General features: G+C 45.7%; 6 protein-coding genes across 7 annotated transcripts; 3 read left to right on the forward strand and 3 right to left on the reverse strand.

The window, feature by feature from the left end:
• The first annotated feature begins 27347 nt into the window (after nucleotides 1–27347).
• On the forward strand, nucleotides 27348–43594 carry LOC146276564 (liprin-alpha-2-like). The gene is made up of 12 exons (XM_084702017.1): nucleotides 27348–27365; nucleotides 28042–28143; nucleotides 30344–30508; nucleotides 34989–35099; nucleotides 37733–37954; nucleotides 38722–38868; nucleotides 40353–40487; nucleotides 41405–41488; nucleotides 41757–41888; nucleotides 42403–42494; nucleotides 42635–42773; nucleotides 43370–43594. Exons 1-12 carry the CDS (start codon nucleotides 27348–27350, stop codon nucleotides 43592–43594), a joined length of 1572 nt encoding a protein of 523 aa, XP_084558143.1.
• A 946-nt stretch (nucleotides 43595–44540) lies between these two features.
• On the forward strand, nucleotides 44541–59318 carry LOC146276565 (liprin-alpha-2-like). Of its 2 annotated transcripts, XM_084701320.1 has the most exons (16): nucleotides 44543–44622; nucleotides 46221–46250; nucleotides 46559–46689; nucleotides 46988–47169; nucleotides 47541–47631; nucleotides 51348–51429; nucleotides 52547–52747; nucleotides 54088–54150; nucleotides 55105–55137; nucleotides 55348–55523; nucleotides 55682–55779; nucleotides 55950–56125; nucleotides 56387–56455; nucleotides 56750–56903; nucleotides 58504–58585; nucleotides 59006–59318. In XM_084701320.1, the coding sequence occupies exons 1-15, from the start codon at nucleotides 44596–44598 to the stop codon at nucleotides 58560–58562; spliced, it is 1572 nt and encodes a 523-aa protein (XP_084557446.1). In that variant the 5' UTR covers nucleotides 44543–44595; the 3' UTR covers nucleotides 58563–58585; nucleotides 59006–59318. The 2 variants fall into 2 exon arrangements, with proteins under 2 accessions (XP_084557447.1, XP_084557446.1); XM_084701321.1 differs by lacking the exons at nucleotides 58504–58585; nucleotides 59006–59318 and having other exon boundaries at nucleotides 44541–44622; nucleotides 56387–56539; nucleotides 56750–56862.
• A 922-nt stretch (nucleotides 59319–60240) lies between these two features.
• On the reverse strand, nucleotides 60241–86213 carry acss3 (acyl-CoA synthetase short chain family member 3). Its single transcript, XM_084701322.1, has 16 exons — nucleotides 85791–86213; nucleotides 84785–84929; nucleotides 84429–84617; nucleotides 83618–83752; nucleotides 82073–82213; nucleotides 81215–81295; nucleotides 80984–81079; nucleotides 79487–79638; nucleotides 75745–75848; nucleotides 65225–65320; nucleotides 64807–64870; nucleotides 63184–63265; nucleotides 62706–62828; nucleotides 62474–62573; nucleotides 62165–62340; nucleotides 60241–61464 (listed from the first exon to the last, which is right to left on the reverse strand). The coding sequence occupies exons 1-16, from the start codon at nucleotides 86114–86116 to the stop codon at nucleotides 61381–61383; spliced, it is 2094 nt and encodes a 697-aa protein (XP_084557448.1). The 5' UTR covers nucleotides 86117–86213; the 3' UTR covers nucleotides 60241–61380.
• A 4221-nt stretch (nucleotides 86214–90434) lies between these two features.
• lin7a (lin-7 homolog A (C. elegans)) lies at nucleotides 90435–111653 on the forward strand. The gene is made up of 6 exons (XM_084701451.1): nucleotides 90435–90516; nucleotides 99357–99475; nucleotides 104663–104734; nucleotides 106608–106817; nucleotides 108150–108368; nucleotides 109664–111653. The coding sequence occupies exons 1-5, from the start codon at nucleotides 90480–90482 to the stop codon at nucleotides 108366–108368; spliced, it is 657 nt and encodes a 218-aa protein (XP_084557577.1). The 5' UTR covers nucleotides 90435–90479; the 3' UTR covers nucleotides 109664–111653.
• Nucleotides 111654–113785: 2132 nt separating this feature from the next.
• myf5 (myogenic factor 5) lies at nucleotides 113786–116349 on the reverse strand. Its single transcript, XM_084701201.1, has 3 exons — nucleotides 115747–116349; nucleotides 114505–114580; nucleotides 113786–114277 (listed from the first exon to the last, which is right to left on the reverse strand). The coding sequence occupies exons 1-3, from the start codon at nucleotides 116347–116349 to the stop codon at nucleotides 114084–114086; spliced, it is 873 nt and encodes a 290-aa protein (XP_084557327.1). The 3' UTR covers nucleotides 113786–114083.
• Nucleotides 116350–119432: 3083 nt separating this feature from the next.
• On the reverse strand, nucleotides 119433–120917 carry myf6 (myogenic factor 6). The gene is made up of 3 exons (XM_084701604.1): nucleotides 120331–120917; nucleotides 120000–120096; nucleotides 119433–119912 (listed from the first exon to the last, which is right to left on the reverse strand). The coding sequence occupies exons 1-3, from the start codon at nucleotides 120892–120894 to the stop codon at nucleotides 119803–119805; spliced, it is 771 nt and encodes a 256-aa protein (XP_084557730.1). The 5' UTR covers nucleotides 120895–120917; the 3' UTR covers nucleotides 119433–119802.
• Nucleotides 120918–131221: the final 10304 nt, after the last annotated feature.

Below are 131221 nucleotides of genomic sequence, written 5' to 3' on the forward strand. Positions count from 1 at the left end.
GTCTAACCCACTATAGATCTTGTATGTAACATATCAAATTTGCATAGGAATTCATCAAGCCTGTGTTTCAGTTTCCCACATCAACTTGGTATGCAATGTAAGGTTCGGTTGTAAAGTTGAGTCCGTCTGTTGTGTAAAACAAAGGAGCTGTAAACTATACGAGGCACAAGAGACGACACCGGCACGCATAAACAACACGTAAAGTCTTTATTTGAGAGAACGTATACACGTGTTCTTACCTCGCAGACGAACCACATTTATAACTCCAATCAATTGGTCCATTGTAAAATCTCCAACGGTAGATGCTGTGAGGGGCATGCTGGGAGTAGCCTCTGGATCCCCTGACAGCCAATAGAACGACGCCCCAGAAATCAATAAAACGCCTTGCCGGTGCAGCCAGAGCACAGTGACATCTGTTTCTCCTGCACATAGCTGCAGACATCTCCCGCTGAGGGGACACAGCACAGCTCTGATATGGCACACACAGTATCCCCATTCCCACTGTTTACTGGGGGAAAACAATCTGTTTAGTTTAAGGTTTGTTTGTTTGGATCAGGTAAACACTGGTTATCTTCTTCTCCTTCTAACTTTACCCCCTGTCATTCCTGGTATTGGCAGAGAATTCAAGAGTACATTTTTGATCATTTTGGCATCATAGATTCTTTCCCTCCAGGAGTTCTGTACAGTCAGTGTCGAGCTCTGGATTTCTTTTTTAATGATGAGACTAAATGGCGATGCTGAGTGTGTGTGTGTGTGTGTGTGTGTGTGTGTGTGGGGGGGGGGGTAGGGAACTTTAACTGGGAACTAGGGATTGACATGGCCAGCTTACCAGAGGCATAACCAATTTATTTCTCTGAAAGTGAGATTTGAACTGGATTTACTTCATACTGAGTCATACTTGCAGGATACACAGAGCTACTCAAACTATTTGCCAAAGCTACAGTTATTCTGGAGGTGTATCTAAGGAGAAATGCTATGGGTAGGTAGAGTCTCCAGGGTGCCCATCAACCTGACATGCTGACTGTTGAAGCATCCCTGGATGGTTTTGCATGGTAAATACCTGTTGTAGTCAATTATCCGTCTGTAAGCTGGAGGAGTCATTATACTGTACCCCCAGGGTGGTCGACATATCAGGCAGAAGACTTGTGCAGGCCTTGGCAGAAGTATTAAACTGTCACAGACAGTATTCTGGAGCTGGAGACTGATGTGGGTTCTCACCCCTCAGTTGCGAGAAAAAGACATGTTCCTCCCGTCTTGGTGGCAGCAGGTAATGATGGAGGTTGGCGGCGGGCGCCGGAGACCTCACAAGTGATGTGCCGCGGAGGTATCTGCCACAAAAAAGAAGCCCCCCCGCCCATGATCTCAGGAAGCCAGGTCTGTTATGAACAGAATGAATGGTCACCCCTAATGCCTCACAGGAGAGGAGAAGACCAAAGTGGTACACATTCTTCTTAAAAAGCCTTGTTGTAGTCAGAACATGATCCAGGTACTGAGCCCAGGTGGTCTGCAGGCCCTGGTGTTGAGACAGGAATTTTTAGACAGTGTTCAGAGTTCTGGGTTGAGGCAAAGTGTGTTTAAGAATGGAAAACACATTACCTTTCTGTTTTATTTACGTAACACCTGGTTTTAGACTCATCTACTCCTTTCAATGCCTTGTCATCCGTTATTATCCCTCCCATACACTAGAAGGATGAAGCCTCCCTTCCTATGCAGATCCTCTGCTAAGTCACAAGGGTCTCCACTGGTGTGGAGAATCTCCTCTCCCCATAAGAGGCTTGATGCGGACACAGAGCAGAGCTGTGACTGGTGTTCGAGCCCTGTGACCTGCACTAATGTGAGCTGACAGTCAGCCGGCCTGCCAAAGCTCTCACTGGGCCCTGTGGCCATCATTCTCTATCCTACAGCCACTCAGAGGAGGGAGGAGGCGGGGCAACCACCTGGTACAGCAGGGCTGTGATGAGCTACAAAGCCCCTCGGTGGCATGCCCGCGTTGCTGTGGTGATCGTGACAGCGGCATCTCTGGCACCTCTGAGCCCTGTCTGTTAGCATGGACTGTGCCACGCCCATGAGAGAGAGAGCGAGAGAGAGAGCGAGAGCAAGAGACAGAGAGACAGAGAGAGACCAAGATATAGAGAAAAGCATACTTACAACATCATCTTAAGTTGTCTGTATGCATGTCTGAGACAAAACCTGGGCCTGTGTCATAACTTTAATAATTTTCATAAATTTGAGGCCATTTTGGCCCATGGGCTTGGATATATTTGTAACTACATCATCGCACAGATTTCCCACAGCACCAAAACAACACATGCAGATAAACAATTTACAAAATCCTCAGGCCAGAAATTATTACAACCGGGATTTGTCTGCAACACAGTTCAATATGCACAAAGCCAAAGGACTGCCAGGGCATGCGTAAAAGCTAACACTCATGCTACCAGCTACACTAGGACCAGTGGTGTATTAACTTCACATGTTATTTAACGGGGAATGAATGGGGGAAAATAAATATATATATTTGTTTTTTTTCTGACATGTTGGGACAGCTTGCTTTTTGAGGACAGTTCTTAAAAAGCAACTTGTCTGTTAAAGGCAAACACAGTTTCTGGTATCAGAATGTCAGACAACTACATGTGTGAATATTTGATCCCGTGGCATTGTACCGTGCAAGTAAAACACAGAAAACATTCTTATATTTACCCTCCCTTTCAGATTTTCACAATTTATGATAAAATAATCCAGTGCAAACAGTTTCTTAATATTTGAAAATGATTGTGTTGGTGTGGTTCTGCACCTCTAATGCAATGTTTCATTGTGGGATTTCATAGTTAATACTGAACATGTTGAAATAGTCTAGACTCAAATAGCTCATACCATTTCTAGTATACCGTGTGCTTGTGTTGAATAATCTCATGACCCTTCTTTGAACCTGTAATAGCCCGCCCCTCCAGGAAGACTGGAGGTGTCAACAGGACAAAGCTGTTCTTTATGAAAGGGGAAAATGGTTGGTGTGCCTTCTGAGCAGTACACTGCCTTTCAGTCATTAAAAGGTGACCTCAGATTGTGTTCTCATGTGATTTGGTTTTAAGTACAGACGGCCAGGATACATATAACACACACTGTAGACACATATAATACATAGAACACATAAGTAGAATACATAGGAGGACAGGCATTGAGAGGGTTTCTTACACAGTCAACGGGAATATCAAAACGTTTTTCTGAATCTTGACCTTGAACCCTGCCCTCCACAGAATTTCCTGTTCTCTGTCCTGTTCCTGTTTCCTTTCCTGTGTTGATATTCTCCTTCACTACATGTAGTATTCAGCTAGTTAGTGGTGACTAATAGGGGATATGACCCAGACAGACAAACATGCAAAGGGCTGTCTGTCTGAAGCTTCATGTCTTATTCATGTCAGTGTTTACACAAGTGCTCTCATGAAAATGTGCAGTTGCTGTCTGTTGCACCAGCACATAAATACATAAATAAGCTCATAAATCAACAGCCATATCACAAAACACCTCAGCATCGAACAGCAGGGTTTTTTGCCTATCCATCATCTAGGGTGTGTGTGTGTGTGTGTGTGTGTGTGTGTGTGTATTTGTGTGTCTCTCTGCATACACACGTAGGGCTCTCCAGTTTGTCGTGGGAATAGATATTGGATTCCTCCTTCATCTTCTCTCATTGTTGCCTGTCTGTGGACCGGTCTTCTCTTACTCCTGAAAGAGCTAGATCTTACATCACACTGGCTCACTGGTGCCTTGTGTTTCCTTAGACAGCTCAGGGCTATCCAGCTAACTGGCTAATAACCTTGCCCTGGACCACGTGTATCCCAGGCATCAATGCACCAGAGATATCTTGCAATGCTCTGATGTCATCATTCAAATGTACTTCATTAGAACGAACGTGTGCACAAGGTGTTTGTGTTCCGGTTGCGCCTCATCGCTTGATCATTTCCCCTCCCTTGTTCCCCTCCCCTCCTCTTCACGCATCCATCTGTTGCATGTGTTCAACCATCCCCCGTGTTTCAGGGCACTGTAAAGTATGTTGGGGGGGTTCCCTTCTAGAATAGCTATGGCTGACTCCCGTCATCTTTCTTTTTCATCTTACCGTGAACAAAACCTTTCAAGAACACTGCGAAAGAGAGAGCTAAATCTGTGAGCAAAAGCAGTCGCTTTCACCACCATCATCAAACGGGTTTAAGAGGATGACAAGCCAAAGCCTTCATTTTTCAGAGGGAAATGTTTAGGGAGTCTTGACTTCAGCCCTCCACCCTCATCCTTCACCCCTGACTACACCCACACCCCCACCCTTCCCTCCCTCCAGGAATCTCCATAACAACGAGGCTCCTCATTATGCGCGTGCTTCTCATGATGCTCTCCTATGAGCCCTTGAAGGCCTGACAATGATTAAAGCCTCTTATTCCTTTATTTGATTTTCCACAAGATTATTTAGCGAGGATCAGCTGAGAGCAGCATAGCTGTGGTCCCCCAGCCTGGCTGCAGATCCTCCAAGTCTGGCTGCTGGGCATGTCTGGGAAGCTCTGTGTGTAGGTCGTGCCCTACCAGCCCAGCCTCACTCTTTGTCCCCAAACACAAGCCTCACTGATCTCTGAACACTTGAATTTGAGGAAGGGGGTGACTACCATGGGTGTATCGTGTTAGTACACAGTCCAAGTGCTACAATTCCGTAAGTGGGGATTTGGTCGGCTGTCTGAAAGCACTCCATGAGCTGTAGTTAATGATCGAATTTCAGGCATGGAAAGTGAAGGCCTTGTCACTGACATCCGAGACGCTATCAGTGTGTCTTATCTTGTTATTAGCTTGCTTACCGAACCTGTTGAGTGTACTATAATGGCCCGCTTATCGAGGGAATTATGCAGCCTATTCCTCGCCTGATGAGATTCCACAGTTTTGTGGCGGTTGCAATTATTTTAAGACTGTGTAATGCCGATTTTATGCTTGGCATACGCATTGTAACAGCGACTGCACACCTCACCTTCCATTCTTTCAACAAACCCTCGGTCGTGAATATCAATGTGCGTCTGCCATCTTATCTTGTGTCACATGTTCATTCTCATTAAAAACTCATCAGAGGAAATGGTGATAGCAGAGTTATCAGATTCTGTTTGTACGTGGCAAAACATTTCTTTCCAGGAGAAACCAACGCACCCGCACTCCCAGCTAAGCTGTCTCTAACTTTGCTGGACCATCTCTCTCTTCCAGCACTGTGCTCATGGTGTTACTGGAAATCAAGTCATGGATTAAACCTCGCATGAGCCTAATGCTGGGCATCATCCTCTGTATCTTGGAACAGCATCACCGACCAGTAGGCTGCTATCATCTGACTGCAGGATTGGGTCGTTTATATCCATGCCTTTTCTCCAGGAGAATCTCAGGAGGTCAACTGTGACTGATGTGTTGTCATGAGAACAAGAGCCGTATTTACCTCCCCTTTGTGCCCCCTTGATTTTTCACCAGCTTTTTATTTCATAAAAGATACCATATAAATTGTAAAAATAGATATAAGGAATATCATCGTATATTTACATTTTACATTACATTTAGTCATTTAGCAGACACTCTTATCCACACCACATTTCCCTTGAGGCAAGTAGGGTGAAGTGCCTTGCCCAAGGACACAATGTCCTTTGGCATGGCAGGGAATCGATCCAGCAACCTTCTGATTACTAGCCCAACTCCCTCACCACTCAGCCATCTGACTAATTATATATATTTATTTAATCTATTATTTTCCTACTGTGTCCTCATGTTTACTTCATCCCTGTCATGCTTTGTGTGTGCTGGTCTTTGTGTGTGATGTGTCTCTGGTCTCTGCATGGGATCTGTCTGCCAGTGTTCAGTGAGGAGAGCTGGGTGAGGCCTGCAGGGGCCCTGCTCCAGAATGACAGCTCCTAGAGAGCTCCAGCAGTCAGACAGATCTGATCACGTCCCGTCCCTGGCCCTGCCTCTGTGGTTGCTGTGTGAATGAGGGCCCTGGAGGGGGGAGGAGGGAGGGGGCGTGGAGGGCTGACCTCTACACAGGATTACACTAAACCTACGTGTAGTACTCTTTGATTTGTATACTGTGTTTCAGAAGCCCTTGGGTGACTAAGGATGGTCAGGCACAAAGCCACGGTGTGTAGGGCTATGTATTAGTTGGCTTCAACCTGATGATCACATGCCTGTATGGTCAAATCTGTTGTAAAGTATAATTGTGGTTATGTTGGGCTTTTCATGCTAATATACGCATCACTCCTTAAGTCTTGTTTGAGATTCTGTCAATTTATGGGAGTTTACAGACTACAATGTTTCTACTTTCACCCCCCAAAGGCACACTTATTAAATGATATTTTCTTTCTATCACATATGTTTGCTCTTGAATTATTCATTCATGCAACAGAAAAAATAGCATTCCTGTCCTCGTAGACACATGCACGCTCGCACGTGCACACACACACACACACACACACGACACAGGCAGGCCCATAAGTCTCTTTGGATAAAAGCGTCTGCTAATGAATACACACACACACACATGCACAGATATACCAGAGCACCTTAGTGTTTGAGAAGTTCCTCTAGCCAGCACACCACAAAGTCAATGTGATGAATCCCCTTTAGAAGTTAGTGAGACCTTTGGATCTATATATTCATATCTAATTACGCTTGCCTTGTTCCTCCGCACGTCTCCCCTCTGCCCCCCTTCAAACGCCCTGCAGCCAGGATCTGTGGACTGCACATGAATGGAGTCTAGTGCAGAGATGGACTGGTGCATTCATCTGATGTTAATCTCTCATGTGGAGAGACAGAGTGCCCTGTGTGTGACAGGATGTGTAATGGCCACAGCGGTGACCACCGGCTCTGCTTTTCTTAATTTCCTTGTAGATTCTTCCCCAAGGCCCGTCCCCCCTGGCCCCGCCCCCTTGCACACCATAACAGTAGCCGACAGACAGGAAATGACATGCCACTATCTCCCCCATCAATCAGCGTTGGATGTCTTTGGTCGACGTGATCTGGCCTGCCTCTCGTCCAAATGCTCTAATCTATGTTGGAAGTTCTTGTTGATGTTGTTTTTTATTCTGGTTTATCAGTCCACTGACTGGCTACTCAGATGTAGGCCTCTTTAGGGTTAGAATTGCTATTCTGTATGTTGTATTGTAGCGTGGCGTTTACTGTATATCACTTTCTTTGTTTTCTCCAAGCTTGTCTATCGCTTCTCACTGTTGACTTGTCAACGACAAACCACAAATCACCCGCCTTTGCTGATCAGACTCTCAATGAGAACTCAGTGCCTCAAAGTCAAGTGCTTTGGCTGTCAATGCTCCCCAAGCTGCACTTGAATTATGTGGCAGATGATATTGTGTGTGTGTGTGTCTCTGTGTGGGTGTGTCTCCCTCTCTCTGCTCTCATCCAAAATCGGTTGGGTGATTAATATACAGTAGCAAAGACCTTGTTAATCACCCTCCCTGAAATGATTATATTCCAAGAGCCATGGGGCCTGGCTGTGCATGAACACACCAATCTGATAGCATGCTTACCTGCTTCCTCTCCACAAGCACACTGCTGATATCTGCCCATATATTTCTTCATCTTCTTTGCCTACCGCACGACTGCCCTTGAATTTCAGTGTTTATTGAGAAAGTAAATCGGGTATAGTAACGTTTAGAGAAATAGTTACAGCTTATCTGGAGACAGTTCTGAGAAAGTAGTGGGGGCTATCATGGGTTTAATGTTTCAGTGTGTGGCTTGCCTGTCCACTGGCTAAACCTCGAGTCTGGTGGATATTCTATCCATCAGCTGTGCAGTACTGAAGTCTTTCCCTGATGTCTTTGATGTCTGCTCTGGGTTTGGCTTCCTCTTCTCTCCTCTGTTGCTTAGATAAGACCCCCCCCACACACACACACACAGCAGCCCGATAAAGCTGTGTAGTCTCTGAGGCCCCAGCTATCGTCTGGGGAGTAAGCACCCAGGGAGTCCCCCTGCTGTGTGTGTGTGCACTCTCTCAAAGTCACCCACAGCACTCCAGCGACAGTGGCGGACCACGGAGACAGACACAAATAAACAATGCTCTGGAGTCCGCCAATGACACGCCGTGCCCGCGACCACCGCGGGCGACATCAGAGCCTTCACACTGTCCTTGGTGTGATGACTTCATTCCCCGACACAGGCGCTGTCACGGAAACATGCAGATGAGACGAGACAGACCGGATCGATGTCTTCATGTCCGCTCCATGCTGAGACACCAGATATCGATTTGAAATGGAGACAGGCTGCCAGAGCATACACAACAGCAATTTTAACCCACTACATCAAGAGGCCAAAGTAGTGCTAGCAGACTTTCTGTCTGTTTCTGTATACGCTACTCATATAGGATGCAGGTTCTATACAGAATGCAGCGTTAATGGATCACCGTCAGTTGAGACTAAATGGGGGGGCTATACAGTGTCTGCAAGGCCATGTGGAGGAGGGGGGAGCAATCTGAGGCCTGCAATTTGTCACTGAACACGCAGCTAATTGCAGGAGGCAGGGGTGCTGGTCTGATGGATGGACTTGCCCGTGGTTCAAACAATAGGTGAGAGTCTTACCAAAGTGGCTGACATGAACCCCACTCGAAACCACAGTGTACATGAGGGCCTTGCCAGCAATGCTGCAGCATCCTGGCATGACCATGTGAGGGCTGTGTAAACGAAGGATCACAAAGTAGCAGTGCGGCTGTTATTTAGCTGAGGTCAACACTGCAGGACTTGAATAGTTTGGTTCAAGGCCCATTTGTATGCAGCTTTTCTGAATGTTGTCCATGGAATTATCACAACTATAATTATGCGTTTTAGGAAAGCCTCTATGTGACTCATCCCTCACTCATTACATATTGCAAAAAAAGAGCCAAGTAGAGGCTTGAAAAGAATTGAAACAGAATTGAATTTGAATTAATGAATTGGATTTCCATAATGCACTGTGTGAGTCATCATGGGTGTTTAGCCACTTCCTCACTCAAACAGGCTGTTGGTATACCCTTATCAGGTTTTGTCTCTTCAAACACTTTCTATGAAACCTTGTGTTTCACACTGGAGAAGTTGCACTTGTCACGCAGATTGTCTAGTATAGAATTGATGCAGTGTTCAGTGGAAAGAGTTCTTCTTTGACCTTGACTATCTCATTAAAACAATGTTTAAAATGAATGGACTTTGGTTTGATAAAATAAATAGGGATACTGGCTGGTGATTTTTGTCCATCATATTGCTGTTAAATTAGCAAGAGATTAAATCTGTCTTTTAGCTGCTAGAGTCAAAGCAAAGTGTTAATGGAATGTCACTCCTCTGTTCATCCATAAAACCATCTAAAGAGTACACGCTGCCTTCCTGTCCAGACTTCCGATAACACTACAACAGGTCAACAACAATCAACAACTGGAAGGCGATAGAGATCAGGACATATATGTAGGCGTCCAATGTAACTATCTACTGTAAAACAACACAACTGTATAAAGAACATAATAGGATTTGTCTTTGTTGGGTACTGAACACAAACAGGAAATCATGACATTTTTGACAATATATGATTATAAAGACAGTACATAATTTGGCAGCTTATGAAATGACTATTCTATTCCAAATGTCATCACTATTTCCTAATTATACACTGCAGAGCTTAGACTATGGTTGAAACGCCCTCTTAGTAAACTGACAGACATTGGGTTGATGCATGACATTTCTCCACAGAGATGACCCCCTCACTACCTCCCCTCCCCCCCTCCCCACACACGTGCACTCGCCCCTGTCTCCTCAGAGCAAGCCTTGAGGCTGATGTCGACCTCTACCATCCTGTTTGAAGGGTGAAGGAACACTGACACAAGCCCTGCAGCCACTAAACCCTTTGCATTACATCGTTCAGGTTTTACATAATTAGCTTAGATGGACAAAAGCATTTCAATTGACAGATGTGATACCCCAATAATAAATATCTGTGTTTGGGTCCAGATCCGATTGCTTCTTTGTGGGGGTCAAATGTGATCAGTTTTGACTCAGTATTGATCCTGTGGCTCTTATTATCCCAACGCAATCAATACTAACCTTTGTAAAGCACCAACAGCATATACACACACTCACACATATACACACACCTGCACGCACACACACACACCATGTGAAAGCCAAGGGAAGTGATCAATGCAATGTGTTCTCAGCATGAATATCATTGGATCCCAAGTATTGTGCTGGTCCTTTTTGGAGGACTTGTCATGTTACAAACGTTGGGTTTGATCTTGCAGTGAAGAGGCAAACTCAGGACTTTCCCAGTGAAACCACACACACCCACGCCCAGGGAATGGGTGTGTGGTCATCCCTTTCTTTCATGTCATCCCTGCCTTTCCTCCATCTTCCCCCTTCCTTCATCTGACCTTGCTGACTGGTTTGTCAACCCCTCTCATGCTGCAAGATTCGTCTTTGACTCATGTCATGATTTCTGAGCATGATTACAGCATCAGTTCGCTTGTGTTGGCCATTGTAGATTCAGACTAAACCAATGAAGTACATTTACAGTACTGCACGTGATACACCCTCCGTGTTGTTGTTCTAAATCTAGCCTGCGAGCCAAGCTCCAACTCCCACAAGTGAAGGCTGAATATGGGTGGGCTCAACTCAGCCAGGGATTTTTAGACGGGGGGTATTCAGATATAACATGCATTATTCAAACAGGAAGTGTCCCCAAGGCTGACGTGTCTTATTTCAATATCTGGGAACAATTCTGTTTGTGTGTGTGTGTGTGTGTGTGTGGATGTGTTGCTTTACTCTGTCAAAGACTAATAACCTCTTTACATTTTCTGTGTTTTCAAATCAAATTATTGCTTTCCTCTCACATGTACTGTTATTAACGTACTGTTATTAAGGCACATTTAATGTACAAGTACTGACCTTGTTAATGTTGACTGAAGATTTATTGTAGTTTTGAAAAGTGGAATGTGACTTATTTTTTTTACGTGGGTGGCTTATAAAGAAGCCTGTCTCCATGGAAACAAACAAATGTGATGCTTGAAGTTAAATAATTAGTTTGGCAGCGCAAAATGGATGCACATCTGTAGCACTGCAGGAACACAAACGCTAGTGTGGTAGTGCTTTATGCAGTGTTACTGGAGAATCAGCATATTTTGTATTCTGAAAGGCAATTTTGTTCATGTTTACCTCCTGCAAGATATCAATGTAAAGCTTGATGCATTGCCCTCTTGCCTTTGTGTCCACACATTCAGCATCAAATTTTGTTGGATTCTGTGAAAAAGAAGGGTGAAATCGCGACAAAAAAGAGAAATGATTCTGAACATTGTATTTAGCTCTCCAACAGGGGATATGGTCGACCAGAAACCAGTCTCTTTTCATAGCTGCTATTTCAGACCAATTTTTCTCAGATTCACAGGATGAGCATCATGCAGGATCCCTAGTCACAACGACTGAAACACTTCTATTTCACCCAGAGAGCAGTGAGCCAACACCCTTCTGGGGAGCACCCAGAGAGCCGTGAGCCAACACCCTTCTGGGGTGCCAGCGTCACAGCACTGAGCCTCCAGCAAGATCCCCACCAACACAGAATGGCCGTGAAAGGTTTAATCTGTTTTGCTTTCTGCACCGGAGGACACAGTATCATTACATAGGGGGTGAAGGGAGAAGAGGTCACATGGTTTACTATGGTAACAAGACGCTCGGCACTAGAAGAATGCTGGTTTCCAAGGTGATGATGTTGCTGCTAGGGAGCAGAATGTAGGTTGGAGCAGTATAGGAGAGATCACCTTGAGCCTCACCAGTATGTTGAGAGATTGTACAACAGATTAACTGTAAGAGATACTGCAAACCTGTCAGCCAGAACCTTGTAGTACTTATTGACTCTCTTTGAAACCTACTGTAGAATTTTCCTCCTACATACTTATTGGATATTGTAGCAATCCATTATTTAGGTATCTGAATTGTGCGTGTAAAATCTATCTATATTAAATATGCAATACTTCAATAATTTGTACATTGTCAGTCTCTCATACTGCATTACAGTTGTCATATGATTCACTTGACTGTCACAATCATCGGAATTTAGAAAGTCCAAAACATTAAATTAGCAACCGCTGTAGTGTGTTTAGGCTTTGCTATTACATCATGGATGCCAGCGCTAGACTATTGTATTGTAGGTCAAAGTCATTTTGGCTTGCTGCAGTCAATCTTGTGTTTCCCCTCCCATTCATCAAAAGGTTATATACCACTGGCTCATCATGTGCCTTGGTGCTTAGAGAGCCTCTAGTTTTAATTAAGGACTTTTGTCAGGGGGAGCCAACACAGGCATTAATGAAAGGGACAAGCAGTGGAGAGATATAAATAGGCTTTTGTTGGCGAGGATTCCCTGTCGAGTTAGCGTAGCCAGCCTATGGTACATCACGCTAGCTGATTAGCACAGACCTGCTTCCTGAGCTACTGTTGTAGAAGTGCTCCCATGAGAGTCAGCTGACATGTGCACATGGATACACTCACACAGGCACTCATGATTAGCATGCACGGATTCACAGTGCACACACACGCGCGCACACACATACAAACATGCATGCTCTCGTGCACGTACGCACACACACATTACACAGGAGGAGGAAAGACACACCTCTCTCAGTGTGCCAGAGCCAAGGAACTCATTAACAATTTAGCTCAACAGTTTAAGTCGTAGCGTTTCTGAGGACCCCCACAGGGCCTTTGTATTCACTTCACTAGACCAAGGTTGCAAAAAAAAACCTGCAGCTTTTAAGCTGCTTTACACTGATATTTAATATAGCTCTCAGCTTATAGTCTAGTGTACAATATTGTGCCACTGGTTTTCATTACCCTGGTCTGTCATAGTATTACAGTTTTACACGACCTGAGATGTTACGGGTCAACAGTACAGGGGTTTGGTTTCAGGCTACACCCCACCAAGGACTGTGAAGAGAGGTGTGTGGTCATCTTCTTTGTTGAAGGTGACCACATCTTGTAACCATGTCAGTGCTCACAGTGTTAGATCCGTCAGCAGTATTATCGCCTGCAGCCAGTAGTGTGTGTGGGTGTGTGTGGGGGGGGAGGGAGGGGGGCGATGATGCTACTGACACCGGGAGATTGTGTGTGTGTGTGTGTGTGTGTGTAAAGTCAGAACAACAACATATCCGATTAATGCAAGAGACAAACCTCAGCTTGTAAATCCAAATTGCTGCTTTGACAAAGCAGCCATTTACACATTCCATCTCACTGGATAATTACTTTCTGTTCTCTGTGGGTGAAAGTTATTTGTAAGGGAGAATTCTACAATGTTTTCAATTCCAAGGATACAAACATAATCTGCATTTGATGTCTATGACAACAGCCTCTTTCTTTTTTTTGCACCCCTTATTTATGTAGTGGTGACTGGTGAACTGTATAGATTTCCACTTCAAGGGATGTACACCTTTGAATTATTGATTGCCTTTCTATAAGGGAACATACAGTATAATATGCACTCCACAATGATGGTTACGTTAGTATAACAGTGGTGTCTTAAGAGTTTTAGCTTAAGTTGTTTAAGATTGTTACAGTATCTCATTTCCTGTTATAAAATTACTTGATGTTGCAAATTCACTATGGAGCACTAATCTTAATTAAATATAAACATTCCAAAAATGTGTCATTGTGAAAGAACAAGCAACCCTACTGATGTTCTCTATGTAAGACAGACAAACTGTAACGGCTTTGTGAAATCAATCAAAAGCCTTATCATTGTGCCTCAGGCCGCGACGCATTATAGTCATTAGCAGGCTCAACAATACAAATTGACGGCTCAAAAGGAAACTGCTCTTTGCGTGAAAGCTTCTTCTTCTGGTAGCTTTGATGGGAATACAGTTGGGTCTGTTGTCAAGTTATTGTTTACAAATGTATAATGATGATAGCGTCTGGCAGTCCTGTGCGTTGAGTAATTACGGAACAATTTGCTTATTAGAAGCAGGACTTTGATTGGGGAGGCTCATTTGATCATGAGCTTGCATACACGCCATTTTTGAACCAACCTTTGTTTGTTCCATTGACACATCAGGGTTGTACAGCTGTTGGAGCTCACCCCATCACACCATGGGAACCTTAGGCTACAAACCTGGCAACCCAAGGCCACCACCACACCAGAGCCACAAACCTGGCAACCCGCAGCCCTGAGAACAGCATGGAGCTGACTGGCACTGGGATGTCAGCCAACCATCCCTGACCCAAATGTGCCCCTCCAAACCCTGCACGTGCCATCAATGTCCTCCCATTCAGTCATCTCTCTGGCCATGACGACAACACGTTAATACATCTCACATGGGTCCTTCATGGACATTTATTTAATAATAATGGACTCCAAACTAGATTTGTGTTTAGATTTTTGGAGGGTATGAAATGAAGTTAGGGTATAAAGGTCAGAGTGTGTGTGCAACAGAGAGAGAGACAGAGATAGAGAAAGAGACAGGATGATGTGTGTGTGTATGATTGTGTGTGTGTGTGTGTGTGTGTGTGTTTGACTACAAATGCCAGCCCTTCTATGCCAGCTTCAATAGTGTAAACAATGGAGATAAGAACAATGTGAAGACTGAGTGAAAGAGGATCATCCTGTATAAATGAACCTCAGTGCTGAGGGTGCGGAATGTTCCTGATCTGTTCTGGAACTGGAACCCACTATGCTGTGTGTGTGCAATAAGATCTTTGTGCCTCACAATAGGAATTTGTTTCCAAATGTTACAGTATACGACATACAAAGTGTTTTTATTGATCAGATATTCAGAGGGACAGTGTCATCAGGACAATGGCATGTAGTGATGCTACATATTCTCTAGATTTCACTCTTTTCCAGTGAAATATTCTCTCATGTTTTACGTACTGTAAAGTAATATGTTTGTGTTGTGCATCCGGGCCCTATATACAGGCTTCAGTGTCATCCATAATAGAGGTGTTTTTCAAGCCCTGTCAGGGTACATTACAGTTGTGCAGCTTGATAACAGCCTTCTTCACAGGCTGCAGCTCATGAGCGGTCCCTGTCCTAGTGTTCACCTTCACATGACCCTCCCACCGTCACCAGGAGGCCCCCAGAGAGGGGACGGTCTCAGTACAGGGCTGCAGAGTGTTGCCACCCTCAGGTCCACTGTGTCCTGCTCACTGGTGTCATCACACTGGGCTGCAGAGTGTGAGTACCGGACACATTTCAAGGGGGTCAATAAGGCAGGCCGGTCTGGTCTGGGCACAGGGATGGAGTGAGAGAGAGGATAGATATGGAGATGAATGGAGAGCTGGGACGGAGGAAGACCAGGAAATGGATAGATAAAATACGATAGGATGCATAAAAGATGGGAGAGGGGAGGAAGAGATGTAGAGAAGAGGAGAGGGGAGAAAATGAGGGATTGTATCCCAGGTTACTTCGACACACAACAAAGATTCCTGACATCTGCAATTCCCCAGTCAGCCAGTCAAACCCTCCACCTTCCCTCACGGTCCAAGCCACCATTCAAGAGGAATGTCGGTATGTTGCAAAAGATGCAAAAATGGCTGACAGTGACCTAAAAAATGTTGTTCTTTTGAAGCAGGCCTAAGATAACTGGCAAATAATGATGAGCAAAGTAAAAAACGGAATGCTAAATATATCGTTTCTGTGACTGTTATTTGAAATACAGCAGCTTTTGTGGTATTTCTCTCCTCCCCCGTCTCTCTCCCTGGCCCTTCCTGGGTTCTGTGGCTCAGTGTCAGAGTGTGGCACTGAGGGGCTTAGCCAACTAAAAAAAGACCCATCAAAAAAAGATATACTGCAGAAAGCTAAGAGTGCCTTTTCCCCCTGGTATTGTGTGTGTGTGTGTGTTTATGTGTTTGTGTGCATGCTTGTGTCTGACACTGTGTGCTGCACAGCCATGCTAACTGAGCAGGTGCAACTACTCTGTGGTGAGCTGATCCAGACACTGCACCACGATGGCCTCCCCGCACCGCCTCTGTACCCGTGTGTATGCATGTTTGTGTGTGAGTGCAGAGGCAAAGAAGACCATTGCATACACAGGATGTGTAGGGCAGCTTGTTGAACTCTGCAGAGCTGAAATGTAAATGCACAATTATGTTGAAGGTGACAGGGCATGGCTTGTAGCTAGTCAAGCCCACTAGTCCCCAGCACGTCTTTTTCCCAGCTCCTAATACACATACAGTAATGCTCATGTATCAAATAAACAGCTGGTTATACTCACTGTAAGCACTCTTATCTTTTAACCATATCATATAAACAGAAATATAAATGCAGACTGACCGTCTGGTCATTCCTCAACAGAGGTTTCTGAGAGATTCTGATTCTGCATGTTATAGTCAAGTGTGTATTTGTTTAAAGAAGAATACAAACCAATACGGTAGTTTTCTTTTAATCCAGGGTGGTAGTTTTCATGGATCGTGGTGAATGCTTCCTGTGTCCCAGGTGGCCGCTTCAGTCCTCCAGACCTTCTAGAAAAGGCCAGGGATTCACAGCCCTGCAGCGCTAATTCACTTTGAACTGCGCCAGAGGCTGTTTGACTTTGTGTCTCGTGTGTCTGTGTGTGGAGGGGGGGGGGGGTCTGCCTGTCGGTCCATGTTTGCGTGTTTGCGCGTCCCATGTTTATCTTTCAGTATTTCATCATTCCAGTCTTTTTTTTATTTTTATCTTCAGTTATAGTCACAGTTATATATGGCAGAGAAATTATATGAACTGGCAAACCTGCCTGTTCAGCCAAACAAACTGACCTTTAAAAGCCTGCCGTCCAAGCATGATCAGCCAGACTGGACAGCCCAGCAGACAGCCCAGCAGACAGCCCAGCAGGCCTTATACCTCATCAAGGCTCCACAGGGAATACCCTGATACTATCTCCTGCAACAAAGCACTACTATGTATCTAGTTTGAGCCACATATAATTCATGTAGGAATGTTGTGATGCATAGCCCAGTCAAGTGTCTGCTAGAATCTACAGGAGAAGAGGCTGGAGGATGGAGATAAGGCCCAGGGCACAAAGACAGCAGTAATGTGCATGCACACACACACACACGCACGCACACACGCACACACACACACACACACACACACACACACACACACACACACACACACACACACCACCACCACAAAGACAAAACAAGAGGAGGGATAAGAGACAGGCATGGCTGTGTACACCAGAATGTTATGATAATGACCACTTGTTGCCTGTTTGCAGGTTTGACACCAAAATGACTCCAGTCTCCAGGTGTGATAAGATTAGGTTTGCAAAGATGAAGATATATACTCAGTAGTATATATATATATATATATATATATATATATATATATATATATATATGAACATTTTTAATTTGTTTGCATGTAATACTCACCTTGACTCATTCATTTAGATAATTGCATAAGTAGTTTATTCACAGAACTATTACTTGGAAGTGTTACATTCTGATAGGTCACTTATGAAATGATCTGCATTCTCTGCACACAATGCACTCTCTTCTCATGGCCTTCTACTGCCCTGGCAAAAAGCAGATACTGTTAATTCATAGTTTGATACCTACAAGCCATTTCACTTTATTAGTGTGTTCATGGGTGCACAGATAGCTCGTAATGCTGCGTATGATCATTTTATGTCTGTAATGAATGGATAAATAGCTGTTTCCAATTACATGATCACCTTGAGGTCTCTCCAAGCAGTGATTAGTCAGGAGAATGTTCCCCCTGGTGTCATGCACTGGCAGTAAACATTTCTTTATGGGTTTTCATGGTGCACATGTGTGAGGAGAACGGCCCTTGACATTACTAGATGTTGCTTGGTAGTCAATTTTATGTTCGAGCTTTATCATTGGGGATGACTACATATAAAGTTTAGAGCTTTTATAGATTGGATAATTGTGTCTTTTCCGGTTCCTAGTTTTGGCGTGTCTCTTATGTGTCCCAAGTGTACTGATTGCTGCATCATCAGCTGTAAAAAAAAGACCATGAATGACTGGTTTTGTTCTGGTTTTTGGATGACTGGTTTGATATTGAGAACTTCAATAAATCCTGTCCAAGACTATGATCGCACTGTCTTCAACTGGGAGTGTTTCTTAATACAGTTACATCATAACTCCCCTCTCCCTGTGGGGACAACCTCCTTCGAAAAGAATCAATGTTCTTACTTTTCTTCTTTTTAAGGTGGCAGTTTACGTTCCGAATGTCTATAACCATCACTTTTCAGTGACACATTTCTCAGCTCCTAACGTGTGAAGATTCTTAAATGTAATCTCAGCTTTCAGGGTTTCTTTTTTCTACGCTGGGTGTGATAAGAGAACGGTATAGCTCTGACCGCTGGGTCCAAACCTGGCGGAGGCGGAGAGATAGGGTTTTCGCCGGCGCCTTTCAGAACAAAACACCTGAGCCAGAACTGCGGAGGCAGAACGGGAGAGAGGGAACGGGTCAAAGGTTAACAGAGTACAAATCACCTCTTTCACGTGTGCAGCCTATGCCAGACAAACGGCCCGACGTCCGCATCGAGAGAGGGAATTGGCACTCTGATGTGGAGTCTGAGCAGCACAGAGGGAGTGTCTCCAGCCTCCGTTATAGGTTAGATGAATGCGGTTGTGAGGGAAACAAGCATTTAAAGGAGAATGTATGAGCTGTAGAGGTAAACATGGTAATGTGTTTGATATCATTTCACTCTTCAATTCAGAGCTGAGTCGTTTTTGAAGTGTTTTCAGCTGGGGCCGAGAGGGAAACGCCAGATGCCCATCAGTCCAAACTTCACATGATTATTCCAGGGAGTTCTGGGCTTGGATGCGCTTTGTTGTTTATCTTTGTAAGCAAGGTGATGGGCTTATCAATACCCTCCAATCACCACTCAAATCTCACAACTTGTGTGATGAATTCTGGGAGTGTGGAGGCCACGTCGTTGTGGTATTCTGCGCGGCCACAGCCACAACGTCAATCAGACGGCTGATTGATCCCCCATTTTTTGCTGTCCTGGGCGATGCCCTGGCTGGTTTGGAGGCCTGTTTGAGGAACAGATTTATCTCAATCTAGAGAAGATTTCACACTTTTTTTCTACCCTCTGCCCCATGGAGGAAGGTGTTACCTCAGGGGATGTGGAGCGCAATCTAACATTGCCTCGTATCTCCGCCTTGCACCGGCTGGCACCAGGGGTATACCGCTCTGCCACGCCAAGCTGGGTTTCCGTCACGGAATACACCCTGTGCCCGATGTGTTGATATTGTATTAAACTGGCAGCCCTGTGCAGACCTCCATAGGACACGAGAACACACCTACTGCAGAGAACAGCTCGAGCTGCCGGGGGGGGGGGGGGGGGGGTGAAGGAGAAGAGAGAAAAGCAGATAAATACAGGGGAAAAGAGAGAATGAGAGAAGGAGAGAACACAGGAGAGACCACGGCTGTCTAACTCCTTCCCAAAGGAGTCTTCCTACAGAGACAGTGACACAGAATCACAGACAGAAATCCTCCAACCTTCTCCACAATTCTCAGGGTGGATGTAAACCTAACCTCGTCCCCTCCAGACTGCCAAATGTCGGATGGCTAAGGTGCGGATGAGTGACCGAGGAGCTCTCATCCATGGAAATCACCCTCTTCTCTACCTCTGGCTGCATACAAGGTGGATGACAGGTAGTCATCCACCCTAGGCTGCGGCTACAGGACCCTATTTACAATCCTTTGAAAGCTGTGGCCCCTAGTTGTTTGTCTCGCCACAGTGCTTTGTCTCTCCATTAGCGATGAATGATAAATGGCCTGACATTTCCAGCCACGCTTGTTTGGTTGTTTTGTTCTCGACGGCAGCCATATGCAAGGCTTCTTCCTCATTCCTCCTATTGGTTACACATGAGAAGAATGTGACACACATTACCACAGAGGGGCAAAGGGACGTCTCCATTCCCACTCAAACATACAGCTGTGGCCAGGTAAGAGCCTATGTAGACATGATTTGTTTGTTCTTTCTCTTTAAGGCTCTGACCTGTGTTCGATGCATAGTGCAGCTTTGCGATGCATACGATTCAGACAGCTGGGTCGAAATAAGCATTTTCTCAACGTATTGGATTTCGAGTGCGAATGCGTTTTGGATTGTCTCTGGAGTTCTCATTTTCAGTCTCCGATTGGAGGCTTGCTGCTTCATTTTGAACAGGGCCCTGTGGCTTCTCTTGCACTGACCGTGCCCAGACACACACACACATGCACAGTTACAAGACTCCCACACACACATCGTCTCCATGCTGGTCTGTCTGTTGTGAAAGGCGATCCGGCATCTCCTCTGCGGTGCTGACAGTGTGGTTCATTCCTGTCTACTCCTACAGTAATGGGTATCTCCCAGCCTGTTTGTCTCCCAGAGAAACAGGATTGAGGGAGGGGGAGAGAGAGGAAGGGGGAGGAGTAGAGAGACCTACCTCTGGGAAAGGGAGAAAGAGAGAAACTGAAGGAAAGCCTAAGAGAGGGAGCGAGATAGGGAGCGAGATAGGGAGAGTGAAGAGCGATGAATATGAAATCATCACCAGTCATGTCAGTCCTTCAGAGGCGGGCAGGTTAGATTAAAGAACATGGTAGGAGGCAGGTCCTCTATCACGGCTCCCTGAATTGCCTCCGTCCTCATCCTCTGCTTCCTGAATGCTGCATGGATGAGCCCCTTAGACCCAAGTGAAGAGCCCCAAGTGCCCCAAGTGCGGGTGGCTTTGTTCAGCCAGACCCCTGAACAATCCCTCCCACTAGACACGGTCTGGAGGCTTGGGCTTGGACGTTTCAGGATGGCGGGCGGGGGGGGGGGGGGGGGAACTTTCGATGCTTTTTACTGAGAGGGTTAAATGTGGTTATTAGGGACGTGAAGGGTGGTAAATCTGTCCTGCTGTAATTTCTTCTCTCAGATTTATGATCTGGGGCCCCCAGGGGCCTCTACACTGCCCCTCCTGGCTCAGCAACCAAAGGTCATTGTAAATCATGTTTCATGCACACACACACACACACCTTTGACCTGCTTTTGGCTGGCGATGGTGCAGACACTGGGAAATTGTATGTGTGTAGGTATATTTTTTTATTTTATTGATTTATTGCAAATTGACATCAGACGTCAGGTCATGGTATTTAAATTCACACAGTATCCTATTTCAAGTCTTATCACGTTCAAATCAATGCATTACATAGCTGAGCGACTTCAGTGTTATTTGTTTTTTTTTACAGTTTCATTGTGAGTCATTGGTTGATTGTGAATAATTAACCGGGGCTGAGTAGATTTTTCCCTACTGATTCCCCTCAGGAAGTTGTCATTAGGCATGTGTGAGACTGGATATTGTATTGTATAGCTGTTGAAAAAATGGGTGAATATAGCTGATTGGTAGAACATTTTCACTGCAGCTCAAGTGGTCACATTTTGAATCTCTGAAGTGAGTAAATCAAAGAGCTAAAAGTATGATGATATCCACAGGCCGATGGCTTTGTTTTGTGTCTTCAAGAAGCGTTAATTAAGTAATAGATGACTACTGTAGTGAATTAGCTTCGCTCAATGTGTGTATTGTTACAGAATAGTATTTGCTTTCTAACTACGGTGAGCAGAATTAAAAGAGATCTAATGGACCCTTTCTGTGTCCATGTGTGTGGCCACCTGCTTGTGCACGAGTCAAACCTTTTCTGCTACAGAGACATAACATAGTGTTAAACAGTCAACAACTGAAGTGCATTCATGGCTTCCATCCGCACCATACCCATATAATACATCTCCAAGGCCATGGATCACTGAAGCTCGATGGCTTGAAGGAAATGCTCTCCAGATGACCTTCTTGAATATTTAAAGGGTGTGGAAATGAGTCTGCTTGCTGGGCTGAACATCATCCTGCTGTGAATCACTGCCGGGTTCTCTCCGGCCCCCAGCACTCCTCTCTGAGCTAGGCACTCTCTGGCTCCCTGGCTCCAAGGGCCTCTGTGGGCTATGCACTCTCTGGCTCCTAGGGCCTCTCTGGGCTAGTCACTCTCTGGCTCCTAGGGCCTCTCTGGGCTAGGCACTCTCTGGCTCTCTGGCTCCTAGGGCCTCTCTGGGCTAGGCACTCTCTGGCTCCTAGGGCCTCTCTGGGCTAGTCACTCTCTGGCTCCTAGGGCCTCTCTGGGCTAGGCACTCTCTGGCTCTCTGGCTCCTAGGGCCTCTCTGGGCTAGTCACTCTCTGGCTCCTAGGGCCTCTCTGGGCTAGTCACTCTCTGGCTCCTAGGGCCTCTCTGGGCTAGGCACTCTCTGGCTCTCTGGCTCCTAGGGCCTCTCTGGGCTAGGCACTCTCTGGCTCCTAGGGCCTCTCTGGGCTAGTCACTCCCTGGCTCCTAGGGCCTCTCTGGGCTAGGCACTCTCTGGCTCTCTGGCTCCTAGGGCCTCTCTGGGCTAGTCACTCTCTGGCTCCTAGGGCCTCTCTGGGCTAGTCACTCTCTGGCTCCTAGGGCCTCTCTGGGCTAGTCACTCTCTGGCTCCCTGGCTCCTAGGGCCTCTGTGGGCCGGGCTCTCTCAGCATGCCTTGTTCACTGGCTCCAAATCCAGATCCAGGTGGCCAGAGATGAGGCCTGACTGTTCCAGAAACTCTTGGAGTGCCTCTTCTGTACCAGCTGTTTCCTTAACCTGCAATGAACACAGTCCTCACTACTGTAGAAACATGTAGCATGTCAAGGCCATGATGTCTTTGGGTTGTGTAACAGTGATGGGTAATGGGTATAGACGATACTGCACAGTGTTGTCTTACTTAACTCTCGGAAGATTATGCAGCCATCTTGCTGTACATTGGTTGCAAATGCAGCACTCCTATCGATAGTGAGGAGATCCACATCATCCCGCATTTATGAGCTGCTTCTGCCCTCGCCTTGGTCTCCAGCTGTAAATATAACCAGGCTTATGAAATATTAAAGAATACACAGTGCTGCCTCCTGTGAACCGACGTGTAGAGCAGTACAGTTCCTGAGGAGGACAGATCGTTCTGGGGATGCGGCGTGTCTTGGAGAGCACACAAACAAGAACCTGGCGACAAGCGGGCGACGTCAACGCGTGTTTCTGTCTCGTTAAACGCCTCGGGGGGAGGGGAGGGGGGGGGGGGTACCTTGCCTGCCACTCAGTCCCTACTCTGATCTATCTCATCAAGAGTTGTGCCGTGTTTTGGAGTACTTATAACTTTGTTATCGCGCATTTGTTGTCCACAGTTTGAGGGCTTCTGGAGGTCAGACACTCATCGTGCTTGCCGTTTTTTTTTTTTTCCTTGTCCCAACGGAGTCTTCTGATATTCTGTAAGTGCTTGGGTGTTATGGGCAATAACTTTCTTTATCATCACCCACTCTTCGCTTGAGAGGGTTGCCCTTGGGGAGGAGGAAGCCTTCTCACCTGGCGGAGTCTTTGTTAAACATCTCTGTGTTCCTCCCAGCACGTCAGTGGAAGTCAGTATATGTACAGAGAGAGAGAGAGTTTTTTCGGTATCAGATTCTAGTTCAGTTGAAAGCTGCTTTCAATTAGAACAAGCCTTATTCAGTGTGGAGGTACTACAGAACAGGCTGAAACAGGTTATAGGTCATACTCTCACTGTCACACGCAAGCTCTTGGCCTTGTTATACACTACTGCGTACACACAGGACATCACACACACACACACACACTCTACATCATTTAGAGTGAGGTTCCCGCTGTACCAATGCTTGTCAGACTTACTCACACCTCCACAGCACTGAAGCACTCTTGATTAACACCTCCTAATTATCACTTACATGGCCTTGTAGCATGCTGGTGTCTGGGGGCTGCATACCCTGGGTGCTAGAGGAAGAGACCCTGGGGGATAGAGACCCTGGGGGTAGAGACCCTGGGGGTAGAGACCCTGGGGGTAGAGACCCTGGGGGGTAGAGACCCTGGGAGGTAGAGACCCTGGGGGTAGAGACCCTGGGGGTAGAGACCCTGGGGGGTAGAGACCCTGGGAGGTAGAGACCCTGGGGGTAGAGACCCTGGGGGTAGAGACCCTGGGGGTAGAGACCCTGGGTCCTGGGGGGTAGAGACCCTGGGGGTAGAGACCCTGGGGGTAGAGACCCTGGGGGCAGAGACCCTGGGGGTAGAGACCCTGGGGGTAGAGACCCTGGGGGGTAGAGACCCTGGGAGGTAGAGACCCTGGGGGTAGAGACCCTGGGGGTAGAGACCCTGGGGGGTAGAGACCCTGGGGGTAGAGACCCTGGGGGTAGAGACCCTGGGGGGTAGAGACCCTGGGGGTAGAGACCCTGGGGGGTAGAGACCCTGGGGGTAGAGACCCTGGGGGTAGAGACCCTGGGGGGTGGAGACCCTGGGAGGTAGAGACCCTGGGGGGTAGAGACCCTGGGAGGTAGAGACCCTGGGGGCTGGGGGGTAAAGAAAGGCACTCTACAACGTGCAGAACTCCTCCACACCCAGCACACCTGAGGTGACTTATCCGGCCCAGTAGAGCCTCAGTGTGTGTGTGCGTGTGTGTGTGTGTGTGTGTGTGTGTGCTTGCATGCCTGTGTGAGTTATATGTGTCCCTATGCGAGGCTTGGTAGCGCAGTCACACCAGATGGGTAAGGTCCCTTGTGATGGTTAAAGGATAGAGGAGTATCACGCGATGATGTGCATCTCTCTCTTTCTGTCTTTCTATATATATATATATATATATATATATATATATATATATATATATATATAGATATATATATATTTCCATCTATTGCTCCCACCCTCTCTCTTGGTCTTCCCTTTCTCTCCTTCTTCTCCACTAAATCTAACATCCCCTTCATCTAGGATTCATACTGAAGTTATTTCTGAAATCAATTCTGGACACAGGCTTCACAAGAAATAAGACATTTTGTTTCTAGTTTCTGAGAGGGACAGGGCCAGTTAAGAGAGGGGGGAACCCATGCTGGGCTGAAACATTTGTTATACCTATTTTGTTGTGGATAATTTAGTTTCTGACTTTGTTTAAACATATGAGGAGTTGTGAATTACCACAAAATACCTTCATCTGACCTGCAGAATCTGGGAACTGACAGTATCATTTTGCAGCTAAACCTGTCTGTGACAGTGAGTCACAATTCATCTATATATAGCTTTTGGGTGACTTGAATGACTCATATCTATACTGCCACCTGTGTTCCCTTGTAATAGAACATCAAAATCACCAGGTGGAGCTTTCTAGAAGCTTTTCCCCTCCTTGTTCCGTAGAATTGCCTGTGTACGCCATCCGAGACTGGCAGTTTTCCCTCTCCCTGCCAGCCACACCGTGTCAGGGCCTGGCTCAAGCCCTTGGCTCTCTGTCAGGGCACGGAAGTGATAATTAAAGAGACTGACAGGAGGGTGAGATGAGAGAAAGAGTGAGTGAGAAAAAGAGATATAAATAAAGAAACAGAGGGAGCTATAAAGAGAGAGAGGGAGCAATAAAGAGAGAGAGTGACAGAGCGAGAGAGAGAGAGAGAGAGAGAGAGAGAGAGAGAGAGAGAGAGAGAGAGAGAGAGAGAGAGAGAGAGAGAGATAGAGAGAGAGAGAGAGAGAGAGCAGTGCAGTGCAGGGCTTACCACAAGGCGAGCACACACACTCAACCCTTTGCACAGACCCACCATGCAGTACTTGTCAACGCTCCGGTTTATTGACCGTTTACAGCATGTCTTCCTAATTGTTGTCTTGGTTATCAGTTTAAAGAGCTTCACAAATACTAAAGGTTTGAGATCTGCGGGGGCCATTTACAGGAAGTTTTCAGATTCCCACAACTTCACTTTCCTTAGTGAGTACCAGAACACCCTGAGAAGTGACATAATGCCCTTTAGGGGGTCCTTATTCAAAAGCCTTTTTGCACCCTACGGACGTGTACTGTCTCCCTCCCTTTATTTTGAAGAAGCAATTTGAAGGAAGACAGCTGATTTCCAGTTGCAACAGGACTAACACTATCTGAGAACACTGACGATAACCAAGATTAGGAAAAGAGCAGACCCCATGATGCCATGCACTTTTTAAAATCGATTATATAACTTTAAGAGGGCTTAGACTTGAGTTTAGCTGTCATCTTCATCCTGTAATGATCTTGACAACCATGCATCCAACCATGAACTCCAGCCAGCTCTGATAACGCTAAAACCACTGGGGAATCAAGACCCTAAGCTGTGAAGCAGCCCCTGGGGAACTGACACCAAGCCTCTAGAAACCCCGAAGACACCCAATCCCAAGCTGTCCCACAGCAGTGTTCAGCCTCCAAGTCGTCGTGTTGACTAGCCAGGTGCTGGGAACCACGTCTTCAGCCACGACTGTTACTGTCACAAGGATCAGACGGCGACAGGGACGGTGGGGAGGGAGTACTGCACCTTATCGCTCCGTTCCCTGACACAACACTGTTGTGTGTTAAGTACACACTCATAAACACACACACACCATACAAACACAGACGCCCGCACACACACACACACAGCAGATCTTCACTTCTCATTTCCCCTTCAAATGAGAGAGTGCCCTCCCGTCACTCAAAGTCACAGATAAAGCATCAATACCAACCAGTTTGGGTGTTTGATTTCCTTTTACCTGGCCGGCGACCGCTAAAGCAACTCCACTGCCACCATCTTTTAGATTTATGACCACCATGACAAGGCTGAAGGTTTGATGTCTGTTATAAGGTGCTGGGCCGTATGAAGGTTGTTTACTAAAAACATGATAGGTGCCGGATCGAGACGGCAGGCAGCACAGGGCCAAGCACAGAGCAGTGACTGGCATGTTGCAGGACCATAGGCCTCAAAGGCCATTAGCCCTGCCCAGTAATGAGGGTGCAGGGAGGACACCTATGGAGCCTGCCCTCCTGGATGGAACTGGCCTGTGGGCTCTGGATGGTTTCAGTCCTCGTGTCAATTATCCATCTGCTGAGAGACGGGTATGGCCACTCATGCAGAGCAAGTTCGGGGAGGGAAAGAGTGAGAAGTACTCAGTGGAGGGAGGGGGAGGAAGAGATGGGGAGGAGGAACGAGAGAGAGAGAGAAATGGAGGGATGGAGAGGAAAGCTTCTTGGCACACAGGGAAGTAAACTAGGGGATAGCAGTTTAGCCTCAGCTGGCTAATTGCAAAGTTTCTCCTTTCTATTCTGCTTCAGTGGTTTTGATATCTGTCTTCCCTGACTGTATTCTACTGCAAGACATAACTGTAAAGTACAATAAGGCAATGGGCATACATTTGGATTGGATTGTAACATGCCGAGTTGGTGGTTTGATCCTAAGTGCACATAATAATAAACATGCAACACTCTTGTTGATGTATAGCTGAGCCTCTCTGAGCCATCCAGTACCATAGCTGGTAATGTAACATGGCCCCCTAACACTACACGGGATCCTATCAGCACTCTTCATTTTGCTTAGTGCTGACAGGCATGTTTAAGTCCGCCAGGGTGAGCCCCCACACCGCACCGCCGCACCGCTGTTCAGCGCCCAATCCTCTTACAGCTTCTGTGGACAGATTGCCATTAGCACATCCAATCCTTTTTCATTCTCCCCATGCTACATTTTCACTCTTTCCCAGAATCCCCATAGTTCTGAAAACACCTCTCAAAAACATTCCAAAGAGAGATGGTAAAGCAGAAGCCGAACTTAACGCCCCCGTATTAAACTCTAGCTACACGATGAACCTGTGGACAGAAGGAAGAGATCTAACATCTATCATCGGGGGGGAAATGAGTGGATTATTGCATACAGAGAGACGCCCACGGAATCCTCGCGCTCTCTCCTTTGAGTGGATATGGAGTCATGTTTAAGCAGTCCCTTAGTTCCATAATACATCACAGTCCATGACTCTGTACACAGAGAAGGGGAAGAAACCCTTTTCCTTGTGACTGATAATCTTGGTCTCCTCCAGACAGATATATTGCAGTCTATGGATGACTGTTTTGCACTGGCATACCAGCTAGATCTGTTCTTTCTCAATGTGCAGTGAATGATAATGTTCTTGCATGTTGGTTGGTTCTGTATTGTGTGTATTCTGGGAATGAGTGGAAATGTATTATGTGTGTAAAACTCTAAATGCACTGTAGATGACCCGGGTCTGTCCTGCTTTTTGTTGTCCAACAGGAGTTTGCAGCCCTGACCAAAGAGCTGAATGTCTGCAGGGAGAATCTGCTGGAGAAAGAGGAGGAGATCTCCGAACTCAAGGCTGAGAGGAACAACACCAGGGTGAGGGCCACACACACACACACACAGACGTACACACTCACTCAGATACAGACAAACACACACAAAAGCATGTGTTGCCACAGGTCCGATCTATGAGTGTGGTTGCTCTGCCAGGGGGGGTTTCAACATTGCCATCCAGTCTCATCACTGGAGAGAGGGATGAGGTCTGGAGAATAAGGAAAGTCATTTTCACTCTCTCACTCATCATTATCACCTTGAATTCTCAGCAGGGTACAGGCCTGCACCAAGACTTTTAATAGTCTTTCTCGAGGATGTTTTAAAGTTCATAATTAAATCTTAAAAGCAATGCACATGCAATCAGTGGAGTTGGGTGCTGGACATCTATATTAACTGATTGCTGTGTACTTAAACAGAAGTGAACGCTGTAAGGCACTGTGGATTTACATTTCTTTGCCGTGGGTACAGGCTTAAGCACTTGCAAGTAAATGTGAGCAGACTGTAAACCAGTTTAAGGTAGGACAGGATGAGAGAGAATCGAAGAGAGAGCGTTGCTTATTATTATTCTGACCGGGTGTCGGCTTAGGTAGAGCTGAGGCCAATGTGTTCGTTCTCTGATTGATTAAACGGAAAGTAAGCATCTCAGCTTGCTAGTGAGCGTGTGTCTGTCTGTTACCGGAGGTTACAGTCTACTGGCAGCCCTTCAGACATCTACTCAAGGACGGATGGCAGAGGCCCTCTCAACAACCCTTCAGCTGATTTCAAGACCACTCTGTCTGCATGTTCTTCTCTGAGTTCAGGTATAGGCTAGAAAGTCAGACAGCTATGCCCCATCAGATACCTGCCTGGTCTAGTACCTGTAGTTGCTTTTGGGTAGTGTCGTAGTAGCAGTTGTAAAGCACAGGCTTAAATCACGGGGTCAAACGTGTACAAAACAATTTCACAACAACTAGTGTGTCATCTATAATCCACTCGTTTCATGCTGAGATGCATGTAGAAATGGCTCCCATCCAACCATAATAATTGACTGAGAATCGTAACACTACGAGTGATTGGTCAGAGATTGGTGATTGTTTTTTTGTAGGTCTCTTTGGTTTCATAACGACCCCAGTCTGAACTCTGTCTGTATCTGGTGGTGTTCCACATCCACATGATCCAACCCCAGCTGCAGGCGACGTCACAGAGTTGTAGAAGCTTAGCTTAGCTTAGCTTTGCGTTGACACTGTGGTTTACGATGCTCTCAAGAAATAGGTCAGTGTTCCCGTGCCCAGGAAGATTCCACAGCAGATATTATTGCCTCTTCTCACATCATTAGCTTGTGGTTAATTCCCATAAGGCCAGCCCTGAAAGGGAACCATCAGGAGAGCAGAGAGCACCATAATAACTGCTTGATCCTCCTTCCCAGGCTAGCATTAGAATCTTAGCATTGCACCATGATATGTAGTGGGGGGTGTTAGAGTTGCCGGCCACTAGACTCAGCTATGCAGTCTCACCTTGAAACCTTACTCTGCTCTGTAGTTGTGCATTGTGTGCCAAAGATCAATAAATATTCTTCCCTCTTTCTCCATCTCTCTCTCTCTCTCTCTCTCTCTCTCTCTCTCTCTCTCTCTCTCTCTCTCTCTCTCTCTCTCTCTCTCTCTCTCCATCTCTCTCACTATCTCTCTCCATCCTTCTCTTTCTCTATTTATCTCTCACTGTCTATCTCTCCCTTCTTTCTCTAGTCTCCAATTCTCATTATTGTCGACTCATCCCGTCCCAATTTCAAAGGAAGTCTTCTCCCCCAGCCCTCCCGCTCTGTCCTTGGGCCACATTCCACCAGCAATTGATTGGGCACGGCACCTAGAAAGCCCTAGCGACTAGCTAACCACATTAGCATAATCTCTTTGTGTGCTGTCCAGAGGGTTCCAATTTGTATAGAGTGCCTTTATTGTTCCCAGCTCCGTAATTGATTTGCTCATGGCTCATGCTATTACACTCTGAGCCTACTGTTCTCTGTCCCCCCTAAATGAACAGTTGACAGGTACTGGGCTCCAAATAGCTTATCAGCTTTGATAGAGACATGGCAGAAAAGACCTTTATTGAGTTCCAACAGAAAGGGCAGTTGCCGAATGTATTCATTTGTTATTGTAATGAGGATCATAATGATGACTTTGATGAAGATGAGAATAACGACCATGATGACGGTGATGACGACAGTAATGACTGTGATCTTAACGCTCTTCTGTCCTCCCTGCCTCTCCAGCTCCTCCTGGAGCACCTGGAGTGCCTGGTGTCCAGACACGAGCGCTCTCTGCGGATGACCGTGGTCAAGCGGCAGGCCCAGTCTCCCTCGGGAGTGTCCAGCGAGGTGGAGGTCCTTAAAGCCCTCAAGTCCCTGTTCGAGCACCACAAGGCTCTAGACGAGAAGGTGGGGACCACGCTGCAACAACACAAGCACCCAACTGTGGAATACCTCGTCATTCTGTTATCCGAATATCATACTCGTTCTCTCCTACTCCATTTCATGTCCCATTTTGTGGACGGATAGAATTACAGATTACAGTTTAGACCTGGGCTGACTGAGAGAGCTGGCTCAGTTTGGGTTGATGATAGCACAAGGAGATAGACGGCACTGTCATCACAATGGCCTCCCAGTTTTTGCTCGAGCCGTTGTTCTGCGATTAAACCCCTTCTCCTCCCACTGTCCCTCCGCCCTCTGCTCCCCCTGGCCCCAAAGCCTGTTGATTTACGACCCTAGCCCTCGGTGGCGTATCGCCCTGGGATCCGACCAGCCCCCACGTCAGCAGCCTCCATCAGTTACAACGCCTCTCGCATGGCGGGACGTTCAGGGGAATAAAGCCCTTTTGATTCATGGGACGCTTTCCGCCACTGCGTCGGTCGGTCGACGGCCGGATCGTCCTGCGGAGGGCCCTGGCCAGCCTGTAATCCCAGGCTCAGCATCCTCTGAGGTCTGCGATCCTATTGGGCCACAGGATGGCGTGTCGGCCACACGAGTAATTGCTCCATCAGTACCGCAACAAATACATGAACACGGGGAGGGGGAGAGAGGGAGTCATGAATTTCCTTCCCTTCAGTGGAAGTGAGGGGAGGGGGAAAACCTGGCGTGTGTGTCTGTGTGTGGGGGGGGGGGTCTCTCCTTCCAGAAAAGCGTGCTTTTAAAAGCGATAAAAGCCCTCGGCCCTGGACAGAAGCTGAGCGGGAGCTTCGAAGGAGACATAAAGTGTTATTGTACGGCTGAGTTGTTGAGGAAGAGGAAACGAGGCGAGGGAAGGAGGCAAGGGGAGGAGGCGAGGGAAGGAGGCAAGAGCTGCAGTCTGGTCTCTCACTAGCGGCATGTTCTATCTGGTAACCCGACACGGTCTGGTGGGGCTGGGATGACATATTAGGGGGATGATGGGAGAGCTGGCTATCAAAGCCAAAGCATCCCTATGTTGTCACACTCTCACACCATCCTTGAAACACACCTATCCACTAAATACTGTACATAATGTGCCGACGTCATGTAATGTCATAATAATAATGTATTCACTTGGCAGACGCTTTGAACCTGTGTTGTCTTGATCTGGGGTCAAATGGTCTACCACTGACGTTTGCAAAAAAAGACAGACTCTAACATTCTTCATGTTGGTGTTGTTTTACTCCAAGGTGAGAGAGAGACTACGGGTGTCACTAGAGCGGGTCTCTGCCTTGGAGGAGGAGCTGACAGCAGCCAATCAGGAGGTGAGATTTGGATTTACATTCATTTGCATTACTGTCATCTGGTCTGCTATCCAACTGGAAGGATATGGATTAATGTGGAAAATCCCCCATCCCTTTCTCCCTTGTGTGTGTTCTGTGTCAATCAATGAAGAAGATTAGATGAAGGAAGGGAGTGATGAAACGTCTTTATTTACACACATGACAGCAGATTAAAAGCAATTAAAAGCCATCCATCAAGGGAGGAATCAAATTACACTGTGACTGTCAGATCCAAGAGGCCATCTCCTGATTAGGGTGCGCTTGTTCTGCTTCCCAAAAGGGCCACGCGACACCATGTGACGGGGGAGGTGGTGGTGGTGGTGGTGGTGGGGGGGCGTGGCATTGACAGATGAGAGCTGTGCTCGTGGCATTAGCAGGTTCACTCCCCCCCCTTCTCCGCCCTCTCCCTGCCAGGCCGGTGCCAGGGCCCGCGCCAGCGCAGGTCTGCCAGTCCAGATGGTCGTGTTCCAGCTGAGCGAGACCCCCAGGCTGCCTCACCACGGGAGGCATGCCAGCCCCCTTCCCCTGCCCTACACCCCAAGAGGGAGATGGGGGAGGGGGGGGGGAGAAGGAGTGACAAGATGGAGGGAGGACAAGGAGGGAGGGATAGATGAATTGGGCAGACAAGGGGGGGGACAGAAGGCACGCCTGACAGAGAGGGAGTGAGTCAGCTGAGGAGATGGAAATAAATTCAGAATCAATCTTGAATATTAGCACGGAAAATGAAAGCGAGAGAGACAGGACGGATAGAGAACATGGAGAGGGGAGAGGGAGGGTGGCAGAACACACGGCAGGCTGTAGGAGACCCGGAAAGCAGAAATGGAGGATGGTTTGCCTGAGTTTCTCCTCTCAGCCACTTCTGAGCTAGGTAATGAAAACCTGTTTGTGTGTGAAGGGTGAAGGGGGGGTTCTGGCTGATCAAAGCATAACGTGGATGAGGTGAAAATGAGCATGAGAGGAGGTCGGGGTTGGAGGGGAGGGAGAAGGAAGACGTGTGGCAAATAAACTGGGCGAAGGAAAACAGAAAGAGGGAGAGAGAAAGCTAGACAGGGAAAGAGGTCAGAAGGGAGAAAGGGAGAAAGTCTGCTCTTTACAAGAAAACCCACACATGTTAATTTTCTACAATAAACACCCTCCACTTCCATCTCTCCAATGTGATGGGCTGATATGCCCACGTAGGGACGAATCAAGACTAAGTAAGATGGATTACCCTATCAAGAGAGATGGGGAACATTTGACGGTTTCTGAAGTCGGAGGTGTCTGGTCTCTTGTGAAGTCCTCCAGTTCACTAGTTAGGGAAATCCCAGGGTGTGACCCACCTTGTACATGGAGAAACACCTGCTTCCACTTGAAAGCCAATGTTTTTTTTGTGCATGTGTGTGTACTTGTGTGTGTGTGTTTCTGTGTGTGTGCATGCCCTTGCGTGTACCCTGTGTGTCTGCTTGCTGGTGTTTCGGTGTGATTGATCTTAATTCAAACACATTGCACCAGGGAACAGCATTCTCCAGGCCCTCACTTTGACAAGATCTATCTTCCTCGCGCGCTCACACACCGCTCCCTCGCCACATGTCCCTCCAATCTCTTCTCCTCACCTTCAACAGTCCTGATGGAGAAGGATGAAGGCTTGGTGAAGGAGGGCCGTTTGAAAGGCCGTCTGAGGTGCTCTCCTTTATGCGCCAGCCAAACAGTCTCTCTCTCCCTTTTCCTCTCTCTACCTCGCTCTCCCCCTCTCTGGTTCTGTGTGTCTCTCTTGTTTTCTCTCTCGTTCTGTCTCTCTCTTTCGTTCCTTCCTTTCTCATGGTGCCTCAGATGCTGGGCTTTGATGACTCCAGATGAACGACATCAAAGGGAGCACTTTCATTTTGCTTCTGGAAACTCCTCATTTTTCTAATTTGAGAGCAAGAGAGACAGCGAGTATGAGGATGGCATCTATTATTTGTTCTGTGGCTACGTGTGTGTGTGTGTGTGTGTGTGTGTGTGTGTGTGTGTGTGTGTGTGTGTGTGTGCGTGTGTGTGTGTGTAAGAAAGGAGACAAACAGAACACCGCAGTTTGATCTAAACAAGAGAAATGACAGAGTATTCCTTATGCTCCCTGAAAACATAGGGAGTCTTAATTGCGCTCATAAATTGACAGAGGGAGTGTTGGGTGAGAGACAGCATGCAACAGCAGGCAAGTTTAGTGTTTGCCTGTGCAATCTCTTGCCAAAAATAAAGTTAAGTTCAGGATGACTTCATGTAAAGTAAATCCCAGTCATTTTAATAAATTGGCCCTCTTTCCCCTATGTGCATGTAGATTTCTACTGAAGGTGTTGTTACCATGGTGTCTTATTCAGCACTATGTAGAGCCAGGGTATACCTGTTTCCATGAGCATTTAAAAATGTAATAGTTTGAAGCTAGTCTTGGTAATAGGCACTTGTGTCAGTCTTAATGGTTAGCATACCACTGAAGCCTTTCCCGGGTCTCAAAGTCAGGGAGATTTGTTGCAGATGCAACAACTTGCTTACAAAATAATGACAACACAAGCTCCTCAGTTTGTTGCTGTCAGGCAGTGTCAAAATAATTCTGTCAAACTGCTTGAATAAATGTTTTGCGCTGTCCAGTTTTGAAGACAATTACTCCATACAGTACCCTACAATTTCTCTCTCTCAATCTCTCTCTCTTCCAATCTATGAAAGTAATAATCACACATAGCTGTGGAGGAAAACCCTAATTACGCTTGCCGCTTGTAACCCCTGGCAACATGGTTGTTGGAGTGTACGCCAGATGGTGCAGGTGATAAAGAATGGAAGACGAGGTCGGCTGAGCAGGATAATGATAATCATCGTGACAAGACCTGTGCACGCACACTTAACATGGCTTCACGCCGTGTTCCGGAAATTCCGCTACTAACTTTAATGAGGATTTGCAGTGTGAAAGGGTGTGTTGCGTAAGAAGTACCCACTTGAAAACATACCGTGCGTCTGCGTGTGTCAATGTATGCGTGCGGTCAAGTGTGTGTGTGTGTGTGTACATAATAGTCATGCTACAGGACAACGTGAATGATGATGATTGGATGGATTGAAGTGGATGTTTGCGGACGTGGAGCCACAGTGCCACGGCCTCACGCTCCAGTGCTGAAGCTCGTCTGCTTCCTCTGTGGGCCCCACAGATCGTTGCCTTACGGGAGCAGAATGCCCACATCCAGAGGAAGGTGGCTTCGGGAGACGGCAGCGAGGACTCGCTGGAGGGCAGCGATGCCGGACAGAAGGTCCATGGCAAGGTGGGCCTGCCTCTCTTTCTCTACTCTCTCTGGTTCAGTATAGTGTACCATGCAGGTTACCGTTTAATTGACAACAATTGACCTTGTATGTCACTGTTGAAATGGTACCATACCTACCCTCTTTAAAAGTCCTTTGGCTAGTCTAACAGGCATCTTTAAGGACATCCACAGTCAGCTTACTTTAATTGCTGTGACCCCATTATGCAGCAGACCCCATATATCTGCATACATCTGAATACTAAATGCCCTTGGATTAACTCAAAACCCAGATACACAACAGTAATTCATCTCAACCCTCCATGATTAGGAGGGCATGAAAGACACCTCTCGGTGCCTGGAAGCCTGCTCGTTCCCCGGCCTCTCCTCTTTACAATGCAGATGGCACGGACACTGTCTACGTGACATGGTGCAACAACATAGAGGAAGGGGATCAATGTCAATTGGATTTGGGAGTGTAGATCCCCTCTGTTTTGGGATGTGGGTTGAGTACCGGGGGTTGTGGATGAGCAGTTTCTGTGTCTAGAGAAGGAGAGGAGGGAAGGCAAGGAGAGGTTGCATCATTCAGCCTGACTGGGCAGGAGTCCTCTATTTACTGTCACTCTCTTTGCTAGCAAGGGTGTGTGTGTGTGTGTGTTTGCTAGTCACACACTGTTGACAAGTTACTTGCGGCAGGCGGCCTTTTAAAGTGCCTTCCAGAGGATATGACACAAATAATCTGCAGGGTCACTTTCTCACCACTTCTCAGCTCTCACCTCCTCTTCGGTGGTCCTTTGAGAGCCTTTGACTAGAGTCCCTTGCTTGTCACTCAGGCGAGTGACAGGTAGAACAGAGACTACATTACCCATGTTGCATCACTCCCTGGAGAGTGGAGTTAAATCTTCCTGCGGATGCAGTCAGAAAGCTGGGGCTTATAGTTTTACTCTCTGGATCAACATCTACGTTCTGAACCAGGCACAAGGTGTTCTATAAAGATTGAACAATTGTAGTGAGACTAAAGTGTTTAAAAACCCCAATATAGTTATTCACAAGCTCGTGTTTTAAACCTGCCACGGGTCTCTGATTGGATTCAACAAAGCCTATGTAAAGAAAAGAATAGTAATAGTCCAACGTAATAAATGTGTCAGTATTTAACGTGCCATCAGTCCTGGGCTAGGCTGAATGTTGCCATGCCAGATGGGTTCTCTTTGCCAGCAAGCTCCTAAATAACTCCCCCACATGTTTTTATTGGACATCCACAGCAGCATAACTCTTTTCCTTTGGAGAAAGCTACAGGATAAATCCTCATACTTATAACAGCGGGGCGGTGTTCAAATCAGAGGTTGGATTGAGAGATCCTTTATCACGGAGTGAATCATTGATCACAGGCAGCATGGATGGAGAGACGTAGAGAGAGAAAGGAAGAGGAGAGAGGGAAAGAGGGACCTAGATTGAGGAATATAGTTTGCGCCCCTTATGCAAGCCAAGGAGTTTTGATATTTACTGCAAGTCATTCCTCACAGGAAGCACCCTTGATATAATGCTAATAAAGTTGTTTTTGATGTTGTGTTCCTGCCTGCGGTCCCTCATGCAGAATACATAATCCTAAACCTTGGATCTCTCTCATACTCTCTCCCTCATCCCTCTCTCTACCCCCCTCCCTCCCCCTCTCTCTCTCTCTCTCTCTCTCTCTCTCTCTCTCTCTCTCTCTCTCTCTCTCTCTCTCTCTCTCTCTCTCTCTCTCTCTCTCTCTCTCTCTCTCTCTCTCTCTCTCTCTCTCTCTCTCTCTCTCTCTCTCTCTCTCTCTCTCTCTCTCTCTCTCTCTCTCTCTCTCTCTCTCTCTCTCTCACTCTCTCTCTCTCTCTTGCCCCTCTCTCTCTTCCCCTAATCAACCTCATGCAGAGACGCCTGCAAGCTATGCAGAGTCAGAACAAACTTGCCATATTCATAGTCCTATTCCTAATACAGACGGCCACACTAGTGTGGAAGTCTGGAGGATGCTGTAGTCCCTCTGTCAGCCCCCTCTCTGTCTTTGTCTCTGTCTAGATCCACACTGAGGCCAACACCTTGAGCTGCTCAATATGTTAAAGTCTGAGCCTGTCTATCTGCACTGCTCTCTCTCTGTCTCTCTCTCTGTCTCTCTATCTGTCTCTCTCTCTGTCTCTGTCCATGTCAGTTTGTCCCTAAACACTCAGTGAATTCCCTCAGTGAATTAATTGAAGAATCTCTCTGGGATACATTAGCTCTGCCATTTGACACTTTGTACCCCACAAGTGTCCACTCATGAACATGGTTTACTTGGACCAGAAGTACCAGGTCAGCTGAAAAGTAGAGATGGCTGAAATCAGAACCCCCTCCTGGAATATCTCCTTAACCAGCAACAACCCTGTTGCTCAGTGGCCAGTTGACTAGCAACAAAGCATGTAATACATAACTGTTAATAAATAACTAACTAACTAACTAAATAAAAAAAAATATATATATATATATATATATAGGTATTGATCTGGGGAAGAGCCTTTCCCCATGCAGATCAAAACGCCAGTTTAACATCCACCTCTGTACATCGCATCCAAATGCATATCATGAAATGCATTATAAATGAAGCTAAACGCTAAATGGATCCATGATTCCTAATCAGTCCCCCTCCTCCCCAGCGGCTGTCTAATGGCTCCATGGAGTCGGCCCACGAGGCCAGCCAGGTGGTGGAGCTGCAGGACCTGCTGGAGAAGCAGAACTACGAGCTGGCCCAGATGAAGGAGCGCATGTCCTCCCTGTCGTCGCGCGTCTCCGAGGTGGAGCAGGAGCTGGAGACTGCTCGTAAGGACCTCAGCAAGTCAGAGGAGATGAGCAACAAGTACCAGAGGGACATCAGAGAGGTGAGAGCTTACCTGGGCCTGCGCGTGCACACACACACACGCAGGCACGCTCACACACGCAAACACACGCACGCTCACACACACGCAAACACACACAAACACACACACCAGGAGACAGGAATGCCAGGAAAACATCAAAGGAGTGGGAGTGTGCACAGGTATACACTGGTGTGAGAACACACACACCAACACAGGAGACACACCCACACACACACACACACTGGATGCTGAGGTACATGAATGCCCCTGGGTGACATCAAAGACTGGTAACAGTAGTATAACCAGCTGGTACACATCACACACACATTCCCACACACGCACACACACAGACACATTAATACACACACTCAATTTCATCTTAAACCACAAAATAGTGTCCGCATTCATCTGTAATGGCCTTTGGAAGTATATTTAAAAATCAATCTTGACAGATGCATTGAAAATGATAATTTTCATAAGAGTGTAAAATTATTGAACTCCACGTATAGTAATGGCCTCAGCAGCACTTGTCTGTAAAATAGTCCCGCCATGATAGCAACCCATCATTATGAGCACAGTCATTCACTTGTAATCTTAGCCACGTTTTAAGAGTTGTCTGACTGGGAAATTTGTGGAAAATCACAAATTGATGTACAAAGTTGTTGATGTTCCAACTGCTTTTCTGTGTGTGTGTGTGTGTGTGTGCGTGCTTGTACGCGTGTGCGTGTGTGAATGTCTGTGTGTGTGTGTGCATGTACGTGTGTGCATGCCTGCGTGTGTCCCTGCAGGCCATGTGTCAGAAGGAGGACATGGAGGAGCGTATAGTCACCCTGGAGAAGCGCTACCTCAGCGCCCAGCGAGAATCCACCTCCCTGCATGACATCAGCGACAAGCTGGAGAACGAGCTAGCCAATAAGGAGGCCTTCCTCCGACAGGTAGGCCCCACCCACTACCAACCGAATGAACATTATCGGTTACTGAACACTAAACTGATCCAGAGTCTGTTGGACAGAGGAAATGTATGGCATGTTGTTAGTTTGAGTATATTTGACAAACATATACATGTAGGTCTTGGTGTTCTAGAACCAAAGTACACTGTGAATAACTGTGTCCTGCGAGGCCTCAATAGGGAGGATATTCTACCAGTATGTCCATCCTCCAGGAGCATCATACAGGACTGCCTCGCTCTGAATCATGACAATTATCATAACTTAAATGGTGGGTTTCTCAAGAGACAGGTGGGTCTGGCTACTGAGACTTAATGGGAAGCGGGGTAGACATGCTGTGAATAGCTCCCATAACGACGATCTGAAAGAGAGCACCTTGACATGGCCTGACAGCGGAGATGTGCACCATTGTATTCAGGTTTAGGAACTTTGATTGGATGAAATCCGTTGAATTACTGTGATCATCTCCATAGTGGAGATGTTTCTCAAATCTCAAAGTGAATTGCAAAGGGAATTGCAAAAAAAATAAAAAAGGTAAAATGCCAGCTGCGATGTTGGGAGATTGCTTTTATAATATTGTAATGCTTAAATACACATACAGGGACACACAGACATAATTATTTCCTGTTAGGCAGAAAACGACCAAACTCACAATGTACAATAAGCAATTTCCTCTGTGCAATAATCAGAAGGTACATTGTCAGTTTGTCCTTGGTAGGGGTTGTGGGCCCTCTATCCCTGGTCCGGCTCACCCAGAGCTGGAACCCCAGGCACAGGACAGACTAGCTCTGAGCCCCAACCAGAAAGAAATGACACCCCATTTAGCATCCTCCCCAGAGTCATCCAAAATAACCCTCCAACCCCCTCCAGATATGGCTCTAGACTCACACATACACACTCGCACACTCTCTTACTTGTTGCTGTTCCAGCGGTCTTGCCCCCAGGGTCTGGTTGCTGGCGTTTGATGATGACTCTCCCAGGGATGAAGTGGGAAGATGGAGGGATGGAAGACGAGATGAGGGAGTGAAGGAGGAACATGGGGGGGGGGGGGGGGTGACTGAAACCTTGTTATGTGTTTCCCAAGCCAGAGGGACTTGATAAGACCCACACAGTATATCAGAGAGCCGTGTTCCAGGCCCTGTGCCACCCCCTGTGCCCACCCAACCCACTCATGTCTAATTATTGCATATTGGGCTGCCAGGGCTAAAGCTCCAGGGACCTGGGCATCTGTCGCTGATGGACAGGCCTGCCAGGAAGCCTGGAAATAGAGCAGCTCGGAAGAAAAGTCATGCTCAGAGTGACTGCGTGTGAAAGGGCACCCACTGTGTGGCCTGACAGATATTTGACAATGCTTCTGTGCTCTGGTATGTTTCCTTGATGCATGTTTGTGCGCATGTGCATTTATATATATGTGTGTGTGTGTGTGTGCCTGTTTGTGTGTGCCTGTTGTGTGTGTGTGTGTGCGTGTGTAGATGGAGGAGAAGAACAGGCAGCTGCAGGAGCGATTGGAGCTGGCAGAGCAGAAGCTGCAGCAGACCATGAGGAAGGCTGAGACTCTGCCAGAGGTGGAGGCTGAGCTGGCTCAGAGGATAGCAGCCCTCACCAAGGTAACACACACACACACACACACGTATAAGCACGCCCACACGACCACATGAGCACACACACAAGCATAGACACATACAGACACACACGCACACACACACATACACATAAACCAGCATGCATACACAGGGGTTACAATCACACAAATACACCTGCGATATACTGTGTATATATATCCCCTTTGACTACTGGAGGTCATCCTTTCCTCTCCTATGGTCCTGTAGTTTGAATCAATCTCCGTCTCCTCTCCTGACAATTATCACTTTGTCATGAAAGCTAAACTCCCTGACATGAACTCCATTCTTAGGACTGTAGTCCCACAGGAGCACACAGCAGCACAGCTATGATGGCTAGCCACAGCAGAACACCCGGGACGTCTGTCTTGCCCATGGTGTTGTTAGGATTTCCGGAGCTGTTGTTTGGAGGGTTTTGGATGGTGGGGCTATTTGGTTCTCTCTTGTGTCTGTTAGCAGTGTGGGGAAGCTGCGGGACCCACCTGGACATGGCTGGTCTGTAGACAAACTGCTGCAGCTCTCCATCACTGCTCTCTCTCTGTCTCGCAGTCTCTCTCTTTCTCTCTGTCTTGCTTTCACTCGCTCTCTCTCTCTCTCTCTCTCTCTTGCTGTCTCTCTCTCATTCTCTCTCTTTCTCTCACTTTCTCTGTCTCTCTCACTGCTCTCTTTCTCTTTATGTCTCTCTCTCTCTCTCACTCTCTCTATCTCTCTCTCCCCACCGGCCTCCCTCCATCTCTGCTCCAGTTCCCTGTCTGCTGAGTTATGGTTTGGGGGATCTAGAGGCTTTGGCTTGGTTTTGTTGCCCGTGTATTGTTTGCATGTGTTGCCATCCATTGCTGCTAAACATGGCTGCTTATGTGTCCCCCCCTCCCCCCCACGTCTTGTCTGTGTGGTGCCCCCTGCAGGCAGAAGAGCGCCATGGCAGCATTGAGGAGCGCATGAGGCACTTGGAGGGCCAGCTGGAGGAGAAGAACCAGGAGCTACTCAGAGTGAGTCACATCCAGGGAGAGCTATGCTAAGCAACGCAAGGCTCTGCTATGCTAGGCTAGGCTAGGCTAGGCTACAAGCCACCTGTTCACTCTCCATGGGTTGATTAGCATGTTGGCTACGCCAAAGAAGGCTGTCGTTGACATGACCTCACAGAGTGAACGAGATTTGAAGAGGGTGGCATTTTGTTCTGCACAGTAAGGAATAAGAGTTCTTGAGGTAGCCTCGGGGTCCTAAGTCACTGTCGCGTGTCTTCTGTGCAAAACTCAGGCTCGACAGAGAGAAAAGATGAACGAGGAGCACAACAAGCGTCTGTCGGACACGGTGGATAGACTCCTCACCGAGTCCAACGAACGATTGCAGCTCCACCTCAAAGAGAGAATGGCGGCTCTAGAGGAAAAGGTCCACATGGCCCCTGAGTCAATACACACCGGTCAATAACATGTCCCTCTGATTTCTTTAAGGAAACAGCTATAGATTTCCTGTCAACGGTGCCTTTTTCTCTTTCAGAATGTTTTAATACAAGACTCTGAGGGTTATAGGAAACAGTTGGAGGATTCAATCCATGAAAAAGTAGGTCAAACTGATTTCAAATGACTTTTTGGTACCCCCCCCACACATCTATACACACACGCACACTGTAATTTTTACATTTTGCATGAGGTTGACTTAACAAAGTGCTTTTTAATAGTGAGATAATGATGTGAGTGTTGAGAACGAGCTTCATTTTTCACAAACCCCCGAACACTGATTATTCACACGCTTTGCTCTGGTGTAGATAATGACATTCAGAACTAGCTCTGGTATTAAACCGGCCTGCGATGTCTAGCGTCATTGCATTAAACTGTCAAATTGTCCCGTCGAGGTGTTATGAGCAGAGGTGTTGATGAGACCCGCTGCTTCCTGTTTCCTCCAGACTCACCTGGCGGATGACATGGAGAAGCTCAGGCTGGAGCTGGACCAGTTCAGACTGAGAGCAGGCTCCCTCACGGACCCCACCCTGTCACGGTGCGCTCCGTGTGTGTGTCTGCTACTGAAAAACATCACGCCGATTGTACCACATAGGGATCTAGTAAGCATGCACTGCCCCTAACGAGAGGACTCGTGTCTCTGTGTGTGTGTGTGTGGTTTTGTGAGTGTGCTTGCAGAACTCACCTGGACACGTCGGCAGAGCTGCGGTTCTCCCTTGGCTCCCTGGCTGACACCCAGTCGGACCACTACCGCTCGGCTAAGGTGATACGCCGGCCCAGAAGAGGTCGCATGGGCCTGCGACGTGACGAGACCAAGGTCACAACCGTCACCTCCGAGGAGGCTAACTCTGTCGCACTCTCTTTCTTTCTCGCTCTTTTTTTTCTCTCTCTTTCTCTTTCACTGCCACTGTATTGTGGGCAGTCATTGTGCTGTTCTGTGAAGTTTAATAAAGTTTAACTGTCGAGTTTACACAGTTTATAGCTTGAGTGCACCGCTGCATTTTAACAGTAACTTATATAACTTAAAGGAGCTTTCCTTACTTGAGAGGCTTGCAAGTTTACTTACAAACTTCTTACCAGGTTTGCTGAAATACTTTTGGGGCATAACAAGAGCAAGTCATGGCTCATTACCTCTGCTAATGCTAAAAGCAAATTACCCCCAAAATATACATACTCCCCATTAGTCTGGAAAACCTACAAATCTATGCATTATTGAAAGTATAAATCTAAAAGTGCTCTACAATATGTATAGTATAGGAGTTCCAGTCCAGCTTCTTCCATGGCAGTTTGCCCAGGATTTACTTCAGCATCAGCATGCAGAGTCTTGATACTGTCCTGGTTACTGTGGTCTTGAGAACCAAACTCATGTCATCTCTCTCCTCATCCCTCTCTCCCCCATCCTACCACTGATAGGCCAAATCCCTTGGCGAGCATGAGTGGCGCTCCCAGCAGCTCGGGGTTCTGGGTAGCCACCAGTTCGAGAGCGAGATGTCGGACATGTCGGACATCGACGATGACGACCGGGAGACCCTGTTCAGCTCCATGGACCTTCTGTCCCCCGGCGGCCACTCGGACGCACAGACCCTCGCCATGATGCTGCAGGAGCAGCTGGACGCCATCAACAAAGAGATAAGGTAGCTGGGAAACACCGTCAACACGTTAGGGTGCTGTGTTCGGTCACTTCCTACAATCACGTCAATCTATAGTAAACCTAATGTTCTTACCTTGCCAGTCGTTTTTCATGATGCATGTTGGTAAATGAATACGCACTGGCGTGTATGCGTTAAGTATTTTCTTTTATTAGCGAGATTAGTGGTTAATATACCTTTCATCAGCTTTCCTTCATTCCTAGCACAGTCCATTGAGAAAGCAGCTCATGTATTTGCCAGTGAGAATGGTCAAGATTTAGCTTGTGATAATAAGTCCTAATAGTGATGGTCTTATCTAATTAGGGTGCTAGTTGCACTGCATGGACATGTCTAATGAGCTGACTTGACTCCTGTTATCTCCTCAGCTTTACAGTGTATTTAAGAGCCTCTGTGTCTGACTAGCACAGCTACAACCACCTGACCTACCTCTCGCTATCTTTCCGTTTCCCTCTCTTCCTGCCTCTCTCTTTCTCTCATCTATCTCTTTTTCTCTGTTTCTTTGTTTCACAATCTTGTCTTTCTCTTTCCGAACTCACGTTTTATTCTCGCATCCTCTATCTCTGTATGTCTCACACGCTCTCTCCCTCTCTTTCTCTCTCTCTCTATCTCTCTCCCTCTCCCTCCCTCTCTCTCTCTCTCTCTCTCTCTCTCTCTCTCTCTCTCTCTCTCCCTCTCTCTCCCTCTCTCTCTGCTCTCTCTCTCTGCTCTCTCTCTCTGCTCTCTCTCTGCTCTCTCTCTCTGCTCTCTCTGTCTGTCTCTGTCTCTCTCTGTCTCCCAGGCTCATCCAGGAGGAGAAGGAGTCCACGGAGCTCCGTGCGGAGGAGATAGAGAACCGCGTGGCCAGCGTCAGCCTGGAGGGCCTCAACCTGGCCCGCATGCACCACCCCGGGGCATGCATCACTGCCTCAGCCACAGCCTCCTCCCTGGCTAGCTCCTCCCCCCAGCGGACACTCTACCCCCAAACTGGACCCCCGCAGCCCGGCCCGAGACATGGAGCGCATGGGCGTGATGACCCTGGTACAGTACAGCGGCACGCTATTGGGATGTGTGGTAGATTGATTCATAATGCACCATGTGGGGTTATAAGGCAACATTAACTTGAATCTCATTTCATTTATTCATTCAGCTGACACTTTTATCCAAATCAACAAATAATATACAAATAGTGCATAATAGTCAACACAGCAGATAATCTAGGACCATATACAGCAGATAATACAGGCCGGTATATTATAGTTTCAGTATGATTGTGTCCTATCCATAGGATCACAGCTCTGCATCCCTTACCCTTCTCTTGTTCCGTATGTCCCATCATGTAGGCTGTCTGACCGGCTCTGACATGGTGTACAGATTGATTTGATGGAGAGAATGACCAAAGATGACCCTGCTTGTACCAGAGTACATTTACATCACATTGCATTACATTTTATATATTTAGCAGAAGCTTTTAAATAGCAGCTGTTCTGGAAGCCATTTCACAATTTGACTATTGTTATCGGTTGCTATTTAGTGTATTGTATTAGTTTTGTTTAATTGTTTTTGGGCCACTAGGGGCACACCTCACTCGGGCAGTGTGAGGCTGGTAATTAGGGGAAGGGCCTGCAGCTGGCTTGGAGCAGATATGTTTTTTTACCAGGCAAGAGAAAGACAGAGCAGGTAGAGTTAGAACTATGTTTTTTTACACAGCTACTAAGAGACAGCTCTGACTCTTTGCATAGCAGCCACTTGAGAAAGCACATTATTGGCTTTCCATCAATGTGATTAATATTATGTTTGACGCTCTTTGATGGATTTAATTGATTATCCATGCGGTTGGGTTTGGTCACTCAAGCCTCATGTATGGAGATTTTGTTTGCTTTGTTATATTGATTTTATTTTTTTCAGCTGGTTTCTAATTATATTATTCATTCTAGTTGACCTTTCTTTCTGAAGTCAAATGTACGTTTGGTGTTCAGAAAGGCTAAGAAATGAACAAAACAAGCTTTGTGCCTCTGTTGGCTCTCGGTACGCCCAGGTGTTAAATGGTTGGAAATCCCGCTGGCCTTCTCTGATCTGATCAGTGAACTGCTCTGTGCACCACATACACTAGAGGATTGCCTACCCCTCGTTCTCCCTTTTGCTTTCCCTCTCTCTCTCTGGCTGACAGCGCACTGTCCTGACCGAGGGCTGCTTCCCTCCAGATGTTGTTGCCGTGGGGATTCAGTTTTTTTTTTTTTTTCCCAGACCTTTCTTATTACTCTGTGATAGCTGTGCTAAAAATATTCAAATCCAGCTCAATCTGCCCTGACAGAGAAGTGCTGGTGTGTTCGTGTTTCCTGCACCCATGGGTACATGAGAAATGATCTTGTGATTGTATTGATCCACAAAATTAATAGCGGTGCCAGGGGATGGTTTTGTTTACAAATCACTCACGTTCCGTAGTATTGATCCTGGTCTGAAAACCCGTAATTGATGGGTCATGTGTCTTCCCTGATGTCACATAATACGGTTATTATAGAGCTAGTAGGCTCGTATTCTCTGTGTACAGCAGGTGTGTCAATGTAAACCCGTTTACACTCTGATTGACTCATCTGTGTGTTTGTGTGTGTGCGTGTGTGTGTGTGCGCACCTCACAGCCCAGTGACCTGAGGAAACACAGAAGAAAGGTATTTTTGGATCCTTGCAACACAGACACCTATCCTTTAGACTGTAGATAGGAAATGATCTGATAAATATATTGTTAGATAACTGTCTCAGATAGAGAATAGCACCATAGCCATGACATACTGTCAAATAGGCTTAGGCACTGACGTAGAGAAATGATTAACATTTCAAAACGTCAATATTTCAAAAGCTATGAGAGAGTATCAGTATGTATATTATTCATATGTTAAGCAGTGAGACGTCACTGTTGTAGTCTAACGCTGAGCCCTTTCCTAACCTGGACACCCTCCTCGCCTCTCTCCTCCTCCAGATAGCATCGGTGGATGAAGATGGCCGCGAGGACAAGGCCACCATAAAGTGTGAGACGTCCCCCCCCTCCACGCCGCGGACCGTGCGCATGACACACACGCTGCCGGCTTCCTCACACAATGACGCACGGGGGTACGTACCAACACACACACACACACACACACACACACACACACATGTGCTTCTGCTATAGTGTAGAGGAGTGACATTTCTTGTTTTCATAAACGTGTGTTGTAAGATGGAGTGCTGTCTCGTCACTTGTTGAGTTCTAGCATGTGGGAGCCATTGTGTGAAATCAAGTATATCCAATTTGTATGCATCATGTGTGTGGTACAGTGTGTGTGTGTGGTGTGTGTGTCTATATGTAAGTGGTACATGGTGTGTGTGTGTGTGTGTGGTATAGTGTGTTGAAGCTCTGCTGTGTGTCCAGGATGGCTGCGTCCCTGGAGGCTGAGGCCAGTGCTCTGAGCAGCGTGGCCAGCAGTCAGGACTCCCTCCACAAGCAGCCCAAGAAGAAAGGCATCAAATCCTCCATCGGACGGCTCTTTGGCAAGAAGGAGAAGGGCAGGCTGGCTCACCTGCAGCACAGGGAGGCTGTGGGGCCGGGCCAAGGTACCCAACACCCACCACCTCCCTCTTTTAGTTCTGTGTTCTAGATTCAAATTCTGAGCTGTATTCAAACCGTAGATATTCTGTAGAGGGCACAGTGTTGCATTTTCTAAGCTCGACGTTGGCTGAATAGGGTTTTCCTCAAGTACCGTGTGATGTGGCTTAGGTGTGGGTACAGGTCAGGATTAATAGACACTGAATAGACAGCTAGACTTCCATTAACTACATGAGTCAGTAGCTCAACTTCTCTGCTCTCTCTCTCTCTCTGCTCTCTCTCTCTCTCTGCTCTCTCTCTCTCTCTCTCTCTCTCTCTCTCTCTCTCTCTCTCTCTCTCTCTCTCTCTCTCTCTGCTCTCTCTCTGCCTCCCCTCACAGCGATCATATCCGACCCAGACATGGTGGGACAGGACATGGCCATGAGCAAGCTAGGGACCCAGGCGGAGAAGGACCGCCGGCTGAAAAAGAAGTAAGCTCCCACATCCTTCTCCCTCTCTCCTCGCTCACACGCTGCCTGCTGGGGTCGAACCTCCCACTGTTTGCTTCTAGCAGGCAGCACTCTGACTGGCTCATCTCACAGCCAGCCCCAGAGAGGTCAGGTCTGGGTTAGTGGACACACACGCACACACACACATACCAGGAATAGCTAACCCTTCAGAATCATCTCTATAGCTAGCTCAAGCAGCTTTGGAGTATACCGTACTGTAGAAACCTTTTCACTTGATCTGACCTCTGACCCTCCTATACAGGAGTCAGGGTTGCTTTCCTGTTGTTATCCATCACTGCCTCCAGTGTGAAAGCCTGCCTGGGTCTGGATGCAGGACCTGCCAACCCCACAGGCTCCTGCAGAGGCAGGAATCGATAGAGACCAGCCTGCAGAAACAGGCGTGTAGAGAGGGGCAGAATAGAGCGATCACCCCCAACTAAATACAAGGACTCAGCCCAAGCCAGACTATTGATCAGGGGCGGGCTCTAGTCGTCTCACACACTGGTGTGGTGTCACTCCACACTGTGGTGGGCTCCTACAATTTTTCTAGAAGCCACATCTTGATAGGCCTTTTACATTGTAGATTCATTGAATGTTTGGGGCTAGACTGAGAGGTTCATCCAAATCCAATTTCTTTTGAACAGGGATGTCATGAGTGCTACATGAGTGACACATACCTCTGCATGCATGTGTGCGTGTGTGTTTGCGGTGCCAACGTGAACGCGCTTTCCAATAAGAGAGCATTTGGTCATCCCCACTAACAACCTTGCCTCCATGACAGTTGATCTGTAGAAGGTATTGTACCTGTCGATGTGTTTTTTTTAATTTATTTCTGTCGCACTGCAACTGACCTCCAGAGACGATCTCTCCAGGAATCAGACCGCCTTGCATCTTGGTGCCTCCTGTCCAGCGCATGCTACTGCCTTCTGCCTGCAGGACTTAACATCTCAGCCTCTCCATCCATAATGGCTGGTTCACTGTCCATGTGATGCGTATTGTGCGTGCGTGTGTGTGTGCGTGTGTGGTGTACAGACACTTGGATGATGAGGAATGTGTCGACGTGAGGATTGAGTGTTCACAGCGGTGTCTTGCCTCGTTTGCGGTGCATTTTCTCCCGGCTGCACGCAGTGTGTTAAAGACGGCATTAACTTGATCACAACCAATGTCTCTCACTCGCTAACTAGCTGTGTTCTCTGACTAGTGAATGTAATGGTCTGTGCGGATGAATCTTCTGAGAATTGTCTGTTTTGTAGATTTTGTGACATGTATTGCTTGCTGTGGAGCAGAGGATACTCCTGGTACTGACTCTGGTGTGTGTGTGTGTGTGTGTGTGTGTTTGGGAGGCTGGGTAATGAAAGTCTAAAGCGTATTTATCCATTAACGTGTGTAATTTTGTCTCCCGTCACTCTCTCTCCTTTCTCCCTCTCCCTCATTCTTTCTCTCTCTCTCTCTCTCTCTCTGCTCCCTCTCTCTCTCTGCTCTCTCTCTCTGTCTCTCTCTCTCTCTGCTCTCTCTCTCTCTCTCTGCTCCCTCTCTCTCTCTCGCTCTCGCTCTCTCTCTCTCTCGCTCTCTCTCCTGCTCTCTCTCCCTTATTCCCTCTCTTCCTCTCCCCCCCTCATCATCCTCTGACTCTAAACAAGCGGGTAAGTTGTGTGAGGGCGTGTGACCCCCCCTACCCCCCCGGGTATTTCTCCATGTGTCAGAGCCGTGCCCTGTCTGTCATATCTGTCTGTCCACCTGTCTGTCTGTCTGTCTGTCTGTCCACCCTCAAAGACCGGTGCCAAGGCTGCTGTGTATCTCTATCACTCTGTCCCATGTGGCCGTTCAATAATCCCTCGCCTTCTTTTCTTTTGACCGTTTCTACTACGTTTTCTCCCTTCCAGCTGACTGGCAGCTGCTTCCATGGCTGGACAAAGAATGTTGGTCGATTTGGCCGATTGTTTTTCACCTGGAATGTTAAAATACTTCCTCTCCCTGTGGGTGTGGGTGCGTGTGTGTTTTTTCAAATAACCAGCTTCAACACCTGGTTATGGATCATCATATTTTTTCGTTTGATTCGTCATAACTGTTTCCTTCCCTTCCCAGCTATGTTCAGTGGATGGGACTCATGTGTTGGCCTGAGCTGAACATATAACTTACCCCTGTGTATCGATGAGGCTGCGAAGGCAATATTCCTCCTCTCCAGCCAAAACAACCTCTTATTGAATCGATAGGTTTGTCAGGAAATGAAGGCTTTGTACTCAATGTATTCTGTGCCCTTTCGTTGTACTGAGGCCTTCGTCTTTGTTAGACTGTACTGTGTGCAGGGGGGGCTGATGTAGCTAGCTCCCTTTTCCATCTGCCAAGTTCTGACAACGGTATATGCGAGGACTTGCTTCTGGGTTCTGACTCCCTGAGAACCTAGTCACTCACTGATTAGAAGCCTTTGAGTGTTCTGTACATTTATTGTATGTGTTCTGTGTGCATGTGGGTGGTGTGCGTCCATATTGATCACTGAACCCTTCTAGATACTGCTTGGCACAATAAGGTTTATGTGTTCATTGTCATAAGGCAGTTGCACACACTGTGTCTCAGTACCTCACCACTACAGCATGCCTGGTGGCTAACTGTCCCATGAGGTTCATGTTCACTCTTGACAGTACATGATGTACAGCACAAGCTCATGTTCACACTCGCACGCGTTCTCCTCCACACACACACATGATCTTTCTGTCTTTATTACTCTTTTTCACTTTTGCACACACACCCACCCACAAGCATCACTAGCGTCACATCAAGGCTTTTCAGCCCGTTCATCAGTTCTGTCTCACTCAGCCTAGCAGAGTGCTAGCTTTAGAAGAATCAGCATATTACAAACAGCTCCAGCAGCCCTACAGCGTGAGGACTGCATCTACTCTGCTATCTCTCTCTCTCTCTCTCTCTCTCTCTCACTCTCTCAAAATAAGGTGTAGTTTACTTTGAGCTGAGTAGGCCAGAGCATGTGCTTAGCACAGCTCAGCTTGGTGCTGCGCAGTGCAACACGCCTCTCTGCCATTTTAGGTCACAAGAGCAAGTTAGCTCAAAACAGGAGCATTAGCTATGAGCACCCGAAGACAGACAAACAGAATGAATCCCTGTCACATATGATTGAAAGAGTAGAGAGGATGTTCAGCAGCGTAAAAGGGTGTTAAACCCCTATCCTTTGTCAGGATATAGACTGTAAATGTATCTGGACATTTGTGGCAAGTACAGGTCCATTGCTTCTTTTGTCTCTTTCCTAGCGGTCTAACCTAAATACAGTATTGTTCAAAATCTTACAGTTCAATATGAATCCTAAACTAAAAAATGTTTACCAACATTCAAAACAATTGAATAGCCTCACACACTAAAGGACCAGCTCGCTGGCTGTTAGAGCTGCAGTGTGGAGGGAGGAGCAGCCTCGCAGGGTTATGAAGACGTGGTGTTCAAAGATAGATGGATGATAGCAGAGTGCCCTTTCCAGAGCTCTAGGAGCCTGAGCTGCTCCGAGAGAGATAAGATGGTACAGTGTCGCGTACAGTACACACAACTGCACTCGGTACACTAGAGACGATAGCAGTGCCTTGAGGAAGTAGAGGTGTGTGCGTGTGAGAGAGTCAAGATTGAAGTCTTGTGAATGTGTGTGCTTGTGTGTGTGTGTGTACAGTATGCTAACACCATGCTTTTGTCCCCTCCTTCAGGCACGAGCTATTGGAGGAGGCGAGGAGAAAGGGCTTACCCTTCGCCCAGTGGGACGGCCCTACCGTGGTGGCCTGGCTAGAGGTAGGTGCTTGACTAGTCTGACCTGCGCCAGGTTCAATCCTTTTTTAGCCTTTTTTCTGTGTAGATCAGACACATGCCTGGGTAGCACAATACATGCTCCTCTGAGTTTCTGAAAGCGCAACCTTGCCTTTGTTTTTGTGGAGACTCTGACCTAAGTTGGTTGCTAGCTTTGTAAAAACAGAGGAGAGTAGAAAGGAAATTACCGGTACCATATTTATAGAACTTGGACCACGGAGAGCTCCAAGGTTTAAGTTCATGGTTTATGGTTCATGTCCTGTGAGGGCCTTACTTGCACACGCTGCACATATGTCCGCCAATCAAGCGCGAAAACTATTCTTCCCTGCCCTTTGACCTTTATGTTTCCAGTGAATTACAGCACACCTTAGTCGGCCGAGTCTCTCACTGGCTTAATGGTCCGTTACTTTTCAATTAAGTTGATTTTCAAATCACGGTGAGCAGGCATTTAATCAAAACACCACTGTTAATGAATGGCAAATTACGCCAGACTTCTTACATAAGCCACCCACTACCGTGGTATAATTACAACAGGGAACCGAATAAAGCATTGTCAACACATAACCAGCGCTCACCACTTTGGTTGCTAGTACTTCTGTGTGTCTGTGTGACTGTTCAACCCCTTCTCAGTTTGTCCCATACACACGTTAGATACCAGTCCTGATGTCCATGTGTCTGTAGGCCTCTGCGCTCAGTGCTGAAGGGACTCACCTCTGGCCACATCACGTGACCCTCTAATGGTCCAATCACTTCCAGACATTATGCTTTAGCCACCCTGGAGATTGAAAGACTTTGAAAGGCCTTGAAAACACGACAAAATATGGTATTTACTTTGTAAACGTCCGAGTGCACTCATTGATTTATACATTTGTAATCTGTTTTACAATGTCAGTCACCAGCATGAAATAAATAAGGGGAAGTACTTTGCAGTAAAAGCCATAGATAAAGCCATTACTGCCCTCTGCTGTTTATTCACAGGTTATTCTAAAACATGTTCCACCCACAATCAACAAGAAATCATAGAATAAGTGCAAGCTTCCCTCTCCTCCAATAACGGACAGTCAGCCGACATGTTTGACCTTTGCCCCCTCTCCTGTGTTAGTTGTGGCTGGGGATGCCGGCCTGGTACGTGGCGGCGTGTCGCGCCAACGTGAAGAGCGGCGCCATCATGTCGGCGCTGTCGGACACAGAGATCCAGAGGGAGATCGGCATCAGCAACCCCCTGCACCGCCTCAAGCTGCGCCTGGCCATCCAGGAGATGGTGTCCCTCACCAGCCCCTCCGCTCCACCCACCTCCAGAACCGTGAGTGTTCAATGACTCACACACAGACACACTTTCAGGCATGAACAAAGACCCATACAAACAGACAGTGCGGTTTGAGTGTTCAGAACTCTGAGATACTTAGCATGCTTACTATTCTGTGCCCCTTCACAACTTGGACTTGCCATGGTAACTGGTTAAGGCTTTTGAGCAGCCGGTTGTGACTTAAAAGAAGATTCTTGACTTGATTAAATGTTTCATTGATTTTGTACAGTCTCAAGAAGTTAGCCCCTAAACTAAGCCACATCCCATATGCTAATTGAACACACACACATTCCACAGACTGCTCATGCGCAGATGTAATCAGACACCCTCGCTAACATCCTAGACCCACATTTCACTCTCCTTTAGTGGGCACAGCACTTTCCCCTCCCACTCCCCTCCCTCCTCACCAAGGCCGTCCCACAACAACTCGCCCACTTAAACACCTCATGAATCTTTCATCGGAGAGTGTGACTCCATAGCCCTCTCTCTCTGCCCAGGCAGCCCCCCTGGTGTGACGGGGGGGGGGGGGGGCTGTCGACCTCCATAAGCCCAAACGTCCCTCCAGTTAACACTCATGTCTAATCGACCCTGTAGAACTGAGGGAAGTGTCTAACGGGCAGAAAATTGACAGGAAGTGAAGGAGGCGGGGTAGGGTTGGGGGGGCGATATTTAACCCGCTTCACTCCTGACTGCTCCACCTCCTGTTATCCAATACTGAGGGAGTGAGTGAGGCGCCGACGGCGCTGTGTCTGTCACAGGGTTGGAAGCAGATACAGCGGCAGTAGTAGCCATGCCTTGGGAAGGCTGCTCTCTATCTAGGTCACACCCATCTGATCATGGGTTACGGAACTGCACAACAATCACCACAGCTAAAATTAGATTTGCCAGATTAGGGGGGAGGTCATCGTGTCGTAGATGGAGGGTAAACAAATGAGGTCGGACAGGGGCGGATGTTTAGGCTTGCAAACACACACTTGCAGGTGGAGTCTCGTTTTGATTCACTAATCGTCTACTGCACTAGGTGCCATGTGCTGTCTTGCATGGTAAACGTAGTCTTTATTGTTGTGTTTGCTGTTGCTGTGCACTTTCAGTGAGATAACCTGTCCTCTTGTGCTGTTCTGTGCTGTGCTAGTGTGTTTGTTGATTTGTTTTGTGTACTTGTGTGCGCCCTTTGACCCCAGAGGGGTGGGGCCTCTTCATCATCTGACCGTGATGCTGTAACACTATTGGCTTACAGTGGTGCTGCTCTTCTTCTTTAACACTGCTTGCCCCTCCCACTGGACTACTACTACCAATTCTGCTGCTGCTGCCTCTCTTGGGCCCGCCCCCTCACGTAGCCGTCAGGCAATGTATGGGTGACCCACGAGGAAATGGAGACCCTGGCTGCTCCCTCCAAAACGGTTAGTCTCCTCTTCTTTTCCTCTTTCATCCTCTGGGTCTCTCCTGTCTGCTTTCACCAGGGGGGCTGTGTGTGTCTGCGCAGGGGCAGTTTTAACATGGCTGTACACACGCAAACGTGAAGAAGACTCTCGAGTTGTGTTCCATGCAAGCATCCTTACACTGTTGCTCTCATAAGCTTTAGGCAGTTGACAAGACCGGTGGTGATTCGGTCAGATTGTGAGATTCTGTCAATCCGTCCGTCGATCCATCTTCAGAACAGTCCAATTGTCCAGCGGTGTTTCCTTTGTCCTTTAGCTGTGGGAGGAGAACTCCTCTTCTCCCACAGCTACTAGTCTCCAGCTGTCACTGAAGACGGATAGCATGTTACGTGTGAGACAGACTCCTGAGTCCTGGATCTGGCCCCTCAGCTGTTTGCTCCTCATGCCAGTAATCTCTCCTGAATGTCTGGCTCAATGAGGCTAATAGCGAGCTCTGCTGTTGTATGGAAGTGAGTAGTGATTGGCTGAGGAGAGAGGCCCCCGTCTGGGCATTATTATTACCCGAGCCAGATGCAATCTGCTAGTACTGGACAGGACTGCGGGGGTAACCTTGTTACACTTCCCCAGGGCCCCATTCACAAGTCAAAAGGAAGGAAATTGTTTTTTCCCCCCTCTAAAATTTGGTTCCTACTCCCATAAATTGTCTTCTCCAACTTTGGATAGATCATATCTCATGCATATTTTAACTGGCTCCACATTATTGGCTTGAAACCTTATTAAAACTTGCACCAGACCTTGAGAGAGAATGTTCTGTTCTGTTAGAGAAACAGTTAGGGGAGTTTGTGCTCATAATTGTTCCTCTGATAACAGGTAGATTGCAGTAGTTAAAGGAGCCAAAATCCAGACCAAAAGAGTTTTTGTTTGTCAGTGAATAATTCATATTTTGTGTTATTTCCCTTTAATGGCCAACAACAGAAGTCTGACTCTGAGGAAGGAAGCTGGGCACAGGTGAGGAACGGGCTACTTTGCTCTATATTTGATCTTTGCAGTTCCTTTCATATGTTACTGAAAACGTCAGTGTTTGTAACAGTGTCGCGAACAACAAGTGACATGTATTTCTACACAGTAGCACATTCAAAAACAACCCATGTTAACCAAAGAGTTTTAAAATAAGTAAAAAACAAAACAAATGTGTGTTCTGCTGCTGTGGTCGTTAAGACTCTGGCGTACGGCGACATGAACCACGAGTGGATTGGAAACGAGTGGCTCCCGAGCCTGGGTCTCCTTCAGTACCGCTCCTACTTCATGGAGTGCCTGGTGGACGCCCGCATGCTTGACCACCTCACCAAGAAGGACCTGAGGGTGCACCTGAAAATGGTGGACAGCTTTCACAGGTACAGCAGCCACACCGCACGGCCGCATCGTCACGGACGACGTCCGGGTCTTTCGTTGGCTTGTGTGTGGGAGTTCCCGCGGAGGGGTCGACTGTGTTTCTGTTGCTAAGGAAGTATCCGTTGCCAAGTAAAAGGCGTGTCCGTGTGTGTGTCTGTAGGACGAGTTTGCAGTACGGCATCATGTGTCTGAAGAAGCTGAACTATGACAGGAAGGAGCTGGAGAGGCGCAGAGAGCACAGCCAGCACGAGATGAGAGGTACTGGGATGCCAGGAAGATGTCTACCCCTGTGACTGACTTGAGCTATGACTCTCTGTGTATTAACACGGCCAACCAGTGTGGATTCCCCCATGTAACTCACAAATGTACAAAGAGCACCGTATGGTCGGGTATTTGATATGTTCCTGTATGATGGTGTGCGTGTCCAGACGTGCTGGTGTGGAGCAACGAGCGCGTGATCCGCTGGATCCAGAGTATCGGTCTTAGAGACTACGCCAACATCCTGTTGGAGAGTGGAGTGCACGGTGCCCTAGTCGCCCTCGACGACAACTTTGACTACGTCAGCTTGGCACTACTCCTTCAGATCCCCAACCAAAACACTCAGGTCGGAACACACATGCTCACGGCGCACACGATCCCTTTGTATTGAGGAAGTCTGATAAATCATTAGAAGCAGTTACTGCCGTTACCTTTATCCATGACACGTGAAGAACATCCTTGCCACAAGATACATGCTTTGCTCCTCCCAAACAGTACTCATCATTTCTGAACTCAGTCACTTCAAATCCCTCCATTGTCCGTGAGCGGAGGCAGTATGAAGTGTTAGTGAAGTGCTGTGCCGTTTCCCCCCCTCCCCTCCCAACAGGCACGTCAGATTCTGGAGAGGGAGTATAATAACCTGCTAGCACTGGGCACTGACAGGAGACTGGACGAGGTGAGTGACACCTGTCACCCGCACTACTGGCCCCCGCCCCGCGGTTACCATGGGTGACAGGCCGTGACAGACAGACACACCTGGGTTTGTTGTCAATCGTTTCTCCCACCTGTTCTGTTCCCACCTGTTGACACATCAGCGGCTGTTTATCACATGAAAACAGCATTTTTAACAACTTATAAAACCACAAACCATCGTCAAGCTTTTTTTCTCTCCAAACACTGACTGCTCTGAACTACAGTCGGTGTCCAGGGGGGGTTTCTAACCCGCTGTCCGTGTGTGTCCGTATGTCAGTGTGATGACCGGGACCTGCGGGGACCGTCGTGGCGGAGGCAGTTCCCCCCCAGGGATGTCCATGGGATCAGCATGATGCCTGGCTCCGCGGAGACCCTCCCAGCAGGCTTCCGGCTCACCACGTCTGGACACTCCCGCAGATTACCCCCTGAAGGTGAGGGCCCCAGGACTACCCCCTCCCCCCCCCCCCACATCCACACACACACCTCGTCACTGGTTAGGACCCCACCCCCTCATGTACCATAGGTGTACATGTGGACAGGTGACAGGTAGATATACTGTATGTTGCACAGTGCTGTTAAGAGGGCCGTGTTGGGAGGCTTTTATGATGAGAGCCAACTTGATAGCTCAGCTTTCAGCACACTCTCTCCCCTCCCTCCGGCAAGTTCTGACTGTGTTTCTGTTATTCCCTCTGACTGCCGCTTTGCAGTTCTCTGTGAGGCATTGGACGACAGTCCTGACGACATGTATTTGGACTGGTTTCAAGGTCAGATATATAAATACTGCATTCCCAGTGGCACCGGGGGGCCCTGTAGGGCCTGGGGGCCCCATCTGACTCCAATGATGTCCCCCCCTACCCCCGTTAGTGCTGCCCACACTCCCCAATGTACCTGCTCTTCTCCGTGGTCTTGACATTAACTGTCCTCTCTTTTTTTCTTTCTCTCTGTCCTCAGTGCCCAACTCCAAGGGTGGTCCTTATGTTTGGCAGGATTATTAGTGATATGGTTTGACGGTCAGTTACATTAGAACTAGTGAGCTACTTAACGCTGATTTAGGTGTCAGTTTGGTGATAATACCTATCACCTTAGGGCAGGGACTAGCTGCTTGTACACCCTTGAAGTTAATGCATTTACTTGGCTAAAAAAAGGATGGGAGCTATGTAAGTGGCCTAGAAACAGGAGGTTTTTACATAGAAAAACGCGAAGTCTTCAGAAACTTCCAGTGTGTGTGTTGCCCCACCTCGCTCCCTCTCCGCTGTTAAAGGAGGACTCGGGTCTCAAATCTTTTTTCTTTTTTTTTGATAGAAAAAAAAAGGATGAAAGGTGTATTGGAACTTGGGTTTGTGATTGTGGTCAGGCTAGGAGGTCAAGGTTTTGCCCTGCACCATACAACTCTGAATGCAATACCAGCCGGACACATGAAAACACAGGTTCCGATACATGAAAGGAGGACATCCGACGTTCAGGTTTAGACACAAGTTCTCCTTTAACGATGTGCTCTGACCCTGTGCTCTGACACTGTGTTCTGACCCGATGTGACTGGACCTTCTTCCTGTGCTCCTTTCTCTCTGTGGTTCCTGGTGTAGTGTACCCAGAATAACACAGGGGCTCCCATCATAGGTGTGATTCACTCTAAACAAGCCCACACTTCTCCTTTGAGGGTGTGATTCAGTGTGTCATCGCTTGGCTAGCTGGTGGACATTTTCACTAACCTCGTTCTTGTTTGTGTGTGTGTGTGTGTGTGTGTGTATTTCAACTGGTCCAAAGTCCGTTTTTGGTGCAGACTCTAATTGAATAAGTCTACAGTGTCAACCTTTGTGTTATCTTCGGGTCATTCTGACCCATCAGTCATTGTGGTTGACAACGATGGTTCGTTAACCTTTTGGTCATGTGACCCGAAGGCAGCACAAGAGTTAAGATCTGATTTTGTGTCAGTTGTTCTGGGTGTACAGTAAATTGGAGAGCTTAACCTGCTGAAGCCAGGAGAGAATCTGAGGCGTCTGACTGACTGCTGCTCTCTGTCTCCCCCTGCAGTCGGACCATCAGCAGTACAGCGCCTGGACAGCTCCACAGTGAGGACCTACTCTTGCTGAGGGAGAGAGAGGGACTACGAGCTGTGAGTGGAACGCACATAAACTTTGTCCTTGAGTAATTAGAAGGGGGGGGGAAAGACAGGGGTAACTTGCATAGTGGGGAAACCTACGCTCGTTTGGAGAGCATGGCAGGTTAAGGTGCTGTGTTTGCCAGGGGATGAGACAGATGACTAGACAGCCACACTGTCTGTACAGAGCGGCTGGCAGAGCACACTGCCTCTCCTCCTCTCCAAGGGAGAAAGCTGCAGCTGGTTCAGCACTGACAGAAATGGCAGGGCTTCTCAGAGGCACACATCAGAAGCTGTCGATTCCATGAAACACCATATGTGACAACCTTTATAAACAGGAAAATCCATATTTGATCCATTTCTTGTCATTTTCGATGACTGCTCCGAATCATGTTGGGTTGCTGGGCTGTTTCTAACCCATGTGTCTTGTTCCAGGTCCAGACGCTGCTGGAGTTGCACCCTGAAGCTGCTGAAAAAAACCAAGTCTGACGATGCACACTGCCAAGAAGCGACTGCCCCACCACCTTACCCTCACCCCCCCCCCCCTTAAAAAAAGAAGAGAAAGACAAGAGGTGGGGGCCAAAAGAGAAGGTTGGACCCCCTGCCAAGCCACCCCTCCTCTACAGTTAAATGCCAAGAATCCCCCCCCCCCTTCATGTGGGCACCAGCTGATGGTGCTAACCCCCTGCAGGTTGTCCTGTTGTCACCCTTTGTACCTTCTTTTACATATACAGAAACTTGTCGGAAACATAGCGTTACTGTGTAATTTATTCTACCCGAGATATGTGTAGGGTTATATGTAAATTAATATAAATATGACGTTTTTTTAAATATATACACACACATCTATGTACAAAAAAACAACTTAAAAAAAGATATTCAGAGTTTGTGCAAATAACTTTGCCTACCCTTCTCAATGTCACGATTCAAATATGCTGCTCTTTGAACATTTTCCTCCGAGCACGCCACTCCCCCACCTTGAGAGACCATTTTGTACATACTGTTATTTTTTCATCTCGTTGAGGAGGTCGATGTTGAATGGGGACGGTTCGATACCTCCAGAGAGGGGACGTTGGACGGTCATACTGGCGAGGACGTGGCGTGTGACATCCTTCATCTATACCTTCAACATCGACCCCACATTCCTTAGGTTGTTCGCTCATTCATACATTCTCAGAGGATCCCATTTCATGAACACAAGAAAATTAGGAAACCACTGTTAGCCTACGAACGGGACAAGCACTTTGATACAACAGGCTCTACTCCGGACTGGCACTGCCAAGGACACTCAATGACGCGCACTCCAGACCACGGAGAACAACAGTCGGACGTTGTTCTGTTAACCACGTTACCTTGACAACGGGTCAGGCCATACAGCAACATATGTAGTAACTTGAACGCGCATACACAGCCAAGCTGGCCTTTTGTTTTGTCCCAGAGGTGTAGAAGCCTCTGGAACTCACCCACCTTATCAGCAGAAATAACTGAAAGACATCTGCAGCTCCCTGTGTGCGTAGAGTGTTTATGACCATGTGGAATTGAGGTGAATTTAAGAACCTGTTGCTTGCTGTGAATTTTTTGTTGTTGGGTGTAACTTTTTTTTTTTTCGGAGTTGCTAGGGTAACTATTGTACAGCCCTACTACCTGTCTTTTAGTTATTTCTGACAATAGTCAATCAAGGTTTTTATTTAGGTTTGTTTTTTACATACCTGATTTGCACGAACAAAGAATCATTTGTGTCCATTTTTTTATTTATTACTTCTTGTACTTTGGTCAAAACTAAGTGGTGATCAAACAACTTTTCATTGTCAATAAAAAAATACTGTCAGTGACAATAGTTAAAACATGGTCTTATGAAGCAATCATGCTAAATTGTTACGTGCCAAAACACAATTTGGAGGCTATATAGTACAGTATGGTGACTACTGGCATGATAATGAAGTTAAAGGCAGGATCGGTAATGTTGATACACTGTCATATTTGCTGAAATAAACATCACAACCTGATAGCAACCAATACATCTAAAGGTTTGACAGTCCTGTCACGCCCACAGATATCTGATTTATTTAATTTGACTGTGATAAACATGACTAGTCATTTCGTTTGGACGGAACTTAATGATTGGACGGCATTCGGACCAAATGCAAGGATTGGACGTTTTTACTTGTCTGTCTTCCTACCTCCAGGCAGTTGTGGATTTGAAAGGAGGGGGTGGGATATTTTGGTTTGCATCCTTTTAAACTCAAGCCAAAATTGCTATGTTCGCAAAATTCACTGAACCTGCCTTTAACAGAACCCTCTACATACAGTACAATGTCTTTAAAAAATCTCTAATATCAGTTAACTGGCATTTTCACATTTAACTAGGCTCACTCTGACGTTCTGGCACTTTATTTCACGCTGTGTTCGTCTATCCCTGTGCTTCTTAACCCTGTCGTCAGGGAACCCCTGTCCTGCATGTTTTAGATGTTTCTTGGCTCCAACACACCTGATGCAAATGCAGGGAAACATCTAAAACATGCAGGACAGGGGGTCCCTGAGGACCAGGGTTAAGAACCATGGGTCGAGCCACTCAATTCCGACCCCAAAAGCAGTTAGTCACAGGAGTGGTCATACCTGACCAGAAATGCTGTAGCATGATGGACACACAATGTATGCTTTCTTACTTGACATGGTTGTAGGAGTGTGTAGCAGACGACAGTGATGAGAAGAACCAGGCCCACGGCCCATCCTTCCATTCCCACCTCACAGTGCAGTAGACCCTCCAGAGCTCTGCGGGGCCCAGGTGATCGCCAGGCCCTGCGCTCCCCTCACTGCCCAGCTGGCCTCAGGGCCTTCTCCACCTGCCTCTCGACATCCTTGAACACCTCTGGGTCCTCGATGGTGGGAGTGATCTGGGGAGACAGAGAGTCATCCATCAAAACCCCCTTCCATCTCTCAATAGTCCTCAGCCATATTCAGAATCAGATATAATTGGATTCTGTTTGGAATTAATTTGCCCGTAATTTAATCCTAGTCAAACTAAGGTCCAATTTCTATATGTGAGTCTAACTGATCAAACACCTGCTTGACTCCTGATTGAATTGGCATCTGTACCAGAGTAAATCAATGCCCTTGGCTCTGGTATTGTACTACACAACCGTGAATCAACATGTGTTTAAACACCTGAGGGTCTTACACATGTTTAAAGGTTTGTTTGATCCAAGGTACAAACACACACACACTGCATTTCAACCTGACCTAAGCCTCTGACTTCCTAACACCCTGGACCTGGTGACATCCACACTAGAAGCAAAATAGGTACTGTTCTACCCAGCCTCCACAATGCAGCAACTGTTCATGTTTCTCTGAATGTATACTATACAGTGTCTAAAGTTCTTAAATAACATTTTAAGTGATTTACCCTTGCAAAGAAGTATCCAGAGTAAAGAAGCTCTTTTTAAACTCCACTTCAAAAAAGAGATACATGGAAATAGAATATTTAAATTCTAGACTGAGCTACATTCAAGTATCAGCAATTTGGCATGAGAATATATGGTATGGAATCACCAGATAGGGCTTTATTGGCCACACATTTGGTGTGAAGTATGGTACCTTGTAAGGCTTGTTGTTGACCAGATTAGCCAGAGAGGAGCGAGGGATCTTGCCGGAGCGCGTCTTGGGGAGTCCGGTGACAAACAGAACCTTCCGGAAGGCAGCCACAGGCCCCACAGTTTCCCTCACCAGACTCACAATCTCCTTCACCATCACCTCCGGGTTCCTCTGGAGATCTGAGGCATACACACACATGTGGACACACACACACACACACACACTTGTGTGATATGTGGAGTCACTGTCGTGTTAAATGGTGTCGAGTTCTGCAGCCTGACTCCGAGACGAGAGCGAGTGTGTGTGTCTTACCCTTCCTCAGCACACAGAGAGCCAGGGGGACGTGGCCCTTCAGAGAGTCCTCAAGACCCACCACGGCACAGTCTACCACCCCTGGATGCTGAAGCACAGACTAAAGCGTGCACACACACACACGTACATATACACAAGGGACGTTTCATTAATAAAAATGAAAGTCTGCACTCTTTTAAATGAGCAGGCAATCTGTGAGAGATGCAGAGGACCCGAGATCTGGATCTCGTACCTCCTCCAAAGCGCCTGCTGACAGCCTGTGGCCCGCCACATTGATGACATCATCAGAGCGCGACATGATGTAAAGGAACCCCTCCTCATCTACAAAGCCCGTATCCATGGTGTCATAGTAACCCTGGAGGAGCAGAGAGGGGAATGAGACCAACATTCAATAACAACATCAGAGATCAGGGTGTTGACCTGTTACCACCACTAGAGGGACACCTCCCACCACAGCCCAGTCATGAGCTGGTTTTCAGTACAAAGACAAGTTAGTGTCAATGGTGAATCTGAATCCCATGGTTATCTTTATGGTTTGGGCAACCAGCTGTACGTATCGTTCAACATCAGGCGAGGGTTGAGTTGAATACGCTCTACACTTTGTGACATTCATCCCCAGGACGTGCAGGTCTTGGTCAAATGGACATTCATGACAATGACAAGCACATGACAGAGATGAGAAGTGAGCCAAGACAGAAGGATGGACCTACGGGGAACTTGGAGAAGTACAGCTCCCTGAACAGCTGGCTGTTCTGCCACAGAGACAACGCTGCCCCCGGTGGTAGAGGCAGTCTGGGGACAGGAGAAGCACACAGGCAGGTTGGTCAACAAGAGAGCTGCATGTTGTTTTCCTAGTGGGGGGAAGGGGGGGGGGGAATGTGTGAAGATGATAGGAGCAGATATCTGCTGAAGGTTAACAGAGCTGTCTGAACAGGGATACTGTTACCTTAGTACACCTTAGTGGGTCTAGACATGGTGCCAATGTCTGCTGGGCCTGACCTGACCCTTACACACGCACGCACACACACACACACTAACACACACACAGGGATATAGGGTGACAGGACCACTGATGCTTTGTTTAGGGAGGGTCACAAGGGTCACCCTTTTGAACCCATATGATCTTCAGGGGTCACGATATCCCAAGCTGACTGCATGGACTCAAGCAGGCACCCTTCTAGGAACACTTTGATCAAACTATTTCAAGATGCTTTAGATGATAGGCTTCTTCATTGCCGTTTCATCCTCCTTTGTCTCCAGACAGTTTCTAGACAGTCAAACTCAATGAAATATTTGTTATGTAAAACCTGATGCTAATTCCCATGTTTCGGTTGTCAGTATTTTTACTGACAGCAGCCAAAGCTAGAGCACCTCCAACAATGATTATCCTGGAGAGAATGAAAGAGGCAACACTCATTAATGTGCATAAGCAACCACAGGCTTTCAACATAATGAGGCTGTCACAGCTTAGAGATGTTTTTGTGTTTCCTTTTGAATCCCCCTGAAAAAAAGAACCTAAACAAACTGAATTCCATCAGGCGCTAATGGCGTTGGTAGTGCTTGGTTGGCGCTCAGCAACAACAACAAAAAACACAACTTAAGAATTTGCTGATGTCACACTAGGGAATAGGAACGTTCTGGAAAATGGAACCTGGTGTTATGGATCTGCCATAATCCTCCTCCGATGATGGATTGCCTATTAAAAACTCAGTAGAAAAGGTTGAGTTTCTGACCAGAGGAAGTGGCTGGCTTCAGGGTGAAACATCACCATCTCCATTGAGAAGCTGTCTAACAACCCGGGTCATTTCGAGTGCAGCCAGGAGGTGGTAAACGGGAGCCCAGCAGTGAAGGGAAGTCATGAAGGGAGGAGAGGATGGAGGGAGGAGAGGATGGAAGACAGGTAACAACGTGAGAGAGATAATGGAGATAATGCCGGGAGGACTGGGAAAGAGGGGGGGGGGGGGGGGGGGGGGGTCTGCTGGACAGCTTAGAGGAGCTCAATCTAATCCCCCCCTCCCATCCTCACAGTGGTTTTACAGCCTTTACCTGGGATTCTCTTTCTAGTACAAAGACGAATGTCTGTCACTGACTGTGTCTGTCTGTCTGTGTGTGTAGAGAACTGTCCATGTGTTTAGCTGTGAGTCTGTCTGTGTGGGGATGTGTGTGTGTGTGTGTGTTTTGTGAGTGTGCGTGAGTGAGTATGCATGAGTGTGTGTGTGTGTGTGTGTGCATCCATGGAGCAGACAGAGAGCTTTGCTCTTGCCAGTGACAGCGGCAGTCTGGGAGAGTGAGTGGGCTGCTTGCTGAGGTGCGACCGTGACCGCGTGGCTTACCTCACCACAATGTTTCCCAGGGTCCTTGGCTTCACCTCCTGCATGTCATCATCAATCACCGTGACTGGAAAGAGAGAAAAGGCATACTGATGATTTCAGGCACAGGGACAAACAATATGGGGCACTCTCGAAAACTATCACTGCATAAAGACATTGTGTGGAATGCATATTCTCCTGCTAATATGCTAGGATTCTGTGCTCTGTGGAATGCATGCATTTAACACTATCGTTTAATAATTACTATCGGCAGAATTTGAGCAAGTGTACTGTTTGAATGTGTGGGGACAGAGAGAGAGAGAGAAGACTCCCAGACACTCAACTGGAAAAAGGTTGCCGTCTTTGCAGAAGGCTCTGGTGAAACCCAGTGTATTTAAGAGTGAGTTTGGCTGTTTTAGTGTGACGGCTGGTTGGCTCTCACCATTGTATCCTGGAACTGGCTTGCCTGCCTGGCCAGCAGGGGGAGAAAGAGAGTTTCCCAGCCCAATGCAAGACGAGGTGATGGCCGATCCACTCTCTGGCAGTGAGGAAGTGAAAGAGGAAGGGAAATAGAGAGGAAAGATCAGACAGAAAAAGCACAAAGGTTATATTGGATGGGAATTTGGTTCATTTAATGCACAGTTGTGTTCATCACTATGTGCAAGAAGAGAAAAAAATGAATGCACGCACACACACACATTCTAGTTCTTACCCATAAAACAAAGCAAACCAAACATGTACACGTATACCTACTGTCGGCGAAGTAATTGGTTCATGTGTCAACCAGAGTCCAGAAAACAATCCAATCCATGGCTGCAAATGAAAGGGCTTGTGATTGGACAGTGGTGGTGGGAGGTGCTATACTAACCTACATTAGCAGAACTGTGACAGCTCCTATGGGCTTGTCTGACTCACCAAGACAGCCCTCCCCACCACTCCCCTTCACACATCTGTCGGTTGTGTCAGTGTCTAGCCTCAGTGCTCAGTGTGCCTGGCCCACACCCAGATCCTGTTCATCCCCTCCAGAATCCTCAGAGCTGGGACGCTCAGTCTTCCCTGGCTCTTCCCAGCCCTGATCCTGATCTGCTCCACATGGCAACAGGGCTTCAGCTCCATGACGACTTGCTACTTTTCATCCCTCCGTTCTTTCATCGTTCTTTCTACTCACTCTGTTCTCTCAAACCCGCTTACACACACACACACACACACACACAACCTTGGTCCAAACAGCAAGAGCCCTCGCTCCCCACGGAATGAGCATCAAAAAGCTACCACATAGGGTTTGTGTGAGTGATTTAGGGTAAGTGTGTGTGTGTGTGTGTGTGTTGTCAAGAGATGAATGTAACAGAGCTCTGAGCGCAGAGTAATGGAAGGCCTGTCTTCCATCTCTCCCGTCACGTGCCCTCTTAAAAGACGGTGTTCCACACACCTCAGTGCTTGTTCATCACCTGCAGGTTCATCCCTCCCTACAGGGTTAAAGGTCTCATGAAATGCTGTTTTTAGATGCTTTTATATAGGTCTTAGTGGTCCCCTAATACTGTATCTGAAGTCTCTTTCCCGAAATTCAGCCATGGTGCAGAATTATAGCCACTACAAGTAGTCCCACAATGAGCTTTCCTCAGAACGCGCTGTTTCTGTGACTCTAGCTTTAAATGCTAAATGAGGAGGAGAGAGGCTAGCCTGGTCCTAACAAGACTCTCGTACATTTCATTTGTACAGAGAGTCTGGCCTCGCTCCATTGACAAGCGTTGACTTCCTTGTAGGCGGGTACTCTGTTGAAGTTTAAAACTATTGGATCTGCCCAGAGCCACACTGATCTGCCATAACTGCAGCGTTCGCCTTAGCCAATTCCTCCACCACTACTGTAACACCACTACTGAGCTAGCTGCCGTAGCTGGAAAATCTAACTTTTCCCGAACCCCGTGGGGAGGAGGGCCACAACATCATGGCCACCAACAAAACTCAGCAAAACTTGTTCTTGCTCCGGCTTTAGCTGTTGGATATCCGGCAGAATTGCCACAACGGACCGAATGGCTTTGCTCGCATCTTTCTCCGCCACCATAACGGAACTACAACCCAAACTAGCGCACAACATCAACGTCATCGTTCTCAGCCACTCCCTCTGCTCGCTGATTGGCCGGTTAAAAATTAACCTGCTAAATCTGACTTTCGTACTGAATAGCCAGACCGAGTACAGAAGCAAAAACAAAATTGAGCGGAAGTACGTAGGACGGCAGAGTCAGGCTAGAGAGAGGCGGCACCATGCACTAATGTTTACAGTGGATGTATCACAATGGCTCGTAAACCCGTTGCTGTAAGATGCCTCGAATTTGCCCATTCTCATCTGATAACCCTGGTTTGCAGAGCTGCACACTCAGTCATTTCAATGTGGGGAAAGGCGGATTTCACCAACAGCAGAACATTACCCACATAACAACGAAGTGTACAACACTGCGTTACAGAATGTGTATTCACACACATAATTGATACTATCTACCTTTACATTTGCGACAGTACCTCAGTTGATAGCTGCAGAGCTAATGTTACAGCCAGATTATAAGGGTAGCAAGCTAGGTAACCATATAGTAAGCAACAAAATGATACAGCGTTAGTTGACTTACTTGTCCGAGGTTTGTAGCTGGATCAAGGAGTACTGAATTTAATTTCAGACAGTCAGCAAGGCCGACTTTGTACTGGCTCAAGTTAAGGAAACAGTGGTGGCTGAAATGTTTGGCGCAGACATGCAAAACTTTGAGAGGTTGTGTCGGCGCATTTCCAGTGAATATAAAATTAAGATAGGCCACTGGTTGTGCAGAGGCTCCTTGTGACGTCACAAGGAGCAGATTTTCAAACAGAACGTTTGAGCCTTCATTTTCTCAAAGGCGGAGAAGAACACCCAGGGCTTGGTTTACACCTATCAAAAATTCTAGCCACTGGGGGACCAAAGGCAGGCTAGGGGAACTCATATTAATGGTAAATAACTTTCAAAAAAGAAGTTTTCATGTCATGTGACCTTTAAAACCCAATACCCTCCCACGATCAGCTCTCCACCAATGGGATGCCCTGAGGGCGTTCAGGTCACCTGGCGTCAGGGTAAAAAAGCCCCCAGCCCAGCAGTAAGACTCCTCTCAGGAGTCTTCCCAGCATCCCTCCCACTTCCTTGTTAGTTGTGCCCTGCCCTTAAATCACAATTCAAGTGTGAAGGTGGCGGGCAGGGAAAGTATCATATAGAACTGGATTCAAGGTGTGAGTGTTGACTTAGCCATGGCTTTATCAGCTGTCGGCACATACATTGTCACTATAACAGTGATATAACCGTCAGCATCAGAGAAGACGCAGCTGGCCCACCTAATCTGAGAAGGTCCAGCATTCATGGCGCTCTGTTAGTAGCTGTCAGTGCTGACAGCAGGCAATCAAGCTCGTGATGAAAGAGAATGTATATGACCTGGCAGGAAAATGACAGGGCCGATGGCTTTGAGATGTCACAGTGAGGACTGTCTCCGTATGAAAAGGTGTCTTCTTTGTCATGCACGGCTTACGTAGGCTCATTGAATGTTGCTGTGTTGCAGCTGAAAATACATATTGTCTATGTTGTTGCTGCGAGTCTTCTTGGATGCTCTCTACAGACAGATGAAAACCCTCATACAGCTACACCGACAGAAAGAGAGGGAGAGAGAGAGACATATATATATATATATATATATATACATACACACACACAAACACACAGTACTTGTATTGTTTGTTTATTTAAAGAGAACGGCAAGGTAAGAGAGAGCCGTGTGGTCGCGTGGACAAGCTTGTGTCGTTAACAAAGCTCTGGGGTCCTTTCAGTGAGCTGGAGACTAACAGGTAGCAGAGAAGACAAGGGATCCGGAACTCAGGAGCACATTGTGAGCAGTGACAAGGCATATCAATACACTAGCACTGGCTGCGCTTCTCTGAAGCAGCTACTGGAAAAGAAATATTCCCCCATCACAGCGAGGGGTGGAGGTTGGTAGGGAAGGGGGGGTGGGGGGGGGGTGGCTTTGTTCTGTTTCCCAAAGATGGACAAAATTGCGCCACAAAAGAGGGAAAGTGGATAGAGCAGGTCAGCTCAGAGCGGGAATGAGAATGCCACAACAAAATAACAATGGGGATGAATACACTGCTTATAGCTATGGATGAGGTCAAGGGGTGACACCATCATAGGTGTGGTCTCTCTCCCTCTGACTCTAGCTTCTCTCCCTTTCATCCTCTGTCCTTCCGTCATCTGTCTCTCTCTGTCTCTCTGGTCAGGCGGTGGTCAGCACATAGACAGATCAATCTTCCCCTCCAGCTAAGAGCTGTTTGTACTCTGGCAGAAAGAGGCAGCTGAGGAGAGAGAGTGATGAAGAGAGAGATGCGGACAGGAGAGGGGGAGGAGTTACTGCGCCCTTCTCACTCCAGGATGTCGTCAGGAGGCATGACCGGCACTGCAGGTTGTCTGCAAACACAACCCTGTGTTTTCTCTGCTCTGTGGAAGCCTCTGGATACCACCTGGACATCGGCAAGGAGAGCCAGCGCCACGGCAACCAGCGCCACGGCAACCTCACTCTGCTTCATCTGTCTGTGGGGGATATCTACACACCGTACAGCCATAACCACCACAATGACACACGCACAGGTAATGAGTCAGGTAATTTGCTGTCAAGTCTATTCTGAGCACAGCTATGTATTACTGCATCAATGAGTCAGGAAATTGATGCAAACACACAGACACACTTCTCCACACACCTAAAGCAGCGGGGTGCCACTTGCACTGGCAGGATAACAGACTCAGTGAGCCTCACACTCCAGTGTCTCCATCAAGGTCACACACACACACACACACACACACACAGGGGAGAACCAGGCCCGGAATGAACGGACAACTGTGACACACACCTGTGACGTTGCCGGCACTTCTTCATGAGGAAATCGAAAAAGAAGCGTGGGTATACGGCAGGGAGTGGCACGTCGCATGGCGGGGAGTGGAACGTCGCTATGCTGGCGCGTACCCATGTTCCTTGCACCTCCGGCATGCGGTTCAGGAGCGATCGGGAGAAGGACACGCTTTGGTTGTGAAGATGGATGTCAAGGAAAGAGCGGTGGACCTTGGCATGTGCTGACCTTGATCCCAAGATCATACAGACATTGCAGTAGTATTTGATTACAACCACTCAATGAGGTTATTCACTTCAAAACATAAGTTACCCGAGCAACAACAATTCCAATGAAGTATTCCAATCATTAAAGATTCTCATGGGTAACAGTTGAGCTTGGGGATGACGTCTGGAGATGATGTTTGACATCCCTTGAAGACAGTGGAAGCAGGAAGATGTTTGCTGCAGCCATGTCTCCAGGCACCTGTGGGAGCTAGGTGAATTCACCATGTCCCTGGGCCTAACACACAGACCAACCCGCCCCCCCCACCCTCACCCCTCTAGCGTCAGTCACTGATTTCGCCTCTCATCAGCCTCATTCGCCTCTCACTACGGGTGAGCCAGCCCAAACCCTGCCGAGTGGAAACACAACGGTTGCCCGGCAACGTCGATGACATCAGCAGCTTTCATCCCTGCTCCTCCCCCCCCCCCCCCCCTCCGCCCTGGATGGCACCGGGGTCTTAAAATAGCGCAGATTATTATCAGGCTTCAAAGTAGCAGCCATTTTCTCTGTTTTTCTCTCTCTCTTGAACAAGCAATATGGGGGGTTAAGGTGGAGGAAGGGGGGGGGGGGGGGTATCCAGTTAGATTGAATATCTTAGGGTGTGTGTCAATATGTGATTGTGTTGGAAATGTACATGTGGTGGAAACTCTGGCAGAGAGACAAAGAGGCTGAGGGAGAGGGAGCGAGAGACTAGGAGGAAGAAAAATGAGAGAGAGAGCAGCCTGGCCACACAGAGAGGGGTGATGACTGGAACTCAGAATGAATCGGCAGATCAGCTGACGCATGTGACGCTGCTGCACGCCTGGAGGACGTGACAGAGCCCAAATCACCTCTACTTCATACCAAGGAAACTAATCACACCACCATACCGCCAAAATGAAATGTCATTTGGAAGGAAGATATCTGAAAAAAAAATGCTAATAATATTCCAAGCTAAATTCTTTCAGTCAAAATCCTGGTAATGAGCCGTTTACATCGTTTTAAATAATCAGTTGGGCATGTGTAATTTCATATGAATATGTGATCAAGGACAATATCGAACATCTGCTAAATGAGATTTAGTGAAACATCGTTTCTAAGGTAAGATCTACAGGAGAAGGTCCTCTTAAATCGCAACATCAGCTGAGAAACTGAGAAAAACAAGCCTTTCTTGTGCCTTCCCTAAACCAGTCTCTTTCTTCTCCTAGTATTCAGTCCTTTCACTCCTTTATTTGGATACTCTGAAAAGTCATTAAAAAACACCAACAGTACATGCAGAGGAACGACCTCGGCTACCGTCTACCGACCGGGCCTCTGGTGTTCGGTTTCCATCAGCATGAAGCCTACGCTTGTGTGTTTATCTCCTCCGCTGAGCAGAGCCAGGGCCCGTGGTGGAGATGAGAGCACAGCTCAGGGGGAGACACACAGCTCCTGGCTCTGTGTGTGATGTCACTTTACCGCACAACAGTGCTCCTTCTCTGCTCACGTCTACTCTAGGCTGGGCCCAGGGTGCCACGCAGCCCCGGGAAGCAGGGAGGGACCTGGGCGCCTCTGCAGCCATCTCATTCAGATCGACTGACCTCTACTCAAGGACTCGCTCTCTTTACCCCTCAACTCTTCTCTCTCTGACCATCCCTCAATCCCCTCAATCCCTTGCAGTACAAGCAGCGATTTCTCTCTATCGATTTCTGCTTTGCTTTGCTGAATATTACATATCAAAGTAAAGGGTTGTGTGGTAGAAACACTTGAATCGCCCAGGACGGTTGAATGGATTTGGAAAGTATCCATTCTATATTGTGAAAACAGGCTAGCCGACTGGCCCAACCACAAGGCTCAATAAAGCCCTGGACAATTGCAGATTGCATCTGAAGGGTAGATCTGATATCCTTTTATGTAGAAAGTCTGTGTGTGTGTGTGTGTGCGTGTGTGTGTGTGTGTGTGTGTGCGCGCTCACACGTACTGCAGCTTTATGTGATGGTTTATTTACCAAACGTCCAGAGAGAAGCATTTCAAAGGTGTTTGCTTTCGAAACATGCCCTCATGGTTCAGGAGTGTGTCTGTAGCCTCGAAATGAACAAGCCACACACATTTTCAGAAGCACCACCAGCTATGAACAAAGTCATTCTAATGCTTCTCATCACTGAAGAAAAACAAGTTTTCTGCAATCTGTCCTCTATGGAACTGAATATCTACATTCATCAGTAATCCCACACTGTGTTTAAGATTGTTCTGCTTCCGTTCACTTCACAAGGAAATATGGAAAAAAGCAGTTGTCTATTTAGACTCCATAAAAGTGTGACATATCTGCAGTTAGATCACTGAGTAAAACCTTCAGACGAGTATGATTAACGCAAGCCCAGGGCCTCTTATAGACTGCAACACATTTCTGTTGAGTTTCTTACATCCACAAGACATTAATGTCTACACCTAGTAAATGGAAATAGTCGCCAGACTTCAGACACTTGAGGGAAAGCAGCACGACAAACAAGTACAGCACGGCTAGCCTCGAGTTTGGGCTTGATTCCTCTTGGCTGGAACTTCCCTGGTGGACATGCTGTCCAAGAAGGCTTGGGACTGAGCCAGACTGCAAGCCTAAAAGATAAAACCAGGCCTCCAGTCCTCCCCTCTCACACAGAAAAAGTTGAGATAGAACCATAAGCCTTTTATGCACTCATTCATTATGCTTCTTCAACATATTGTGTCAGTCTGAGTCATTCTGCTTCTCACTCTCAAAAGACTTGTTTTGGTCTCTTTCCCTTTATCCCCCTCTCCTCCACACACATGCATGTGGAGAATGAGGAAAGAGCTATAATTTCAATAAACAGTGCACAGTCAACAAGCTACCCAATAAAGAGCACCTAGGTTTTTCTTGAACATCCACAGCTGATAAATCTTTAATAAACGCCATACCTTTCTTTGTGTAATATGCCCGGAAGCACAGAGGTAGAGACAATAGCATTTACATTTCCTCTGGGCTGCTTGTGTGTGTGTGTGTGTGTGATGTGGCATCCCCAGGGATTCAAGGCCAGAGGCCCAAGCTGCCTCAGGGCCAGAGGCCCAAGCTGCCTCAGAGCCAGAGGCCCAAGCTGCCTCAGAGCCAGAGGCCCAAGCTGCCTCAGAGTCAGAGGCCCAAGCTGCCTCAGAGCCAGAGGCCTAAGCTGCCTCAGAGCCAGAGGCCCAAGCTGCCTAAGAGTCAGAGGCCCAAGCTGCCTCAGAGCCAGAGGCCCAAGCTGCCTAAGAGCCAGAGGCCCAAGCTGCCTCAGAGCCAGAGGCCCAAGCTGCCTCAGAGTCAGAGGCCCAAGCTGCCTCAGAGCCAGAGGCCCAAGCTGCCTCAGAGCCAGAGGCCCAAGCTGCCTAAGAGTCAGAGGCCCAAGCTGCCTCAGAGCCAGAGGCCCAAGCTGCCTAAGAGTCAGAGGCCCAAGCTGCCTCAGAGCCAGAGGCCCAAGCTGCCTCAGAGCCAGAGGCCCAAGCTGCCTCAGAGCCAGAGGCCCAAGCTGCCTCAGAGCCAGAGGCCCAAGCTGCCTCAGAGCCAGAGGCCCAAGCTGCCTCAGAGCCAGTGGCCCAAGCTGCCTCAGAGCCAGAGGCACAAGCTACCTCAAAGCCAGCTTGTGGATGGCCACTCTAACCCCTTCTTCACCTCCCCACTCAACGAACACGCCTGACGGCTGCCACGCGTTCCTTAATCAACACCTCTCTCCATAAAAACAGAGCCGACGGGGCTGAAAAGGAGGGGAGGGCCTCGAGGCAGAGTGCAATACAAATACCATTGGCCTATCACGTGAAGGAAAGTATCCGGTCGTGCGCCTCGCGTACCAGCGTGAGCAGCCAACCCCGGTGCAGCTAGGCTCATCCTGAGATTGGTTTTTGTCAGTTTGTCAAGTGTTTTCTACGGTTCATTGAACGCACGTGAGAGCTCTTCTAAATGTTTCCGACACCAGACTTCTAAATTGCACGCGTCTCAACAGTCTGAGTGGCAGTGGGATGCCACAGCGTGTGCAGTGCCTGGCCTGAGGACCACAGAAGCAGAATCGGTGTTAAAACTACAGGCCAGCAGGAGAGTCTGGTTCTGTGCTGTGTGTGGGTGGAAACTGTGTGTGTCTGGGCCACACGATTGAGTGTCAATCACTCACCCTCCTCCCCCTCCCTCTCTTTTCTCCCTCTCTCTCCTCTTGACTGTGCATTTACTGCTGAGCTGTAGAGAGTCATAACAGCTTACATAACAATGTTATTGTGTGCAAGCCAGCTAAAACTGCAGTCAGATCAGAACCGGTTTAGAGGAGATCCAGTATGACCAGAGTAAGTATGATGAAGAGAACAGTCTCTGGATAGCACTGGGAATGATTAGTGATTCTGTTTGAGTGATCTACTTCACTTGAGGATTTTTTTTATTAATTTCCCTATATGACTGAAGGCCCAGTGCAACTGAGTGAATCAGCGTAACTGACTCAACACTTTCTAAAATGGACTTAGTCCGTATCAGTAGAAATGTAATAGAGAGACACACAGGCCTACGGAATATGCCATATTACAACACATTACATCAACTGATGAGGGTGCAAAACAACCCAGCTTCAATACTGTGATCTGATCCTGTTCTACGGCAGGCAGAAAGTCTGATGAATGCTTCACCAGCATGGACTAATCTGGGTTGAACTGGAAGCAGGGGTTTTCTAGATCCCCCCCCCCCCCACAACAGGGCCGTTCGTTCTCAAGGTCGATGTCTTCTCAACGGGGTTATCGATTCTATATTTAAACACAGACGTGTCCCCTATTGATTCCTTGTCCGTGGGGATCGCGATGGTGGAAAATACAAGCCCACCACTCTGCGGTCTCTACGCCGGCCTCCACTGCTGCATTTATCATAGTTTGTCTGAAAGGCCGGGGAGAGGCTACCTAGCCGGAGGGAGGTCGCTCACTGCCTGGAACACAGACACAACCCTCTCATCCAGCATCTACTTGTTTCTCACCCATTCCTGAGTCATTAGGTCCCTCAGACTCGAATCCCCCCACCCCACCCCCATCATTACACGTCCTGTCATCCGCAAAACGTCAACGGTGAAGATTCATGGCGGGTCAACTGTGAGGTAGTCCCCCTAGCCTCTCTTCTTACTCTGTCCTCATCGGTTTCATTGTGCCTGACAATGCAACAAGAAGTCACACACCCAATTGCTGTGAAATCACTGGATCGCCCCTGCTCCGTGAAGAGAGATTATCATTAGGCTAGATTGAAATTTAGATCATGTTAATAGGGTGGCTATGGGAATAGAATGGGTGCCTCAGGGCATTAAAAGCACCACTGTTACTGAGCCTGCACTGCCCCTCAAACCATTACAGCCTCATTTCTCTTCTTTAGTCAGCTCCAAGTACAGCACTTAGCCATAGATAGGCGCAACACCCAGATGCACAGCAGTTTATGTAGAAGGATTCATCACGACAGGTAACCGGTCTATTTCAGTACGTCACATGACTACATGAGAGGAATGATTCAGTGAGGTGTTGCTTAACTCCAGGGTGAGCAGCTGTCAAAGGAACTGATGACTCCAAGATGCCACTTGAGCAGTTTCCCCACACACCGACAGCCTCAGACCATTACCATGCTGAACGCAAGTGCCAAGAAAAATGGGCTCTTGTAATGAGATTCTGTTACGTCTTTATCTCTGCCTAAGTGGTCGGTGTCCCTCGGCAAGATACTGTGTGTTTTTACAAAAGGGCTTTGAACTTTTCCCATTGTCTGAATTCCTAACTCGGATAACGTACTATTGTAGTACTTGAAACATGTGGGGTTTCCGGAGACCTTCGGGATAACACGAGTCTTACCTGTTTGCCACCAGTGGTCCAGAACAGGCACTCTGAAGCTCCTCTTGGCCCACTCCAGAGTCTCCACGTCACAGCGCTCTCCAGCCAGGAACAGACTGCGCAGCCTGGTGGAGACAAGACAGGCAGCTGTCTATCACCCCATACTCTTATGAACAGTTCCTAAACACCTAGTGGTGCTGGTTCTACTAACCCCAATGTACATTGCAAGTAGATATGCTATCTATATGGAAATGCAGAGGGGCTTTCAGGGGATATTCCTGCATCGTATTCTGAGGTAAAGTATAGAATTATGTTGCTGTATAAAAGGGTGTGAGGTGAAATGAAGGATTTATATCCAGTCACAGGGTCCGTAACCTACAAGATGAATTCCAATAATAACTAAAATATTGACACTGGTGCTGTATGACTGGTAAAACATTTCTCTGTTTATATGGGTTTGTAAAATAAAGAGAAAACTTTTCCAATCTTTACTGTGTGACCTTTAGACTGTCAGATAAAGTAAAACCTCTAAATAAGGTGGTCCACAAGTAACAATGTCCAAGGCTCTTCTTATCAATGGGACGCTTAAAACACACATGACATTCAGGAGTGCTAATCAGTAAGTTATGGTTATGTGGGTCACACTAATGCCCTGATATGATCTAAACACAATAGACAAGAGGAACAGTTCTCTACACAACACCCAGCTGAGTATGACAGACGCCAGGGGCCTAAAATACAACACCTGCTCTCGCTCCTCTGTATTCTACATGAAGGCCCAAATTCCAATGTCACCAAGTTACCTTCAGTTCTCTGGTCTCTACTGTGCATCAGTCTAGCACAAGGCATCGCTGGACAGAGCAGCCTTGGCTGGAGCCGTGTGTATAATTCATGCGGGGTGGTCTCAGTACATCCCAGCAACTCTCCACGGGATCTGCCTCAGCCTTTTACAGGCAACAATAGGACCCAACACTGTGGCAGTCCCCGAGCCTGAGAACTTTGCATTTAATCATCAACAGGAGCAGAAATAATCACCTCCTACGGTCTGGGCTTTGTGTGTACAGTGTTTGTGTGTTGGTGTGTGCGTGTGTGTGTACAGTGTTGGTGTGTTGGTGTGTGTGTGTGTACAGTGTTGGTGTGTGTGTGTGCGCCCATTTCTGTGTGGGTGTGTGAATATGTACAGTGTCATTTTAGCCGCATAATCTGCAAACGTAAAACAACCACGAAATCCTTAAAAAAAAAAAAAAAATAAGAAGACAGCTGGGCTACTTCAGGTGGCGAGGAAGACGAGCTGCTTCCTGCCCCCCCCCCCCCCCCCTCCCGAGAGCTCAGAGAGTCAGGCTGATTGGTCCTGTGTGCTGCAAAAACACGATTGACTGGAGTCAGGCACCATTTAAGAGCTTGCTTGTGAGCTTGGCATCAGGGCTACGAGCTATGAAACGCCACTGAGTGCTCACTTTCGTTTGGCCCCTCCATCTCTGGGGACTCCTGACAGCCAGCAGTGCCACTCTTACTACCAGAGAGCTGTGTAGCCAGTTCTCATTATTTTTTCCTGACACACGGGTTGACGAGCAAAATTGCTTAATCTTGTTGGTAATGCTCCAAGGGCTATTACAGACAAAGCTAGCAACTCACGCACGCTACTTTCAATATAATGCAACAGTAAATACTAAATGTATGTGCTGCTGGAGATTGTGAAACAGACTAGGCCTCAAGGCCAATGCCGTGACTGAATTGATGCCTGGCATTTTTATCACACCTTTGGATATAAATTGCACCTTTCCAAGCTGTTTCATTGAACTATGTCGTTTTTGTCAAGAGAGAAGATTGATTGAGGTAAACATACTTAGGAATCAATGTGGTAAGAAATTACATGATGTGAAAGCTGTCATAAGCTACAACCTTGAACCAACAGACTTTGATCCACTCATTCTATATTAAAACTGAACATTGTCAAGTGTGTCCGTCGATGACAGAATATCGATACAAAACCTACACTGTACTTTGTGACGGTATAGAAAGTTAATCTTCAATCGATTCTCAGCAATCTAGTGGTTGATAAAAGCTCAATGCAGCAGAATGTCACATTCCTGCAACTCTGCAATTAGGAAACACATAGTAAGTGAGCCAAGAACTAGGTTGTGTGCCACAGAAAGGAGTTTATTCAAGTATGATATATATTTTATGTGTATCTTACCCTTGCCCTTCAAAGCTGAACCTTGTTGGCTTTTGATATCAGAGCAATATATTTCCTTGTGCAATAATACTGGTCTGAAGAAGACACAAAAAAATTCATTTGTAAGATATTTTGATGTCTAAATGTGAACCAAAAGAGAAATGATGGAGACTTTAATGGCAATTTTTGTCTGGTTTAGAATGTTTGTCTTAACCTTCAAAAAAAGATTCTGTCTTGTCAAATTGCAAGTAAAACCACTTGTTTGGTAGAAAACAAGAGTGCACTTTTGACAGTAGTCATAGTGGTCTCCAATAATAAATATTGATTGCAGTGCACCGTGGGAAAGGTCAACCAGATATTCCATTGCCCAAAACTAAAATGAAACTATCTGTCTTCATGCTTCCTGCTTCATGACAGTGTGGTGAAGGGCAGGTTCAGATTATAAAAGAAGCAAGCTTTCAAATCCTGTGTGAATAGCCACCACTAAACCTCAAAGTCCATTCTTCTTACATCTTAAAAGAACAAAACACAATGTGTCTGCCTTACAATGAACAACGAACAGTCCAAACATTGCCAAAAGGGGATTTCTTAAGAAATCTAATCTCTTCTGTAGTCAGTCGGATATGACCCGAGTCCTTCCCAGAAGGGGGATGGTCGAGTTGCTTTCCACAGCGGCGTGATTTAATGGGTGTGAGGCACTCTGACCTGCCCTACCCCCCCCCACCCCCCCCGTCATCCATCCTGATTAAATCCCAATCAGCCTGTGATGAAAACAGATCAGGAGGGTTGAAGACGGGCGAGGGAGCGATGAGGCAGGGTGAGGGAGCGATGAGGCAGGGCGAGGGAGCGATGAGGCAGGGCGAGGGAGGGATGAGGCAGGGCGAGGAAGGGATGAGGCAGGGCGAGGGAGGGATGAGGCAGGGCGAGGGAGCGAGGGATGAGGCAGGGCGAGGGAGGGATGAGGCAGGGCGAGGACACCGCTCCAGCAGACGCCTGCTCTGTTCCTTGACTTACCGAAATACTGTTGGAACTTCTGGTCCTGGGTTTTACCCTGTCCTTTCTATGTGCATGTCCCCTTGGAGAAAAGCATCTGCTAAATGAATGAAGTGAAACGTAATGGTGATGTCATCAGGCTGACGAGAGAGAGATCGGCCAGCCTTGGGAGAGCACAGCCCTCGTCACACTGACCTCCTGAGGTGGGATTAGAGACATGGCTAACCTTTCAGATACAAAGAGGTCAAACTGTGGCATAATCTGCTCTCGACCTTTGGTTCAAACTGGTTTTGTTCAAACTACTATCTCCACACCTCTTTCAACTGGTCTTCACTAAGCAACTGGGTGATAATCTACCACTCTAGTCTTGCTCTAATACTCATCCCCTAGCGTACGCTACAATGGAGACAGAATACACAGAAGGTCTTGGCACCTACATATGTATATAAATCCTGATGCTTCTTAAAGTCTTAAAGAAACACCTTGACGTGAGATTAAGAATCCTACTCCCGTATTGCCGGCACCAGTTGGAGGTGCGGAGCACCACGGAGGGAGAGTCAATCTGGAAACATCCCATCGTGCTGGGAAACACACCTGGTGAGGGGGTACCTGCCCCCTGCTGCAGTCTGGGGGTCCTGCTGGCGGATGGCTCGGATGGCGGTGGGCGCGGTGAACATGGAGGATGCGCCGTGCTCCGAGAGGACGCGGAAGAATGCCCCGGCGTCTGGAGTCCCCACTGGCTTCCCCTGCAGAGAGAACCTGGCCATCAGCTCCACACAACCTTGGATACTACATAGCTGTCTCCATCAGCTCCACACAACCCTGGATACTACAGCTACACATAACCCTGGATACTACATAGCTGTCTCCATCAGCTACACATAACCATGGATACGATTACAGTCCTTTTCATCAGCTACACACAACGCTGGATTCTATATCTTCCTCTTATCAGCAACTGTACACACACCGTGGATACTAAACAGAACTGTCCAACAGTTACTGTAAACACAACACTGGACACTATATTACCATAACAAACATGTTCAGATCTCGTTTGTGAGATGCGAGGGCCTGGTATGGTTTATGCAGTCAGCAGCTGTCTATTCACACAGTGTTTATTTCAAGTAAGAAACAGAAGCCAACTCTTCAGTTCCATCCAGCATAGCTGCTGCTAAACCAGATTAACTACCGTCCACCGCCACCGTACATGTTGAACGCATGAATATTGATGCCGTCTTTTCTGGAATGTGGAAGCAGCAATAGAAGTGTGCCTTCCAGACAGATGGTCTGAGATTGATGGATTAGAAACAGGATTACACTATCCAGAAGGTAGTGTGTTCACAAAAGGCAATATCAGGAGGAACGGAGCGCGCTCAAACAGCGTCTCCAATATCCCAGTGGTAAAGGTTCAGTGCGACGGCTCCCAGCTGCGTGATTGGGGACAACAGCGTGAGAGTGAGATTAAGTGAACAGAGTAAACAGTCCGAGCCGAGGTCCGCTTGTCATCTCCTCCCTGGGTAAATGTTTGGTACTGCTTATTGATCGCAGAGGAAAGACAGACGGTATTGTGTCGGAGCAAGCGTGGAGGTTATGAGGCTGTTGAAACAACAGTGAGCATTGTGCTACACAAACAAAGAGCCGTGTTGGAGGCTTTAATGGAGGACGAGTGTATTCAACATCCACCTCCTGTTCTTTTCTCTGCGCAATAGAGAGACTGGCTAATGAGAGAGACCAGTGAGCAGTCACAAGCTGTACTGTATAAATATCCATATTTAGTATTGAGGATAGAATCACCAGCCAAATGTACAAGCATATAACTTCCACCCACCACACAACAAACATGATTTCTCTCAGACAGCTGAATATTGGTTTAATGAGGCCAACATAAACTGGCTATAATGACCAAGGGCATTCACATAATCAAAAAACAATCATCCATAGGCAATTTAATTAAGGATACCTATTCTAGATATTGTATATTACAGATGGCTGAACAAATAAGACTGGTCATTGAGAAACACGTGCATGTCTGTTACTAGGTTCAAATGACATTACCACCCAACAGCCTGTAATTGGTTGGTTACATACCTCATAGAGAATTGTTGTGTTGCCATGGAGAAGAGGGGCATAGCAAATGTAGGAATGACCAACCACCCAGCCCAGGTCAGACGCTGCCCACCACACCTGACAGAGATTAGAGATAAACAGACGGAAAGATAAACTAAATGAAACAGGAATGTAAGTGACTCAAAAGTCCAGTGGTGAGTATTGACTACAACACAAGGCAGAAGAACACAGAGGACTGTTTGTCTGGCTTACCTCACCAGGCCTCAGGTCATAAATATTTGACATGGTCCACTTTAACATCACAGCATAGCCGGCTGTGTCTCTGACAATGCCCTGAGAATCAACAAGCAGGACTCAAGACAAGTGACAGGTGCAGTGTTATACAGTGTTATGTGGCAATCATCCTTGGACCCAAGACACTTGGCCAAGTGCCCCCAGGCTATTTTTTCCCATTGTTTCCCACAAACTTAACTACTGTGGCCATTTACTCACCAATAAAATGATAATCCTCACTGCCACACTAGGAATGTGTCATACAGCCCACTGGGAAAGTGTTGAGCAACACAATGGGAATGTGTCATGTGACTGGGAATGGTAGTGGGCATGGTATTCCATGTGGGCATAGTATTCATGGCACTGATTCCTAGGGTGAGTATAGCTCAGTGGTAGAGCATGTTGACTGCAAATCACGACATTTAAATCACTGCTCCTCCTCCTCCCCCCCACCCCTGCGTTGCTTTGGATGAAGGAATCTGGTACATGAATGTATTACCATTATTATTATTATTTTGTGGGCATGGTCAATTCCTGTCACGGTCTAACTAGTGTTGTGTGCTTCCATAGATTTCTCAGATTTCAGCAAATGAGAAAACAGCAGGTTAGAACAGAAGAGTCAATAATGCCAGGCAGCATCCAGGAGCCGGATGGATTCACAGACAGAGAAAATAGTGTCTGGGTATGTTGCTTTCCGTTTACTTGGCTGAAATCCTTTACTTCCAACGACGTGGTTCACCATCATCTCCATCTTCTACCCCCGCAAGGGTAGTTCAACAAAGCCACACACACACAATCTCTCGTTGGCTCAGGTAAGAGGTATGTCCCCTACAGTACCTTAGGAGCCCCAGTGGTCCCAGAGGTGTAAAGGATGTACAGAGGGTGGTTGGCAGGAAGGGGGACACAGTCGTGGGGACGGGCCTTGGCCATCTCCTCCTCCCAGTCAAGACTCAGGTCAGGGTGCATGGACACCTTCCCCTGGAGTGGAAACCAAAGGTGAGACACACATCCATGACTATATCACGCACACAGATATGATACTACAGGACAAAGGTAATTGGGTCGCTTCAGTGGAGCATGTTTCAAACTGCTTGAAACTTACCAACAAAGAAAATTGGGGACTGAAATTGCACAAAGGCTCGTAGGCCAAAGACAAGAAACCCCTTAAAATCTTAAGCAGCTTAAAACTTCATTCTAATAGCCAGTGACACTGTGGGCTTCTGCTCTGAATTAAGCAAGCCGATTGGACGAGTGAAGGTCCTCTATGGAGAGATATCATTTTCCTGTACGGCTGATTGATGATTCAACAGAAGGGCTGTACTTCTAAATTCTGATATGGGCTTCTAAAAAATAATATGGACATTGATCTTCTTTAACCAGAAAGTAGGACTAAGACGAGTTCACGAGTAACAATGTTCTTTTTCCCCAGTGCATTTTGGCATTACAATGACACTGTTTGTTTCCATGACAACAAAAGACCACCCCCCCTACAAAATAAAATACTTTCTCTGTTATATGATCAAAAGCGCCTGCAGTGGATATACTCAGTTCTATAACAGGAGCTGGTAGATGTCAAGCCCCAAAGGCATTAGGTTATGTTCTTCAAACAGGCAGTATTGATACTTTAGCTAAGAACCTAAAATGTAATTTGAAGAAGAGTGATTGCAATATTTGGGAGGCATATTGGGAATGATTTCCCCAAGCGCTGATTTCAGAGTTTCTCTTTTTCTTTTTTTTATGAACAAAACCGAAACTCATCTTGGCTTGCAGGAGTTCCATCACATTACTGTCTAATTGGCTGCTGGCAGTAAAGGAGAAAATGGTCTGTCTTATTCTGCACAGTTGGACCTGGTTTCCCATCTGGCCTCACGCCAGACTCCCTGGGATGGGACAACATCACATCGCTGGATGATTCAGTCTCACAGCTCAAAACACACACACGCACATTTGCATTTCCATTCAATGAGCATCATCGCCTTGCTCAGTGTCTGTGCCTCGCTTCCCTCCAACTTCTGTTTCATCCAACAGATTATTTAAACCGGTTCTGTCAAGACAGCCTCCACCTTCATAAACGTTGCTTTAAGAGCCTTGTTACCTCATCACTACTAGAATCATGGACCATTAACATTATACTGACATTGCATAACTAAGTAAGGAGATAACATGGATGGTTTAGCAGAGCATGTGATGTGTTGCTTCTGAATCAAGTTCAGTTTCCAGATGTGTTGTCAGGCCCAAACATTTAGGTTCTAATTTCAATGTTGATGTTGTTTGCCTAAAGCTATCTTGGCCATCTTTAAAATGCCTCTGTGTGTGTGTGTGTGTGTGTGTGTGTGTGTGTGTGTGTGTGTGTGTGTGTGTGTGTGTGTTGGGCCCTCTCACCATGTTGGGTCTGTTGTAGATAAGGACCTTGGAGGGTTTATGATAGCTGAACTCCAGAGCTTTCTCCACCAGAGGAATATACTCCACCCTCCTGCCAGGCTCAATCCCAAACGAAGCTGTCACTATCATCTTGGGCTGACAGACAAAACACTTCAAATGAATCAAATAAATCAAAGGTATCTACCTTAACATGTACAGGATATAACCGACAGTGCCAATCATGTCACCTTTCTTCTGCGCATAAAATGTAATATCATCTACAACATACTGTTTAACATTCAGTTTATATAGTTATCCATATAAATGGCTGATATGTTTACGACACAGAGGCTGAGGTAAGGGTCCTCTGTCTCTGTGGATCGTGTACGCTGATGCACCTATGTGCCAAGGGCTTACAAGGCTTTAGGTTTATCAAATCCTCCGTTAGAGCCGTTACAATGGCTAATATCCCTGCTGCTTAGGACCAAATCCCCCATATAAATACCTCACTTGACTTCACAGGGTCCATTATCTAATGTAACATCCCAGCCTGCTCAGTGGATATCAACTTTCAATTATCTCGTTCAGTACAGCAGTACAGTGGGTAGGTTTAACCCTACTGGGGTAGTTGTCATTGGGATCCAAGAGTGTTCAGTAGTTCAATGTTAGCAAGCATATTTTTAATACTAAAAAACAGAGGGACCTTGCATTATCCTTTGGAATAAACTAGCAGTTGCATTAGTGAGTCACACAGCGACTGAGAAAATCGTGCTTTGAACTCTAATGAATAATGAACCCTAACCGTGGTGAGGCCTTCTGGGCATTGTTATACCTTGGCATGGTCGATACGGACTGAGAGCTCCTTGGAGGCAAAGCCCCCGAATATAAGACTGTGTGTGGCACCTATCCTGGCACAGGCCAGCATGGTGAACATAGCCTGGGGCACCATGGGCATGTAGATGACCACCAGGTCTCCTTTCTTCACCCCCTGTTTCACCAGCACCCCTGCCAGCCTAGACACCTGGGCGGAAGACAAATACAAGGGATCCCAAAAAAAATTGTATGTGGCATTCACAATGTATAGAAAACCCAATGGTTTGTTTTAATGACATTTAAGGTTTGATTTTTCGTTTATTGATTTGATTGATTGAATTGAATGCTCTACTTGACGTACTATATTGGTCATACCTGTTGCAGCAGTTCCTTGTAGGTGATGATCTGCTTGGTTTCAGAGACAGGGCTCTCGTATATGATGGCAGGTTGGTCTCCTCGTCCACTCTCCACATGACAATCCACCGCATTGTAGCAAACGTTCAGTTTCCCTCCAACGTACCTTACATGAAGAATACAATACAATTCAATCATATTCAATAACATGCACAAAAAAACAACAACTTTGAAGCATTAAAACGTAGAAAAGACTGAAAAGAGGAAAAGGTGTGAGAAGAGACATTTCCTCCACAGTGCAGCATCTGTGCTCAATCCCTGATCATAGGGGAGGTGAAAAACCTCGACTCATTAAGAGCGCTGCATCTAGTTACAGAGGTGCTGAGAGGAGCAGATGGCGTCTGGGCTCTGGCTGGTTCTCCAAGTTCACCCGCGCAAGAATAGGAGACATGCAAAGTCACTCACATGCCATGTCCTTCAGAAGCGTTGTTTCAAGGCAGCATAGAGGTCAAGATCAAATAGCAGTCTCCATTAAACACTGAACATTACTCTACCACAGTACTCTACCATGACAACAATTGTAGATTTGTGCACTTCTGATCCTTGGATCTTCTGCTATACTTTCTATAGGCTATGCATTATGTATAGCCTACATCGTTTGGATAAAAATGTATATGCTAAATTTACATTTAGTCATTTAGCAGACGCTCTTATCCATAGCGACTAACAGTAAGTACAGGGACATTCTCCCCGAGGCAAGTAGGGTGAAGTGCCTTGCCCAAGGACACAACGCAATTTCGCACGGCCGTGGATCAAACCAACAACCTTCTGATAAATAGCCTGAAGTATTTTGATACTGAAGTTTATCAGCTCAACTTCTGATGTCATCCAGAAGTTGCCAAATTAGGCCAATAACAGTTGGCTTATGCCGTGAATAACATTGTAAAAGCTCACACATAGAACAAGTCGGTAATTTGCGTTAATTTAATTGGATTTGACGCAGCCTACATGATAAATATGGTAATACCAGTTCGGGAATATGGCATCATCAATCTGAAGTGTCTGGCTCCATGGCTCAAACCAGGAGATTTTCTGAGCTGCTTCATTCCAAAACTTTTCAGGGTTGTCCCTCGCTCCTCTGAATGACTCTTCGTAGCTCAGCTTGGTGTACTCTGTACACTGTCGCGTAAAATGTACTCGAGGAAAGTTTATATGTCTTAACAGTCTCCGTCTATCGCTCCAAGGCGTAGCAAGGGAAGTTAAACCTTTACATGGCGTGAATTTTTCTGTTCGGAATTTTGTAATGTCATTTTTTAGAGTAAAACTCAATCCAATCGGCCGTAAAATACGCATCTCTAGCGTTTTTTTCCGCGGATTATTGCAGAGGTAAACACAATACTTTCCCGTGGCTGAAGCGTCATTAATTAAGCGTGCACGCTTCAGGAAAACTCTCAACGATGCTGTAGAATGCGAACTATGAACTGGATGTAGTTGCGTCCCACCATAGGGGGCGTTTCTATAAGGAGTACGTTGAAAAGAGCTTGTAAAGTCAAGAAAGTTGACAATACAAACGGACTGAAACGCATAAAAAAACCCTGATATTACGTGTTAATTAATGACACTTGTGTAAACAAGAAACTCAAATTGAATATAGTTTCTCGCAAACGTCATTAACCTTACTTAGGATTCAATCCATCTCGTGGCAGGTTTTTCAGTCAGTGACATTTATGTTGAGTCGAGTCGAAAACTTGGAAAGAAGTTTATGGCACAACGTTTAGCCATTGGTCATATAATGAAGGATGTTCAGGTAGCAGAGCCGGGAATATCAATCATATAACATGTCTTCACACGGTGCTCCTTGCTTCTGGCGCCTCTCCACAATGACCCTACTTGCTAAACCGTAACAACCTCTGGGGGTCCTTATGGCCCATTTAATCTTGCTCTAACATGGTTTTCTATCACTAGAACACTGACTTTATTGTATAATGTACATGGAAACTTGGAAATAGGGTGTTCATAGTTGGAAATAATTGATTGGTGAAGAGACAAGCGAGCTCTTAGAGACTCAAATGTACTCAAGTAGTATAAACCCATATATTTCACCCCCTTGAATGCTGCTAAACTTCCAACTTGCAGTGGCTGTATATGGGGAAAAGCAACTCTGTGTGTGTCCATGCTAACTGAGGTGGTTTCACAGTAGAGGGTGGGGTGGCCACAGCTCATCACACTAGTGGAGTGCAGAGGTTTTTGGCTGAAAGCTGTTGCCACACCCACCTCACTTCATCACCTTCATCAGCTAATCACTGGAATTCACCCAGAATGCCGATGACTCCCAGGAAAATACAATTTGATGTGCTGGAGCATTGGAACCTGGAAACACAAATTGAGCTATTCATAAGTCTTTCTGACATTTTAGTCTGCTGGGATTTACACATTCACTGAGTAATGTTTTCCATTAAGCTTTCAGAAGAGATAAGTGCTAAATGTGTCAGTATTTAATACTGCCCGTGTGCCACCTTGGGAAGTAAATCATCTTAAATGAATGAAGTGTAAATTAAATTATTTCACTTCAGTTTATAGGCACGATTCTTTTCTGCGATTGAAGATTAAAATGTGGTACACCTTCAAGAAAGACTAAGAACTGAGAATGAGAACTCATTTTAAAACGATGCATCTGATTCTTGATCTTCTGCTGCACATTTTAAATGCACAATGTGTCAGTCACTTTGGCATCTGCCAAATTAATTAAGTGTAAAATGTAGAACGAAGAACATTTCAAGTGTTTTTATTTGCTCCACCATACTGCATTGTACACCATACAGTCCTACATGAGTGGACAGTCAGTTTGATTTGACTGTATAAGGTATGATAGGTCCATCGATAAAATACACATCCTTATCGATATGTTGTAGTACTGTAATCCTGTTTCTTGTAGAGCATAACCTTTCACTTTTGCAAGACTGTCTGGCTTGAATCACAATCACTTTGATTCTTAAGGGATTTCTCTTTGTCCTGTATTCAAATTTGCCTGACATGAATATCTCGCAGTAAATCACAAGGCCAAGAAATAGAGCCGTGATTCGTCCCATAATAGCACTCAGGCTGGTGGGAGGGTATGTTTCATTTGGATTCAGTGCGGCTCTGGGCAGGGACGTGCTGTGGACCCTAAATGATGGTACTGTTAACGGAAGGTAATCAGAACTGCTGGGAGGGTTGAGCTCTGAGGGTTATCCTATTCACCCCTCTTTCCTTCACATGATATGATAAGTGTGTTAAAGTATTGATGCAGAAACCCCCTGACCACTCATTAAATGCTCTTTAAAGCTGATAGCACAATTAGTCTCTGAACCGAGCATCTCAAGCTAGTTTTGCAATCCCCTCACCATAAATACAGATTCATGTCCCAATATTTTGGTAATTTTATTAATTTAAATATCCTTCCTTGCAGGGAGCATTGGTTTACTGCAGCAAGGCTGTGGTCATTTAGTTTAATTAGTGTAGACAAGTCATTAGACTGTATCCTTTGCATTTTAAGCACCTATTTAAAAATTCTTCTCCTCAAGTTTAACACCAGGAGGAGTGAGAAATGTGATTGATTATGCATTTAGGCCAATTCAATCCATCTATAATATACCAAATATCAACAGACAACACTCCCGTTTGCCAGTTAATTCTTCAATATCTAAAGCATTCATATGAAATACTGTAGGTGTACTATAGGTGACACATTTATCTTAACTTAATCCAAAACAACCTTCTGTTTGGCACAGAGCTGTTATACCATATATTTACATTGCTCTTCTTACAGTATTGCTACAAGGTATTACTTCCATATGAAATTACTTTCTAATTTATTATCTATAATATGTTGTATCACAAATATTTGATTCCAGTCCTGGTCTCTAGGGAAGAGGATATTTATCCCTGAAGAAGTGCCAAGCTCACCACACATGTTTACACAGATTTAGTCACAGTTACCTGTCCATGGAACAGTCAACAGCTGCCTTTTAAATATTAACTGTCCAGAACACTGCAGACGCAAAGCAGCTTGTCGCACAGGAAGCCAAGCAAACAACTACAATATTGGAGTGTCTACTGGTGAATGAATCTTATCTCTTGCATGTAATAAGAGTAGATGTAACCAACCTGGCAACCAGCCTTTGATGCTGTAAGAGTTGATGATTACTTTACCATTTGAATTCACCCCTTGCAGCTCTATTCAATTAAGCATGAGATAATGAACTCTTGTCTTATGAATTAGACATAATCTCTTAAATAACATTGATGTGTATGCTAGCCATATTCATATGCAGTAGTGCTTGACACTCTCGCTCCCTCCCTCACGCTTTCTCTCATTATTTCCCTCTCCCTTGTTCTTCATTTTTCAGTCTACCTCCCAATCTTTTACCTTCTCTATCTCACGTTCTCTCTTTCAATGTGTATCCCTCTTTGAAAGGCCTTAACAGCACTGCATTCTAAGCTTTTCCCCTTTTAAAAAGCAGAAATGTTTACCAAAGACTAGTGCTCCATCCCATATTGAAGCAAGCCCATAATCTCCTCCTGTCCTCTTTCTCGATTGCCAGCCCCTAAGCCCTGCCTCCATCCCTTCATCTCTCCATCCCACCACTTACCACCAATCTACATCTGCACAGCACGCTGCAGCTGCTGGGTGGAACTGGCATGAGGTTTGAATTCAACTACACATATGGTCTGAATATAGTTCATAAGAAGTCTACAGGAAGTTTAGTTTTAGATAAGATAAGTTGGCTGTTTAGAAAAAGAATTTACATGCACTTGTACTTACATGAATACATGTTTACAAGGTCATACTATGTACACTATGTTACTATCTCTTGTATAACATTCAAAGTGACATCAGATGCAGGTGATTGGTTTCCAAAAGCATTGCAAAATCAGGGGATTAATCTTACGTAAAGATTTAAAACAATTAAACACACAAAAGTACACAAAATAAATGATAGCAAAATATTTGCTTAGTAATTCTGCTTTTATGAATGGTCTCGATGGATTTCATGCTAGAGGTGATCTAACATCTCTGTGACACGACGTGTTCCTCATACTGGACACGACCATTTGGCCACCATACTTTTACTGAATGAACTTCCTTTTTCGTTCCCCCTGCTGACAAGATCAGAATTAAAACGGCCATGCATTATATTTAATAAGACTCGACATTAGTCGAAGCAAAATATATATAAATACAATCCAGAACCAATGGAGATTTAGGCTCATTAAACTCTCGTTTACTTTAACATGTATGAATTAATGTGAATTAATCTCTAAATTTATCATCAGTGACGTCGTCTAACCATGTCATGCTCTGCTGCCTGCAAGTACGTTATAGTGCATGACAGTATAAGCAGAACAACACCTGATTAAATAGACAATAGGATATATCCCGATATCGAGAGATTGTTTGGGCTTTGTGGAACCATAAGGTCACCGTCACTCCAACGCCCTTCTCTAGACACATACACACAAAGTATATTTGCATCAAGATCAACTCCCAGTTTCTCAGTTCGATATTAGGTCAGTAGGATGTAGGATGGGAAAGGAGTTGGAGCGGGAGACGAACGGTGGGAGGTAATCCCTACCCTGACAGCCACTCCCACAGACGGCTCTACTCGCCCGCTCAGCTTGAGTTGCCTCTCATGCTGCAGCTACTGTAGTCGCTCCATCTCCAACAACAGCAGTCATGGCGACAGTGGTTCAACCGCTCACTCTGGATCGAGGTAAGCTCACGACCGTTGCATTGCCTCTATGTTGGATTATTTATGATTTCAAGAATTTGAGCGACGAATGCTTTGATATTACTCAACAAAGTAGCCTGGTTTTTGTGGGCTTGGGGGAAATGTATTTTAGATTCGTCCGCGCATTGCTGCAGTAAGTGTTTATTCGCTGTAAAGAAATAATCTCTGGTGCGTGCGTCTATTACACATTTTTAACTCTCCAATATTAATTGGAACCTAGTAGCCTAACTCAATAGTCTCTCAGTCAGTTGTCTATATCCATCTATATCGGTAATGAATAGCGTGTTACAAATTGTTTTATGTAACATATTGAACAATATCATCCTACTGTAATCTTGTATGAGGTGGGATTTAAAATAACACGCTTCTGGTATCTGGATGGAATTATGGTACAAAATCTAGTCTGCTGGAAACCAGACAACTTTTTCTCAGTACATAGCCTACAGTAGAGAAGCTGGTGGTGCCATGCTCCTGGACTATAGGCTGTGCAGTGAGCTACAGCCCTCTTTCTTTTACCTGCGTACCACATACCTGTTGGCTGCTGGACAGAAAACCGAATTCGAACATTTAAATACCCACTATCATGACATCATTGTTGGAGTAAATTTACACCTCAGTTGTGTTTGTTAACATTGTAACATATCTAAGGGTACGCAAAAGCATGTTGTCACTGCATTCCAATATATTATATACACCAACATATTCCCTCACAACATATACATTTCTTTCTCACCCGATTGGTCGTCTATCTTTAAAACCTTTCGAATACAATAATAAAACAAAAAATTAACGGATAAATCAGAGATGTCTTACTGTATGCCAAATTGCAAGGGAAAATACGCATGTGCTGCTGAGAAATCGTCACGCATAGGAGTGGGTTGGTGTTAAAAATAACGTAAGGCGATACCTATGGCACCTGCCAAGTAACGCAACATACAGTATATCTTAATGATGGTGAAACCACAAAGTAACTCTTGAAGAAGTTCCATTTAGATACGCAAGAATACGCAGAGGATGTCAACAGTTAGGTTAAATTGCCACAATTTTTTAGAATGGCCCACTTAAATACTGCACACTACTGATCAACACTGACTAATCACAAGGGGTCACCCATCTCGGCCTACCCAACATAATCTGACTGGCTTCAAACCAGTCAACATTGGGTTTCCTTAACTTTGTGTTGCTCAACATCTTCATAATTGGAATTCATCACAGTTAATCCAACGCCCAGGGGCAATGGAATGTATTGATACATGATCTCAGTAATATGTGCTCTGAAGCAGTCAATACTTTCCACTAATCCAAACATAAATGTGAAGAGATGCTGAGCTCACAACAACACACAGTGTGCTACCCTCCACTACTTATCTTTCAAGGAATTGTACATTTATAGGGAGGGCTGTTTAGATGCTACACATACACTTGCAGATATGACTTTGACCCTGTAAATGGTTCCAGTCCAGTGCCTTCCTGCATTCATTCAAGCATGGTGCGACACATAGGAATCTCGTACTCGAGGACTGTACGGTAGATGAATGTAACAATAGCCGCACTGTATTCAGGTGACCGCTGTTGCATATTCATGGTTTCCACAGACTCGGTTAGTGGTTAGTGGTTAGTGGTTAGTGGTTAGTGGCTTGCGCTCAGCAGTAATGTAAGCAGCAATAATGACAGTGTCATGAGTTGTCCCAGTTAATATAGAGGCAACAACAGGCTCTCAACCAGCTTGGTCGACTCCTGCCACGAGGGAGAAAGCACTATCGTTGCTAATGAAAATCAGCCTTGTCCTTGGTAGTGTGCAGGGAGGAAGTGTTAGGAAACTTAGTGAGGACAGTTTGCCAACCACACACACACCGTCAGTGAGCACTGAAGTGCCTTTTCAGAGATGTGAGAGTCTCACACTTGTGTTAGCGGGTCACACTGGGGTCAGCGGAGTTCTTGCATGACTCTACTTCCTGACATTGTCTCGAGTTATTGCTCTCGGGACATTAAACAAAAGCCTGTGTCTGAACCGTCTCAGAAGGTTATGATCAAAGAGTGAATACAAATTCTTCTTCATGATAGGGAAGATATAGAGATAGAGTGCAGAGTTTTAATCATATCTGTTTTCCAGCCTATGCAAGTCTTGAGTCAACTTCCTATAGACAACATCCATGCACAAATGAAAACTGAAAAGGATTTCAAAATGCCACTGACACCATGTCTGATGTGAAATGGAAAAGCCTTTGTCGGACAGGTATTCCCTGATAGAGGAGAAAGGTCTTTGTGAGCTGAATACTTATCAACGCTCTGATTGAGCTGTTGAGAAGAAACTGACAGATAACCCACAAGTCACTATACAAACTGAGAATCATATCCATGCAGGCTGTGCAGCAATGAAGAGGATTAATCTAAAAATCAATGTCTTGATGTGTTGTGTAGTATAAAATATGAGCAGAATGTTTTGGTTAGCAAGATATGTATTTTTTCCCAGAGTTCCAAAAATACATTGAAGGAAGCAGATGACATACCAGCTACAAACATTAGCCTTTTCTAAATTTTGCTTGTGAACAGTATTATGTAACGGCATGTAATACATCTTTAGCCATTACAAAATAAATAGTCTATGTTATTCATTGTACCAGATCTGGAAATGCCCGAGGTAATAACATGAAGTCCAGGTTGTAGAATAGTCTGGCCTTGGTGAAGTATTTATGGGGTTTTATGTGATGAGAGCTACTCGTTTACAGGAAGTCCAAGACCAATGAAAGGTGAAATGATAGTCTGTAACCTGCCCATCAGGTTTGTGACCAGGTCATTGTTTAGAAGCTATATGTAACTCTCATCCTATGTTTGGTGTAATAACAGAAAATTACAGGACTTTTACTGTTGTGAAGTAGAGTAAGCTCTGTCATTATTGTAGTCATCAGTAATCATCCAGGAAGGTAAAGGGGCGAAGCATGTGCAATGTCATTGGCATCTGTCTACCCACAAGCACCCTTCAGGAGTCATTAGCCAATAGGAATGATTTATTTTCCCTCCATCATCAGTAATGTCATGGTAGGGCCAACTAGTGCTAATTCTCTTGGACTTCATGGTGAGTTGTGTGGTTGGAGGGGGTGGGGGTGGTGATAAATTGTGGCACTTCCACTTAAAACACTCTCCTCCTCTTCCTGCCTGGCCAGCTCCCACAGTTCTGTTCCACTCATGATCCCAAGCATGGCTGATGTCTATTTGGGGTCGGACGTGCAGCTGAGTTAATTGGCCAAGGGCACAAGGGAGACCCAGGTCAACCTGGACAGGGGCAGATGGCCCCCTGTGGCAGTGTTGTCTTACTTGGAAGACATCCTCGAAGTATCTCTGTGGGCAGTGCTTCAGTCTTCAGGACAGGACAAAAGTGGAGTCCAAGTACTCTTTCCTACAGTGTGTCTTGGGCCTTAGAAAGAACTTCCTCCCCTTTTCAATTTAAATCTATTTAAATGACTCAGTGAGCCAAGATAGTTAATTAGACATATTTACACTCTGGCTTTAGTAGAGATGACACATGGTTAGATATTGGAAATACACTACATCCGACTATGTCTTCTGTTATCAATGAGGTAATTAAGCAGGGGGTTTGGACTACATCCCAGTGCCCAGACATAACGTGAGAGACCTTTAACAAAGCACTGAAGCTATCACTGTTGTTTTGTACCGCTCTGTGCTCGCTCTCCAATCAGTGAATGATGGGTATGACCTTTGTTAGTCACAAGTACTTGTTAAGGGCTGGAATAATCACATCCTGAGGCAGGGTTCGGCATAGAGCTAGGCTGCTCCAGAACAGCAAGAGTTATTATGTTTGTAACGCATGCAGTCAGAGTGACAGCGGTGTTATAAAAGCCTGCATGCCGTCAAAGGGAGGCAGCCCCAAAAGCCAGAGCTTTTGACTGGGAAGACTGATACGCAATTGAAACGCATAATCACATGCTTGCACTTGTGACTGTTTGGGACGCTGTGAAATTGACCATTTGAAGATCATAGGATGTGAAACCGAGCAGCTTTTTCATCATGGTAATTTGTGGGCTAGAACTGACATCCGATTATGTAATATTTTGATCTCACTGCCAGACACAATAAACGCAAATTGTTGAGAAATGTTCATCACCTGGACCCTTTGAATTCCGTTAAATTGAAGTCACAGATTGTAAATATTTTACTAAATGGTGGTGGAGGCAACTGCACGTTATTCTAGAAGTTCCTGAAGTTCCTCCTAGTAATAGGCAGATTTTATGGGAGTATACACTCTGTTTAGAACTGGACTTCCTACAAACTCAGATTGTCCAATGACTACAGTTTGATGATGTCTTCCTCTGTGTCATGATCGGTTGTTGGCAGGCAGTTTAAGCTGCTGCTCTTGGTGTTTTCCTCTAACTGCACAGCACATTGTTACTCATAGACCCTCTTGTAGAAGGCCATTCCATGTGGGCCTTGAGGGTGTTCTCAGTGTTGCGTGGTAGGCCACGTTTCAAGTGTTAATGTTGTTATGTTGGTTTGAGCGTAAGGCACTCTTCCATGCTAAAGTTTGTAGTGTATAAAACACTATCCGGCTGCATTTCATGTTTATGTATTTTTGAGGTCAAATATATCTGGTTTTGCATGATTTGATATGCCTACATGCATGATTTGAAATGTATATGAATTAAAGTTACCGTAACCCAATTCCGACACTATGGTAATATTTACATTTTAGTCATTTAACAGACGCTCTTATCCAGAGCGACTTACAGTAAGTACAGGGACATTCCCCTGAGGCAAGTGAGGTGAAGTGCCTTGCCTAAAGACACAACATAATTTGGCACAGCGGGAATCAAACTGGGAACCTTCAGATTACTAGCCCCATTCCCTAACCGCTCAGCCACCTGACTCCACATCTTTGTACCCACATGAATGACATGAAATCATTTACACAAGTGTAATAAGGAATGTTGGGCCTCCCAGGGGACGTGGGATGTGACCAAACGACAGCTAAATGTTGCTAAAGAGAGTTTACAAGAGGCTCTGGAATTGGTCTCATTTATTTGGGAGCTAGTATAGAGGAGATTGACATCTTAATGTGCCTGACTTAGCAGTCATCAGAGCAGCCCTTGTTATGATCCCTGGATCGCCCTCCTCTGCCAAGGAAACTCTAATCCCCAGTGTTTTACACATCTGATTCTAAACTGATGCAACCATGCTATCATCCACTTCACATGAAAACACAGAATTGCAAAGGGAAAATGCTAGGTATTTCCCAATGGAAAGAAATGTGTGTGTGTTGGAAAGTATAGAATATATCAACAATCAAGTCCTGGATTGGTGAACAGAATGGGAACATTTGGGTAAATCATATGGTTACAACTCGATGGTATATCATTGTTATATCAACCTCTGACTGCAGATCAAGAGGTTGCAGGTTCAAATGCTTTGGATAAAAGCATCTGTTTAATGAACAGAGTATAATTATACACTGCAGCTGAAACTATAGCATTCTGTCCACAGTTTCAACACTGCAACACATGCAACCCAAGTCAGACGTCAACCTCCATGAAATGAGATATGGAATCATAAGAAGCAGAGAGGATCAAAGAAAAGAGGAATGTCACGATGCAGTTATACAAATACAATGGTTAAATAAGGTGGTTTGTTACTGTACTTCATTGCCTGAGCAGCTGTGAGAGACCTAGCAGTAGACCACCATACCATACTTCCACTGGGAGGGATACTTCCACTGGGAGGGATACTTACACTGGGAGGGATACTTACACTGGGAGGGATGTAAAGCCATCTGGGAAGCTATGTTTAGATTCCAACCACAGACCATGTTTGTGTTAACTCTGTTCTCACAAACAGGATCATAGAGGAGAAATGGTAGTGGGGATTACTTCCAAGGCCATGATTACAGCATGGTATCTTCGTCCTCATTCTTAAGTAACATGTTTACCCATAGCTTGAAATGCCTTGATTGGCGTATTTGAGATGTAATGTTGTTGCTAAAAAGCTTGTGAGCAGTTTCTTTACCAAAACAACTTAATATGTTGACCACATGCTTCGTCATTTCAGGTTTTGCCAAATAACCTCAGTGTTCAAGGGAAAGATAGATTGTATTTGGCCAACATGTTAAAAGAGTAGTGGAAATGCTCAAATGTGATACAAACTATGTATTGCTTTTCATTTTAAAATAAAAAAAATATTATAAAACACGTTATAATTACCCTGGTTGGGAAAATCAAGTTCTTCTGGTCTCTACAAACTATGATGAAGTAATGAATGAAAGTTATGATAAAAAACAACAATACAATGGACAAAATGCTAAACATATACAATTCTAAACAATTTGAACATCAACCTAACTTGAGAGAACAAACACTAAAACACAAATTGAACAAACCAAAAAATATCTGATTCTCAGTGAATGTGAATGTGTGAACCCAGTCTTGGCACTGGTTGATGTAAATGAAAGCAATTGACACTAATGAGCAAGAAAAAAGTAAATCAGAGGAAATCTGTCCTGGATGGCCCCTGACCTTCCTCTAATGAGGAATAAACTCTCAGGAAACATTTTGGCAGGTAGGTAGGCTAGCTCTGCAGGCACGCCATGCACAAGGACACATAGAGAGTAGCCCTGGGGACTCATCGGCGGTAAGCTAACTTTGCTTTTTGTAGTTATGGAAAAGAGGAAAAGCCTGCGTTCACCTTGCCTCGAGACTTATGAGCCATAAAGCGTTCAAAAGATCGATAGAGATGTATTCAATTATATTTACAGGGCAACCGTAGGAAATGGGATGAAGAGAGGAATCAGTTTATATATTCCAGAATAATGCACTTAGTTTAGAACTCTAACAAAACGTTCCCATTTCCTGTCTCTAGGATTTCCTGGACATGGTGAAATCTTTCAGAGGGGTTGGGGGGAATGTACCTTTCCCCCCCCCAGCTCTGTACACCTGTCCCCCACCCCCCCTCCTATGGTTGGTTTTAGAAGCAAACCTGAGAACAGAAATCTCGAGCCTTTGGTTTCCCCCACATTCTCAGGGGTATGTGGATACAACATCATGTCTGATCTTATCTGTGGTGCACAATTTTGTCATTGGAGGGCCCGCTGAGTTGAGCTAGGGTGATGAATGCCCTAAAACCATCTCCCTGACAACACGCACTCCCTGCCAAGCGTGATGTGCCAATAGAATTCTCATCCCACACTTCTCCCAGCCTCTCTTATTAATCCCAATAGAAATTTGACCTGTAAAATATCTGGATCAATGTTATGCACAGAGCTTTCTCATTTTGCTGGAGTAAGAAAATACCACCTTGAGTGTGTGCGTGTGTGTGTGTGTGTGTGTGTGTGTGTGTGTGTGAGTGTGTGTGTGTGTACGTGCGTGTCTAGAATATCAGGAATGGTTGTATGAATTCTGTTGTTTTGTGGTCTCTTTTTTGATTCAACCTAAGAACCCCGTTAAAAACGAAACAGCCCACATATGTAGATGTGTTCTGCAGAAAGCCTGTTATTGTTCCTTAGGTACATAAACACTAACAGCTTCACCATTGGCTGCCTGACTGGCTGGCTCAGTGTTGTCACCTCTCCTCACCCCAGCCCACAGGCTGTCATGTTTGTCAACATCAATGGATGTTCACCTGGTGTTGTTTGCATAGCAACACTGCTGTGATGGAGGTACAATGTTACACACTGCAGGAAACCACCTATCTCTCCAATTTCCAAACTCCATGGCAACTGACACCTAAAGATTATTGGAAGGTTACCAACATTTTGAATTGAACGTAGAGATTTTAGTCATTTAGCAGACGCTCTTATCCAGACTCTGCAGCACCTTCCAGAGATAACCCAGATTATTGTCTGACAGAGCTACATTAATGTGTATACATTAATGCATTGATTGTGAAATATATTCCACTCATAACTTGGATATGCACTACTATCGTAAGGCAGAGGACATTGAGAGGTTAGGCTTCTTATCATGCACTGTCCTCAGCATAAACATAGATTTATCATGAAATATACTTCATCATAAACTGTCCTTATCATTCTGTACACCATATTTACTGTATCATACATCAGTGAGTTCCCAACCAGATGTAATATCTTCATAAAATAGAACTGTTATCTGAAACATGTAAAGCTTTGTGTTCTTTGAATAATTCAGGCAGTACAGAAAAGCAAACTGTGAGATTAAGCCTTTTCCTCTCTCGTTTAGTGATTGAATAAAAGGCTGACATTATTGAGAAAGTGCTTTCATTTGTTCATTCTAACCAAGTGGTCTGATGACTGAGCGCTATGCTCCCTCCTCTCTCCCTTTGTCACAGTGTTTCATTTTTCACAGCCTGTCTCTAAGGGTAAGAAATTAATCAGCCACACTCCCTGTCCTTATTCAGTGAAGGTAATTAGGGGCGGAGAGCTATCCTGACACCAGAGTCGTAGCCTTTAACTTAGGGCGTAATGAGTTTGTTTAAAGGGCACCTATTCCCAAAGGTTTCCTCCTAGTGGTGTGAATCACTGCCCTTGAACGAAACGATTCCCTCTTTGAGTTCCGCCCCCAGTTTTCATGCATGGATATTGGTGGGATTGTGTCGTGAGGCTCTCTTCTCCTCTCTCTCAGTCTCTTGGTATTTCTGTCTGTCTCTCTGTTTACCTCTTTCTGTTTCTCTCTCTCTCCTGGACAAATATATTTCCGTTATCTATTCGCGCCATTATCATTCTCAAGACTTTAAGTTCATGTAATTCAATGGGGGCATAATTGTTTTGTTTTCCACCTCACTTCTCTCTCTCTCTTCCTTTTGACTCTCTCTCTCTTTCTCTCACACACTCTCTTTCTCAGATGTGGCCAGGGCGATTGAGCTGCTGGAGAAGCTGCAGGAGTCTGGGGACGTCCCGGGTCACAAACTCCAGTCCCTGAAGAAGGTGCTGCAGAGTGAGTTCTGCACAGCCATTAGAGAGGTGAGTCACCTGAAAACTGCAGTTCCCATCATGCCCCTTGTCCTTCCAGGACATGTGTCAACCCTAAGGAAGATGGGACATGGAGCAGTAGAGCACTCACAGAAATATTTCTAAAGAAAACTGCATTTTTACCGTTAAAAGGGGAGCAAACTATCTTTAAGCTAATAAATTCATGATCTCAGAGGCGGACTGGAAACGTTTCACTTACGACTCATGCTTCTCCTAATGCTTAATTGGGGACATAAATAGAGAGGTCATTTTAAATCCGTCCTGCGGGCTGAAAGGACAGAAGACGGTATTAGACAGGGCACTATTCACAACTACGTGAGGATTATACTGATGTCACACTATGCACAAGACAGCAGGGGTGGGGAATGGAACTGGGCGGTGGAGAGAGAGACCAGCAGTACAGTCGGGGGTACCGTTGAGGGTGGGCTAGTGCAGGAGAAGAGACGAGAGACCTGTGTGAGAGGCCAGCGGCTTGCCCTGCGTGTACCAGGCAGGGACGATCGAGGCTGGCACAGCCAGGCGGGAAGCCCTTCATCTCACTGCCAGCCATGGCTGTGTCAAGTGGTTGGCACACTGACCCTCTCTGAGCAGAGCTTCACCAACAGCTGGCCATTGAGAGCAAGAGAGAGAGAGAACTTCGACTGCCATTAGCCCCCGACATGGTATCCAGGGAAACAGGGGTCGGGAGTCATGATTGGTTGCTTGCTTGGAGCGGCAGTGGCTTGTGCTTGTGCTTTGCAGTCAATTACAGGCTTTTGTCTGCTGACATACAGTATGGCCATGATGGAAATGGCTCCTGCTTCTGGTGTTGTGCCTGCTGAAGGGCAGATCTCAAGCCTAGTGGTTATGGTCCTGATTGTCACTGTTATTGCTGTGATCATTAGCACGACCGGATGTTGAGGTGCAGCGTGCTGCAGCATGAATAGCTGCATGTTCCAGCGTCATTTCCATGTGAGGGGATATTACAACCAGCCTTCCCACAAAAATGAATTTAACGACGTGCTTTTGTGTGTGCATGTGTGGGTGTTTGGGCAAGATTACCTGCGTGTGCTTGGGGGTGTGTGTGTTTGTCAATAAGGGTGTGTGTGTGCATTTGTGTGCGAGCATGCGTGTGTGTCAGTTTGTGCGGGTGTGTGTTTGGGCATGTGCTGGTGCAGGTCTCTTTGTGAGTTCATGGTCATTTTACTTCACGCTGCTATCTCTTCCTCCAGCCAACGGTTTGTGACAGCCATCACTGTAATGCCTTCCCAGCAGCCCTTGCAACAAGACTAAGACATGGCCGACAGACTTCTATTGAATGTCCCTGAACCTCTTTCATTTGTCTTTGCAAATAAATCATATTTAAATCAGCCACAACCCTGTCTGACCTGCTTACACATGAATCCATCCAGCAGTGTCACACATTCTGTGAAGTGAAAAGAGGTATTAGACAAAGGTTGACTTCCTGTCAGAGACATATTTTGGTGCACAGCATTGAATTCACCTGCGTGTCATTTCATTAAATGCAGATGACCTGCACTGAACTGTAGCTGGCTGTAGATATTATCCAGCTATTCAGTTCATCCCCCCCTCCTCTCTCCTCTAAAGTGCTGAGAGAGCTTATTTCACGGTATGGTGCTCAGACACAAGATCCAACATGGCTTCCCTCGTCACCACTGTGGCTGGGGTGTTTACCAAGCTGAACACTATCTTCACACTGTCAACCGAATTAGTGGCAAACATGAAAACAGAACCAGCTTTGGATGAGGGCCCAACTGTCAATATGAAAACCCCACTGGTGATAAACTGTTGGCTCAGCTTGGAAACACAAACGACAGAGAGAGATACAGAGTTGGTTGAGTCCTACGCTCCGGAACCTCGTTTACTGTATGGAGGAGTGGATTGGTGCTGAGGGAAAAGTCCTTCTCTATGAACCTGAGTGGGTCGTCAGATTCAATCAGCCTTGCAAACTGAAAGAGAAGGACAGATGAGAAAAGAGTCTGGTTATCCAGCTCAAAATGATAGAGGGGGTGGATTTCACCGGATATGGACGGTTATCCTGCTGATAGCATTGGGCTTGCCAAAAGGTACTCAATGTACTGAGAATAAAAGAGGCTTGACACTTTCGTTATACCAAAATGTTCTTTGAATGAATGAAAAAGAATGTCTGAAAGGAGTTTGAGATTTCTCATTATGTGCACAGTATAACACAAGGTCATTCTGAATAGGGAAATGATTGTGACATGGCAAGCCACAACTACATAGTGGCATACAAAAATAAATATTCATTCAAAACGCAGCAAAAATAGAAAATATGGCAATAAAAAGGGTAAGGTTACTATTACACACCTTATCTGAATGGCACTGTATGTATGCCGTACAGGATAAAGAACACATTTTATGTGGGTGCCATTCAGCCAAGTCTCTTTAGGCATTTCCTATGAGTCTGAGCACTTCATTTAATAATCTGGGCTGAATTGAATATTCTCTTTTAATGTCACAATGAGGAGAGAGAGGGAGGTTTGTGAAGGTGCACTATTAAGCGCTGGGCAGCCTCAGCCGAGTGACCTCGTGAAATACTGTCAGTCCAACCTTGCTTCATCCTCTCTCTCTCCCTTACAATCTCTCCCTCTCCCTCTCTCTCTCTCTCTCTCTCTCTCTCTCTCTCTCTCTCTCTCTCTCTCTCTCTCTCTCTCTCTCTCTCTCTCTCTCTCTCTCTCTCTCTCTCTCTCTCTCTCTCTCTCTCTCTCTCTCTCTCTCTCTCTCTCTCTCTCTCTCTCTTTCTGTCTCTCTCTGACTTGTGCTGTCTCCTTATGTCTCCCACTGTCTCTCGGACGCCCTCTCTCTCTGATTCTCTTACAGTCTCATTCTCTAACTCGTTCTGTCTCTACCTCTTTGTGTCTTGGCTTATGCAGTATATATTCCCGACCTCCCTCTATTTTTTCCTGGTTTACAAATGTGCAATCTCTCCCTCCTCCGTGGTTCTCCCTCAGTCCCTGTCTGTTCCTGGTGACTCAGTAGAGAGAGCACAAACAGGAGGCCATGCTGCGTGCTGCATTGTCACGTTAAAGCCCCCTGGGCTGTTTTCTCCACCATCAACTATTGTAGCATCTCCCCAGTCTTCACTGCACACTGCTCCACAGACAGGAAGGGGATCTGGGTTAATGTAAGCCCTCTTTCATAGCCAGCAACTGGTAAACTGCCGGCGATGCAGAGAGAGACATATTGGGAGGAAGAGGGGGAGAGATGGAGAGAGGGAGAAAGAGAATATCTACAGAAGGGACTAAGGAGAGTGGTGACATTAGATAAAATAAGAAGAAGAGGAGAGGCATCCGTGGACAGAGTAGAAAAGATGCCCTTAGGATCAAGTCTTCTCGAGCTCTCTCCATCCCTCCTTGCTCTTCTCTCTCTCTCTTTCTCTCTCTCTCTTTCTCTCTCTCTCTTTTTCTCTCTCTCTCTCTCTCTCTCTCTCTCCATTCCCCTCTCTCTCTTACTCGCTCTTTGTATATCTCCCTATTCTTTCCCTTTCTCTCTCTCTCTTTTCATTCTCTCTCCATTCTCCCTCTCTCTTTCACCCTCTCTTTTTATTGGTCTGTATTGTCTCCCATCTCTTTCTCCTATTCTCTCTCTTTGAGCAAAGTGCATTCTCTCAGGCCCACTTGGTTGGTTTTGGTTCAAGGGTGTATTATAGACATGAGGTCCCATGAGGGCCCTGTGTTCTCCCTCCAGTTGGTCATATTGATATATGGACACTGTAAAAAGCTGGAATTCAATTATTTCTTGCTTTTCATTTGTCTAGTGTGTTCCTCTTGCAAAACTCATTTTGTTTAGCCAAAAATAAAAAAGTGATATGGAACTAGCTGTTGTTGTTTAGTAGTGTACACCAGCAAACTGTCTGGTTGTATCTATTGTTATTTCTACACATTATATCCAAATATAAACCCTGTTGTTCATTGCTCCAGCACATCAGATAGAAGAGAGTCCCTGAGGTGCCTCTGTGGGGGCTCAGTGCATTATGCAGAATGGAGAAGCCATGCAAGATCACTGATGCCCTGCTGTCTATCTTTGCCTTGAAGAAAACCAACATGGAGGTGTGAGCTGAAGGGTGACACCAATACGACAATAGAGAAAGTGAAGCAAACAATCCAATATTCATGTATCTTTTTTTTTCTATAAGCACATAGAAGAAAAAAAAAACATTATCAAGGTTCTCTGCGAAGGGTTTGCTGTCGTTATGATTAAATGTTGATTGCCCACGGAACAATTCATCAGTAGCTTGTAATAGATCTAATTAGCATTTAGAAATGTTGGTATTTTGATGTGTTGAATTGTTATGACCTGTATTGTTTTCCTTGTTTATCCTCACCCAGGCCCCAATGCAAGGCCTTCATGTCGACCTTGAATATAATTCATAAGAGCAGCTAGTTCAGGCAGGGCAATCGGGCAGCGCGCTCATTCATTCATCAGGGACGTAAGGCGTCTTACTCCACCTTCCTTTCCTCCGCCCACTACCATACCCATGTTAGCAGCGCATAACCATTGGGCCATGTCCGATAAGGCGTCTTTAAAAGACACGTGGATACGCAAACACTCACCCCGGTTGTTGTTTGATCAGTGCTGCTGCCACCCTCCACCATCCCCTTCTCCCCCATGCTGTCTGTGTATCTATCCAACAGGGGGATTATATCTCTATTGCTCTCTGCCTCATATGTCATGTATGTATGTGTGCATCGAGGAGACAGGGAGTGCTTCCCTCAGATCATCCACTCCGCCAAAGTTAAATCTACATGTCCATGTCATGTAACAATAAAGGCTCAAATCTAATATGTGATTGTTTTGACTGAAACACATCTCAAACTGTCCCAACTGTAGCCATATTAATTACTCTCAGAGAGTAATAGATGGATGTGGCATCTCGGAAAAATGATGTGCTGGTGGCGATACCACTTAGATCCACACACTGTCTCATTCGTTTACTGAGTAGCATGTGTTGTAGACATGAGTGCCACTCTCAAGGACAAGACAGTGATAAACTCATCTCTGGTATGGAAGTCTGGAATGTCCCTACGGACAGCTAGTCCCAGCGTCTGAGTACGGTGGCACATATGGAGGCTGTTTGGATGTGTCTTCATGGAGTACAGGTCTGGAGTAGAAGTTCAACATAAACTCACTGTTCCATTGATTCTTTGTGTGTTTCAGGTGTACCAGTACATGCATGAAACCATCACAGTCAACGGCTGTCCAGAATACCAGGCCCGGGCCACAGCTAAGGTAAGAGATTTGCAGGACTAATCAGGAAGCATTCAAAACTTCACTTAGTCTACCCCTATTATGAAAATCTTCAGTATAGAATTTCCTATCTGAATCACTCTTATGTAGATCCGATTGACTGAATTAGATACAGGACAGAAAGACTATGCATATTAGTGTAGCTCAAGATCAAAGCAAGTGCAGTTTACAAATGAGCCATTAGTCAAGCTTCTTTGTGAGACGGTCTCTGGAGCTTCTGATTCATATTCCACCTCAGACCAGCTGATTGAAAGGAAAACATAGAGAAAATCCCTGATAGTGGAGCACAGTGTGTGTGTGTGGGTGTGTGTGTGTGTGTGTGTGTGTCCGACAGAGAGAGAAAGCTGGCTGTGAGGTCTGAATTTTTATGTGAAATACATTTTTATGTAAAAACTATTTGAAGGCATTATTTTAATACACTACCCGATGTGACTACTAACACAAGTCACCAGTAACTGGCACTGCTGAAATCCATCTATTTGTCCTTGCCAGTAACTTATACATGTCTGGACTAAAGCACTGTTTAGTTGTGGAGATCGAAATAATTGTAAAGCTTTAGTAATGGTTAATTATTTAATTAATTAATTAACTGTATATATACTGTAGATAGCGCTCTTTTCTTTGTTTTCTTGCATTTCATTGTTTCACCTGAGCACTGGAACACTTGATTTACTCTGCATTGCCCATTTACGTAATCGAATATTTCCGCCACTCCCTTCTGCCTTCTGTCCTGAGCCTTTTATATGAGGAGCATCTCGATAGAGAAGTGAGTCTATCTCTGCTCTAACGCTCCACTGCAAGAGATGAGTCTTAAGCGGTGATCAAATCATTGCAGATGTCACTCTGCATACGCTTGTGTGACTTTACTTGGCCAGTTTCCATTGAGCATTCCTGCGCCTGAGGTTTGGACTGGGCGTCTGTTGTGTTTGAAGGAGCCAGCCATATGGCACCTAGATTCTTGCTCACAGTAACCAAGATAAACTTGTGAAGGTTGATGCACCGTTTCCCTCGTAGAGAGAGAGAGAGAGTGAGATAGATAGAGAATAAAAGAGAGAGGGAAATAGAAGAGTGGAGGAGAGCCCAAAGCCATAACACATTGAGAGTTTCTCCTGCTCGTGGGGCAAGTTAAGACTTTCCAAAATATCTTTTCGTCACCATATCCTCATACAGCACCGGCACTTTATAACGAGGTGGACTTGCAGCAGTGCATGAGGGGATCAGAAGGCAACAAGGCCGTGTCTCCCCCTGTCTCCCCCTGTCTCCACCTCGCTTTGTTCATCCTGCAGACCGGCTCCCAGGTTCGACTAACAAGCTCCCGAGTGCTTTGTTTCAAGGAGAGGACTCCTTTCCACGTTAAAAGCGATCCGTAGCTTGTGGAATCTTTAGTCAGGAAGGTTTCGAGAGAGGGAGAAAAATAGAGAGATTTAGTCACTGGGTGAAAGTTATCTCACTGGGTCTCCAGCTTCAGCTGAGATGGGCTAATCCATGTGCTTAGAGAAGCAGAAAACCTCTCACAGGGCTATATTTCGCCGTACTTGGCTCTCTCACTGTGTTATTATTGTAAGCTTCTCTGAATCTCAAAACCTGTTTTATAGCGACTGATGTTGAAATAGCAGCGATATCTCAAGGTGGGGCTTAGGGGGTATGTGAAAATGTGTCTCCCAGTTGAAACAGTAGCTCTTTCCTGTCACAGGTGGATTCAGTTGTTATGCTAACGTGTTGTCACAGAATTATCTTTGCAGCCCAGATGACAGGACAGTGCTTGAGCATGGAGAAAGACCGACAAACCGACAAAACATTAACCTGCCCCTCCACACCTCCGTCCCTTAACCCCCTCGCATGGTTCTGCCCACAGGCCACAGTGGCTGCATTTGCCGCCAGCGAAGGCCACTCCCACCCCAGGGTGGTGGAGCTGCCCAAGACGGAGGAGGGGCTGGGCTTCAACGTGATGGGCGGGAAGGAGCAGAACTCCCCTATCTACATCTCTCGCATCATCCCAGGGGGCGTTGCCGAGAGGCAAGGCGGTCTGAAGAGAGGAGACCAGCTGCTGTCTGTCAATGGTGTGGTAAGTCCACAGAGATGAATCGTCAAACTCACTTACTGTATTTACAGTATTTCAGCTGTCATGACATGCAATTTTCTTTGCTATTTATCAGAGGTTGATTGAATTTAAAAACACCTGAAGAATTTGATTTTTCAAAATCAACCATTAAGAAATGGCTTACGGAGGAGATAAGACAGACATGACCAGACATGATTAGAAATATGATCACGTTTACTTTTAGCAATCATTCATTCTCATAATGATCTTCAATGAAGGTATGATTTTGTATAAAAAACTTAGACCAATGACAGAACACTCCCAAATCAACAGCATCAACTAAAGACACGTTTTCAACTAATGGGAAAATGTTCTCTGACAGAAGAATGATAATCCTCATACAGAAATGGCAGAGGTCTAATTTGATCTCAGTGATATCCAGACTTGTAATTGGGACATATGTATTACTTTGGATTTGAAGAGGAAGATCTAATTATGCCAAATATGTCATGCTTGTTCAGCTAAGGTCAAAGAAAATGAGCTAGCTTGTAACCTTTAAAAGAATTGAAGCAAGAGAAAAGATTTTACCCTAAGTTGTAGCTCTTAAACGAGTTAAGTTTGGGTATTACTAAATGTTGGAGAAGTTTGATCATTGCCATAAAAAATATGAAAGAATAGTAGTAGATTATGTCACTTACTGTATGTCTTTGTCACTTTGGGTGCCTTCTCTCAACCCCCCTCCGCTCTCACTCTCTGTCCCTCACCTTCTCTCTCTTTGTCCCCCTCCGCTCTCGCTCTCTGTCCCTCACCTTCTCTCTCTGTCCCCCTTCTACTCCCTCTATATGTCCCTCACCTTCTCTCTCTCTGTCCCCCATCTACTCCCTCTATATGTCCCTCACCTTCTCTCTCTCTGTCCCCCTTCTACTCCCTCTATATGTCCCTCACCTTCTCTCTCTGTCCCCCTTCTACTCCCTCTATATGTCCCTCACCTTCTCTCTCTGTCCCCCTTCTTCCCTCTATATGTCCCTCACCTTCTCTCTCTGTCCCCCTTCTACTCCCTCTATATGTCCCTCACCTTCTCTCTCTCTGTCCCCCTCCGCTCTCGCTCTCTGTCCCTCACCTTCTCTCTCTCTGTCCCCCTTCTACTCCCTCTATATGTCCCTCACCTTCTCTCTCTCTGGCCCCCTTCTACTCCCTCTATATGTCCCTCACCTTCTCTCTCTCTCTGGCCCCCTTCTACTCCCTCTATATGTCCCTCACCTACTCTCTGGCCCTATCCCCTCTCTCCCTCGACCCCTGGCCTTCTGTCCCTCTGTCCTTCCATTCTTCTCCGTCTTCCTCCTTTCTTTTTCCCAGAGTGTGGAGGGGGAGCACCACGAGAAGGCGGTGGAGCTGCTGAAAGCCGCTAAAGACAGCGTGAAGCTGGTGGTGCGCTACACGCCCAAGGTGCTGGAGGAGATGGAGGCGCGCTTCGAGAAGCTGCGCACCGCTCGCCGCAGGCAGCAACAGCAGCTGCTCATTCAGCAGCAGCAGCAGCAGCATAACCCCGCCGCCCAGCAGAACCACACGTCGTAGGTGAGGCTTTTCATTGCTTTAAGGGTGGGGTAGGCCAGGACTAGTCGGGGTTAGGGCTGAGGTGGTGGGGGACGCCAGGGGCGGGGGGGGGGGGGGGTGATGGGTAAGGTTATGGGTGAGGGTCATTGAGGGAAGGGCTGTTGGAACCTGTAAGCCTCAGTGATATGGATGTGGATTTGATTGCTTTGGAATCCTTGTCAGTTATCCTCTGGTTTTATACTGCCTCCAGAACTGAACAGATGCCAGGGAGAAATGAATTAGTTTGGCAAACAGGACAAAGTCAGACGTGATGGGGAGGCCTAAAACTGTAGAAAACGTCTGGTCTTTTTCATGTGAAGTTACCATGCATTAAACCAAGTGATTCCGTTTTTCAGTAAGGTTCATGCTGCTCCTGGAATGAGGCTTGGAATCTGAAGGGAATAGTCAGTTTGGAAACTGAGCAGTTGAAATATTTTCTGGAATACTACCACATCCTACAAGATTATGTCAGTCAGCCATGCGACTGGTGAATTATTCAAGCCTAAACCAATGTGTTTGTGCCTGGCAGATGTTTCTAAACAAATCTTCATCAGCCGAACATTGTTCTTAAGATGTATTGTTTAGCAGATCTTCAATCATTCAGTACTTGTCTTCAATATCTTACTCAATAGATTTCTGGTCCAAACTACGTTCGTAAAAATGCCATTGAATTATTTATGGCTTTGTTTATTTTGAAAAAGCATTCAGAGCTTGCAAATCAGTGATATTCAGACCAAATTAAACACGGATTGAGATCAATAATAATTGTGACGTAAGTATAATTGAACATTTAGGTACAGAAAGACTTCAAATTAAGCCATCACACCATGCAGAGGTTTATTCTTCTGAACGTAACCTGGGCACATCAGAGGGCGGCACCTCTTAAAGGACTAAACCCCCCCCCCCACACACACACACACACTCCCACCCAGAGCCAATGTCTTCCCCCGGTGCTAATACACGGCTGATAGCAAAATCCCCTCACAGAGCTGTGCTTCTGCCCGTGGCACGGTGCAGCTTGTGGAGGTATTTGGGAGCTTGCAGCTGTGTGCATGAGAGGGCACCGGAGAGTGGACTGAGCAAGGATCCTCTTGTATCATTGCCGGCATGCTGACCACAGCGTTTGCCATAATGGCCAAGAGGCCTCCGGCCAAGTGACATGTACAGTGATGGTCACACATGTAGGGGGTTGCATAGCGACCATGCACCATGGAATGTTGTGGGATCTGTGTGTCCAACTGTTTGCTCTTAGCTTTCCTTCCATTATTCTGCTGCAGGTTGTTTCAGAAGAAGAAATGATCTCAGAGACCGTCTATCAGAGAGGAGGATCCCAAAGGAATCCCCAATTAACAGAACAAACTGGAAACAAGTGAAGACTCTCTCTCTCTCTCCCTATCTATTGTCTCTATATATCTAATATCATCTATCTATCTCTCTCTATCTATTCTACTCTCTCTCTATTTCTCTCTATCTATTTCCCTCTCCAGCTCTCTATTTTTTTCTCTCCCTTTCAGTGTATTACCAACAGTAACTAGGCAAAAACGGAGATGTTTGTGTCCTGAAATGTCAACATTGGTTTTTCTGAAACATGCACGATGACCTGATGACTGGAGGGACGCTAGCTAGCACTGAAAATAATTTGTTCTTTTGTGTTTGTTTCAAGTTGTCCATCAGTTGAAGATGTGATCCATTTTGAAGTTCCCTCACGTCCTTTGTGATGTTTGTTTGTTTGGTGTCATCGGTTCCTGATTGATTTAATCTATTTACTGATGTTTAGTTTGCCATGGCTTTGTACAGCGCTATTTATATTGATTCTTAATTGGTTCTTGTGTCTGTGTGTAAATGACCATTGCTTTTTTGTGTCAAACTGAACCTGTTTAGATAACCTTGAAATCTTTTTTACCTTATATAATGTAGCAAGAAAATATTTTGTATCAACAACTCGTAGATTTAGCAATAACACACTTTTTTGGGTTTTACATATTACATCAAAGTATTTAGGTGCACATAGAATGAGGTAGATGCAAAAGCTATCAGTTGTAAAGCTAAAGTAAACTGGATCTTATGCACTGTGTGTCATAAGGCAGCTTCTGCCACTGAAACTGGTTTGACATTCTAAGAGATTATTTCAATTGAACCCGTATATTATAATTACTTTGCAATACGCAAAATCTGGACAAAATCTAAAATTCTCAACGGTACAGTCACCTCATCCCAAAGTCATCGAAAAAGAGAATATACATGTTATCCTAATATAATTTATATTTAATAGATATGATATCAAAAACTTACATAGCATTTCAAATGTTATTTATATGAGGGCAAAGAGAATGTCAAGAACATATATATTTAACCAGAGAGTGGATCTTAACACTTTATTTATAGATCATACTATTTTTTAGGCTAATGATGTCAGAGTTTTACATAAAGTTTAATGTTTTATTGAAATATGTGTACTTTGTTTAACATACAGATGGTTATTTGAAAAGATAAATGGTAGATAAACTGAATCTCTTAATGTACAATACACAATATCTTGATTGCATGGTTATAGTGGAATCATTCCCCTGCATTTGCTCTCCATCTGAACACGTTGACAATCATTGTGAGTAACAAGACTGTGTGGAATGTTTAACTGTTTATGAGGGACCTCTGTTTCAAACCATTTCTCTCAACCTTTGGAATGTTAGTAGATTTACTTGACATTTGTCAGAACGATAAGTTGCAATTTGGATTGATTAAAAACTACAAACATTGTTAAAGATGCATCCTCATTCATCAATAGTAGTCGTGTATCGCTAGTACTGTAATATTACACTGGTTTTTCATTAGATGGTTTTCTCAGCAAAAACACCCTTGTATTTTTTACTTGTTACTACGTTTTGGGGTAATGAAATAGTGCAAAATCATTGACACCAATAATATACTGTGTGCAACATGTCATGCTGGTATAAACCAGGTCAGACCGTGAAAGTGTTTTTTTCCCTTCATCTTGGAGAAGTTCAACAGATCCCTTTTGTATCTTAACTGAATGGTTTTCTCTTTTTTATTGATGACTTGCAATGGCTGGACACAAATCTGTACTTTCTGTGCAGGATAAGACACAACAACACCCGGTGATATGCAATTGTTATACATACTATATTTGTATAAATAAATATATGTGTGTGTGTGCAGTGACCCTTCTTTTCTCTTGTGACTCGTCCTCATTCTGTGTGACTTGAAGAGTGTCTGTACTAGAGTCTCTGAATAGTGGAGTCAGGTGGCTGAGCGGTAAGGGACTCGGACTAGTAATCAGAAGGTTGCCTGTTCGATTCTTGGCATTCAAAAATGTCCTTGGGCAAGGCACTTCACCCTACTTGCCTCGGGGGGACTGTCCCTGTACTGACTGTAAGTCGCTCTGGATAAGAGTGTCTGCTAAATGACTAAATGTAAATGTATGTAAAACAACAACTATGTGCTGGGCACAATTTACCCTTAAGACAGTAAATTGTCTCCTGTCAATTTCCTGTCAACTGTTTAAAAGCCTTCACTAAAGAGCATTTTCTATGTGAAACTTTATACGAAAATAATATCTTCGAGATGTAACAGCTGACTTTGTACTCTTGGTTGTCCCAGTATTGGAAATCAGAGTTGGTCAGTCTATTCTGTGAAGGATTGTCAGTAAGAAGGATGTTTGTTTTGTCACAGCACTTTGCAGACAGAGGGGACAAGTCTGAGGCAGTCAGATGAAGCAGTGCTAGTAAAAGGCTTTCACATTGAAATTCCCCCCTAGCGCTTGTCTGGGATCTTAAAGGCGAATAAAAAACCAATTGCCTATGTCAGAGCAATACAGGAAGCAGACAGTGAATCTAATGAAGAGACACAGTGGTCCCTACAAATACGGAGGAAGTCAACTCATGCTGAAGATTCAGAACCACAGAGGCTTACCCTGTTAGCATTCTGTTCGACTTTGTAGACACTTGGGTGGAAAACATCTTAATACCTAAACTACTCACTCTCGATGTTCTTTCCCTGTGTTCTTCACAACATGAGATGAAAGAGGAGTTGATAAAGCTAGTAAATTACCTTGGGTTGATTAATTTTAGGTGACAAGGAAAAAAACAAACTTTCCGTTTGAAGTTTACAGCTTGAAGTTCCATAAAAAAACGTGTAATTGACACCATTTCAGTTTTGCAGCAAAATAACACGTTTTTTTTGGTGTTGACGGAGTACATAGTTTCAGCATTAACACACTTGAGCTCACAAAGCTCTTCTGAGCCAATTATCTCCAAAATGCCCAGAAGCACAAAATGTGTTTTTAATTATAGATGCTATCCAGATAGTTGATGAAAACATGCTAATTAAAATAGTTGATAAAAGATAAGAACCTAAATCCACAACATTACCGAATCATTTCACCATTATTTGACTGGTAATTGTTTTATATGGAAACTACCCCTCTCTTGTGGACATACACAGCATTGCAAACAATGTCCCAGTCTCAATAGAAAATACTTCTGGGGATTTAGACAGAAATGTTGAAAATCAAATGAAGTTCAATATAGAAATATAGATAATACTTGTCACTACTTTTAATGTTTATGACCTTGGCTGTGCTATTTGTTATGATGGAAAAAAAATATGATTCCTGCTGCCATCTCTTATCACATGCTTGCTACATGAGTAATTTATGACCCTTTACTAATGTTTAGCGATGGAAAATTACTCCAAAGCATTGGGAGCTTCGTAGCCAGAAGCATAGGTTACTGAAATACAACACTCTGTTGGTATGACTGTCATGCCTGGGAGCCTTCTAGAATGGTACCACTGAAGAGACCATATCTAACTGCCAGTGTGTCCCTCAATCGCTGTCATGGTTGCATGTTCAGTCCCCATACCTTCCCACCAGAGGGGGGCTTGTTATAAACATGAGGACACAAGTGTCTCTCTGGAGGTTAGAATCACAATGAGAATCGTGACTGTGAACTATCCACCAATAGCTGCACGGTACTTCAGACAGTGTTGAACACTCTCAAGGTAGGGATTGAGAGAAATAAATATGGCAGTCCTCTGTTGCTGCTGGACAACTAAAACAGCACTACTATTTAGCTTCCGTTTTATGAGCTCAGGCTTTAACATAATGCCCAAGCTATATGACAATTCTAGGTGTCGCTGAGGAGACCATTTGTTCTAATACTGGTGTTGATGGTGTAATTAGGGCTTTTAATGGTAAGTAACATTTGGTACTAAAGAACAAACAGGTACACAAAACTCTTCCCTCCCCTCTCCTGTCTTTTCTTCACCTTTAACACCTCCTTTCTCACTGGGGAAGACAAGGAAAGCATTTGGCTTCTCCAATCTAATCTTTACTTTCAAGATGAATTCAGCAGCTCTGATTAGAATTATTGGAAGCTTTATTTGTAGTATAAAAAGTAACAAAAGACAATAATCACTTAAATACAACTTGGTTTGAATTGTGAACATAAGATCAAAAGGGAGAAAAAAAAGTTTCAATTAAATATTTTACATTAGGTTTAATACTAGACGTATAAAATAACTGAACATTTACAGTACATATTTACACTTTTATCTACAATTAAACAGTTGGTCTGTGTTCACCACCACTCCTCATTCACCATGTCTAAGCGCGTTTCACAACAAAACAACACAACCGTTCACAAACATCTTACAGGTTGGAGCTACTGTTGTTCTCCCTCACAAAACATGGTAGACCCTCCTGGAGCTGGGGCTGTCCGGAGTGCTGGGCTGAGAGTCTGTGCTGGAGGGAGAGTAGTTGACCATGTCTCTCAGCGCCACAGGAATGCTGGTGTCCACCGAGGAGAGGCGATCCACAATGCTTGACAGACACTCCAGGCTGGAGGCTCCAACACCCCTCCCTCCAGAGCACTCTGGTGGGGGGACACAGTGGGAAAAGATAGGGTCAGACACGGAGAAACTCATGAATGGACTCAAATGAAATGAGGGTTTGATTCAGCAATGAGTTGTTTACTTCTACAGCTATTTGTGTCGGTTTTTAAGATCAAATACCACAGATGGATATGAATTATTTTCTTTGTTGTAATGAAACGCACACGCTTTTATCCAGACTTTATATATATTTAGATAAGAATCTTACCATTTTTGGTGTAACTGTAGTTGTTATTGTATCTTGTGTTCATTTGTTGCTGCCACACAGGACTGTTGCAGTCAGCCTGAAGGGGAAAACAACACAACAACATTAATAGTCATAATGACAAACACATGCATCCGTCCAATTCAAAGGTCTCCCTTTTCAATCTTTTTGAAGCCCTGTCAATTCTTCCATTGTGCTCTCTTTTCTCCCCCCCCCCCAAAAAAAAAAAATACAAAATAGCACAAACATCAAAGTATGATGACATTCTCAATCATTTTGACAGACTGACTAAATCATTGTTTTTCCCCTGCTGGAGCCTCAGAGGTCTATATTCCCTGTCCACCTTACAAGTCCAAAGTTCCAGGCTACTCCCATGCTCTTGCTTGCCTTAGGCGTGGAGAATCAATTTTAGCAGTGGAAGCAACACCAGTTTGTGCAAGATGACACTTTCTCCCAGTAAATCTGCAGAAAATCCTGGCACTGCTGGAGAACATGCAGTCAGGATGGAATGCAGAAAAGCACCAGCCCTGCCTGCCAGACAACACTGAGGTGGATTTAGTAGGGCTTTTAGGTCATTAAATGTCCACTGGTGGGAAAGTAATTACTGTTTAAGCACATACAGTACAGCCATCCTCTAAAGTCTCTATTGTGTAGTAGGATACCTTTAAAACATTGTTTTGGGTGAACTGACTTCTGATGGATGCATTAGACCACTCAGCAAAATATACATCTTACATCACATTGTATGTTATGTCAATTTGTATTTTTTATAGTTGGTATTCAGTGTTATATCGTTTATACAGCAGACATTAAAATAGATGATTGAACCAAAGAAGCATGAACAAATGTAATGCATGAAAGAACAAGTTAATTGAGTTCCCCAAATGGCACGACCACGGCAGGTCTATTAGATTAACTTTTAGATTAGAAGATATTTCCATTTCGATCAAAGTCGATCAGTGACTTTTTTGGCCAGATGCACTTTCAGTTTTTCCTGTCTGTACACAAGTGTCAATAGCATCTTGCTTTCAACCAAGGCTTTCCAACGTAGAACTTTCCAACACGCAACAAACAATACAAGTACTAATACAAAACCACCCTGAATCATTTAAAACCTGTGTTTTTCAATTTGGGGGAATATTTCATCAGATGTGGAGCTAGCACTATGCGCCATAGCCCCGCGTGCAGCGACATGGAAGACAGTGAGCATAGCATAGCATGAGTATAGCAGTTTGCTGGTCTCACCATGCCATCAGAGCAGCTGGACAAGGGGCTCCCGGGCTCTGAGCTGCTCTCTCCAGGGAGGGAGTAGTAGCTCTCCACCTGCTCCCTCAGCAGATCCTGCAGGCTCTCTATGTACTGGATGGCGTTCCTCAGGATCTCCACCTTGGGCAGCCGCTGGCTGGGATTGGCCGAGGTGCAGCGGCGCAGCGCCTCGAAGGCATGGTTCACCTTCTTCAGCCTCCGCCGCTCCCGCATGGTGGCCGCTCGCCGGCGGTCCACGGTGCTCGATTTACGCTTGCAGGCTTTGCAGGCCCACTGGAGGCAGTGTCCAGGCTGGTGTGGGGCCCCTGGGGCCCTGACATGCTCGTCCTCCTCAGACCCCGTCAGCTCCCCGGGGCCAAACTCCAGGGCTTCTGGAGAGGAGGTGCAGGTGCTGTCGTAGAAGACCTGGGAGGGAGAGAAGACCTCCATGGCTGAACTGGTTGGCAGTGTGGACGGAAGGATTGGCTGAACGAAGGACGGAGGGGAAGAAAGGAAGGAAGGAGGGAAGGACGTCCGTGCTTTGGGAGAGCAGTGAGGTGAGAGAGAAGAGACCTCTGAGTGATATGAGGGGGCTGCTGCCATGGGGCCTCTCTTATATGCCCCCAGGCAGAGCCCAGGGCCCACATTTGCCAGATCTAATTACCATGGCCCATTGGCCCAGGCCAGGCAGGCAGGCCGGCAGGCAGGCTGGGGTTAGTTCAGCTCCCCCCCCACCCCGAGACCCCACCCCCTCTCAGTACCCTGCAGAGTTTCCCACATCTGCACTCCCTGGTGTTTTCCCACTCATCATCACAACACTGGCCTTCCCAATGGAGCTCTATCTGCAAGGCCATTATGAGTAAAACGCAGAGGAATGTTTCAACGGACCCCTTAGGTTAACATAAAAGGTTAAATGGTATAAGTCTAGTGCTCGGTTAAGCTCAATTAAAGGCCTCTAATGATTCAACCAAAATAATACTATTCTACTGATATGATATTGCTATGACTGATCGTTTTGTTTTCTAAAATTGAACAGCAAAATGGAGGGCCATGTTAAATCCTCTGCAAGCCAATTTTACGCCTTAGACAAATACCAGCGTTGCAGATGCAGGCCAGCTGCAAAAGAGAGGTGTAACATTTCAAACCCAGTGAATTCACATTATAGCGGCAAAGTCCCCTAAACACGCCAAGCTCATTATGGAAGGTGTCATGCACAAGGTGCACGTGTTTGTTCAAACTCATTAAATCAGTAATCAAGCAATTAACATCCGTGCGTCGTTTGGTGAACCCAATGTAAAAGCAGCTGTCACATAGCCAACTTACGTTGAGTTGGGAAATGCTATTCAAAACATGAATGGATTTCAAATTTGCTGTTTGGGTAGGTAATAACGATGTTTAGGTCATAAAGAATTAACAAAATGTATTGATTATTCTGGATATGTTGTTACGTTAAGGCTTAAAAAGTTAAATGCCACCACTGTGAGCAAATTAGCACATAATTATCCATGAAAATCGAAAAAAACTGATAAAGCAATGGTGCTCCCTCAGTTGGTCGTCTAGGTCGGGGTAATTACTTTGTGTGTTGTGTGTGTTGACAGCGTACAAGGATACAATGCGGATATTTCACACAATGTGTCAAAACGTTTGGTGTCTTGGTTCTCTGGGAACTGCGCGCACCTAACAAAACACCAGAGTACCTGCCACTGAATTGCTGTCGGAGTTTGTATTGCGCACAGCTGAAGAAGACATTGGCAGTAGTCTATCCCGTGAAGCCGACGACCAGATCAAAGGATATTGGCTGTGAACAACGAGAAAACCTGGCAATAGTCAATAGCTAATTGAACCTTGAATGAGATTGTGCAAGCACATGGTGTTATGGCGATACATCATGCCTGTGCACGGCTCTCTTGTTGTGCACACACTCTGGTGCTGTGATCTTTGCTGCTCATGTTGTCTCTTGGGAACTGTTGAGTTTGCTTTTTTATCGCTTTTATTCTCAGGGGTCAGAGCCGGAGTTAAGTGTGGGGCAGTAGGTGGCCTTTTATGTCCACTCTCCTCACGTCTCAAAACCTTAATTCTTCTAAACTGCGCGTGCTTTGATTTCTTGAGATTTTTCGGACATATCTGAGTGGCAATATTGGGCTATAAATTATTTCAATTTCCACAGAGTACTGTCATTCACGTGTTGTTGTCACCTTCATGGTGTGTTATTAATTCTAGTATCTAATTACTAATACTAGTGTTTCATTTGTTATTAATAAGATATGTCTTCATAACTATCTTTTCCTTTAAAATATCCTCTTTCTTCACTTTGACATTTCAAACACATCCTTTAAAGAAAAATACACAATCCCTAATAAAATTGCAGTGTGGAAGTTCATCTTAAAAACTGAGTGATGAGGTTAACTGTGTATAACTTCTGTATAAAAAGAAAGAAAAAGAAAGAAAGAAAAAAAAAATCCTGGGTACTCCTAGAATTCTTATAATTATTCCATAACTGATAAGATAATCTGTATCTTTTAAACATCTTACCACAACAGCCTCTAATGAAAGTTCTTTCCTTTCAATTTAAAAAAGGTAACTTATATTTTTCCAAGACTTAAGGTTTATTGTCAGCTAAATAGGGTAGATTGTAGTAAAAAAAACATTGGTGATAAAATCTTAAAACAAACAGCAGTTAGGCAAGGTTATTATAAGGGATCTTAAGGACTGAATAAAATGGGAAATGGTCCATTTTCTTGGACATTGAAATAGGCCTACCATATCTCAGTGGTTTTCTGCAGGGCTGTAGATGACAATATGGTTTTGAAAAATACAAATATATAGTTAAATTATATACACCTCCTGAAATTTCTGTGAAATGCATCAATGTGTGTGTGTTTGGACGTGCACAGACACACAATTATGCATGTGTGTGTACATGTGTTTGCGTGTATGTTTGTGTGTGTTTGTTAAAACGTGTATGTTTGTCAGCACACAGGGCTGAGGGATGAGGCAGATAGCCAGGGGTCAGCTGAGGCCTGATCTCAGCCACAGAGATCTGAGGACGAGCGACAGGCCTCACTCTTGATGCGGGGTTAGGTTAGCACAGCAATGCACCCTGGGACCATAAACAAGTAGGCCTTCTCAAGTCACGCAGGGCTGGCAGAGAGGGGGAAAGAGAGAGAGAAGGAGAAAGAGAGACAGAGAAAGTGAGGGAGACCAATAGAGAGTGGGAATAAACAATCTGTTGCCAAGCAGGGGTACTAATCCGCATGTCAAACATATGCAACAGACCCCAAAGTAATGAACCATGAATTCAGACTTACTAGAACACTCAGTCTCATTATCATTAAGATAAGTGTTGCACCCATGCATTCTGACCAATGGAAACCTGTGATACCCATGTGACAGCTGAAAGAATAGTTCTAACTAGAGTTAGGGTGGTTGGAGAGTAACTCTTTCCCAGCTGGAACAAAAAGAGCTGTCCTAGATATCAGGGCAATCATAATTTTGTGATTCTCCAATACTGGTGAGGAATGATAGAAATATAAAATATTTCTACAGTGACTCAAGTCAATGGAGAGAACATGTGAAAGGTGATACTGCAAGTAAGTCAATTGTTGATGAAATTCAAAATGTAAAAAAAATTAATTAAATGTGCCACAGTTTTTAATCCACTACAAAAATAAAGATTTAGAAAGATGTTGTAATGCTTGGCAATTCAATTTATTGGTCAGTTCATATAAATAAATACAACAATGAATGTGTTGAGGTTTTGGTTTTGTATTTCGAATACAAAATAAATTAAGATTATAAAATATATACATTTACGTGGAAGTAGTAGAGCACTTCTATTATTTCCACACATAGATATAAAATATTGGCAATTCATGCCTGCCTCAACTTAAAATAATCACCATAAAATGCCCCTTAATTGTACAAACGTTTGCATTAAAATGGAAACTAAAGTCATTGCATATTCCCTATGCAAGGGTCGGAAATAATTTACAACCGCTCAAAGGAATTGCGAAATGTTGACGTCGCCCGTGCAGCAAAATTCCAAGGATTTATGCTTTATTTTTCTGTGACTTCTTCGCTGCAATTAATTTTCTCCTCACTTGAGATGCTTTCGACAATTGATGAGAGGCGAAGTAGACTGGTTGATCCCGAGGACTCTGTGGTGACTGAACAAAAGCATCGTGTGAATACGTTGTGTCTAATAACACGCACATAACAACCTTACATTTTTACCGCTGCGGTTTGCCACTGACCTTCTCTCTGATTCGTCATAGGCGCATTGGAATGATCAGCGGAGGGTTGCCAGTTTTGACAGGACCTTTTCCAATTGTAATCACTGTTGTTGGCCACCTGTACACACGATGTTATGCATGTTTCAATAAACAACTAGGACAGGTGAACTCAAAAAAGATCGTGTATATTTTATATTTTGAAGTAACGTATTATGATGTAGCATTATGTATATTCCTAGTATGTCTACATAGGCCTAGTTATGTAAATGTACCCTTTTACGCGTGTAGCTAAATATATGGAAAGGAAACAGGAACACAATCGAGAGCAACATCATGTTCATATAAACCTTACATTGTGTTCTTTGTTGTTAAACTCATATGAATCATGTTGCTGTATTTTGTCTTGCTCATCCAGAGTATGCAACAGGTCCTGCAATTTTTCGATGTAGTTTATAGCGCTGCGTAAAATCTCGACTTTGGGCAGCCGCTGGTTCGGATTGGGCACGGTCTTTTTCTTTAACGCATCGAACGCTTCATTGATCTTCTTGAGACGCCTTCTTTCCCTGAGAGTTGCAGCTTTGCGCCTGTCGGTCGGTGCAGACTTTCTTTTACATATTTTACAAGCCCAGATAAGACACTGTCCCTCGCAATGCGGGTGGAGACCCGGGGGCGCGAGGACATGCTCCTCGCCACTGCTGTCACATCCAGTCTCGGATTGAACATTATCCTGTCCAGGTGATAAGGGGCTGTCATTCCCGTGATACAGAGGAGACACCCCGGCCATGTCCATATGCTGTAATGGTCCATGATCTCCCTCGAGATAGCGCAAATCATTGAAAAAATAAGTGTTGTTCTCAAAAAGGTCCATCATGTTGTACCTCGTGCGGCCTATGTTTTGACAGTGTGACTCTGGCATTTAAATAGCCCAGCGACACAAGCCACCATGTGTAGGTATATATAGAATGTGAAACTCTATCCAACGCTTAGCTGTCGCAGTTCATCAAACTTCTTTTTTTTCAATGGGTCTTTACTACTAACGGAGTTTGTGTAGAAAATAAATAGGCGTTAACACCTCCCGCTGAAAGTTAAAACGTAATTTCAGTCTTATGACAGGTGCATTTAATATCTGTTTCACAGTGAAATGGTAACATACTGTACTATTGCCCATCTCAACTTCTGAAGTGCACCCTGTCAGTGTAATTGTAATGAACCCTATAATGGCTGGGTTTTCCCCCAAATAGAAAGCTTGACCAAAACGAATATTTCTCAGAAAGTGGGTTAAAATGAACTTAAGGTTAAGAATTCAGAATCCTTACGCCTGCAACTGCAAACTTTCATTAGGTGTAAAATGTGTATGTCGTTTTTTATACAGCTTTTGAAATACACTAGGCTGCTCTTGGAAACAGTAAGTGCAATTGTAACTGTAAACTCTATCCAATGTCCAATCATAAATAGATTGGAATGTGTCCAGTCAAAATGACTGAATGAATACGCGCATATGTGGTATTAATAGATATGGTGCATTCATCTTGAATCCATAAAGAGATGAAAGACGAGTTGCTATGTGGCCTCTGACATTGCTTCAACCACGTGCAGAGTCTGCGTCTCTGGGGTACTTGTTACCCACCATGCACTTCTGTTTCTGAGTAGGTACAGTATACAGTATACATCATGCCCAAGTACAGTTGGTCCACAGTCTTGTCAGCCTAAAACCATAAATGTACTTTGGAGGAGAGGTAGAGATGTAAGTTCATGTTAATTCAGTACCGGTAGTTTCACCATCTTCTTCAAGGCTATACATATGATTTCATAATGATTGCTTTGTTTGTCAATGTTGGCTTACATTGCAATCTGTGTCAGTTTGTGTGTCAGTATGAGTGTGTATGCATGTGTGCTCTGACTTAATGACATGAGCAGCGTGTATTGACTAAGTTTCAGCTCAAGCTGAGTGTGTAACTTCAAAACTATGCTGTTGTGCAATGCGGGGTTAAACCTCGTGGATGTCCGTCACTGTAGCCCTGGTCCTATTACCTTGTTATGGAAGCCTGAGAACCCCTTCAATATGAGAGGACTGGAATACCTCTGCCATCGCCTACTCGCCATGCAGTGATCTGCTAAACTGACTTGTGTGCTAGGACAAGATGTCCCTGCGCACCTTTGAGTAGATTCTAAAGTTAAATGACAACTTACATGAATGCATTTTTTTAACCTCTTTGAGTCAGGGTAAACATGTAAAAAGGATTATTTTGATCATTCAAATCAGTATGAGCACTAAATGTATGTATTCTGTCCTGAAAATAAGGACCTATCCTACAATCTGGTTTCTATATAACAATGGAAAAATTATATTCCTTTCAGAATCCCTCTATCATTCTATCTTGTAAATGCACACATATGCCTGTAACTGTGATTGGAAGGAGACTCTTCCAGAACACACTAGAACATGCTGGGAACAGACAAGCTGTCTGTTGTGGCTCTTCATTAGGCTTTTACTCAACCCTGGGTATTTGCCATTGAATTCTATGTGAAAGTGCAGAAGAGATTATACCTATCTGCTGTCCCCAGTATGTCGGATTGAATCAGAGCTACGAACAGTTGGTAGTGTCGGTGACATGAATCACACTTTCTTGAACTCAAGTGTTTTTGTGATGAACAGTCAACAGAGTGGCAACAGATGTGTGAGGAGTTTATAGCTGCTGTTGCTGTTTATAGATCTTTTCTTCAATGAGTTGCCGTTTTACACGTGATAAGCCAGTGTGCGTCAGTAAAATAAGATAATTCCTTTCCTTTTATTTATGAGAGTTCAAGGTGGTTGTCACACGTTAGGCTTTAATATAGCTTTTATAGGTTTACCGTTGACAGGTCCTGTTGGTGGACATCTTAAAGACAGTCCCTCAGTCTGCAGAGCATCGCTCTTAGCTTCGTATGAGTGTCCATACTGTAGCTAGGAGGAATATTCATTTGATGTAATCTCATGGTAACATTTACAAGCTATCCCACGAATGATCATTCGTATACTGAGCAGCATTTCACCGGTTCACTAACTGGGCTTTTATGCCTCACCATCACTGTTATTTTCTTAATGAAATTGGATAAAAGCAGTCAAAACATGTCATGTGTAGATCACTCTGACAAGTATTCCGTGCAGGACACGGATAACTGCTCTGACAATGTTCTCATAAGACTCAAGGATGTGTGTGTGTATGTGTGTGTGTGTGTCAGCGTGTGTGTGGATGTACCTGGGGTCCCTATAGTGTGTCACACCAGTGTCCCCTTCCCCCCAGAGCTCCAGGGCATCCTGCGCTGGGCCCATAAATCCTGCTTGTGTCAAGGGGTGACACTTCAGCTGTCAGGGAGAATCATGGGATACCCTGCCAAGAAACTCAGAGAGAGGGATATGCCCTCGCACGGAGCAGGGGGGCGGGGCGGCGAGGAGTCCAGGGAGGGGACTGAGAGAAGCGTAAATCCACCCGGAATTCAAGAGCCAAAGAGACAGGAGGGACGAACAAGTCAACAAATCTTCTGAGCTCAGCGTCTAAACTCAGGAAACTTGGACGTCACTTGTGATTGCGTGCCAGATCGAGACTGTACATAGCTGCAAAAGGATTAGCTTCTGTAGGATCAGTAGATGGAACTATGACACAGTTCCTTGATGCAGCTAATACAATATATTGTAGGAGTTTGATACTCAGGTCTTAACTCTTGCATTGCAAAAAAAACGATTTAATTTTGTTTTCAGAAATCTCACTGTTCTTTCAAAGAAGTTCTTACAGTCTTAGAATACGCTTAAGTGTGCTTAATAATTATACTGTAGTGATCTCTTGGTACAGTCTATGTTTAGCTGTGAATTAAAAGGGTCTTAGAAGACCCCCTTGGGCCTGTGATGACCTCCAGTGACTACTGTGCTCCCTTACTACAAGGACACCTCCCCAGGAACTCTCTACCTCTCTCCCCCTCCCCCCTAAGGTGAATCATTGACAAGGCACATCGACTGCCCCTTCAACAGCTTCCTCCCAAAGTCAGGAGCAGCACATTGCTTTGTTCCAGGAACATGCGCAGAGTACTGAGAGAAACAGAAAGAGAGAGAGCGATAAAGAGACAGGTAGAGATACAGATAGAGTCAGAAATCTGAGAATAGATGAGAAACGAGGAGAAATAATAAAAAGAGACATCTAATTTTTCTTTATCCTGGCTGGATAATTGTACCTTAGTTATGAATAATTACTTGCTGGGCAGTTAATATACAGCCATTTCTTTTTCAGTCTTTGTCTTCCTCCCAGAATATAGACATTTCTTCTAGATACTTGACTAATGTCTGTTTACCTGTATACCACTGTACTATGCTGTAGGTTGAGGTGTTGTACAGTGTCTCCATGTTACTTTTTCTGTACTCCAACTTATGCAACATGGTCAGCATGGCCAGTTTTAGATCCCCATGCCCTAGACTCCACACAGGAGATTGTCTTACAGACAGATAAAAATATACATGACAATACCCAGTGCTGGGCCAGAGACCGCCATCCAGCTAATGTGGAAATTTACAAGGAATCTACTAGGAGGTCAACCAATGACTGGTGCATTTTGGTTGAACAATACCCCCTCCCCCATTCTCCCTTCTCTGTATTTCTGTCTCTATCCCTCCCACACACCCTACAGAATGTCTATCTCACGCTTCTTCTCCTCACCTCCCACTCCCACACAAGGCCTGTACATTAACAAGACGTTTCCATGTTCCATTTCTGTTCATTGAGTGTCAGTCAGTGGTGGGCGTGAAGGGTGTGGGGGGCAGGGGGGTGTACAGTGCTGACACAGGGGTCAGGAACAATGAACATGATCTTTGAGACCCCTTCCCTCTCAGACCCGGGCCCCCCACCCCTTCCTCCAGCCCTGGTGGAGCAGACCTCCTGGCCCAGACGGCTTTCGCCATCACTGGGGCTGGAGAGGAAGCCAGAGCACAGCGTGACGGACACACCGTACATCACCCTGGGCCTCACACCTGGGATTTAACTTAGCCAATCAGAGGTTAAACAGCTTGGTCATGGACATGATGACAGTGCCTCACCTGGAGTCATGACCTTCTGACCCTCTGGGGTCATGAGCCTAGTGCCCAGGAGACTAGGGCATTGACGAGAGGCTACGGATGGCTAATGTGTGGAAAACTGGGGCCATATCTTAATGTGGAGGTAAACAATGATGTACATTGGAATACATCTTGATTTTGAGGATAATCAAATAAACCTTTGGTTCTATCTCTCACCCAACTGTAATCTCCATCCAGTCTGTGGCCATGGCAGTAAACCAGGGCTCTCAAATACTGTGTCTGAAGAGATTATCAGACTTCAGCCATGCTGAGGGACTCCCCCTCTGAAGACCCTTTTGGTATGGTCTGTGTAAATGTTGTAGAATAGTATCACAGCCAAACAGCTGCCTTGCCTAGCTCACAGGAGGGAGAGTTTAGCAACAGAACTGGAGGATAGCCAGTCAGCTCTACTGCCACCACACAGCTACCCCACGCTAACCTAGCCCAGTTAACAAGCGCCTTCACCCAGTCCACCTCACAGCCCCACCTTTAAGATAGCATCTCACAACAACAGTGCTAATCTAGATAGCCTGGCTCCCTAAAATAAACTTTAGTCCAACTCAGGCGATCAAGGGCGGGAGGGACCACAAGGGTGACTCGACGTCGCGGCAGGAACTGTTCCTTAAAGCTAAGCAAACAGGCTGGTCCACTCACTCGAGCCATGGCAGGGTGCAGAGCTCAGGGTCACATGAGGGTCTTGAGTTTCAAAGCAGAAGGGTAATAATGATGGCATCTGCATTCTCCCCAGTGGCCGTCCCAGGGATTCAGTTCAAAGGCCCAGCGGCTGAAGTGCATCAATTAGCGGCTGGCGAAGGGGAAAAATAGAGCCTGGTTTGGGCTCCACACGGCGCAAGCTAGCTGGCTAGCTAACTCCCGATGACCTCACAGCATTACGTTATGGGACATTAGGGAGGCACTGCACGCTAGCCAGGCGATGCTAATAGAGCCACACAAATGGCCTGGTACTGATGGATGAGTAGTAGGTACACACATTCACACACACACACACATTAACCAGAAAGAGCTGATTGGCTCGAACAAGATGCTGGAGTGGAACCAATTGAGTTAAGTCTCTTAGGCTTGGACTCCACCTCAGACTGTCAATTTATGGTTGTCTCCCCATCTATTCCTTTTATCCTTTGTATTGATGTTCTGTTCTTGTGTTGCACTTTGTGAACAGGACTCCTTGGCTTGTCAGCTCGTCGCTTGACAGCCAATGCTGATTTAGTTTGGGACTGATCCCAGCCCATGGTGATTGATTCTGTCCTCATAGAGCAGAGTGATGGATTGGAGCTTGTGTTTGGTTCTGCTGGTGGTGTGTGTGTGTCTGTATGTGTGTATGTGCGCGTGTGCGTGCGTCTGTGCGTGTGTGTGTGCATGTGTGAGTCTCCAGACATGGCCATTGATAGGGACTGAAGAGGGGGGAGTCTTTAATACGGCTGACCTTGACCCCAAGCCAAGACCAGTGCAGCCCACTGGTCTGGTCTGGTCTGGGCAGTCAGGCAAGACGTTAACCCCATTACCCTCTCCTCACTACCTGTCAGTGTCTACATTGTGTCTACATTTCAATGAGGACATTGCATTTGTAAGTGACTGTGACAGTGTTACATCCATCCGTACAAGGTATCACCATTAGATGAGGACTGTAAGAGGACTCTGGTCAAGTGTCAATAAAATGTGGCTTCTTGTAGCTTCCCCTTTGATGTGGTTGGGATGTAAACGATATGGGGAGACACTGCTATCGTTAATATCACACCGTCTCGGGGAATTAGCGATGTAGCCAGAGATAAGACAAAACAAATCCAATAGCTTGAAAAAGCGCGACGGTTGCCATGACTACCACCAAGCGACGTGACTCCCTAATATTGGTTTTACTAGTCAGTAACCCCAATGTGTAGAGTTTGTGTTACAATGAAAATTACCCAAATGTAGTCCGGGAATAAAAGCAACAACAGGCTTTGGAGGATAAACTGGCTGGCTCCAAGAGAAACTAACAGGATATTGACAAATGTCAGTGTTGAGTGGTGACGAGAGGGCCACCGCAGTGTGGCACAATTGGTTATGTTGGGTTCATGTCATTAAAACAACAGATAGCAGGGCACTAAGGCTTTGCTGCTATAATATGATATCCACAAAGCCCCAGTTGGTAAAGTACACACAAATGTCTGCCTAAAGCAGTGCTGAAAATCTTTGAAACATAAAACCCATTTCAGATTTCCCTGGTGGCACATCACAACATTTGTGATGAAGAGTTTTTAGACTGTCTGCATGCACAAAGCAATCCTTTGAAATCCACATTGTAATGCACTGGACGTTTTTAATTCATGTTTTCCAATTCCAAGTTTCACAGAGATTTCCAAACACATTTGTTAATTCCCCGAGTACATTGACAGAGCCTCCCTCTTAAAACACTGTGGTTCACAGAGGGCAAGTGAGCAATTAAATGAAGAGTGAGTGAACGATGCGCTTGGGTTTCACGAGTAGTCCAATTAATCACAATCTACCATGACATGTAACCTGTCTCCAACTACCATAAATGAAGTACATCATGAACAACACCACTGCACCACTGTGTACATTGTCTGGTATGTGGATTTACTCTGCCTTGTAATGGCAGTATATGTAATGGGAGTTACAATAGATCCTTCTAATGGTGATGAATGGTGAGGAGTTAAACTCTGACATATCCTAATGTGTGGTCCACCAATTGTAAGAGTATCCTAGGATTCCCACTTTTGACACCCGTGTGAGTTATACTCAACAGGTTTCTCTGGAACGTCTGGGGCCCATCGTGGTCAAGCTGCACTGTCCAAACACACAGGATGGTAAGTGGCTATTAATGAGAGTGAGCGTGCGTGTGTGTGTGCATGTGTGTGTGTCTGCAAGCGTGAGGCTGTGATGCCATGAGAGCTGAGCGCAGAAGGCACAGTGGGCATTCCTTCCTAGAGGTTGCTGTTGGCAGACGGCTCCAACACACGATGGAGGAAGGATTTCTTGTAAACGGGTCCAAAAACAAACACGAGGGACACACACATACTCACACGTATTCACGCACACACAAGCACACACACAAGCACACACACACACACACATACACACTCACACACTCACACAGACACACACACATTCCATTTATACTAGAGGTTACCCCCACCTGTTTTAATACTGTAAAAACTCTAGTGTTACTGTGGTGGATGGTGGATGTTATTGGATATTGTATTTCGTGTGTGAGTGTGTAATTTAAGTGCAGGTGGGTGTACAGGAAAGTAGTCCTTTGGGTATAATGAGACCGCGTGATAATAGGACATCCTTAAAAATGGTGACTGGGTCAGGGTACCAAGGGGAAAGACAATGGAAGGGCAGTCTGCTTTTTCGATTATGAGGTTGCCCTTTCCAGTTGGAGAAGTCACTTCTCAAGGCTTATCTTTTCCTGCCTCCAAACATAACTAATTCAGTACATCTGCTCGCGAAATATACATCCATACCAAAAAGCCCTCAGGCTATCAATTTACCCCAGCTTCTTACATCAGCTTCACAGAGCGAGTCCCCAGTGGTGGCTTAAGGTGATGTTCTTAATGACTTAATCCAGGCTCAGTCCTAGTGGCCCAGGGCCTGGCCTCTGGTCCTACTGTGAGAGGAGGCCTTCTCTGACCTCACTGTTTGGTTTCCAGGGGTCCCCGGGGCTCTGGGAGGTTTGGGCATGGCCGTGCTGAAACGCTGACGTGCAGGCAGGGGTCCAGAGGGACTCCCGGCCCCGGCTTCTGTTACCGGTGGGTTAGTCACGCTTGCAGAGATTTATGTGTGGAACGGTAGCGAGCGAGAGGACCCCGGAATCAGAACACAACCCAGCCACCCAACCCCCCTCCCACCCCTCCCTCCCTCCCTCCGCACCTCCACCTCCCATACCCCACCCCCCCAACCCGCCAACAAACCCTCTCTCCCCAGCACCGATGCCATCCGGATTTTACACAACACACTGCACACTGACAGACGTACGGTGCAATCACACACTTTCATGTTTTCTCTCTTTGCCTCTCCGTTTCTTTCTCTTCCTTGCTTTCTTTTCTCCCTTTCTCACACACACCAGCTCATGTCACACACACACTTTGGCATGAGCACACACGCTTCCTTAAACTGCTTTGGGAGGTGACCCTGTCATTTTAACACCTTGTGTTACATTGTAGGCCCATCATTATATTACTTTAAATCTATGTAATTTGGGTTGTGATCCTGAAGTACACTTGGCACTAGTGCAAGCACATGAGTTGCTCATACCAAATACTTAGATACAGCTTTCATTATCAACTTTTGTCTGTGTTGTTTCAGGAGATCATTACCGTAACCCATTTGAGGAAGTAGCAGTGTTAATAGAACTGTTTGCCGAGCACTACTACAAATGGGAAGAATGTTACACCTAAACCTTGGGCACAAGTCACACATGCAAAAATCTCTGATGTCAAAAATCCCCACCTCATCAAACCATATCAATTCACCCACATGCTCTGTGTGAAGTTTGTTTGGATGATGACATGGTTGGTCCTCAGGTTGACTGGGCTGAGGCAGGGATAGGTGAGGAGTTTCTCCAAACAAGTTTCTGGGACATAGCCACCGTCCGCTGACAAAACGTTACGTCTTCACATACGGGACCACACAACAGGCTTCTAAGTGTGTGGCGGTCGTTTTTTAAAAGCAAGCGCTTGTTCTAGCTGACATTTGGACAAAGTGTCGATGGTTAATTTGTTGTTTCACAGTTTGATGGGGTGGGCTGGTGGTGTGTGGACAGAACAGACCACCTCTCTGGCTGGTGGCTGACCCTCTGGAAGCGGGGAAGGGGGACAGGTGGGCACCCCCACCCCCCCCCCCCCTACACACACAGACACACACCACACACGTAGCCTAGCTGGGGACCACTTTAGACCTCCAGGAAAGCATACACAAACTCGTCTGACGTGGTGGGTTTAGACAACGGCAGAGGTGATGAGAAGAGTTACGTGACTAGCTGACAAACAACGATGTTCAACTACTGCCAAGTGATTTGATATGTACATTTGGTTTGTGGCGTTTTACTGTAAGTAGAATGGACAATTTAATGGATTTGCTGAGACAGATTGTGTTATACCAGCAATTTAACTCTATAGTTGACAAACCTTGACAAAGAAGATGCTCTGCTTTTCAGAAATTTGGCAAAATCATGGCCTAAAAATGGTCAGACTTTGAATGAATAAAAGTTGGAATGGTACATTCCATTGTATACTGTCGTTTATGAGGTGTTAGTATATCTGTGCTAAATAGTAAAGACATAAGGGCTATGCACACTGCTCTGCTCTGCAGTGGCTGTAGACCACAAACAGCCAACATAAACAATGATGAGGCTGGCTTGTGTTTTATCTCCATGCCACCCACAGTTTACACCAGCGGGGAGCTGAAACCCTAGCATTGGCCAGGGTCCATCTGTAAACCCTTGCTAATCACCGTACCCACCCCTCACATCCCTGGCCCCAACCAGGACTAACCCTGACCCCACCATGGCTAACCCTCTCTCTGGCTGCAGTCCCACCAGGGCTAGAAAATAACCTTTTCTTCTTGGCTGAAACAATATTTATGCAAAACACTAAGCCAGATATGGGCATTGTTTTGTTATTTGTTTGATTCATTTTCTTTGCCGACTACACATGTATACCCACAGGATGTCTGTGTTCTACTGTTTTGCACTGTTCAGACTTGGTCATTGTTATTGTAAGAGAGTGGAGCTAAAGAGATTTGTTACTGGTCATTGGGACATTTTTTGTGAGTGAGAAGTTCATTTGAGGGGGGAATGCTTGTGTTTTGAGTCATTTTTTCACGCTTCTCAAATGGAGGGATTAAGGCCAGGGAGAGGAAGAACAAAAGTTGGGGATGAAATGCTCTGGAGCTTAGTGGTCGCCCTCTGCTCGTTCTCTGACCTTGGACAGGCAGATACCCAAGAGGGTGCTTGTACAGTATACCATCATTGTTTTGTTCAAGACCTTTCACTCCCTACTTCACATGCAGGTTTGCTCCTAATACACAGGAGTGGGCCAAGTTCTGAGAGCAATGCAAAGGATGTGTTCAGAAAAGTTAAGAAATAAAACTTAACATAACATATGTTATCGAACACCCAAAACATCTCTTTCCTTCTCACAAA

The sequence above is a fragment of the Hypomesus nipponensis genome, chromosome 7 (assembly GCF_054491055.1).
Source record: "Hypomesus nipponensis isolate SF chromosome 7, ASM5449105v1, whole genome shotgun sequence".
Classification (NCBI taxonomy): Eukaryota; Metazoa; Chordata; class Actinopteri; order Osmeriformes; family Osmeridae; genus Hypomesus; species Hypomesus nipponensis.

Excerpts from the sequence above, each read along its gene's own strand:
- acss3 (XM_084701322.1), bottom strand. The coding sequence starts at position 86,116 with ATGCGTATTTTACGGCCGATTGGATTGAGTTTTACTCTAAAAAATGAC. Across the intron at positions 64,871-65,224 it reads GCCAGTTCCAGGATACAATG|TCACGGTGATTGATGATGAC; the intron begins GTGAGAGCCAAC and ends CTCTCTTTCCAG. Across the intron at positions 62,574-62,705 it reads CAGCAGGCGCTTTGGAGGAG|TCTGTGCTTCAGCATCCAGG; the intron begins GTACGAGATCCA and ends TGCACGCTTTAG.
- myf5 (XM_084701201.1), bottom strand. The coding sequence starts at position 116,349 with ATGGCAGCAGCCCCCTCATATCACTCAGAGGTCTCTTCTCTCTCACCT. Across the intron at positions 114,581-115,746 it reads CCAGCTGCTCTGATGGCATG|GCTGACTGCAACAGTCCTGT; the intron begins GTGAGACCAGCA and ends TTTCCCCTTCAG. Across the intron at positions 114,278-114,504 it reads CTACAGTTACACCAAAAATG|AGTGCTCTGGAGGGAGGGGT; the intron begins GTAAGATTCTTA and ends TCCCCCCACCAG.
- LOC146276565 (XM_084701320.1), top strand. The coding sequence starts at position 44,596 with ATGGAGCGCATGGGCGTGATGACCCTG. Across the intron at positions 51,430-52,546 it reads CCGTGGTGGCCTGGCTAGAG|TTGTGGCTGGGGATGCCGGC; the intron begins GTAGGTGCTTGA and ends CTCCTGTGTTAG. Across the intron at positions 56,456-56,749 it reads CTGACAGGAGACTGGACGAG|TGTGATGACCGGGACCTGCG; the intron begins GTGAGTGACACC and ends TCCGTATGTCAG.
- myf6 (XM_084701604.1), bottom strand. The coding sequence starts at position 120,894 with ATGCCAGAGTCACACTGTCAAAACATAGGCCGCACGAGGTACAACATG. Across the intron at positions 120,097-120,330 it reads TTAACAACAAAGAACACAAT|GTGGCCAACAACAGTGATTA; the intron begins GTAAGGTTTATA and ends TCGTGTGTACAG. Across the intron at positions 119,913-119,999 it reads TATGACGAATCAGAGAGAAG|TCACCACAGAGTCCTCGGGA; the intron begins GTCAGTGGCAAA and ends GCTTTTGTTCAG.
- lin7a (XM_084701451.1), top strand. The coding sequence starts at position 90,480 with ATGGCGACAGTGGTTCAACCGCTCACTCTGGATCGAG. Across the intron at positions 104,735-106,607 it reads AGGCCCGGGCCACAGCTAAG|GCCACAGTGGCTGCATTTGC; the intron begins GTAAGAGATTTG and ends TTCTGCCCACAG. Across the intron at positions 106,818-108,149 it reads TGCTGTCTGTCAATGGTGTG|AGTGTGGAGGGGGAGCACCA; the intron begins GTAAGTCCACAG and ends TCTTTTTCCCAG.
- LOC146276564 (XM_084702017.1), top strand. Across the intron at positions 35,100-37,732 it reads GACAGAAGGTCCATGGCAAG|CGGCTGTCTAATGGCTCCAT; the intron begins GTGGGCCTGCCT and ends CCTCCTCCCCAG. Across the intron at positions 38,869-40,352 it reads AGGAGGCCTTCCTCCGACAG|ATGGAGGAGAAGAACAGGCA; the intron begins GTAGGCCCCACC and ends GTGCGTGTGTAG.